General features: G+C 35.6%; 6 protein-coding genes and 1 long non-coding RNA gene across 13 annotated transcripts; 3 read left to right on the forward strand and 4 right to left on the reverse strand.

The window, feature by feature from the left end:
* Nucleotides 1–1,288: 1,288 nt before the first annotated feature.
* Nucleotides 1,289–34,869, reverse strand: LOC145971152 (uncharacterized). 3 transcript variants are annotated; one of them, XR_014438781.1, is made up of 6 exons: nt 34,643–34,869; nt 33,097–33,187; nt 31,882–31,987; nt 31,522–31,569; nt 3,860–3,948; nt 1,289–1,623 (listed from the first exon to the last, which is right to left on the reverse strand). It is a non-coding gene; the product is annotated as an uncharacterized LOC145971152 (long non-coding RNA). The 3 variants fall into 3 exon arrangements; XR_014438782.1 differs by lacking the exon at nt 34,643–34,869 and adding an exon at nt 34,332–34,445; XR_014438783.1 differs by lacking the exon at nt 34,643–34,869 and adding an exon at nt 33,812–33,945.
* On the forward strand, nt 34,838–36,821 carry Cych (cyclin H). The gene is made up of 6 exons (XM_083098496.1): nt 34,838–35,091; nt 35,326–35,550; nt 35,627–35,800; nt 35,865–36,090; nt 36,174–36,285; nt 36,355–36,821. The coding sequence occupies exons 1-6, from the start codon at nt 34,975–34,977 to the stop codon at nt 36,491–36,493; spliced, it is 993 nt and encodes a 330-aa protein (XP_082954622.1). The 5' UTR covers nt 34,838–34,974; the 3' UTR covers nt 36,494–36,821.
* Nucleotides 36,664–46,690, reverse strand: LOC145971149 (uncharacterized). Of its 3 annotated transcripts, none has more exons than XM_083098500.1 (7): nt 45,827–46,690; nt 45,200–45,606; nt 44,633–44,804; nt 44,088–44,210; nt 39,426–39,652; nt 37,565–37,701; nt 36,664–37,347 (listed from the first exon to the last, which is right to left on the reverse strand). In XM_083098500.1, exons 3-7 carry the CDS (start codon nt 44,802–44,804, stop codon nt 37,131–37,133), a joined length of 876 nt encoding a protein of 291 aa, XP_082954626.1. In that variant the 5' UTR covers nt 45,200–45,606; nt 45,827–46,690; the 3' UTR covers nt 36,664–37,130. The 3 variants fall into 3 exon arrangements, with proteins under 3 accessions (XP_082954626.1, XP_082954624.1, XP_082954625.1); XM_083098498.1 differs by having other exon boundaries at nt 44,894–45,606; XM_083098499.1 differs by having other exon boundaries at nt 36,666–37,347; nt 45,269–45,606.
* A 143-nt stretch (nt 46,691–46,833) lies between these two features.
* LOC145971147 (UBX domain-containing protein 4) lies at nt 46,834–50,227 on the reverse strand. The gene is made up of 7 exons (XM_083098495.1): nt 49,981–50,227; nt 49,693–49,827; nt 49,159–49,607; nt 48,802–49,074; nt 48,381–48,701; nt 48,065–48,300; nt 46,834–47,932 (listed from the first exon to the last, which is right to left on the reverse strand). Exons 1-7 carry the CDS (start codon nt 50,060–50,062, stop codon nt 47,797–47,799), a joined length of 1,632 nt encoding a protein of 543 aa, XP_082954621.1. The 5' UTR covers nt 50,063–50,227; the 3' UTR covers nt 46,834–47,796.
* Nucleotides 50,228–50,783: 556 nt separating this feature from the next.
* On the forward strand, nt 50,784–56,482 carry LOC145971150 (large ribosomal subunit protein uL10m-like). Of its 3 annotated transcripts, none has more exons than XM_083098502.1 (3): nt 50,784–50,923; nt 54,978–55,499; nt 55,578–56,482. In XM_083098502.1, the coding sequence occupies exons 1-3, from the start codon at nt 50,902–50,904 to the stop codon at nt 55,802–55,804; spliced, it is 771 nt and encodes a 256-aa protein (XP_082954628.1). In that variant the 5' UTR covers nt 50,784–50,901; the 3' UTR covers nt 55,805–56,482. The 3 variants fall into 3 exon arrangements, with proteins under 3 accessions (XP_082954628.1, XP_082954627.1, XP_082954629.1); XM_083098501.1 differs by lacking the exon at nt 50,784–50,923 and adding an exon at nt 54,659–54,889; XM_083098503.1 differs by lacking the exon at nt 50,784–50,923 and adding an exon at nt 54,786–54,899.
* LOC145971146 (partitioning defective 3 homolog) lies at nt 51,097–54,530 on the forward strand. Its single transcript, XM_083098494.1, has one exon. It carries the CDS (start codon nt 51,516–51,518, stop codon nt 54,405–54,407), a length of 2,892 nt encoding a protein of 963 aa, XP_082954620.1. The 5' UTR covers nt 51,097–51,515; the 3' UTR covers nt 54,408–54,530.
* LOC145971144 (uncharacterized) lies at nt 55,825–63,158 on the reverse strand. Its single transcript, XM_083098493.1, has 9 exons — nt 59,658–63,158; nt 59,174–59,418; nt 58,920–59,097; nt 58,559–58,722; nt 58,230–58,411; nt 57,589–57,700; nt 57,333–57,515; nt 56,445–56,687; nt 55,825–56,293 (listed from the first exon to the last, which is right to left on the reverse strand). The coding sequence occupies exons 1-9, from the start codon at nt 62,701–62,703 to the stop codon at nt 56,213–56,215; spliced, it is 4,434 nt and encodes a 1,477-aa protein (XP_082954619.1). The 5' UTR covers nt 62,704–63,158; the 3' UTR covers nt 55,825–56,212.
* Nucleotides 63,159–103,181: the final 40,023 nt, after the last annotated feature.

Here is a 103,181-nt window from a genome sequence, read left to right on the forward strand (position 1 = left end):
GGAAAAATTACTAGCGAGGTGTAAAAAGAAATAATAGAAGCGATATTATTTTCCGGGAATATAGTTAACGTGGTGTGACGACCTTATCGATTACTGATCGTATGATTAGATGCGAGTGAAAATTGCAACTGTAAAACAGGACGCTTGGAAAGTTTCTAATATTGTGCGAGTTTTACATGGCTTACATACACAGTCATGATTATGAAATGCCGCTACATTTGTCAAATTAATATGGGACAAAAAATTAATAAATGATGCTAATAAGCATAAGACTAATTAATTAGATGTTTCAGCATAAACGAGCAATTTAATATAATTTTATACACATACATTTATTAATATAATTACTATAAAATTACAGAATCTTAAGATGCCAGCGTATAACGTTTAATTAAATCTTGTTAGAATGTATATCGATGATAAATGTATCGATAATAAATCGATGATAAATGTAAAGTCGGACGCACATTTGAATCTTAATTAAAAGTTCATCTTGTTGCTTTTATGTACAAACCGGATATTTAAGAAAATAATTGGAATAGTAATATATAAGAGTCCACTATATTAACAAGGTGTCGAAAAGTATCTAATTTTACGCAAAATAATTGATCACCGCGACGTGATCGTTGCTCGAGAATGATCGTCGAACGATGATATGCCGGACGATAAAAATTTCGAGAAGGAGCGCGTTTAAGGGCTGGGTAATTAAACGAGATCATCCGTGACTGGCGTTCCTGCGTGACCACCCCGCAGCAAAATATTTCGCTCAGTCTCGAACAGGTTTCCGAGAATTTTTCTTGAATTTTAATTGCGACTTATACGTATCGCGGACAGGCACGGGGGGATAGGGCTCGTATAGATACGCTCGCTATCGAGTGCGATCGTGATGTAATATGTACGCCGTGTGTAATGGGTGTGTCGAGATTAAACCGGACCGCCGGCGCCATTCCGGGTTCGCGTTCTAAAAAATCATTTTTTTTCCCGCTGACGCACGTATCTCCGCTATTTTCTTGTAACACGCGAGAATATGGTGAAATGTGCAAAAGTTTTATGCGCAAATAAACGAGCATGCGCACATTCTTAAGATGTTAAAAGATTGCATCCGCAAAAATGCATTTTAAATGCATCAGAAAAAGAAAAGAAACAGTGTGTCTTTGAAAATAATTAATGATTATCAGGAATAAAATTACAATTCGTGGGATAATTTTATCACATTGGATAATCTTAAATCATTTTGTAATGCAATATTTTTCTATTTTTGTAGATGTAATTTTATTAGCATCTGCTTCATCTGAGTGAGTACATTAATGTCTATTATAATCACGTATTGCATACACTTGGAGCGCATAATGATATATGTTTTTCAAGTGCACAGCATTGCACAATTAATAGTCATGTTCTATTTTCGTTTCCTTTGTGGCGGAAACGACGAACGTACTAATCTCAAGTTTGATTAATAGCCGAGCATTTGATCTTACAGAGAAATTTGCATATTATCCGATTAATTATGTAATCATTACCATCGGGATAAGCTCCTACAAGGATGTTCTTTCAGCCATGATCATCTCAGCAAGACTTGTGTACATATCCTTGTAGTTTACTCGCTACGCGAGGGACACAAATCTGAAAATAAATATAATTAATCGCGGATGATTTTTTTTATGACTCGTGATTTATTGTGTCATTCTCAGCAGAAAACAAATTTGATAAGCCACGTCAACGTTGTGTCATTCAATGTAGCGTGTTTCTAATTTAATCACGAGTCACAGGTTGTTTATTTTATCCGATTATTTTTAGCGGAATTATTACATGGAATTCGGGTAAAGTCGACATCGATAAACCGCGCGTCTCACGTTTCCGACATTTGTAAAAATGGCAACTTTGCATGATGATTGATAAAAATACAACCGCTTCCTTTGCGCTCGCTAGATTACAATCGACCGAGGTAGTCGTGACTAGCGGCACTATCATTCGAGCTTCCCGCGGAAGCCAACTAATATCACGACATTTTCGCGAGCAAGGTCTCATTGGTATTGGTGCCGTCAAAGTCATCACAGATTTGCAAATTTGTCTCGTCTCATTCTAAATTTAAATTTAACAAAACTCTATGAAAGTGTTATGTGTTATCACTCTACTATGTTATAATAAATATTATGCATACTTGTCATTATTCAGACGTTATCGCGTTTCACGAAAGTTACAACTTCATCGAATTTACATTTTATGGCTGGCATTAATATACTTCCTTGTCGTGATAAATTGGATAAGCGCTGATATAAATAAATTAAATAGCTACTTTAATCTATGCTTTTTTTATAACGCCATTGCTTTCAGAAATTAAGAAATAGGCAGATTAAATTTAATAAAGCTAATTAAATATTATGAATCTTATTAGCAAATTTTAATTTAATTTCCTCGCAAATATATATTTCTTGAATTATTCTTTTTTTCACAGCGCAAATTCTTTTTACGAAACTGGCGGTTTAGAGTCGATTATACCAATGCAAATTTTAACATGTAGTTTCTTTCATGTGTTACCGCGATTAGGATCGAGCGAAGTGATCGTGACTAATAGCACTATCGCTGAAACGCCCTGTAGAACACCACTAATACTTCTAGGTTCTCAGGCAAGGTCTTCTCCACGTCGGTTCCTTGGAAACAATTACGCCTCGTAGGTTATAATAACGAACCATTCCTCTAGAATCGTACATACATATGTGTACGTGTATATGTCGTATGCACAAACATATATACGGCATAGATGAACTGCGTTTGATCGCGAGTGTGCGAGCATCAAGTGCGTACTACGAAGACGGATGGCCTCGTAAATCTATTGGCAACGTGTTCTCTCATTTTCGCATTTTCTATTTGCTTCTTTTCTAACGACTGGGTCTCCTAAAAGCCCATTCGTCTCGAGATTTATCGCCTGATTCTAAAATGCCGACGGCAACTAAAATGCTCCGGAAAACCATCATTGTTGCTCAATATTGTCTTAGCAATCACGCAAAACGATAGAAGAAACTTATTTTTATTTCATGGTAAAATAAAAAGTAATCTGCATTTTTTATACCTTGCGAATATGATAGCAATAAGATATACTTAAAATGGACGAAACGCGCAGATAATCGAGATTTTTAATCTTGAGTAGCAATAATTGTTGCAAACATCCTAAGATTGATATTATAAATTTTAGCAATATTACCAAGGCGTTCCTTGGAAACAATGGGCAATTATCATGGAGCTATATAACAATAGTGTTACTTTCTTTACATCAATAATCATTGGAGTTTCTATTGCAAACCGTTTGCGTAATACCATCTAAGAAGAATTGCAATTGCAAAAGTTCGTGACATTTATCAAACAAATGAATATAATACATACCTATGAATATGATACCTCTCTATCGTCTCACTAAGCATAGAGGCGGTGAAACAAAGCGGCTAATTGGCGTAAAGTTAAAAAATTATGCGAGCCTTTTGGCATTCGGTGTCAATTCGCGTTGTATGCTACAAGCTGGAACTGTCACATAATGTTATTTACTATCGCGCGTGTGTGTCACAGTGCGCGGTTCTCTCAATAATTATTGGATGCAATAACGCACACAGGCCGCTCCGAATGTATTATTCGTGACATTTAGTCGACCGTTTTTTCGTGCAGGTTTCAGCGCGATGTATAATTTGCCTTGTATCATTTTTACGTTTGACGTTTCTCTACTTATGCTTCAACAAACGGATCATTGCATTGTCCAATGACGATATATTATTGGCGTAATGGCACGGACCAGCTGTCAAAAAACTCGCATCTCCTACCCCTTCGAGAATGACGAAATTGATAGAATTGCGTCCTTCTGATGGCATACCTGTCATATGTCATGTGCGAGGCCTGCATTGCATGGCGATAATTTTCGAAAAATTATGGTAGCTTCTTTCCCTCATTCTCTTTGCCATCCTGAAAAGTAATCAGGCAAATGTCATCAACGTGTTTTGTGAGGAAAAAAGAGATAGATATATTTAAAATTTTTAACCCGTAAATTTTTAGTAGCCGTATTTTATATCAATAATATTTTTAATATTAAAAGCGTAAAATATATTATGAATTATTTATCATATATTATACTCATTTTACTCATTGTATAGCGTTTTATTAATTTAATCTTAAGCAAGAAGACATCTTTTTTGATGTGAAAGATAACTATCTATCTTTAATCAAATCGATCGGCTCTTTCGCTCAACGTTTTATAGCAAAGGAATTTCAGTCTCTTCTGTTTCGTTCCCTTTTCCACGACCTAGACGCATTCTTGTCCGTCGCATTTCGACCCCCATATTTTCGCAAACACGCACTCCCGCAGAATTCTCGCGTCGATGCTGTCGACGGTGGAGAGATAAATCCTCCCTCTCGCTTCTCAGCTCGCTTTCTCAAGCTGACACTCGCGAATTAACAGATCGCACAGTGGTAATTAAACTCTCCTCTCCCCTCTCGAGAATTCGAACGCTCCATGCCAGGACGGTTCCCATGGTTGCGCTATGGTGTCCACGTCCGGGAAGAACGGCGGGCGAGTAATAAAAGAACACAAGCAGGATGCTCGCGAGGGGATGAGGCACGAGTATCATCGACAACCCCGGTGCACACGAGGAGGATCTTCTAGTTGTGGCGGGGTCGTGAGACCATCGAAAAAAGAAAAGAAGAAGGAGCCGCGAGAGAGAAAGAAACGACGGCGGACCCGGCGTGGATGCTGCGTTGGTTCGCAGAGGGCAATATTTACGAGAGGGGTTGGGTTCTACGAGTTTCTCAGCCACGGAACGTAATTGCACTGGCTGGGGTACTCTGATTTATTGGGTTATTACCGATCTCGGTGCAAAAAGAGCGCGTGGTGTATGGGCTTTCTCGCCCGCGCGGGTCCTTCGCGATCTCTTTCGAACAAAATGGCTGGGAAGAATGCGCTGAATACGCAAGTTTAGAAATTTAATAAAAAAGTCTGCTTGAAAATCTATAAGAGTTTTAACACGAAGAAGTTACAATGTTTGTAAAATGTCAGAGATATATAATTATGCATTAGTTTCATGTTATCAAAAAGTAAAGATGTCGCGAGAACTAAATCATTCATATCTCGATATATGTTAATCAGAAACATAATCATATAGAGAGAACACGAATTGACATTATTTGCTTATATATCTGTAGCCTGATGACAGTTGAGTGATCAAAATTGCAGGGCTATTAAACCACATTATCTTCGAATAATACCGTATCATTTAACTCCTAATAATGCTTCATCTTCCTTGATCGTGCTCTATGTATGCTTTATACTTAGTTACTATTTAGTGTCGATTTCTAACTAATCAATTTGTCAAATATAAAAGTGACTGTTGAACGACAATAAAATCTCCCGACAAGTTTGTACGTTATGTTAATATGCAAATTATACTATACATGTATCCTTCCAAGAAAAATAATTGTACAGCTACTAGTAAGGCTAGTTTCTTTCCTTTCGATTCTTGCAATGATCTATATCTTGCGTCGATTTTTGCACAATAATTATTGGTTACAAAATATCTATCTTTGTATCGGTACCAGCTTGCATCCATATGAAACATCACGAAAGGATCTGGATCGACGTATAAAAAAATGGAGCGAAGTGCGGCGTTGAGTCTGCCTAACATCAAATCTCGCATTGCGGCGCGTACGCCTTCGCTTTTACACGTGGCAAATAAAACCAAGAGTCAGTCGACATCGAAATTATACGTATAGATGGCATTGATGTATGGCTGAGCGGGTTTTGATAGACCCGACGGAGCCTTGCGGCCGAGTTATAATCGCGCCGCATCGCATCGTTTTCTCGCCAAGCCAGAATCCTCTATTTTGAACCGCGCCGTAACGTTAATGTCTGCTATTCGTACCGCAAGATTCAGCAAGATCATTGGATTTCCACCCCCGCTCTCCCATTTAGATTATAATTATTTATTACTAGAATTTTTTTTAATCATATATTCTGGTATTTTGAATTTAGTTATTGTGCGTTATAAAATATTCGTTTTTCTAGTGTAATAATATATCAATAATTAATTCAACATAATCGAGACATAGTATTTAAATTTTGGCTTATTTATTACTTTTTCAACTGTTTAAGAAATGTGCATCATATCGATGATATAAACAATATTTAATTTTGCAGTAATGTATCAGTATTTGATAGACATAATATTGCAACGTTTATCACACAGTTTATTAAAATGCCAGAGTCACGTCTTGCGTGCCGCAAAACGGTAGCCGTAAATATTTAATTAATTAAACTCGACTTGATTATTTCCCTGGGATTATCAGCGGACAAAAATTGTCAGTCGATTTATTAACAGACATTGTCATAGATTTCCGCTTAATCACCGAAAAAACATTCACGACCTGCACACATGTAAATATGTACTCTCTAATTCATGTCCCTTAGCTTTACTAACTTAGGTAGTTGCATATGCTGATGTACGTAAATCAGTCTTGAATATTTTAATCCGTTGCGTGATATAAGAAATGAATTTCGAGGCGTCGCTGATTCGTGAATTCCGATACAAAGTTGCTTTTTGCCTGCGTGCCTAGCACGGTCGCGAGTCGGGAATGGGTAGAAGCACAACCTCGGCCTCGGGATATAAATCTTCCGCCGACAGATGTACCGCCCTCGACGTTCTGCATCGACCAACCAACCGACCAGAATTTCTGAGAGTAACGCCCTGAAAAACCAGACTCACCTTGGATACCCATTGCATTTGCATGTCATTTCGAAAGCAACTGCACCCCGCGACCAAGAGCAGGCAAGAAATGCAAGAAAACCCCCAGGAGCGACCTTTTCATCTCACTTTTCTGCTCAAAAAATTTATCGTTTCCTAAATTTACGTGTAACGTTGCACGATGTAATGTATTTTATCTAGTGCGCTTCATCTGTGAATTTTTAGCTAGTACAGAATTATCCTGATTGTTTGTTAACGTTTCAATTCTTATATTTAATCTCGTAATTGAAATTTTTTTGAGATGAAGTATGATCTTTTACATCCAAGTAAAATTTTTCATCGCCTACAAGTATCAAGAAAGAATTGATGCAGCCTAATGTACTTTATATAGCTAGTCATGTAGAGAAGCTAGACAAATATATACAACAACGCTTTGGTAAGGAACATGAGATAAAATGTTGCAATGAAGAATCGAGAGATAATTCCGAGACATGTCGAATTTAATGGGATTAATAAAATAAATATCATTGAGCAAAAATTACCTTTGGTAACGACGTATTGTATGACTTAAGAATTTCCAGCGATTGGGGATTTCAGCCTTTGCTATACCTGCATTCGTGACGATTCACGCCGTCGGCGAACATAGTATGCGTATGCGATAGATCGTCTTGGTATTGTATGCACCCTCGATTGCACACACACATCAATACACATACGATGTATAACGAGTTTTTCTTCCTCGAAGATATGTGGATGCTAGGCACGCAAACCTAGACTCCTTTAAAGATGGCGAACATCTCGAATCACCCTTGGGATATTGGAAATCCAATGGATATTGGAAAAAAGTTTCTGAATGAAACAGTGGTTACGATTTTTTAAATCTTGAAACATTCTCATAAAATAATTAATGTATCAAATATTTACATAATAATTACGTTCAAGATGACAAAATATTCATAGATATCTAAATCTTTGATGAAAAATGTTAAGAAAATAAAATAAAAAAATATAAATATGCGTGGAAATCAGTTGATGATACATAAGAAAGATTCTTGAAAAGTGAAGTATCAGTAGATATTCTCTAACAATTAACATTCTCTAAAATATTTAAATAGAGAAAAATAATGTATATGAAGAACTAATCGGTCTAAATTTTAGCGTGTTTCACGGAGATCGGAGCACGTTATACGAGTAGAGAATATTGTATGGTTACTGGCATTCTTTTCGCACCAATAGCGCGGAATCTCGTTCTCTCCTCACCACTCTCAGCCCTGCCATTGTACAACGAAGCAGAGATCGATGAATATTCACGAGGAGAACGAGCCCGATCGCTCTTCCTCGCGACGGCCCTGACTTATGTCTACTGTCGGATTTTTCATTATGCCATCGTGCTTGCCTGAGATTTAATACGGACGTAAGGCTTCCTGGGGGCCCGCACCATCATAATTCTCTTCCCTCGGCTCCGACATGTACTTCTTACTGATATTACCCCGCTTATTTTAGAAAGATTTCTACGATGTACTCGATAACAATGTACGTATTTGTAATCTTAGAAGATTTTTCAAAGAAATCTTTCAAGCTCTGTAGAATATATGCTTCCTGTCAAGTCCATAATCTTCAATAAACACGAATTTAATTTCATTATAATAAAAGTTTGATGTGAGACGAAATTTTTATTCACAGCGTTTTCATTTTTGATATTAGATATTTTAATAACTCACATTTTAAATTCATGTAAAATAGTCTCTTTAAAAAATTAAATAACATAGACAAACGTTATTTACACTGGCATCAAGATTGAACGTGAAATGCGGAATTCCATTACATTTCGAAGGCCGTCAGATGCTTTGCTCTCGCCATTTCGCAAAACGTTACGAAATTTTCGTGCGGCTCACGATCGCGTTCGGCGAGGGCTTAAGGTCCAGCGTCGGGCCCTGGAGGTCGTGCATCACCAGAGTCTGGCAGGATAATAGCTCCCTCTTTCGTGGAGTCTTATTGTCGGACCATGCACCAAGTGATTGATAGGCACCGAACCATAGAGCGGAGCGAGCCACGATATTTCGAAAGCTGCACGCGCGGGAAGCAGAGAAGCGATGCCGAGGGCTCGTGATGCGAGGAACGCGCGAATACGCTTGTACGCGGAAACTCGCGTGAGAATCCCACTGTGTTCCGGCCGAGTCCGCTTGCGCGGACTCGGATGCAATCTTCCTGAATCACGGTCATGAACTTCCTACGTGGAGCGATCAAGGCCGCTACTTTTGCGGCGGATAGAGAAAGTCGCCAATCTGATATTTCGTCGACGCAAACTTGTTATTTTACTACAAGATATCACGAAGCACCTTCAATCCAGTAATAGATTATGCCAAGACAAGCATTATATAATATAAAAAATATAATAAAAATATTTCATTGAGCAATTTTTATTTAATTAGTTACTAGATTTTATTAATTAGATACTTAGATTATTTTTTATTTCATTAACTATTTTTGTCGAGGAATATTAATGAAACGATGATACGTCACAACTTTGAACATTTTGATCAAGAATGAAAAATTCACTGTTTCTTTATCCCTTTCATTTTGAGAAATCATAATAATATTTCGCAATACTAAATAATCTGTTTTAAAATATATAGCAATTTAAAATTAATAAATGCAAGATTTTCGATTGCAAAGAAATTATTCGAATAAAAACTCGAATATATTACAAGCAATTTCTAAAGTGTTTTCTCTAACCACGCGAGTGCATTGTCCGCGTACATCTATCCAATTATAGTTGCTGCTTCTTAAATCCCCAACTTCGTCGGAAACTCCCTCAAAGTGATTTTCCACGACGGAACTAGAGCCGTAATAAGGAGGGTGTGCTGAAGAAGGTAGCAATTTGGCCGGCCGGCGGAGTTCGTTGCACCTTGCTACGTCGGGCTTCCCCCTCTTTTTTTTTAACGAGCGCATCGCTCGACTTTTGGCAGCGGCGAAGAGGACAGGGTACAATGTCAATGTCGCGCACGCGGTTGACACGGTGGTAGGCGGGTTTGGTGCTCATTATCCCCGAAGAATATCGCTCTTGGAAGCACAGGATCGGTCGTCATCTGCCGCGGTTCATTCCATGTGTCAGATGGAGCCATACAGCGCGACTCGATCTCTCCTGTTTTCGCATATCATTATGAAAATTGTGCTCGAAAGGTGTAAGTCGCGTAAGAATTGCGCCGGTCGCGCACAACGCCATGCTGCATGTAATTCCTGATTGAAGGGATCGTCCGCCGGGAAATAACAGCCTCGACCGTAACCGACACGTGGTTTACGCCCGAACGCGGAACGAACAAAAGCTGGAATCCCTTTAACACTTTAACTTCTAGTTTCGCGTGTAATCGCCGGCGTAAACAGACCGTATGCTTCAAGTCGAGTAACAATGCTTCGCCGGCGTTGCACGTTATAAGTTACTCCAAGTTCGATTAGTAGTATATGTCGGAGAATAGTTGCAAAAAAAAAAGGGAAAGTATAGCACACGGTAGTGTAAAAGGAGTATAAACTTTTCTCAGGAAAACATTATTTTAACAAGTAGGTTGAAAATTTGTGACAAAAGTTACAAGCATGTAAAGTCGCATAAATTCGACTGTAATTATGAAGGAGTAGTTCGCTTAAATTTATGGCTTTGTACATTTGCTCTGGGACATACTTTGACAATGACATTTCAAGTCACATCAGTTTTCCACATTTTCTATAGTAGACACTTTCGACTGAATTAACTCAGCATAAGCCAGAAAGCAGGAGCATGAATCGCGACGGATGTCGAAAAGCTGTCCCCGGTTAAAAACTATTTTAGCGCACATTCTAGCGAAGAATCTCGCCGAACAGCTGTTTTTGACACAAGTACAGTGATGAGAAATCTTTTTTTTTACAAATTCCTGCTAAGACGCGAGACATTATCTACTGGCCGATTCGACGTTAGTTTTGCAGGCGTTGGCATGTGTATCAGTTTTAACGTAAATGTATGCATGTGCAATGTCTGAGCTGTATGAGCTACCGCCACCGGAAACCATTCTTCCACCGACCGCCCTCTCGATATCCTTTCCGGTGCGGAGACTGTAAATCTTTCGTTGCACGCCAGCTAGTTCCCGGGGAACTCGCCCGAGAGTTCTCCAAAGTGCTCCGTTTTCAAGTGCCCACACCCGGCCCTACCCTCCGTGATTGAGCGGCTTAGATCAACGGCGTAGATCTCCGCCGATTGACGAAAGCTTATGAGATACCGCGCGGCGAATTATACCTTTTCAGGCGGCTAGGAAGTTTCTGTCGGAACACGGTAAGCTATACGATGGTTAGTTGACCAGCTAGCCATCGCAATTACGAATATGTTGCTCGGTTTCGTTTTCGCTCAGATGAATCGGTTAATATCGGGTATCTCGCGCGCGTCGGTTATACTTAATCACACATAAGCGTGTAAAATTTCTTGGCCACCTTTTAGTCGTTACGATTCATGCATGAGAGAGGCAGTTAAGTAATTCTTATCGAAGTCTTGTGTCTGGTTAGCGGTTTCTTCCGTTAGATTTCAAACATAAATGTTAGTGAAATCGTGATACAATAATACTTGAGTTGGATAATATAAGCAAGTTGGAAATTATTTTCAAAGATCCTAATATTTGCATATTATAATATATAAGCTTTTGAGTTAGCATTTTTATTAGATACATCAATAAATGATTATTTTTATTAAGCAAGTAATTAGCAATTAGCGATCACCTCATTGTTGGAATTACTTAAGTATTCTAATTTTTCCAATCTTGTGATCAGTTTTCGGTTACTTCACACAGCATACAAGTTCAATGTCGCAGTAGATATTACTCGGAAGAAACACGGGATAATTATGAATATTCGTGAGAAAAATAACGGTAACGAAAAATGCGCGGTAAACAATCTTCCATTAATGCCGTGTCATCATAACGGTTTACATGGGACGCCTTCTTTCCTTCTATCTTCTCTATCTCATCTTCCAACGTCGAGGAGAGACTTTATGCGGTCACAATGGAGCTTTCTCGATGTAAACATCGCATCTAGGCTCTAAAAAGGAGCGCGACCACAAAAATGCATTTACAGCTGTTCGTTGCCATTGGTATTCTTTGGTTGTCTCTTTCTAATCCTGTTGCCTTCGAAATCGTCTTTATATTCGATCATACTTTGTAGCGTTTTCGTTAAAATATCGCGATAAATTATAATCAAAAACAACTCTTGCTTATCTTCGCCTTTTATTATTTTTTAAAATATCGTCAGTCCATCTTGTCTTTTCGCTTTACGTTCATGATAATCAAAATCTGTTGAATCTAGAGAAAATCCAACAACCGACATGTATTACGTTAGATTTATCCAAGCTACTCTCCGTAGATCGGTAACGGTTTTCACCTGGCGGCCGCGTAATCGACCATTCGACCTTCCTTCGCTCGTCCTTCCCTCACGATTACACCGGAGGCATTCGAGATGCGCGGACGTCAGAATAGTTCTGCATCAGCTCTTCGCGACGAATCGGTCGCATGCCTTGCGGTTAAGAACCCGCAGGTTCAAACAATCGATATCGATTCGGATCTGATGCCACATAATAGATCGGTAGTATTTCGATTTACTGCACGCTTGGCTGTGGCGTGTATTCCTGACCATGCGTCCTCAATAATATTAGTGAACTCAATATTATTGCAGATGTCCAGTCATTTTTGTAAATGTTTTCTCTTTTCAAATAAAAAAATCTTCATGCAAATATAAAGTGGTAGAAATAAAAGAAATTACATATAGGATTTATTATTAAATAAAGTATTAGAGATGACAGTTGTAAAATTCTCTCCTAAGGTTGTATAATTTTTATAGTTTTATTGCTTAAAAAATATAAAACTCTCTATTAAAAAAATCTAACAATATATATCTTATTCCTTGAAATATCACTTAAATAATTTTTCATTTATTTTTTATTTAAATACTTCCTGAAATATTTTTCATTGTTATAAGAAATTTTAAGCTCTTTGCCGTAAATTTAAGATGTTGATTCAGATATTTCGAAATCGTCATATCTTGAGATTCCTCGCGATGCTCGCCGCAAGGCATGCGACCGTTCTGATCGCACAGCTTTTGCGGTCGCAGAGCAAGACCAGACACCGCTCCAAAACGGTGAAATCGATCCGTGTCTGACGGCAGACGCCACATAATGGATCGTCGGTGCTCCACTCTCTTTCTTTCTCTCTTTTTCTCTTTATCTTTCTCTCTCTCTCTCTCTCTTTGCATTTTCTCCTCCTTCCGTGCTCCGTATCTCCGAGGCTTGTATGGACGTTTGGGTCGCGATGCCTCGCGGTGGCTCTCGCGCGGGCCCCGGACCCCGAGGGGATCCGAAAGCCTAACTTGAAAACGCATGCGGATAATTGGGGATAATGCCGGGGTTGCCGAGGCCCCGTAATTGCACGAGGCCAGGCCCTTTCGAGGTCTCGCTCCTCGTAGTCTCTTCCTCGCTCCGCTCGACTTACCTCGGCCCTCTCGCACTAGCTGTCTGTTCGTCCGTCTGTTCGTTCGCTCGTTCACTTGGTTCATTCGTTCGTCCTGGTAACGTCTGTCTGTCGACCGCTTTCGCAGAACCCGATAGTACCTAATTCGTTGGTTTGTTTCGTGCTGCCGTGTTATTACGCAGCCTCGGGCCCGCGTAGTGGGTCAGCGCCGAGTTCCTGCGACCCGCGCCGAAACGCTGCCTATGACCTCAAAAGCCGACGAGGTGTTCTCGAAAAATGTGTTTTTGTATACACTACGCCACGTTACATTTTTCTAAAGACGCGATCCTTGGTTGCGTCGTCTGACGATTGCCACTGCATTTTAAGTCGAATAGAACACGGTATAATGAAAATGAAAGTAGCAAATTGTTAGGTAATCAGTAATGAACAAATTATATATTATATATAATAATATAGTAATGAGACGTTGCGTATCACTGATGATTTGCATAGATAGTACGCATAAGACATAATAATCATACGGATGCAATAACAATATCGCTTTGCCGCTTAATCCAAGTCAACTTTCAATAAAATTGCATAGGTGCATAATTTCTTCATCAATATGTAAAGATAAATAATCGATTCTCTCCTTGCATAAGAGAATACATATAATGAAAAGAAAATATTATTACAAGAGAAAAATCATGAATAGTAACGCGAGTAAAGTGTTGCCGAATTTTTCATATCTATCTAGAAATAAAATTTTTAATAAATTTTTAATATGAATGAATTATTTATTCTGTTTAAATAAAATTATAAGACGAGAAAGATACATAGAATAATGAAAAAGAAAGGTGAAAGGAATGGCAAAAAGAAGTATCAGCTCGAAAAAAATTCTGTTCGCGTAAGTCTATTTTTAAAAATGCTGTCAAAAATTGATAAAAATAATTTTGATAAAAATTTATGGCTGAAATGGTTCGTATGACATAAATAAATTTCAACGAGATACGTTTTGTTTTCTTGGTAAATCGAGTAACTTTGAAAAATCCACAATTTTCGCCAGCGAGCTGAGCTTAGAATATCTTATAGGATATAGTATAATTTAATTGCTTTGTTCAGTTTTTGTGCCTATCGCATACATATTATTATATTATTAAACAATAGTCGATTTTTAGTTATTTTACTTTTTAACATATACATAAAATATGCATCCAAAATATCCATTTGAAACTTTTTGCTTAGGATTATTCTATCTCGAATTGTTAATAAAGTCATATAGTTTTAGAAACCAGACATTCCTAAGCTTTGTAATTAAGTAAATTTTCTTATAAGTCGTATTTGTTGAAAAAGAACATTAATATTGAATGCATTAATATTAAATGACATTTATGTATTTAGCATCCGAATGATTAATGCTTCAAGAGTAACAATTATTTAATCGTTAATTATTTTAACGACATTCAATCACCTTTCTTGAAGACATATAATTTTATCTAAATCTAAATACATTATTTTTCTTTTCTCACGGTTGAAGACAACGCGGAGGTAAAAATAATCAAAATAATGACAAATCTCACCATCGTGAGTAATACGTCCTGAGATGCACAGTCAACGACCTTAAATTGCGTTATTCTTATCAGATCAAGTTTGATATAATTATCCAATCCGCTAACGAGACAAGGGTAAACATTGTTCGCTTCTACTTTCATGTGAATGATAGTCGCCACATTTTTGGTTCGATTTAAATGTTTGTGCGTACGTGAAGTAATGGAAAACTTGACATAAATATGCATTGCTTTAAACTATTATTTGCAATTATTTTAAAACACGCACTCCTCTCTTTTATTCATTATTAAATTAAAGAATACATATATGATTATGATTAATACATAGTATTTATCATCTATTTAGTTATCAAACTTCGAAAATCTCAACGAAAAAAGGCCAATCGACCCTCTCTTGTACACGAACACTTCTCACGGCCGTTTATTATTCATGCAAGTAAGCCGCGATTTTTGAAGCATTAGAAATTCATGGACGGAACAGCTGTATATTCACCTGGCCTATACCTAGCCTCAATCATTGATCGCGTGTCGAGCGTCTGAAAACACGCGTATGCATTGTTCGGATCGCGATGTACAAAGTTCTTTCTCTGAAAGTTCCATCAATTGCGATATTTACATTTACATTGGTAATTTTCGTAAACATTGTAATAAAAATATAATTCACAATTTAAAATTAGACATGAAACTATGATGTAAAACTTTCTAATTAAATTCTTATTAAATTGTTATTTTTATCTTAAAAAAATTGCAAATGAATTATGAAAATATTTGATTTAATGCACATGTTATTGCTTATAAAATAAATAACACAGTTTTTGATGACGTTTTGCATTTTTATCATTAATAATCATCTGATCGAATCCATACGCGAGAGAGAAAGAGGTACCCGAGGACCAATGTCTTCTAAGCAAGCAACGTTACAAATTAGCAGATAATCAATTAGCTTCAACTTCCGGCGTGCTTGAACAAACAAATGACAGAACCCATAGCGCGGCTCATAAAATTTTTGGTAATTAGAGGCTGCTGTAGGCGCGGGGCGGATCAAGACCAGACCTTCGCTTCTTCGCTCGTGGACACAAACTCCGTCACGGTGTTGCCGCGTACAAAAGGAATACAAGTTTAATTTCACAGAGAGCGACAAAACATATTTGGAATCTGCATATAGATGGAATCGCCCGTGTAATAGAGACGTAGAAATGAATTTCGTAGGATTCCAGACTTTTTCACGCAATACTATAGCTTTCTTGGAATTCTATGGATCGCGTGAAACGCATGTTCCGAAAAACCGCTCCGTTCTTTCCTGATGTTATCCAGATAAATCGATGTAGCTGTTATACACATGCGAGATCGTGTTTCTTATCATGTACAATAGACAGGAAATTTAATACTCATTATCATTTATAATTATTGTATTCCACTCAACAGAATCTTTTACCTTTGTATTCCACCCGAGTTTTGCAATTCTATATCTTCGTGAGTATTTCAAAATTGCTTTCGCAGAATTAATAATTATAAATGGAAAAATACTTCTTTGCGCTCAACAATAATCATTAAATAAAATATATTAGTCGAGAGAGAAAGAGAGATATTCATAATTCATGTATAATAAACTTATAAATGTGAGAAAAGAAATAGAACAACAAGAGCAACAGAAAATAAATAATCAACAGTTTAATACGCATTTCATTAAATATTCTAATCGTATCCTAGAACTGTTCGAACACCTGGAAGCATGTGAAACGCGAGGAAGACCGTCAATTTTGAAATCCGCTACAGGAAGTTCTGAGATTATTTTGTAGTTATTTCTCGAGCTAATAGTCGCGAATTATCGATGACTACTTATTATTATATCGCGATGTGCGTCCACGCGTCGCGAGATACGCGGAAGATTCAACAGAAAATGTCCAAAGCCATCAATTTGGAGGCTTCAATCCTTCAAACTCGGCGGCAATTTCCTCACATGTAAGGATTTCCGTCATCGGGATCACACGCGATATCCCGACGATTCCGATTGGTAGCCGGCTGTAGTGTCTGATGATCAACGGCGCCAGAATCCGAGGAACCGGGTCGCGTCTCCTGCCGTGAGACACATCGACACATTCGGGCTGTCATTAGCCGCATCTGCCGCGCGGCTGTGAGATATAAAAAGAGGGTGTAATTACCACCTTAAACGACGTATATTCCTTCATTCTTACGTCTCAGTCTTTGTTTCCGTGGCCGCGGGTTCATCGTATCATCGTTAAAGTGATCCTCGGCTCGGGTCGAAGGTATCCATTTGATGCCCGGGGCTTTAGGCGTGTTTCGACCACTTCTTCTATCCGGTGTGGATGTATTTTGTCTCGTTTTCGAGGAAACAGGACATGGGTGGATATCGCGTATCTTTCGTCACTATTTTCTGAATCAAATGATTCGACTTTCTAGGTTCGTTCATTTCATTTGGGACCAAGTAAATACTAATGTTACGCATCAAAATATCTACAGGACTTTTTCTATATAATTTAAGGCATGCGCGTTCAATAAAAAAGCCCAAGTTGTCTTCAACACGAATTACATTCCAATCAGATTCAATTCACGTGAAACTAAAAAATTGATCGCGATGACCAATGAATGGTAGCAGGTGCTAACATTGTTGCCGTCGGAAAGACAAACGAGCATTGCGACGGGTAGCCGCATGCTTTGTCGAGGAAATCGCCGACGGTGATCTCGCGCGGCGAGTTGAATCGGTAGAGGACTTCTTAAAATCAATCAAGGACATCCGAAGTGGTCGAGATTGCGATTAAGCGTCCTTGTGGTAGTTCAAGGCTGAAGTGTCTCGGGCGTAAGATGAAATCGGGAGGCAGATCGCCTCGCCCGCGGCTCCGTCGAAATCCGTGAACGGGTTTCGGTACATTGATCGAGAACGGGAGTCCGTTCGATAACTAGAAGGATCTTATCTCCGGGGCTCCCAGTTTCGTCGGTCGTCGTACCTCGAGCTCTTAAAGGATGTATCCTCGAGGAACGACCGTGCTTTGAGGGCGCCGCATCGCGCCAACCACGCCTCCTCCACCGTTATTTACCTCCGTCCTCTTCGCCCTTGCGGTTTTATTGCCTTCTTCTCCCCCTTTTTCGACGTTGGTCCACCAAGCCCGGGAGCGATAGATACCCTCGGCATTAATAATGAACGCGACTGATCCGCACATCTCGTCGATTTTGCGACGTAAAGAAGCGCAAGTCGCGCGCCGAGAGAGAAAATATTTGTCATAGATGATGCGAAATTGCAAACGTAATCTTTTTTGTGCAATGATATTATTTTTTCAACCTTTAAATTTCGAGAGAAAATTACATCTTTTATTAAATTAGTTTCAAAAAATTAGAATAATCATAAGAGACACACATGGAAAGATAAAGATTGCAATATTGATGATTCACGACGAGATTATCTACGTCGTTTCAACGATAATTAATTGCAAATAATCCTTTTTTATAATATTTTTTTAGTTTTAGAAATTACTTTAATATCGAACCAAAGCAGTTATTAATTTATGAGCTACTTAAACGATACATAAAATTATATATAAATCATATACATATATTCGCGCCGATACAATACGTGATACATAAAATTTTAATGAATAACTCACTCAAATAGTTCTTATATTGTTCGGTATTATCTTTAAAACAATGCATGGTATAATCAGAATTTAACAAACTACTATTATGATACGGTAGGAAATAATGCGTTTATAATTCGCGTACCTCTAGGTTTTCATAAACTGACGGTTAAATGCTGATTTGTATACTTTCTGAAATTGCCGGTGAACAATGAATAGCGTCTTTATGCAACCATTAACAACCCATAAGCCGAGTAAACATGAACACTTGTAAATATTATGGTACTTACATTATTTTATAGCATCAAGATAATATCCTCATTTAACTTTATTAACACTTATGGACAATACCGTCGAGATTTCACCATCGGCGAAATAAATCTCGTTAAAACAATGTATTCATCCATGCTTTCATTTTTGCGTGATCAACATCTAGGTGTTCGATCGACCTTGTGCATTCTCGATTTCATCTCGATGAACGAAAAGGCAAAGAATGCCTTCCATCACATAGCATCAAGGTTTTTAATAGCATCCAACCCTAGATCAGATAAGTTCTAACAACATTACGTCATCTAGATCGCCTCAAAGGCGATATAAGGATCATCGACATGCCTTTCGGGCTTCGTTCCTTCTTATTGCGATACCCTCGACCTGCTCCGAAATTCTTGTGTATGGCAGAAAGATCGCTCACGGCTAAATAATCAACAAAGAAAAGAACTTTAAGCACAGAGCGAACACCCCCGTAAGGACGTAACTTCTAAGGATATAAATCTTCTGGGACAGTGATGCTCCTGCCCCCGGCATGAAACTCGAAAAGAATCCATTCGGGAAGGCGCTATACATTGAAGACGAAGAAGCCGTGGAAGATAGCGAATTCTTTCCGTAGCGACAACTAGTAATTAAAAATCGTCTGTTAGTAGCCGATTGTTTTTATTTCATCACACGGCCAATTCTTTAGAAGCCTTCGTTTCTTTTTTAAGCTACCGCAAACTGATTAGATTCCAAAGTCAATCATTTAATGAAATAAAATGATTATTTCATTAATTATGGAAAAAGAATATTTAACTCTCTATTTTAGAATATGTCAATAATAAGTACACAGAAACGCATCAACTCAATTAAATATCGATTTTTATCAATTTCATTGTAAATTCTAATGGAAAAATATTTCCTGAGCAAACTTGAGTACCATAGCATTGAAATAGCACGGTTACGAATATGATATACTATCCAGCATAAGTTACACCCCCTCCCTCCTAGATAGCTATAAGCTATTCAGAAAATCTACCGGCTAGCTTATCACGTGTGCACATTCCCATCGTGCCAAACATCCGAAGCAAAACAGTTAAAAAAAATAACAATTTAAGAGAGAAAGAAAGAGGGAAAAAACTTTTGCGGAAAATCTTAGTTCGAGGGTTCCACTATCACAGCAACAACCCACACATAAAAATAACATATATAACGCCTAGCGGGAAAAGAACGAAAGTTCTCCAAAATGGCGACCGTTTGTCTGCGCCGCACACACTTGGTAGCACAAATATTCATGTATATATATATCTTGAAACTAAAAGTTTCGCGAATGATAAATATTTGATGGATTCTACGTGGTGCTATCACATGTGTAAAAACTTCACACTTCACTTTAATGTCACTGTGAAGGAAGTAAAATGATATACAATAGCCATTACGCGTCACCTGTCATAGTTCCGATGAACTCTGCGATCGCGGGGCTGATTGGAAGGTCGAAGCGCGAGGGATTCCACATCAAGGATCATTCATCAGGGTTACCAAGATGGCGACGCGCATCTCGATGTTGAAGAGATCGCGGGGTCGTTCCCGGTCAAAGTGACATTCGGGGACGCGTTTGGAATCGAAGCGTACGAGGCGGACAGGTGTAACGCGCAGCGGCAGTAGACACCAACTGATCTCACATAACAACGGCCGATAAAATTGTTGCGTTTCCACCAAAAATTATCCTCTTTTTTTCCCTCGCGGTATAAAAAGTACAAAATTGTGGTAATTTAGCCCCCACCAGAGCGACGACGGCGACGGCAGCGATGGCAGCGCTGCTCCGCTTGCTGCCTACGAGGAGAGGAGAAGAGGGACGACAGAAAGGGAGAAAGAGGAAAAGAGAAGGAGAAAAATCTCAGAAGAATAAGAAAGAGAGTGCAAGCAACAGACAAGGAGAAAACTGCAAAGGGAATGGAGAGAGAAAGATATAGAAGGAATGGTAAAGAGAAGGGCGGAAGCAAAACGGGGGACTTTTGCTTGTGAAACGCCGCGCTAGCGCAAGACAATTATAGTTCAATATAGCTGACGTTAATAGCAATAGCTGAGGCGATTACCATTTCGCACGCTCGGTACTCTTCGTCTTTACATTTCTGTTTAACCCGGAAAAGATATAAGATTTCTATAAAATCCACCTTTTTTGCGTTGATGTATAACAATTGCATAACAATTAATCAGTCGAATTAATCAGTCAAATTGTTAAACGTTACATAACAATACTAAAGATGCGTTTGCTGAACGAACTCGTATCTCTATGAAAAAAAAATTTTTTTTTAAGAAATTGTATATCTCAAGTGGATGATTAAAACAATAAAAAACAGGTAGACCCGAATTTAATCCTTTTTTTCGGTTTTTAATCTTAAAAACTATTTAACTTAATATTGCCGAATAAGTTACATTTGATTGCTTTTTTTTAGAGGAAGAACATACCTGAATTTCGACGCAATCCATCGATAATAGTTGCGATCGGTATTCAAAACTCGAAAATCGGATGCGGCCGGCGCGGAGAGGACTTTTCGAACCGCTCTGCATTTCACGGGCACTGTTACTCTTGGCTCGCGTCGCTGCTCGTGTGAACCCGGGCGATGCTTAAGCCACCGAGAAGGGGTATACTATGAAATTAGTATAATCACGATCAAAATTACTCGCGCCGGGCAACGCTGAACCACCAACCGCCGTTCAAATAACCCACCCCGTCGTCACCAATCGGGACTCGCGAGTCGGCGGCCATTTTGCGTGGTGCCCCATGCGCATCGGCAGCTACGAATTACCGCAAAAGTGGATAATTTCTGGTCGCGGGGTACGCGCCATCCACTGTGTACCCCGTTCTATGCTCGATCCAGTTCCGAAACCTGCATGCGGAAGAACTACGATGGAGTTTAGCGGACGAGAGGAATCGATCCCGATACGAATAACCGCGATAAATTAACAACCGCACGCGAAATAGCTATGCTCTATGTCATTTTCTTAGGGAGTGATTACGATAAAGGAAAAGTAGGAGCATTTGCTTGAATATCTGATAAGGGAATGCACGCGCAGAAGAAAAGGGAGCGAACAAACATAGGGGTTTGTTGGAAGAAGTAATGGAAGGGAGGAGGGTGGAGGGAGATAAACATATTACAACTTATTACAGAATTACAAGACGCAAAAAGCAGGCAGAGCAAAGAATAGCTAATAAAACAAAAGTAGCATTTTTTTGCGAAGAGATAAAAAAAAACACGTAAAAGTTTCAAGCTATTCCCCAAATTATTACTATTATTTAACATTGAATTATTAACTCGCATTGATAGAACCTAATAATAATTATTGTGCGTAATAATATTTCTATTTTTCACACTTGTAAAAATTGCATTTCGAAAGAAATTGTGCAACTGTATCTAGTAGGAAAGTTTGATTGTTCTATATAATAGAAAGAAATTAATTTTTTAAGACTGTACATGCGATAGCGAAAAAAGCGTACGCTACTTAAAGTTCCGAATACATAATGCATTACTCGAATCTAGTTATAAACCAAATAATACATTGATCACATCAAGAAACAGCGGTTCTTCGCACGCAGAGTCTTTTGTCATGGACGCGCAAAAAGTACCATCAGCGATAAATTCCTTCGCTTTTCTCGTTCATGTCAATCATCGCTTTAGGCGCGTCGCTTTTGTGCTTATACGTATATATGCAAGTATATCTTGACCTAACGAAGAAACATCTCACGCGATCTGAACTTGTAGATCGCACTCGCGATGTCGCTCACCCGGCTTTGCCGCCGCAAGGCTGCCAGCTCCCGTTCGCGGCACCATGTAATTATAACAGCGAAATGTTTAGGCTGCTCTCATACGTCGTTGAAGAAACGCCTCTTCATGTGCAAGACGTAGTAGAAATTCCAGCAACAGGAAAGAGGAAATGAGAATTATTATTTAAAGCTTCAGAGGTCGAGTAATGATATTTTTATTCTCCTCTTAATTTTGGAGCAAGAAAAATTAATAGCTATTGTCTAGCATTATTTCGCAGAGATATAAAATCACATTAATAAACTTTAACGACTTTTCGTGGAATATCTTGATATCAACGTAAAAATTTCTTTCCTTTAAAATCGATTGGATTTTAATGATTTTGATAATTTATGCGAATGAAATTTATACGAACGACTACCTCGCGAGCGTAAAGATGAAAGTTTATTCAGCACCAGTGACGTCGGCATACCTCATCATAATCTAATTGGCGACATTTGATAAATTGTGTGTGCATACACACGCGCAATTACGCCGGTGTGCATAGGACTTAATGCGGCCCAACCAGCCGGGGCCCGAAAAGAGAGCGCCATGTTACGTTTCGTTACGTTGCCCCGTTGATTATAGTTCGTTAATTATCGGTGGCCGCGGCCAACCGAAATTAGAGGATTCGAGATCGTCACTCTTCGGTTCGCGCGTATTACGCCAGAATAAAAATAAAAGCACGAAGGAATCGGGGTCCCCTTTCCATCTTCCTTTTGCATCGCGTATCGAAAGAAAAAAATATCATTTGGTTCAAACATGGTTTGCCCATACGAGTAAGAGGGGTGGTTAATGCAGATTTACGTTTCGCGATACGATTAAACATTACGACGAGATTAAATTGATGCAAGACAGTAGAATAATTATATACGTGTTAACACACGCGTATATTACACGTGGAATATTAAAAGAATATGAAAAAAATATGAAGGTAATTAAATCACTCTAATTTTCTTGATATCTGCTACGCTATTATTTCCTTTTCTCGAAGATTTCTCCTATGTGTCTTTCACTTACAAAGACGTTACTTTATGCTACAAAAGACTCTTGCTTACCCCATCTGCATTGCAAAGGAGAGGCGAGGAAGAAAGAATGCGGCCGACAGAAAGAAGGGCGTAGTGCGGGAGATTCCTTCCGCCGTTTTTCGAGGCGTATCCTATCTGCTACACCCGGGGCACGAATACGAATTAGGACCGGAGTCGCAGCGGGATCGGTCGATTTCGAGTATGCTGGCGCCTTGGGCAACGGTAAGTTTGCTGCAGTGGGTCTAGCCACTGCTCTACCCTCTGTAATTATACCGTGTACAACCCACCGCCGGCTTTACTCTTTCTCCGAGAGCGTCACTCCTCTCCCTTCGTTCCCCGTACATTTCTGTTCCTCGACGATGTTCCTCTTGTTGTTTCAACGTGCGTCTCGCCGGCCGTGGTCCCGCCGGGGGCGAAGGTTGCGCTCGAGCAGCCGTCTTCGAGTACCTCTTTTGCCATCTTCCTCGAATCCTCGACGACTCCTGTCGATCTTCTTGTCTATCCTTTTTAAATGATTGTCCGACGTTGGTAGCCGAATATTTGACAAAGAAAATAATCCGCGGCTCATGTTGTGCAAAGATATTCTAAAGTCACTCATTCGCATTTTGTGAGAGCAAAAATACTTGTATTACACAATGTTATTCTTTATGATTTTAATCGTATATAAAATGCGACATATTTATCTCTCATTATTTATTAAAACATAAATCACGTCGCTATAAATTTGTTCTATAAGAGCCTCAACAAAATAAAATCAGCTCTATCGATTGCAACAGACGATAAGTCGGTGCGCGTTCAACCTTTCGCTCTTACATTATTCCTGAGGCATAAAGATCAAGTTATCGTTGTTGCTCTCTTATCGTCGAATCGAGATTAATTTTACTCGATGTAATTAGCGCCGAGAAATTATTGTAAGTAACGCGCGCCCTTGATTTACGGGATCGGGGACTCTCAGTTCCGCGCTGCCTCGCTTCGCTTTTCTGATCCCGAGATTTCGCAATCTTGTATCTACTGCATTACGCAAAATCGTGCGAGCAATTATCTCACGCACACGCATGTCGACGCGTAGATAGGCAGATACCCTCCATCCATTGCGCCGACCATCGTCGCGGTCGATCTTCAACGAGCAGCAGCGCATCATCTGCATCTCGGTCGCCCCGGGGTGCTTAGTGCCGTGTTGTGGATATTCGAGAGAGGATAATTGGTTCGGGAGCGCCATTTCGTTCGCGCGATCACCGCGATATGTATCCCGATACGTATCTAGCAGCGGCGCTATGGCGATTCCACGAGCCGATTTAATATTCGTGAAAAACGCTTAGCGGACGAAGAACGAGTGCGTAGTCCCCTCAGCTGTCTTCGTTTTTTCATCGGCTTATTTATTCTACAAATTATCGAGTCGGCTCTCTGCGTGCGTTGTATCACCGCGTATAATCACGGAAATGAAAAGAAAGAAAATGAGAGACTGAATATACGCCGTATGACAGCGCGTATTTGCATTTGTTTATCACTTGTTAAATTTCTTTTTATACAAATATATTGATTATTATCATTTAGTTATTTTACAGCTAAAAAATATACAATAATCGAAATAATTTTATTATATATGTATATGTATGTAAGTATCCGGACAATCGACAAATCCGGATTAGAATATGCCAGTAGAATAGGCCCGAATATAATCAGACTATAGCAATTTAAGCTCTTTGATCGATATTTTTTGTATTGTAAATGATAAGATTGATTTTTCTAGCAACATCGAGTTGTTTATAAACACCAAGATTTTGATAAATAAAATCATCTGATTTTTTCCTTTATTTATTTTACAAAAAAGCTTATCTCGCAAAAACATCGACGTAAAAGTCAATAATGTCAGTTCGATCCGATGTTTCAAGCCGAATTATGTACATCGCTTGATTTATAACCAGAGTCTACAGTAGTCTTGATAAATTGCAGTAATCTCAGTTAAATGCTCTGTAACTCATATCATAGATATCATCGATAAACGTAACGCTGGTTTCGGAGTTTGCGTACAGATGATCCGCATACAATGCTTATCAAACAATAAATTGTTGCGAAAATGTGTTATTGTGATTATTCCTGTATTATAATTTATTTGTTAAAGAATTCTATTTATTTCTCAAAATATTTTATTTTTCTACAAACACATTTGGAGCACAAACAGATCAATATTTCGTGAAATTCAATTATTTTTATGATTTAATTATGAATATAGTTTTCGATTATCATCAGAAAGGGAATTTCGATTTTTTGATGATTCAATTGCAAAATTTTTTATGAAGTTACATGCTAATTTTAATTCTTATTTAAAAATTCAAAAATTTATATGCTTTTTTGCTCGCAAATGATGCATGGATTAGCTGCTAGAAGGGTTCGAGACAAGATTAATGAATAACAATGTATGAAACATACATATGCATGTGTAGTAGCGCGAACTATTGCACCGTCTTCGTTCTCCATTTGGTGTACATATTTGCTGGGGCACAGAGATTTATGCTTTATTACGCAACGACGCGTGTAGAGACAACGTTCCATAACGTATATAATCGTTCACTAATGAACTAACGCTATTCGAGACACCCGATAAGAAGATAACGCGCGCAATGTCTGCCAACGCCATGAAATATTGCCCGTTAACACGAATATAACGGTGAATTAAAGAATTAACGAGGCTTTCTCTCATCCTCCACAAATCCGTTTCTCGTCGACGTTTACTCTTCCCATTATATTCCTTTTTATCTAGATATTTGTCGTGTATCAAAGTCTGTGTATATAAAATGTACTTGCGGACTTTGAATACTATTCCCTGCAACGAGTTTTTTAATTAACCGTAATTTAGCGGCAAATGTTTCCTCGGCTCATAGATTTTAATTTTCTTGCACGTGTACAGAAAAACGGTGGCGATTCTCCCTGCGGTATCATTATTTATCTATACATCTGGGATATTTTTAAATATATTGTCCCTTCAGTAATTAATTAATTAACCGTTTGATAATTATACGAATTAAACGTAATATTACTGATGTTGTGTCACGCAAATGCAACGTCTCGAACTTTACGATAATAAAAAACATCCTGTCTAATTAAAAAATTATTTTGTCGTCATTATTATAATTACATCTCGCTTAATTAATTAATCAGTTATTTGCGTAAGTTTTCTTTTTAGCAGAAAACATCCACTAATTTAATTTTAGATAATGTACATTATGGCTAGCAAATATAAAAGATGACGAATGTGCATGTCAAACAAATAATACTAATCTTTTTTGTTTGCTATTGTGTTTACATTGTCTTTCGAATATAAATCCATAAGTTTCATTATTAAAAGTTATTTTATTAATAAATTTGACAGTATACAATGTTCCATGTTCTCAAGCTGTCATTGTATCTTCTCATACAGCTGATGCTGTTACTCGTTCTTTGCAAACGTTCTTTTCTTTACAATCATCGATTTACAAAGGAATACACGCAATTGTAAAGATACATGCGTATAGAATCATTCGTAAGGAGAAACAGACCGCGATTATCGGTTCGATATTATTCGTATATTATGCAAATACGGCATCTGCCACGTTTTCGACCAGAAGCTCGCGTGTGCGACCGTTCGGAGTGTTAAAATCGAGCGTGAGGCCGATCTTTGTGGGTTAACCGATATTACTACCGCACCATGCAATGCACCAGTCTTCCATATTTGCATGTTGATTCGGCGAGAGCCGTAGCTTCGATCAGATCTTATTGGCGAGAGTCCGTCGAATATTGGAAATTATGCGATAAAATGAGCGCCCTTTAATTACTTTAAATATAATAACAACAAATTAGCGATAAAGTAACGCACTCTTATGAGGAAATAATTTCGAGTTGGTGTAATTTATTTAAGACTCATTAAGGCAATTTATTCATGGTTTAGAGAGCCTACGAAGTACGCTCATTTATATCTATTCCATTCGCGTATAATACCGTAGTTAGAGCCAAGATATATGACAACGCAACATTAACTATACACTTTTTTCCCGCAAACATTCCTAACAATATTTCACCGACATCAATATCTGTCCATACTACTGTTGTTGCAACCACCGGGGGAACGGTAATTTATTAGCTTCTTCCCATTCGCTGGAAAGTTCTCCTCTTGATTGCGGTGTGCCTGAAAGGTGCGAAGGTAATCCACTTTATTCGTCACACCTCGCCAGCCAGGCCGGGCATTGATTTCGCATTAGTGCGACCAGAGCACATCGCGTCCATTCCTGTCCTCCTTCTCTTCCTCATCGTCGATGCCGATGTGTATACATCGCGCACGTGTACGTTCACGTGCTGTCGCCGCGACTCCATTCGTACAAAGGGAGCGAAGCTTGACGCGGCCAGGTTGCGGCACGCAACGTCGAGGGCGGCGGCGACCGCAATATTAGATTAATGGCGGATGTACTTCACTTTCGGAGGGCGCCCATCATGGAATCTTCACGGAAATTAAGCTCCTCGAATATGCCGTCGATTACTACATTTCGTAAATTCGAATTCGATATTTTACTTCAATCTTTATAGCCAAAGTTTCAAAAAGAAAGTTTTCAGCGTCACCGTTGCCGATACAGCGAATCGATAACGCGAGTCCTTGATATGAATGACAATTGTGCATTGTAATTTTAAGGAAATGCATCGCGAGAATTAGTATATTTTTATAAATATTTAAAAATGATCAGTTAGTTTTTTCATAATAAGGATATATTTAAAGAAATTAATAAGATGTTTATTAATGTATTGATTTATATATAGCAAATTTGGTTGGATGCACTAATGCACACTGGTGTACTTAAAAGCGCTATCATATTTACAATATACAAATTTACAATAGCATAAATAATTAAAATAATAATAAGATAATAATAAGATAATTAATATTACGAATTATTATTTTATGATTATTATTATATTTAATATGAATAGCGATATAATAATAACTTGCAAAATTAATTTACTGTTTTACTTATGCAATTATAAAATTGTACAATGTATCCAACCAAATTCACTATTAAAAAATTAAATATATCTATCTGTTATATTATATGCAAAAAAAGAGATTTATATCTCTTATCTTGTAAGTATAAATCAAGAATAATCAAATCCTCATATAAATATAAATTTATTGCCTCTCTCTTTCTTTCTCTTTCTCTCCCTTTTTCTCTCTGCTAAATACAATTAACCGCTCGAAAAATTTCAAAACTCGTAAATCAGACTTGCGCCTCTACCCACGCGAGTCGCGTTCTCGTATGTAAATCTGTGTGACAAGCATCTGAACCAGTTTCTATCTCCGATCGCAACAGCGTGCCGGGCCAGATCGCTGCGTGACAACAACGACGACGACGACGACGAAGTCGCGGCAACGTAAACCAACGTGGAAAAAACGATGCGAAGAGTTATAGCCATCCATGTAACGGAAGAAGAAGGAACACGACGCGTCTCTCTGCTTGAACAAGCGGCAGCGACAGCGATGGCCCCGAGGGCCCCGGGAACGTGGTGGAGGAGAGCGGAATGAGAGAGATCCCCGACTGCGATCGCGATAAGATGCAGCGGCGTTGTCGGTTGACAAAGGGTTGTAGGAACGCCTACTCAGATCGGACGCACAACCGCTTGCGGGGGCGTCCATATTAAAATCGGCCACCCGTCTCTCCTTCCCTCTCCTCATCCCTGTTATCCCCCATCGTGCCCCACCATCGACCGGTCCCGCGATCTTGTTTATTACCCCCGCGCCGTGGTTACACGCTATAGTTGCCAGAAAACGCGGCAACCCTTTCCCAACGTATGTTGCAAGCGTTACAGCTGACTCAAAGCATGATGTTTAGACTCGCCGCACTTTTACCGATTTGCATTTTTAGCGAATTGATATAATATTTATTATTAATATTAACTATAGCTAATGTTTACGAATGTTTTCTTAGGTTTATTAAAAAACTGCGAGATCTATGTATGACAATAATATATTATCATATTATTGTAAATTTGATGTGTGTAATTATGTCTTTCTTCATTAAAAAAAAGAGATATAAAAATATTATAAAAATATATCTTTTCATTCTCTAAAATTGTATGTATAAATACATATGCATATTTGATTAATCTAAGCAATAGATTCTTTATTCTTTTTAATTATGATGACATGAGTCATACATATAGACATTTAAAATATAAATTTCAGGAGAATATAATAAAGAATATATTTTTCTTATATTAAAATCTAATCATTATATATTTTTTATGTACATATCTGATGCAATATGGATCCTATCTTGCGTACACGCGCAATACTTCTTCCGCAAGGATTTATTAATTTATTAATTATGTAAATAAGAAGATGCATGCAGACCCTGATTTATCAGTGCCAAAAATCGCGTCAATTTGAAAATATGACTCATGCTGTACTCTAGAATCAATCTACTCAACCAGTTCTCAAATTTCAGCAAATTCCTACCTATTCAGCAAACGATAAATATCAAGTCACAATTTATTTATATATTTATTATTTATTATATTTTTATATTATTATATTTTATTATATTTTTATATTATTATTTACAATATTGCAATAAGATATATATAAATTATTAAATATTCACATGTAATTCACATTATATATGCAATGTGGATATTTATAAAAAGAGAGTCAAGAATGATATCAAACATTATACATCAATCTTGATTATACAGCTTGATTATATTTTTTTAAAAGCAATATACAATTTTGCGATTTTAAATTGTAATCTTACGTTTTAACAAAGGAAAGTAACTTTCTAATAAATTATATAGTGATTATTCTACTATATAAAATACTATAATTTAACAATCCACAACTCTATTGATTCTAATAGTCCTATCGATTCTAACTGTCCTACACTAATCTTAACAACCCTACCGATCCTAACAATCTTAATCGTTCTAGGTTTAATCGCTCTTGCTGGTTATGTCAGAGGGAATCTGCGATTATTCAAGATTTGGAAATGTGCCCTCAAGGATTTTACAACATATTACTAATTAAAATTAAAATTAAATGAATACAGAAGAAATTTTAATTCCTTATCAATTAATTATTATAATCAATTATTTATTTTATTTAATAAAGAACGCGCTAATAATTTTATTAATATTATATATAACAATTTATTTTTTTATAATTGATGCTGAGTTTGTAGCCCATCCGTTTATGTAGTATAGCATATCAGAAACTTTGCTTTGACTGATAAAAGTTATCAATCAATTAAAATATATAATAAAATATATAATAGATATAAAAAGATTATATAAAAAGATTAGCGGATAAATAAATAAGTATAAAATACAGTGAAAAATGCAAAAATGAATGTTTAATTAATTTTATTGTAAGTTTAACATAAATTTTATTATAAATGTTATTATGCATATATACATATTATAAAAATTTTAATTAATCAATTTTGATTGATGACAGCATTATATTAGTTAAAGCAAAGTTATATTAAAACGATATGCAACAATGGTTGTTTACACTTCGATACACAACAATAATCATTAATACGACTATAAACGAGCATAAAATTATGCTCAAGCATCAAAATGCGAAAATAAACAACTTGTAACGAAAGGAGTTTTTCTCCTTCATTAACTTTTGATAGAGAGATCAAACTTTTTGGCTAAAAGTAAAATTAAAAGCCAAATAAAACACGGACGAGATCAGTGAAAGTTTAACTGATCCGACTAATTATTCTAAACAAGATAGATGACCAAAATATTGATCAAAAATAAATGATATCTATAAACGAAAAATACATATGTATTTCTATGTGCAATAGCACGTAATAAAATAAAATAAACGGGTAAAATATACGATAATATTTGAAAACTAAACAGAGACGCGAAAAATAAGTGGCGACAAAGAAAAACCGGTTCGTGTGTAATTTGAATTTTAATTAGTAATATGTTGTATTATATATATTGAAAAAAAAACTTAAAAGTTATGTAATTTGTTTTAGCCCATCCATTTTAAGATAACGGACCTACAATCTACAATCTCTACATCTACAAACTTCACAAATCCGTTACCTTAAAATTAAATAAGTGCGTTTCACTCACCGACACTGGTGCGCAACAGCGGAGTTGTCGATATTGAAGCTACGTTGTCTATAACATACAAAAATAAAATTCAAATTATAACAGCGCTTAAAATGATTAATATTATATTTCATTATATTTCATTATATTCAATTATTATTGTACGCACCGAAAATTTTATATTCAATACATCCAATAATAAACAAATATGGAATAATTTTATGAATTCTAAAAAAACTATTTTTTAAATAGAAACTTTTATAGGATTTATATAAAATCTTTTTATTTTAAATATCTCTTGTTTAAATCATTCAAATAAACGAACCAAATTTAATGTGTGCGCGATTTACATTATAATAATTAATAAATAATAATACTCACCATCAGGTTGTTCCGCCGGTGCAGGATGCCTCTCCTAGGCCTGCTCCTCCTCTCAAGAATAAGAAAATTTCAAGAATCCTCCAGAAATCAAGGTTGTTGCGTCGATCTATAACATAAATAAAATATCTAAATTGTAATAGCGTCCAAAATAATTAATATTTAAAAAATTTATTATTGTACGTATTGAATTTTATATTCCATGCAAATAATAATTCCACGCATATAAACAGATTAATAAAATAATTCTATAAATTTTGGAAAAAGAATATTATTATTAATACTTCTCTAATAACTTTATAAAAGCTTATATTTTTACAAGAATATAGCTTTTATTTAGAAATCTTTTTCTCCAATTCTCATTATTTTAACACATTTATAAATCTTTAACTGTGAAGTTAATTAATTATACGAGCTTTTCGCTACCACTAATTGTCCATGAATATGAATGATTGCAAAGAACATCACACAAAGCGTCTCGATCAGCGTAATTAAATATCAAGAATGTGTACTATTCGATTTGTTATAATTATAATCCTATAGTATTGCCTTCTATTATACATATATATTTCATTTTTTATAACATATAATTGCACATAGAATATTTTACTACTTACATTTCTAATTAATTATTAATAAACAGTATATCTGATATGCTTTATAATTAATTTATTATTTATTACTTATAAAATAGCTGTTATTGAATATTCTTAATTGCGATAAATTAGGTTTTTTCTTTTTATTGGAGATAAAAGTCACACACAAACGAATTAAATGCAAATGCAATCAATTAATAATTTTACAGATATATTCTGTATTAAGTAAAGTGTGCAAAATAATTCATTTTGTAAATTAATTAATTCTGCGTAATAAATTTTCTTATTTATGGTCTGGACAAATATTATAATATTGCAAATTGCATAATTACCGAAAAAATTTTTTAAATGGAAACTTTTAAAAAATATGAAGACAATAAAAAAGAAATTTTAATTTTCACATATAAGATATCTAAATAATTATATTGTGAAATACTTTATTATATAGATATATATATTTTTTAAATATTTTAAAATAAAATTTGAAATATACATGTATATACATATTATACCCTATATTATACGATAACAGAATAAATTATTATGAAGAAATGAAAAAAGAACGAATAACATGTCTATTTTAAAAATAATGTAAATAATGAATAATTTATAAATTACTCACAATATGCTCTTATTGCTCCGTATGTTGCTTGATGCTTTTCTAAAGCTTTTCCTTTCTTGTTCATCCTTTGTTGTTTCCTTGTGGCAACTCACTAGCGAAAACACGATTAATTATGATTAAACGTAACAATCTCAAGAGACATTTTACACGACACTACTAATTATGAAACAATCACATCACAGATACACGCTTTATTATATTGTAAAAGAGAAACTCGAAAAACGATTCATTTGACACGAGGGCAAAATCATAAGTTACTTACTATAACAATGTTATCATTACTGTTGATATAATATATTAATATGAATCATACGTTAATAAAATCGAGAGATTAAAATGTGATATTGCAATTCTTTAATTAATAATTAATTTATGCTTGCATTTAAAAAAATTAAAGTATTAGACAAGATATATTTTTGACTGTAAGAGATTATTAGAGAAATAATTTTTATCTGATAATCGAAAGATTATGAAATGATATTTTATATGATCTCTCTCGATATGTAGCGATAATGAATAATCATATTTTGATTCAACGTCATAGTACAATTTTATATCGTTTATCGAGAGAAAATTGTACTATGACGTTAAATCTTAATATATAATGAAAGATATATTACATAATTGTAACAATCATAACAAATTAGATTTTGATACTAATCGCGATCGCGTTTAAGAAAAGAATTTAATAATGTACGGAACGTTCCATCATTACTTTACTACTGGAATGTCGCCGTTTGAATAATAACAAGGCCGTGAGAATAGTGTACTAGCGTTTGTTTACATATCCAAGGCCGCGCTGCCAAGGCCGAAGGCCGAATAAAATGTTATTGAAAATTCATGAGAAAATATTTCACGTACTACGATATACATATGTACGCAGTTAAAAGTATTTTAAGTTATAAAAGTATTTTGAATTGTAAATTAATTGTCGATTCTTATAAAAATATTACATCAATACTCGAAAGTATCGAAATGTATCATTGCCTCTTTTCGGCGATAATGACTGACTATCTCATTGTGCTTACTTCGTGAATAGCTATCATCACGAAAACCTATAGCTCGACAATTCAACAATAGTAAAAAAATTAAATACATTTGTTTATATAGTTAACTTCTCTTTTGCTACGAAGGCTCTTCGTTTTTCTTAAATATAATTAATGATTCCTTTATAACCTAACCTAATATTTTTACAAAATACAAAATTATAATTATAATTACAAAATTATAATTACCAAACTAATTTTACAAAAACACATAGAGAATACTATTATAGAGATAAATTAGTAAGGATATTTTGTGTTATACTTCATTTTTTTCAACTGAATTATTGTGATAAAAATCCTCACATGGTGACGGTGGTCAAATATTTGACAAATTTATTGGTTAAAAAATTGTCATTATATTGCAATAAATGGCAGTGGTGGACGATGTATAATTAATACGTAATATCGGATAACATTAAAATAATAGAAAGAGAGCCCACACACGCACACAAAATTTATTTATATTCAAAATTTATTTAATAAATTTATTTAATACGCACCTAAGTGTGTCCTGCATCACTGCACTCCTGTACTGCACTGTATTACCGAGTGTTGTTATTTCGTGCACATAGCACGGAACACAACCAGAAATTGTGCACACTGTGTTATCCACTGAAAACGTGGAGTTTCGCTTCTTAATTCATGTTTACGTTTTTATTTCCACAGAGAGCGTATTGTCTTCAGGATCATCTGATCTGAAAACAAGCTGTGCCATGTGCTATATCTGTCATTCTTTTCTCTGATACAATTTATAATTTTAGTTGAATTTCGCATTGTGTAAACTTCGATAATTAAACAAATCTGTTCTTTCTATTAATCAAGCATTACCGAGATGTTTCCGCAGAGCTCGCAAATGAAATTTTGGATGTTTAGCGATGAAAATGATTTGACCATATTAAGGGAAAAAACCAATGCTGAATTTATTGAAAAACATGGAACTAACATGACTGTGAGTCTATTTTTTATATATTTAACCATTAAATTTTTTTATTATCACTTTTTTCACTTCTATGCATATTTGTGTGATGAAATACTAACGTCAAAAATTTAGGTTATATATTGAATTAGATTATATGTAATTGTAATTATATTTAATATTGCAAATAAATATTGCAATATCAAATGTTTATTAAATAAAAAATTTATTATGCACGATGTAATCATGATTGTTTTGTTGTAACAGCTGGAACAAAAGGAGGAACATTTTCTTTCAAACACAGAGGAGCGTACGTTACTTCGTTTCTATGAATTACAATTGAGAGATTTCTGTCGTCGATTTAATCCACCAATGCCTCGCCCTACTGTAGCCACTGCCTTACATTACTTTAAAAGGTTTTATATTAAGAACAGTGTCATGGATTATCATCCAAAAGAGATCCTGGTTACTTGCGTTTATCTAGCATGCAAAGTAATTATACTGCTTTATATTTATCATTTCCTATGACATATGTAAGTTCAGTCTTATATGAATTCTGTGATTTTAGGTCGAAGAGTTTAATGTTTCCATATCTCAATTTGTAGCAAATATTAAAGGAGATAGGGATAAAGCATCTGATATAATACTTAATAATGAATTGCTTCTTATGCAGCATTTGAATTATAATCTTACAATTCATAATCCTTTTAGACCTGTGGAAGGATTAATGATTGATATAAAGGTACAATTTTTCTTATTCTTATTTTATATGAAAGAGAAATAAATGTATTATGCATGCTTTCTAGACAAGATACACATCCTTGGAAAATCCTGAAAAATTAAGGCAACATATAGATGAATTCTTAGAAAGAGTTTTCCTCACAGACAGTGTTCTTCTTTATGCTCCAAGTCAAGTTGCATTGGCTGCGACTTTGCATGCAGCATCCAGAGCTTCCGCAAACCTAGATAATTATGTTACTGACATACTGTTCTCAAGAGAACAATTGGGAGGGATTATAGAAGCTGTGCGAAGTAATTTCATTTTATATTGCACAAATTCGTATATGCTTTTGTGATACAAGTTTTTTTATACATCCATAAATTGATTCTTATAGAAATACGTTCAATGGCTAAATGTGTCGAACCACCATCACGAGAAGTAATAAAAGCTTTGGAGAAAAAACTGGATAAATGCAGAAATCAGGAGAATAATCCTGATAGTGAAATGTAAGTGCATTTATATGTTCATTATCATATTTTAAGGAAGATTGTTTATGCAATATTGGGAAATTTTAGATATAAGCAAAGAATGCAGGAAATGCTAGACGAGGAGGATTTACAGGATAATGAAAAATATGCAAAAATTATTCAGGATCAAGCGGCCTATGATGACAAAATATTAGGAGTTAATAAAATCTTATCTCCTATTTTATGATGACATGTACATTTTATATAATATGAAATTGCATTGTTACATAATGGAATATACATTGTTATGTATATTCTTCAAATAATTTATAGTTTGTTTTTTTTTTGGGAATAATAAATAGGATATTACACAATGCTATTATTTATTAGCATTTAATCTAAAATGTAAATATGATCACATTATTTGTGTTTCTTTTGATAAAATTTTGATCTAAATATCGTACATGTATTCAATTTAAAATTACTATAGTATTTTAAATAATTATTTATTTTATGTATATTTTATATATGTATTCTCTTTCTATATCTCTCTCTTTAATATAAATGTATTAATATAAAAAAATATCAATTTTCATACGATTATTCTGATATAATCTTTACCTTATCCTTTATCTTAAATTTCATATCTCATAACTTTGCAAAATTTCACGATAAGTATATTTACTCTATCAAGGGATACGATCGGTTTATTTAGATACATATATGCGGGTATTATTTTCAAATTAATCATACATTCATATAGATCTCAAATTATAATCTAATAGTCATTTCATTTTTGATTAATTTAATATCATATTGCATGTTAAATGATTTAATTATTAACACTTTATATTATCTATCACGGACAATTTGTTTACCTGAAACTAAGGATCGTGCTGATGCCTGAAGTCCAATCTTTGAATAAGATTGTGCGCAAGATGATTAGTCGGTATATTATGAAAAATAGACGTTTGTTGTCTCACTGACAAATTGCTGGGCAATGGTTGAACAATGGGTAACGCAGGGGGTAAAGGTAACGGTGTTAAATGTTGTGGAATCAATGATACTCCCGGTTGTGGTTGCCCCGGATAATTGAAGAACCTATAGAAAGATATATATTAGCGCCGTATATGGATACAAGAGCATAAAATATTTAATTAATATTAAAAAACATGGTAGGCTGTCTTGCTTCAAGTATATCTAGCAACGAAATCTCGCAGAGATAAATAACAAATAATGCATTTTCTATAGAGAGAAGAGGAGATTTTTTAATAGTAATAAAATAATGCATTTTTTGATATAACTGATAGATTTATACCATAAGCGATCACCAACGAAAATAGGTCGTGGCGCTGGAATTCCTAGACTCGAGTAATATTGTTGAGCCAATAATTCAACATCATTAGTGTACTTTCTTTTCCATTTGGTCCGTCTATTTTGAAACCATATCTTTATCTGCGAAAATATCGAATCAACATTTACACACGATAATATATCAATTAGGAACTTATCAATTAATCAAAGTCTTTAGATTAGATCAAAGATTGATATTTAAGTTTATATTATTAAAGATTCAATAATGATTCAATGATACAAATATATGTTAATTCATAAATACTTATCAATATAATATTATTCAGAAATGTAATTAATTATTTTATACTACTAAATTTATTTGATCATAAAATTGCTAATACAATATCTTTTAATAATATTAATATAATAATAATTTCCAATCTCAGTGAACAGTAAATGGATATAAATACTGTAGAAAAAAATAATCATTCTTTATGCGGATCGAAATTTCCCAAAGAAAAACGACGAACTCTCTTGGTTCATGGTAAAAGCGGCTCGTAGACATACGGCCAGTCATGCATTCTAATTAAAAAATCGACGCCTCTCCGGTTCGTCGCCTCGACGGCGCGCAGCAGCCGTCGTTCGGTACATTTCGTTCCGCGGCGGATGCAAACCTCGCGACAACGGAACATACGAGATAGCCTGCGAGAAGGGGAGAAAAGGGAGCTCTCCCGAACCGGCTCGTTAACTCTGAGAAATATTGTGACAGTTATGTCTACGGCACGACGCGTCTCCCCTCTTGCCTCTGATCCCGTCGTCCCGATCGTTCTCCCTTTCGGCCGCGATCGCGGAGATAATTATCCGGCTCGTTCGCGATATTTCGACCGACGCTGGCAATTATTGCCGGCAAGCGACCGACCGGCGATGATGGCATGGCGCAATCTGCGTGATGGCGAATATTCTAGGTGCTCGCCGTAAATTAATTAATTTAGAGCACAGGCGAGTCTCAAGCGCACGCCCAACCAAGTGCACGACCGAGACTTATGCAACTGACTTAGGCACTCCATGCATTTTGTGGAGGAATCGTCATGTTGGAGAATTGTAGCGGGACCGGTTAATATTAGAAGATAACGCTCGTGGAAGACTCGCGGCAAGATTATGCTCGATGCTGGAACTAAAGTGAGATTTCAGTAATGATGTAAAAATTGTTTCAAATACATTTTATGAAATTGAACTGTCATATTTATCTAACTCTAATTATTATTCTGGTAATTTTACACATACACACATAGAACTTCAAATTTCATGAAATATTTTTGTGACTTTTTTTACAGCCGCCTTTTAAAATTATACAGCTGATTTCTCTGATTTCGTTGAGTGCGTAAAAAACTACCTCTGAAGAGATTAAGTACTTAACAAAAAATTTCTTTCCGTAACAGTTCGCGAGAAGGAAGGGTGAGCAAGTGCTAATTGGTTTTAAAGGACGATCCTCCCCCTGGCGCCACGATCTGGCGCCTGCACATATGGTGCTCCATGGGTCCATAATTTAGAGTCAGTTGATTTTAAGGAACTCGGAATACAAGAACTTAAACTGCTTCAGGTGTTGAAAAAGATGTACGGAAGCAGAAGACATTATCGCGATTTATCGAATGCAATATCCTATGTCTGAATATATCCGTCCCAATCTTCCGTGTTCTTTTCCAATTATACATGTTTATGGCACGTAGACTTAATACGTTAGAATGGTTGGAGAATTGTTACCAGCGTCTTTAAGAATAAAATAGACACAGCTGTCACTTATTATTAAGTCGAAATGAAATAAATATAGCCTCTTAAAAAGAGGGATTAATTTATATATCAACACTTATTAACAAGACATTTACTTGCGTTTCCGTAAGCTTCAAGTTTTTGCTCAGCTGCAGCCGCTTTGCCACGCTCAAGTACTTGTTCCTTTCAAATTCCGCCTCCAAAGATTTAATTTGCGCAGCGGTGAATGCCGTGCGTGGCCTTTTCTTCCTTTCGTCGTCACTAATAGCGGCGGCGGTCTTTTCTTGAGTATCTCTGTCCGCACTCGTGGTCGAATTCGCACCACTACTGCTGGTGCACGCTTCTGCAACAATATTCCATATTTAATAGCGATGAGCAACAAAACATCTAAAAGAACATCTTCTGAAATATACTCTATAAGTTACTTCGCAATCGCATGTATTAACGATATAATGATGCAGTGAAAAACGCAAATCTGCCTTAATCATCGAATACGTAAATGCTTTTTGATGCTCGAACCGGTATATCGAAAGTAAGCTGTCAAACACGGCCTGATTGAGTAACTGCAAATTATAAAGCGCAAGTCGCTGGACATGGAAACGAGAAAGTATCACGGCCAGCGGAGCGTGGTTTAACTGATGCGAACAACCGAAATCGCGTCGTTATTCACTCGAAACCCGTTGCTTTCGTTTCGGGGCACCATATTTTATTCTTTTAATCGTTTTTGAATGAAGTTAACGCGCCGGAGATCATTCAAGAGATCAGATCATGCCGCTAAGTACGAGGGGGCTCCAATTATCACCGTGGAATCCTCTTCCTCATCAATCTCAGGATTTTTTGTCCGTCAAACTTGTTTATATTTATATTTATCCCGGCTTACAAGCACGGTCGTACACGACATCGCGCCGCGTGTCATGAAGAATGTCTTCGGGCTCGCTTTTAGGCGGTTGGTAACAAGAACGCGCTCTCTTAAGGCGTCGGAGGATCATCTTCTAATTATCTGCCCATTCGTCATCTGACGAAAAAGCGTGGCATCGCCGAACGAGCTTTCACACTTACGACTAACGCTAAAAAACATTATACTACAGTTATTATATATAATTTTAATATTTCTCGAATAATTCGTTAAATACTTTTTAATGTCAATGAATCAAAAGATGTATAATTAAAAATAAAATCAAAAATATAATAAATATTTCGGAAAAATTATTTACGCCGAAATCATCTCGAAAAATGCCATTTACTGGATACTGATTGTCAGATGACGACATATTTGTCTCGTTTCTCGCATTTTCTCGCCAAAGTCCTAGCGGCTAAAACTGTACCATCTGTAATTCACTTCGATGCAGCCCTCCACGTTTCGCACTTTTAAAAGACCATGTCAGATGTTGAGACAGCGTTAATATTTCGCATCTGTCGTATATCTTTCAAATGAGTAGTTGAATATGATATGATATGACTGAGATTTACGCTCATTGTTAATATATTATGAAAATATTCCAATTGTTTTTTCTAATCTAAAAAACACCAATATCTTTTTCAAGTATTATAAATATATCATTGATATATATAATGATGGAATAAATTAAATATTCACTTAAAAAAAAGAATACAATGAAATAAAATTAAATAGCGAATAAGATTAAATAATGTATTGCAAAAGATTGTTCATTATTATTAATATATAAATTTCGAAATTAAAAACATTTTAATAAATTTTGTTTGTCAACATGCGATGTGCATAAGATCACCACAACCTGCTTATAACCGGAAGCACGTCGAAAGAAGGAGAAGAAAAGAGTCTACAAGGGGTGAGTCTCGCATGGCTCATTTGTCGTCGAGTTTCTGACTCGGTTGCATTGACGAACGAGCTCTGGAAAGGAGCAGGAAAGGATTGATGCAGAGGAAGCAACCGCAAAAAGGAACCGACGACAAGAGGATGAAGGGGAGCCAAACTCGAGGGACAGAGGCACGTTGGACGTTGCGGAAATAGAATACCACGCCTTCTAGTTTACCTAATTGCTGCGAGCCACAGTGAACTTGTCTCCTAATTATTCGGTGACGAATAGCCTAAAAGCACGCGGAGAGACGCGATAAAGCCAAATCTTCGTCTGACATCGCCGGTCATTTCGTGCTGGCGATCAACTGTAAAGATAATTAATTTGCATGCGACTCGCAACGATTGGCAAATCTATCTTGAAGATGGATCTACGAATAGATCCTCTGTTGCTAATAAAGATCTTAGTATTCAAATAACACACTTATTTAAAAAATTTAAGAGAAAAATATTACATTCATAATCTATATCGCTTAAAAGAAGTTTAAATACTCATCATTTCATGTTTTTCCTAACGTTTTTCTTGACGTTATTAATATCTCAGCAAAGGATATTCCAGAGTAAAATTATATAGAAAAAAATGTCACATATGGATGCAAAATTATTATTCAAAATCATAATGGGTTGGTTCAAAAAGAAGCGCTTTTTTCTCGCGTCCTCTCTTCTTCCTTATGTCTTATGTTCTCTCCCAAAGATTTACGTGTCGCGTTGACGGCTTTGTAGTTGGACGCGACGTCCCACATATCTCAGCCCCCAACATACGACGCAAACGAGAATTGTCCTTTCCTTAGATCTCGAATTTATCGCGTCGGCCATTACGGTGTATAAATCATGACGCCGTAAGTTACATGCCTTCGGATGAAAATTAGTCGTTGAGGCCCTCGAGGGTGTGCGAGATGCCACAAAATTGAGTCGCTCGACTCTTGTATTAATTATCCGTAAAAACATAAGCCAGGTCGTCTTCCATTATGTCGCGTCAGACGATGACTGAAATACTTTAGAGACAGTATTACCTCCAGCAATTCTTTGACAGTAATTATTCTCGGAAATAATTTTATGTGAATGATTTGCAATGTGCCAAGCAAATTATAGTGATACATAATAAATGATGGAAAATAATATCAAATTAATCATAACATCTTATAGGAATCTTGTAACGATGTTTCAACTTTGAGCTTTCAAAATTTAGATTTTAAAATTTTTAACTCGGAAAATTTTTTAATTAAAACATAGTTATAAGATTCTTATAAAATGTTGCAATTAAATTTAAAACCTTTAAATTAAATTTAAACCATTAAATTAATTTTAAAAGTTAAATTTAAACCATTTCAATGATTTCTAGTAAAATGTCTGTACATTCTATTTTGCAAGTAACATTTCGGAAGACTCTCAAAGAAGTTTTACCCCGTTTTTTTCATTTTGTTATAAGCAGAAGAGTTGCTGCAGGTTTCCATGGCAGAATTAGCAGGAGACAGATAAATAGTGGATGAAGAGCAAGAACATTGAGTGGGCGTGGAGCCTGCAGGAAGTAATGGATCAAACTCACAGGCGACGTCCTTTCCACGTGATCTTATGAATTCGTTATTGCGAGGAGTCTTACGGATTTTATAACAATCGGTTCATTTGGTACCTGTGTTCATATTGCCGGCTAATTGATGCAATATCGGTGTGGACAATATAATTCTCCATAGATTCAAAAGTAATATTTGAAAATCTTATAAGAAAAGAAGAGATACGCACTTATGTTATCGCTAGTTGAAACAAGGCTTTTATTTATTAACGAAACTTTTATTTTCTGTTAGCGTCAGATTCTACGCATAATATATTGTAAAAAAATTTATTATTTATGTTGATGTAAAAACAAAGAAACAATTGTTGTCTAACAAAATATAAATCCCGTTTAAAAAAAGAATTCTTTATTATTTGTATTTCTTTAAATGTGTGATAACATTTTTTTTAACATCATAGCCTCTCTCTGACAAATATGAATTACTAATTATATCATTATACACACACAATTACATGTGAATAAATTACATTTCTTCAAATTTGATTGTTTTTTTAATAGAATTATTGAAATATCAGGTTTAATTTTTGAACGAGATTTATATACGATTGGCAGATCATATCATCAAAATTAGATTGATAATAAGTAATTTCTTTCGACACATATTATAATATTTTAATAATATTTTAATAAAATCATTAGTGTTGCCATCAATAAATATGATTTTATCAATTAATAATCTAATTTGAAGGATATATGTATATATAAATTTGAAGAGGATATACGTATACAAGGATATATGTATACAAATATGTATTTCCACAATAATTCAAGAAAAGTATTCTCGGCTGTAATAATTTTAATGGCTATTATCGATGAAAATATCAAATATTCGCGAAATCTTTATTTTGTCTGTTTTCGTTCGAAATGTCTTTATTAATCAGGCGATTAACAAAACAAATACAGGTGTTGCACACCTGTGTCAAGTGCAAACTTTGACATTGGCGTTCACATATAAGCGAATTTATTTATGCAAAAATCTATATAACGAAAAATTATTAAATATTATAGAAATATGTATAAATTTTTAAAGCAGGATTTTATTGAAAAATATCTGTGTCACGTGATAAATAAATCAATATTTGTGACAATTTTATATATGAACAGATACCTTTATCCTCTAATTCTGTGATTATCAAACAGTGATTAAAAAATTATATAAATAAATGTTAATTAGGATGTAATTATTTCTTTTTAATTAACAATCTATTTAAAGCCTCTTTCTACACATTTCTAACATTTGTATGTCTTTAAAAAAATATAATTTTAATTAAAATACCGAGAAAACGTTCATTCAAAAAGATATTGCGTCGCAAATATTAATGCGACTGTTTGAAAGTGTAATAGTGTGTAATAATACTAATGAAAACTTACCATAATACATCTCTGGCTCGGGAGATGTCGAGCACACCATGTCGGTATCGTCAAGCTCAATTTCCTCCGCCATTGACATGGATGAATCGGGTGCAACAAGCATTCTCGTCTCCGATTCATTACCTGGCAAATGCAATTATTTTGTTTAATTCTCGTCATATAAATTATACCACATCAAGATTACAAAGTCTATTACTATTTCCGAATAGAAAGAGGATGGTCATTGCAGTTTTAGATGAAAATTCTTCCGCGTTACGTAATAATAAAATATATAACAAAAAAGTTTTTACATAGTATTTCTTTTTTATGTGTATACATATATAAAATAATTCTTTATATATCAAGTATATAACACAAAAAATAACATAGAATTTGGTAGATTATTAATTATCATTAATTAACATTAATTAGAATCACAAAATGAAATAAGAAAGTGATATAATTTCAATAATAATAAAATGACTGAAAAGTAAGTAAAAGCAAATTATATTCAAATAATAGCTAATCGATTATAAAAATTAAAATGTATTTTTATTACTACTCACTTTCTTGGCAAAGTAGTGACAAATCGGTTTCTTGTGCAAACTTATTTTCTTCTTCATTTCTCTTGCTTGGCGCTAATAATCTCTCGATACTAAAAGAACATATCCTCGAATTTTCCGCAGAATCATTTGCTTTCTTCGACGATTCAGATTTTTGAAGCTGTTCATCGGACATCTTGAATTCGTTTCGTTAAAACAATGCTTAAAATATTTAATCACATTTATAAAAAAATCGATGATACTCTCAAGTGAATAACCGCGTACATTGAAGTTAATTCTTTAACTGTTATTACAATAATTCTTCAAGGATTATATGTACTTTTAATTCTTTTATATCAATCTTCGATCTCTTCTCATTCATCACGTTTAAAAGATCAGTTTACACTGATCAATACTCCAAAGATCAATCAATAAACGATAAAACTTCACTAAAATTTGATCACATGATTTTAATATCTCACTGTAGCATTTATATTTATACTATATATAATACACTGCACTTGAATTCAAAATTAAATATGAAAAAGAGTACCATCGATGATTGAATGAATCAACAGTAAGGCTGGTTACATTGGTACCCCCTGATCTGTTCAAGAGATTAGAGCCGAAACCATCGACTGTTTTGTCGGGGTTACTCACGGTGTCCAACAATATTTTTTTGGCACTCAAGTCAAATTCTTCGTTCTTCGAGGCGGTATCTTGAAGCCACGTGCTCTCAACATCATCATGAGATCAACCAATCGTATGAACTTCTGGGCGGATCTTGGCAAGCATATGCATCTCTGGAAGGAGCTTTTAATGATCTCGTAGTGCGAGACGCTACCACTAAACGGTGGTAATGAGGTGACCATAAATTTCTGTCACTGCCACGGAACGCCGTTTAATAATCATGATAGGGAACAGATGCGAAATTGATTCAGTTATGAAGCTAATGATTTAATAGAGTTATCATAGAGAGAGATTCCGATTATCTATACCTATAAAAATTTAGAAATAACATGTTTAAATTAGAGAAATTTGAAGTAAAAAAATATTTTTATAAATATTATTATTATTATTATATAAAAATTATGATCGATTAAGATAGTGGAAATATGATTATTTATATATAAAAATGTGTATTGATAATTTTATATTAGAAATAGATAATCATCCAATTTAATGACTATATCATTGTTTGACAATTTGAAAATATACTTATGCCACAGGAATCGCTATTTCGGTGACCATTTGGCAGTAGCTAAACGAGAAACATATCTTCTATGTGACACAAGTATTTACAGATTATCATATATAATAACGAGATCGTTTCGAGTATGTTGTCTAATAAACACAAAAAACTAAGCCCCTCTCTTCACTTATATTATTAGATATTTCCATTATATTGTTATTTAGATGATTTTGCTTTTGCGGCGAACAATTCAGATAAATTGTATGATTTAAATGAGATTATTATTGGAATGAGTTTATGATCACAATCTTCATCACTATAGTGATGTAAATACATGGTGTATCAATGTAAAAATAGCCGCTTTTCTTGCTGTTATACGAGCTAACGAGAAATGAATTATGCAAATTTGTCTCCAATTTTGTACAATCTATTGCACAAATTGATTTCTTAAATAAATTTCGAACTGTGACAAAATTCATGAAAAATAAAAAAATAACCATATATTTTTTTTTAAAGAATGCTTTTTATATATAATAGTTATCTCAGCAGAAACAAAATCAAGAATCATTTCATTTGATTTACAGCAAAGAAATTGAAATGTGAATAAAGTTCTCTAAAATCTGTCAATAGATACGACTATGAGATCACGTTACTGATGTAGTGTTGTTTCAGCGATATTTCATGTCCGGAAAATTGAAACCTTGGCTGTGATTATTAAGTCAAAATGTTTGTTAATTTCATTGCTTAATTAACGAATGGCAATTGACAGCTAAATCTTTGCTCCTCCTAAACGCGTCTATAACGTGATACGCGATATGTAACAGGTTCCTGGCATTTTTCTCTCGCCTTGAATATATTTTTAGGGTCATGTTTAGATGCATGAAAAATCTTCATATTACAATTTTGTGTTCACACTGTCATAAGCTTAAACTGATGTCACATTTGCTACACAAGTTTTAGAAAACGTGCATATATTTTATCTTAAAATAGTATGTATGAAAAAGGATTTAGAGTTCAATCAAAACAAGAGAGATGATGCCACAAACCTTTATTTCTTTAAATATTAAGACAGAATAGGACCTTTTATCTCTTAATTGTTATTTATCTTGCCGTGCAAACTACCATCGGAAAATAAAGACTCTTAATTATTATTAAGTTTGCATAAAAATCTTTACACAAGTGGATTACGATATTAATTAATTATGTTAATTGTCATATCTCATAATTATTCTCTCATCACATTATTAAATATAATAAAAAATAATGAATATTTTAAAATTTATGTGATTTATATAACACCAAGAAATATATTCTATCATGAATTAAAACATTATTTTTAGTAAATATTCTATTATTTTTAGCTTCTCCAAAACTAGAAAAAAAAATAAAGATGATTCAGTGTTATAGAAATTTGCATTATCATCAAATTTAACATATGGTTAATAAAAAGTACTGAAATAAAAATATCGAATATGCAAAATTTCAAACACTTAAATTTAAAATATATGTGAAATTTTCATAATTTAGTCCGTTAATTCCTATGAAATTTGTTACATTTGGTCCGTGTATCTTGACTTGATCCATTTCTACAATTTTCTTGAAATGTATTACATTTCTCTTAAAATACAATGATTAGCATTACAATAAACATATTGTAATACAATAGCATGTGTAATATTATAATAAACATTATATTGTGACATATTATATGACGACAATTCAAATAATATTCACATTATTGCTAATTGTAAAGTCTCAATTAACAAATATATTCTTTCTCGCAATTCTAGTGATGTAACATTTAAACATTACGATAGAACTTGCTTATTAAGATGTATGTGCAAAAAATTGCAGATAGATTTTAGCGTTGTACATTAGAGTGTACAACAAAGAGTGAAGTGTTGAATATTAATTACAACACAGCAACAATTGTATATATTGAGAATAGTAATCTATTAAATATTACTGCTTGTGACCTGACTCAAGCAAGATTATTTTACATTTGCTGTGTTGAGTTACCATTCCAAGTATTATTCTCATCATTATCATCTCCACCTGAATGTAGCCTGTGTATATTTCCTTGTGCTCTGATAGTTGTTCCTCCTTGATTACCCAAGTATCTTCTAAATAAACTGTACCATTACAGTAAAACATTTATTTAATATTTTGAAAATCCAATATTTTATGCAACTTTATATATTACAAGTGTAGTAGTACATACAATATACCTGAGATTATTTAGCGTGATTATTGAGAAAACCTACCCCGAAGATTGAACTACATTTTGCCGATTCGGTGAAATAGCTCTGTCGGAGTTATTCGTCGCTTCTACAGCATCACCACCGGAATTGCCGCGTTGCTGATTCGTATCTCCATTAGTGCCGAAAAAGTAACCTATTACATAATTGTAAATACGAATAACAGGTGTGAAAAAGGACCAGATAAAGCGCGAAAAGAAACCGACATCTTGCGCCGAAGTGACCGCTGTTGTGAGATTAGACTAGAAATTAGAAGATATAAGTTAATATAAATTAAGTAATTAAAAATATATTTTGTGTGTGTGCAAAAAAAAGTACTTACATTTACATTTTTCAAAGGAAGAATTAAAATAACGGCGGATGGAACCAATTCAAGTTCTATAAGGGTCTTGTCATTTTCCTCGTTAGTCAATTCTCTTCTTGGAAACGATATCGACATAGCAAATTGTCGGAAGGGCAACTCAATGTTTTCTGTAACGTAGGTGCGCAAGGTGCGCAGAGTACTAGTTGGTTCAAATTGTCCTGTATGGAAATTGCCAGATGGTAATCTAAATTGAATTCTGGTCACAGTCGCATTACTAGATGCTGCACTGGATGGAATATGTTTTGGTTGCTCTTGGCATTGCTGCTGTTGCATCTGTTGCTATTAAATAAAGTTTAAAAAATTTTAAATTTAATCAGAAGCAATAAATAAGTTATAATTTGATACAAATAAAAATTAATAATTAAAATATAATACTAACCTGCAACGCAAGCTCTTTTTGTTTCCGCTCTAATTTATCTTGTGCAATTTGTTGTCTAACTTTTTCGCGAGCTGCAGCCTCTGCAGCTTTTTCTCGTACCCTTTCTTCATGCGCTAATTTTATCTCCAAATCTTGTTGCATTTTCCGCATTTTTTGTACATCTTGTCCCATTTTGCGCCGTTCAATTTCGCGTTCCCGTTCTTTTTTCTCTTCCTCCTCTAATCGTTGTTTTCGTTGAACCTCGATTAATTGTCGTGCTCTTTCTATCTTCTCCTAAAAATGTGTAACAAATATAATTTATATGCTCAACAATTATATAAAGATTATGTTAAGATAACAGTTTGATAGTTTACATACTTCAGCTGTCAATTCCTGATTCTGAACTGCTTGTTTAGCTTCAATATTTTTCTTTGATGCCTCATTATTGTCTTGGTTTTCTGTATTTAATAATGTTGTTGTCTTTGTTGCATTTTCTATAACATCCTTATTATCACTTGTGCTATCTGTTATAACAGATTCTGTGATAGTTGAAGCTACATCTATATTTGGATTAGAGTTATTATCATTTATATTAGATGCAGTAGCATTTTCAGTAACATTATTATTGCTACTGCTACTAATAGCTGTAGCTTTCTGTTCTGCATCAATTAAGTTTAACGAAGATTGTTTGCTGCTCTTTCCTGCCTTTGTCAGCACGCTATCAATTTTTGACACTAATTCAATTGCAGTTATGCTACCAGCAACAATCTCCAGTGGTGTGCCATTTTCTCCAATGAAAAATAAGGATGGTACTGGTACCAATTGATCTGACCATTAAAATTAAGGAAAATTTAAAAAATATCAAATTTCTCACAATATTAAAGTAAAAAGACATGTTATATAAGAGGATACAAATTTGTGCAAAGAATCTGTAAGCCTCAGATCCGCTCTCTAATCGTATAGCTACAAAATGCTCTTGCTCCAAACGAGAAGACACTTCTGTAGCATTAATTGTTTGGGCAAGTTGTGTCGATGTGTCATCTTTGCCTGAACATTATACCAAATTAACGTTAATATTTATATTTATACAAATACGACTAGTGTATTAAAGCATCCATTTTGTGTGTTGTTCGCATATACATATGTTTCAAATTTAACAAGATAATTTTTGCAATTGACTTAACCTAAAATTGCAATTACCTTCAACAAATACGACAAAAATTGCCTTCTTCGATTTTGATGTCGCAACTGCTTCATTAATGCTTCCAGTGAACCACTTCATTGTGAGAATATATATTTATATATTTGCTTTAGTTTTTATGCTTTCCAATAATATATATCACAATGACGTAATGAATTGCAGAATGAATACTAAAAATTTTATAATGGATCTGACGTTTCAAACTCCCAGAGGTAGGTAGTGCACTAGGTATGTACATGCACGATGAATCGCCATTATCTGATGACTGATTTTAGCCCCATCTATGAAAACCTTGCCATATTTTTTTTTTCATCTTTGATGTATATAATTGGCATATTTGAAAATTATATATTCTAATTAAGAATAAGAAATATATATATTGATATTCAAAGCAACGCATTGTGTTTTAATTTTTCTGGACAATTTGACTTATATTAGCGTGATCATTAGTGATATAACACTCGACTACTTCTTTTCCAAATAGTTAGTGAAAATTATAATACCCAAAGATATATAAAATATTTTGGGCTATGATTAAATATACTAAATGCGATTGAATTTATCGATAAAATATATATTAAGGATATATGTAATAAATCAGATTACGATATCTGGAAATGAATACGAGAAATATAAATAATTTAGACTTAGCCAATACCAGTTTTGATCCAAGGATGCAGATTTACTAGTTTATTTGCGATTCTTCGCTCGAAACGCACATGCATACCACGCTCCTTTTTTAAATGGACAAAACCAGAACCACAGTCGCTCATTGTGAATTTACCCTCAGTTACATCCTGGACAAGAAACGGCGGATTAGAACCATTTCTGCGTGGTCCGTGGTAAGTGATACTGCTGTAGAGAAACATTTCTTGCGTCTGTTTCATCGATACTACAACTGGTGGAGGGATTCTTCAAGAATGACGCAATGTCTGAAGAAACGTACGTATAATTCATGTCGATCCCCACTTGGCGCAATCATAGATCTCGCTCTTGAGAATCGCTATACCCGTAGAAGTTTCCGATGGTTATAGTGGCGCTCGTGATCCTCCTACGCCGCATGCGTCGTCCACTTCCGGCGTTCCTCGCTCGCGGAACGGGTGAACGACGGAACAAAATGTAATGGCGAATGCGTCTATTCCGCGTATTTGATGTCGCGATAAAGTTGGGCGTACGCGTCCGCCTTATCGGTTATCTCGACGAGATTCGGTTACCCGCGGGCGTTTCTCGGGCTCTCCTCTCGTCGCCGACTCGACCCGTGAATGAGCGTGACAGTTCCAGCGCCAAAAATCGCGGCGACGCGCAACGTACCGTGTCGGTGAATCATATCCGAGATATGGAAAGGAGCGACTCGAATAACACGCGTTAATTGCGTTGCTCTAGCGACGCATTCCGGAACACGTGCGACGGCGTATCGCGTTCGTTCGGCGCCGAACGAACTGTCAAATACTTAATTGTGATCTTTTTCCCCGCGATAATCTCTGGCGCACGCATCTCCGCACGTGTATCTCCAGAATATGAAATCGGAGCGAGCATGAAGGTAACCGTGTGCTTCGACAACGTCAGGGTGGTGGTCCCATGCGGAGATGGAACTCTGCTTGTGAGGGATCTGATGCACGAGGCCATCCTGAGATATAAAAAGGCTACTGGGAAGAACGATAACATCCTGACCATCAATAGTCTATCTTCTTTAACTGGAGGCGGCCTGTTGGATCCAGACGACAGATTGTGCGATGTAGCCGACGACAGGGAGCAGATTGTGGCTCATTTCGTTAGCTCCGATGTCAATCATATTGGTGGAGATGGTGCAAGCTCAGTCGGCACAAATAGTCCTGACTTCTTCCATACGGATGGGAAGGAGCAGTCTTATCCAATCGATATTCATTCCTCTATGCCTACTAGTAGTATTAAGAGAGAAAGTACCAAGCGGTTGTCAATGCATGCGTTGTCAACCAGGGAACCTTGTCTCGCAACGTATTCTGCTCAGTCCTTACCTAGAGAGTCTCGACGTAGGGAACCTTTAGGTCAAGATTCTAAGACTTCATATGAATTTGGTAATAATATTGAATCTGAGGATCAGGAGGTACGAGAAATTGTGATAAAAAATGAAGCAGGTCCATTGGGACTCCATGTGGTACCATGTTACGACTTATCAGGCAACGATCAAGGTCTTCGAGTTGAAGGTATCGAACCAAATGGTCGTATTGCTAGGGACGGACAAATTGATTTACACGACAATATTATAAAGATAAATGGTCATAATTTGTTACACATACCATTTTCAAAAGTCCAAGAAATTTTTAGAACATGTATGACTGATCCTTGTTTGAAAATTTCCATTGTTAAATACAAAAAGAAAATGAGAAGCGAGAAATCTTTGCATAAAAATTATGGAAATACCAGTGGAGGATCAGAGAAAACTGAAGATGAGAATATTAAAAGACTTCAATGTAGCAACTATAATCTCTTACAGACTGCAAACACTAGGAAAATTGGACGGATGATAGAGATAGAATTAATAAAAGGAACTAATGGTTTAGGATTTAGCGTCACCACACGTGATAATCCTGCTGGAGGACATTGTCCTATATACATTAAGAATATATTACCAAAAGGTGCTGCTGTAGAGGATGGCAGACTTAGACCGGGTGATAGATTATTAGAAGTAAATAACAAAGAGATGACTGGCAAAAGTCAAGCAGAGGTTGTGTCATTACTCAGAAGTATTCCTCCTGGAGGTAAAGTTAGGATGATAGTATCGCGGCAAGAAGAAATTTCTTCAAACATTCCAGATTCTCAGGGTACTACTGCGACATCTACTACCTCAACTGTTGAGGTAATGGATAATTCAAAATATTGGAACGCATTAAATAGATCACCAACGAAAAAGAATGATATACAAGATAAAGTAAACACTCACACTTACGATAAATGTACATATAAACCAGCAAAGTCTTCTGAGGACATTGTCTTATCTTTAAGGAAGAATCGCGTGATAATGAATTTAGATATACCAGTACATGATTCTGAGAAGGCTGGTTTAGGTGTCAGCGTTAAAGGTAAGACCAACAGTTCTGAAGATAACACCAATATGGATTTAGGCATTTTTATAAAGAGCGTTATCCATGGCGGTGCAGCATCCAGAGATGGTCGCTTACGAACCAATGATCAATTGCTCAGGGTTAACGGTGTGTCCTTATTGGGATTGTCTAATTCTGAGGCAATGGAAACTTTAAGAAGGGCAATGCTTAATACAAACAGCTCAGTAACTGGTGTAATTAATCTTATAATAGCTAGGAGAGTATCATCATATGACACAAGCGAAAAGAATATTGTAGATAATTTACAGTCTCATCGTAAGCCAGAATCAGTTAGTAGCGTATACATATCAGATTCAGTTAAAGCGAATGATGGTATAATTAAGGAGAAAAATTCTTTAAATTCTCAGACAGATATACTGGATAATGGAGGACTATTGTCTTGTGTAACAGCTTCGCCATGGAATCCTGTCATTGATAGATTAACAGAGCAATATAGTAAAAATAGTCTAAGAAACGAAAGTTATTGCCTTGCTACTAATAATGCATGGATAGAACCCGTTGGTAAGAAGACAGTTATAGGATCGCGCGATGATCGAGTTGAATCAGTATTGCTAGAAGAATCCAACAACGATAGCTCTCAAGGAAACGAAGCCAAACGAAATACCGAGGACAAAGACAGCCAATATTCCGGGGATCCTACGTATGATAGTCAATTATCTTTGGAAGAGTTAAATTCTTCGTCAAATAAATTTTCTCGTGATGCTCTTGGTAGACAGAGTATGTCGGAGAAACGACACGCTGCTCTCGACGCTAAGAATACGGATACCTACAAGAGAAACAAGAAGTTACGCGAAGGTAGAGAAAACAAGAACGCAGAACAAACCAATCAGAAATCGACCAGTCAAACGAGCAATCATTCAAATGATTTAGAAGATTATTCGAAGAGGAACAGCAAGTCCAACAATTTTGACAAACATACAAATAAAGGGGCCTTAGCTGAAAATACAAATTCAGACAATAACGTGAAACACTATGAAAAGTCTGTCAATCCTGCTCAATCAGAATATATGTACACTATACCTGGATGCAATAATAAGTTTCTTTCGCCGAGGAAACATTGGCTTGTGGATGATGGCCAAGTTACGAGTAGCAATAATATCAAAGATGAGCGAGAAGGTTTTTCAAATAGTCGCGGTGACGTGAAGCAGGCTTCTCTTAATTCAGCGTTAGACGATCGATATAAACGTTCGCGAAAGAAAGGCGGTATTCGGTCGGCGTTGCTCCGGTTGGGCAAGAACAGGAAATCACTCAATTTCGGTGATAGCATAGAAACGAGGCACGAAACCAGTAATTACTGCAGCGGAACGATCAATTATATCGCGTAAATGCAAAAATAATTTGCTGAATAGATGCATAGAATTTTGTATAAGTAAATAAAATATACATATATACATATCATATATTCGTGCATCTGCAAATTTATACACACATTTTTGCACACACATACATATATATAAATATATAAATATATATATATATATATATATATATATATATATATATATATATATATGTGGTTTGTTCCAAAGTGCCTTATACCGTTAAGTGAAAATAATTAATTCCATATATGTATATAATTTTGTACTTGTCTTTAATCGATATTCGGATCATGTACTTATTACGATATAAAAATATTTGCATATAGTTTATACATTATTAATAGTTCCAAAGTAGGATTATTATTTTTAAAACATACTTTCTATCGTTCTCATCGATCTAATAATGTACCTACTACAAGTTATCGAATTTGTAACAAAACGTCGAGCGACATTGAGGATAAATATAGTAAAAAATTACGAAAGCTATGGTAGGTAATGGTACTTAAATTTTTATTAATTTTCTTTTCAATTAATTCTTTCTAGAATTTAACGATATTATTGTATTGTATGTTTCAGCACTTCAGATTATTCCCAACATAATTCTTTATCAACAGAAACGTTTTCGAGGCAAAATTAATATACAACACCCCAGAAAGCCACATTACTTGAGAGGGGTGGTAAACACATTTATGACGCCTTTTTATCCATCTCCAAATAAAGACAAGACATTAGAAGAACTATGTCACAACGCAATAAATGCTGCGAAAAAAGAGGAGCTGGGAGAGACATCTAATCCTTACCAAAGAATAATAGCACGTGATGTCCGAAACTGGTTTGACAAATCTAAACTAATTGCCATTTGTCATCGAAATTCTATGACACAAGAGGACATATTTGACCTCCGAGTTGCATTAAAGAAAGCGAATATGGACTACAAGCAATATAGTCAGACGATTATAAAATTAGCGTTAAGTGATTCACCTTATACAGCAACGCTACCGTTGTATAAAGCACCATTTGGTATCATATTCGGTTTTGACACAAATGTCACTGACTTTCAGAAAATTGTCAAAAAGTTTCCACAAGTTATTTTTTTGGGTAAGAATAATCTCTCAAGAAGTATTAAAATAAGGAAACAATTGATATAAACTTATCTGACCTATCTGTCTTTTATAGCGGGCATATTGGAGGGACAATTGCTAAACAAGGACGATTTCTTGAGATACGGCAAAATGGATCTTACAACTTCGCGGATGCATCTTGTTCAGTTGTTACAGAGTGCAGGCGGTAACAACTTAAATCGGCAGCTCACACATCATCAATCCACATTAGTTGCTCGATTAAAACAGATTGGTACAAACGAAACAACTTCCGGTGAGAACGAAGAATCGGTGCCTGTATAATTGCAAAATATACATATATATACTTCTTATAATCTCGGTAATTTATTATATGTCTTAGATTTATCTAAAGCTTTAAGTAAAGTACAGTTTATTTCTTTATATACCTTGTATTTACGGTAAGAATAAGAAATATCGGTACAAATTATTCTCTTTATTAAAATCTCACTTGCAAATCTCCATCGAAAACAGTGCTGCAATAAAGGTATCATTGAGCAAGCAGTGTGTAACTTCTATTGCACATTGATTTATCGGAGTTCCAACTTATATTAAATGTATATCAAAGGCACGTTACGATCGAGTTTGTTCTACATGCTACGTTTTAATATAAATAATAATATGTAAGCATTTCTAAAACATCTTATTTTCACCGTAAACGCGTTCACTCATTGTCGCGGCAGTTGTGACTTTTTAGTGGCAGTAATTGCAACGGGGGTGACACTTTACTCCGTTTTCACCACATTTGCAGCCACCGGATGTGTCCCCTTTACCCTGTGACAAGTAACAAATACAATCAATAGAAGCGCGATAACGATGTAACGACGTCGTTAATTGCTAACAAGTTTTATGTTTGTTAGAGTTTATACAAAAAAACACTCTTAATAATCTTTATAAATTGCAAAAAATAAATTAATCCACTTACCCCTGGACCCCAACGTGGTCCTCTGGTAACCCAGCATATTTCTGTTTTGCACATGGAACACACCAGCCAATCGCAACCCCATTTTTTCATAAGAACAACGGCACATGTGGGACATGCGAGTGCCTCGCCTCTATCTACCATATCCTTGAGCATCGCAGCTGTCCTTCTAGATTCTTGATCGGTTTCTTTCGAAAGTTGCAATTCTTGCTGATATTGCTTGCAATTTTTTCCGGTATGAACAACCTTTAAAATTAAAATTTGTGCTCTTAAAGCTCTTCAATTGCTTTAAGTGACTATTATCTGAGTATTTGCGTTAATAAATTTGTGCGATAATACTCTTTAATATTAATATAAAATTAATATTAATATAAATACTAATATCTCAAAGAAAAAGCAGTAAAGTTTTTAGACATTTTTTCTTTCTTTATGTTACAATTTTAATAAAGATATTGCCGATGTCTTATGCAATCATAGTTGTAAAATAAAATTAGTATAAATATCCGAAAACATGGAAAAATAAAACAACAGATAAAAAAGTCAGATTCAAATGCGAGCAAACATTTGTAATAATAAATTACAGTAACCTTTTTTTATTATTAAATTTTATTTATTTGCAATATTTTCATTTTTTTATTATTAAAAAAAATTAAAATAATATTGCAAATAAAATTTAGAATTTTATATTTATTTTATTATAAAATTTACAGTTTTTAAATATATAACAAGAAAAATATTGATTCTCCGCATCTAGAAATAATAGAAAAATAGAAATAAAAGATATTTTTATTTAATAATAATAATAAAAAAATAGAAATGAAATTTCCATTACTGTATATTTTGGTTTTTTTAAATTCGACATTTTCCTGTGATAAGTGTTACAGCGTTTACCTGACAGGTGAGACAATTATTGGCCCCGCACACGGGGCACAGGAAATTGTTCACATCATCATCGTAAATGCACCACCCAGGACAGTCTGGTGTTTTACAGTGGAAGGCCTTGTTTCCGGCATTATTCTCCGCTTGCGCGATCGATTTCGCGAGGTGCTGCTGATAAACTTCCGGTTCGACGAGCTAAGCATAATCAATAAAGGATTTTATTAAAACTTAGGATGATTGATCCTTTCAATCAAAGAGAGAAGCTTACGGCTTTGATCTCGCGTTCTTGAAGAGTCGATTCACATGTATAATTGGCATCTCTATATGGACATTTCACCTCCGCCTCCTCACAATATGCAATCGTATTGGCGATGCAAGGTCTGTGAATATATGATGAAACTCGTTCGTTAAACACTGGCATGTACGCTTGTTTGTTAATTATAAGTGAACAAATGAAAAATGTAATTGTAGATTGCTTTTTTTTATTTGCGAAATATTTACCGCGCAACAATCTATCATATTCATGCGTAATTCATGTGTAATCATATACGTTTTACAGCAGCCACTAGCATAAATATTGCCGCATTAGTAATGCACATGAATCAGCATGAATCAGTATTGCAAAGTAGGTAAATATACAAATGTGATGCGTCATATACGAGATGTGACATATTTAGACATTCAAGCGAACTAAATGTAATGTATTTTGCACAATATGACAAATTAAAATCGATGAGTGATCGCAGCAAACAGTATAATGAGCAAAAGTAATTTATTATAAAAATTGTCACTTATTATTAATAAGCACAAAAATCTAAGAGAATGATATGTGTGAAACTGATTTTCCTGCGCTTTACAGATTAAACAATAATTAATATTCTGGGATGAAGCGGATTAAGGAGTTTCTACCTGCAGAACATGTGTAAACAATCCCTCAGAATTACACCTTCGCGCGGACCGTATGTAACAAAGCATATTGGACATTCGATTGGCTCGGAATTCGGGATGACATCCCAGTTCTCCAACGATATCAATTCCTCGTATCGTGCCATCTTGACATCTTCCGATACGTCTGTTTCCGCTGTTTCTCGCTATTGTTGCACAAGAATATCAAAATGTATGTTACTTATCTTTCTCCCTAGTCGAGGTACGCTACTTAGCATAGAGAAATGAGCAACAAAGCCACAATAGTGCAAGACAAAAATAAGATTGCATGTTGTTGCGCTTTTGTTACATACCTGATGCTCGTTTAATGTCACTGTTTTCTCTGTCTCGATAGTCTCTTGATTTTCTTCGATTATCTGCAAGATTTCCGTTGGTGGATCTTGCGGCATTTCCTCAAGAACTTTATCTTCCGTGGACGGTGCTTTATTCGTTTGCGTTACATTGTCGACATGCAATTCTAAAAAAAAAAATTAATTTAGATTAAACAAGAGAGAAAAGCGCTATATTTATAATAATTTATAAATTATAATAATCATGTTTTTTGTCTTGTATCTTAAAAAATATATTTCTGTTTTTATTTCTATATTTCCTTAGAATGGAAAATTGATCTTTTGTTTAATCTGAATAAAATTAGCGCCGAATGAATCAGATTACCGGGTGCTACGAGATAAAGAAACACTGATGAACCATCCACCGCGTGTAATTCCTCGAGGGTGGTCTCGTCATGATCAGCCAGGTTTTTCCCGATGATCCAGCGTTGCACATTCGTGGGTATTTCAAACTCCGTATGTATCTTCGTCTTCAGCTCGGCTACCGTCATTTTCATCGGCAGCTTATCATAATTCAATCCATGAAGCATTTTGTTTGCATATCGAGTAACCATCATATAATAACTATCGTATAATTACCTGAAGTGGTATAGGTCCCTGATGAGCGAGTTTGTCTTCGATATACATGTTGACTTTGATCGACTGATCCTTTAAACGCGCCGCTGAACGCTGTCGTATCACAGAACAATGGATCTTGAGCCTTGCCAATTCCTTCGCTAATCCCGCTGCTTGCTGATGATGGCCCGACGCGATGGCTCCTTCCAGCTTTCTCAGCAATCGATTTATAGCCAGAGTATTCATGTTTTTCGCCGTTGAATTATCGTCTGCAACAATAATCATATTATTAAATTCCCTTTATAAAGATAGTACTAAATCGAGGCAAACTAATTAAAAATATATAGCGTTTTATTTTTTTGAATTTATTCTTTTTTTTCGCTGAAAAAAGTTTATACATTTCTTTATTTATCATTTTCATTTAGGACGAATAATTCAAATATGATTGTCGTTTTAAATAAATAGTTGTATTAAAAATATCGTTTTATTGAATATTTCGCCATCTTACCTTCTTCTTCTGCAAGTTCTTCGTTATTCAGTATTTTATTTTCGTTTACGATATTGGGCGATACTTTAACATGATTACTTAAGGGAATACCCTTTGATCGCATCAAATTTGGTGATCGTTGTTTTGGCGAGGAGCTAGGAGGAACATGAGCATTGGCATACAACGATGGTTCCATCATATTGACATAAGTGTTTTCTTTGTCAATCTCCTTCGTAGTTTTTGTAGCTTCTATCTCGGCGAAATCACGCGGTCGTATCAATTGGAAAGTGTTCTTGACAAGAGCGGAACCTTTGCCGGAAGTTCTGTAGAGCACGTTTTCGTGCTTCCAACCTGACGTAGACGGTCGCTCAGCGGATGTAGAAGGCTGATTTAATCTACGGATGTTTCCACTGGTTTGGGCCGACGAGGACACCTTTTGCTTATCTGCCTCGTAATCATTTGACGACGTTGCTTCCATCCTCGTCGTCGTGATTGAGGCAACGTACGAGGTCTTGTTCGCAGATATGGGCGAGCGTTTCTCAACCTTTTCGAGAACGTCATCGTCGTTTGACGTAGTCTTCCTCGGTTTAGGCCGCTTCGGTAACGAGTGCTTCATCTCCTTCAGCATCTCCTTCAAATCTGCGGTAATTGGATCCTCGACGGTATTGAGGACGGTTGATTTTGTCTTACTAGACTTCGTCTTCTGGTTTGAATTAATCAAACGCGATGTTTCCTTGTCTTGCATTGATCTTTCCGACTGTACCGCCGATCTCGTCTTACCATCCTTTTCGGCTTCCACCAGAATATCGAGCACTTTAGCCACTCTGCTCGATACGACTTCATCCTCTGGAACTTTGTCTCTGACGTAGTCCGATTCGACTACTGGTCTTCGCTCGAGTTTGAACTCTCTAGAATGCAGCTGTCGATCGATCTCGTCGAAGATGTTCGAGAATTCTTTCTGCACCCCCTCCAGCCGCTTTTCGCTTCCTTTCGCCTTCTCTCTGACGGGATCTAACGTATTTTCCGTGCTTTCAACTAAGTTACGAGCATGGGACAGCAGAAATTTCTTACTAGTTTCATTATTTAATCTCGGCGATTCTCTGTCTTTTTTTTCTTCGACGATTTCCTGTCGTGATCTTACTTTTTCCTCCACTGCTGATAACGCGATGTTTTTCTGAATAGCTAAAGATTCGTTCGCGCGATTAGCAGCCAGCTGGCTTTGCAGATATGATATTCTATTGGACGCTTCCTTCATCAGCTGATCGTTCTGTTCCTTGCTGGAAGTGCTTTTGACGTCTACTGAATTTACATTCGTATGCGTCGATTCCGTCTTATTCCTCGATGATCTCTGCTGAGGCAAAAAGTATTTGGAGATATCTTTATCAACGCGAACATTATGGCCGAGATCCTGTTGTGCGGAGAATCTCTGACTCCTCCAGTCTCCGATCTGCTCGAATCTGCTGTGCCTTGTTACATCGCGATCGAGCTTGTAATCTGACTGATCCTTCTTAGCGAAGAAATTAGCATTAACCGTGACTTTGGTGATGTTGCTAATAGCATTAAACTTTGAGATCAGCGCGCGTGTACCTCGTCGAGGCGATGAGCTCTCCATCGCCGAAGTGACCATGTCTTGAACGATTTCTTCATTAACGTCGCTTCTCTTCTCGAAGTCATCGACTAACTTTGATGTTTTCAACAACATCGACGCCCGAGTTCTCGCCTGCTCCTCCTGCACGATCGCCGCCGCTTCTTTATCCAGTTCACTGATGTTCGTCAGGATAGATAAACCGGATCTTCGTTTAGCCTCCTGTCGCTTTTTATCGTCGCTCTGCCGATCACCGCGGTGAAAAAAGTTTAGCCTCGATGAAGAATCAACGGAATAATTCAAGTTTGCTCCGATACACTTCTCCTTCATTTCGCAAGAAGTCGTAGGACCGTGAAAGACCGTGCCTCCTCTCTTGGACGACCCGAGGTCGCGAGAGTGCTCGAAGACGCTGCGCTTATACCAAGGTCGTGGCATAGCCGCGTTCAAAGTAGCACCAATAGAACCTTGTCCCTTTTCCCGAGGGATCAGGACGCTGGACGTTTCATCATCGCCGCCTTTGTTGTTCCTCCCCGCTTTTGGGCTGCCGCAAACCTCCTTCTTCGACAGCAGCATACCGCCCTGAAGAACCAGCGTGTCGTTGCTAATCGATTGTCTCTCGTCGACATTCTTCAGTTCCATGCTACCGCCATCGATGATAAGCTTCGACTGCTCCTCGGTGAAACGAGTTTCCGCGGTCGCTTTCTCCGGCGGTTGCGGTGCCCGTCGTTTCCGCCTGTTACTATTCCTCGCAGGCGTTTCGCGTACATCGACTTCCACGATTTTGATTACCGCGGGAGGACTTGGTGCTTTTCGTTTTCCCTTCACGTGCACCCGCCGCCGCACGGATCCGTTGCAATTGATTTGGGTTTGCGACGAACCCGATAAGCCTTTCTTGGACGACGGAAAATTCTCGCATGAGGCGAAGGTCGTGGACGGATGCAGCGAGTATCTGGCACCAATGTCTCGTCTCCTGGAGTGCACGTTGATCGGCAACGTGCAGGCAGCCACGTTATTCTCTTTGTTACCAACGGATACTTTTGAGGCTCCGGCAGCAAACGGGCCGACCTCGGCAGCTTGTCCGAGAATGTCCAGGGATAGTACGTTGCAACGGTTTATCGTTCCCGCGTGGAACGCGAAACTGCGAACCGTGGTGGTGCTGTAGAAGGTGTCTATGCTCTCTACGCTGGAGTAGACGCTGCTGCGTCGTCGGACGACGCTGATCTCATCGTCCGATCTCGCGCTCGTTCTTCGTCGCTTCTCCACGGTTGAATCGCGGTTTCGCGATTTGAACCACCTGAATAGAGAAAACCTGCCTTCCTTGCCGCCACCGCGTGTCAAGGAAGTCGCCTCGCCATCGACGGTATCTCGCGTTACCACCGCGTCTGTCGCGACTCCGGATGTTCCTCCTCCTTCGCGGTCGCCGCTCGATGCACCATTGAGGGATGCGCTCGTCTCGCTATTGCATGCGGTTCGCTGTACCATTCTTACTCACTCTCTCACATCCCGGGAGGCACCGCGCCTCCCGCCTCAGTCCTCGCACTGCATAGAGTTTCTTTATTTAGATTCACTCGAAACGCGTGGTTTTAAGTTCCTTCCACAGTTCTGCTACGCGCGATAGCCAAAAATCTCGACGGAAACCTCGGAGAGGTCGTCTCGCACAACGACGGTCGCGTCCGAACAGACTTCCTCGGCACGACTTCTCTTCTCCTTCCTCTCTTTGTCTCTCTCGTTTTCGTTCTCGCTCTTAACCCACAGCTTCTAACTCGTCGACCTCAAGAATAGTCCGCTGTAGACTTTACCGGACTTCACTGAACGATGACGGTGTCAGGTGCATCGCGACGATGTCTTCGGACGACGATACACGTGCACGTATGCGAATTGTATCGGCAGATTTTGCGGTGAAACCGTGCCGTAGTCGGTGCCGAACCGGCGACAAAGATACTCACGTCGGTCTTCTATTAATAGATCGGGTGGTCCTCCCGTGGCGGGGTTATTTTCAAGTCCACTTTGCACACCGCGCGTCGACCGAAATCAAAACAGAGAAATACGGGCTTAATGCGCGTGCCTTTTCAATGCACGGCTTCGTGAAAAAAATACAATTGTGGCTCTATTGACTTTATTCCACGTAAAAATGTTTCCAACTGAAAGTGATAAGTGATTCTGCGCGTATCTTTTTTTTGTATTTTAATAAAGCTGCATCTCTAAAATATTTATATTAATGGAAAAGTTTGAATGTGGAAAGAATGAATGTTTAATAAAATGTATGGTCGATCTCTCTGGTCTAGCTCAAAAGTATAATACATAATAAATTTATTTAACTGTAACAAAAACTGCTAATTAACAATAGCATATTGATTAAGATAATTAATGCAAATTATTGCATAATTTGTTCGTTATTTCTCATTACTTATTTATTATCGATTGATGAGCTATTGGCTGGCAATAATATTAAAAAGATTCGTTGATGTAAAATTATTTTTATATCATATTTTTAGGTCATATATAGCTTGTGTTTTATTAGATTCATACCTTCAGCTGCCAATGTTCACAGCTGAGCATATTAATAGCGATTGATGCGCGAATCTTTAAGGCATCGAATAAACATCGTCCTTGATAAATTCATCTGCGCAGATGCAGTTTTCGATTGTATTTATTTCCGCAATAATTCCTTATTATCTGTGCTCAGTGGAGCATAATTCTATTGCGCCAGACGTTGTATCTCTCAGGTTTTGAGAGCTTAAAACGTCTGATTTACATCGCCGTGTTCATTTGCATCACGATGCGCGGCTCGAGCGTGATATTATTTTTGGATTTGACTAATCCCGTGAGAGGGCATGGACAAACGAAACGATGACCAGACGTTGCTCCTTCGTTGAGTGAATCAGAGTCTGAATTTTGACAAAATTCCCGAGACCGCGACACTCCCATGACACTCGATACAATTCGTTCTCCCGGGAAGCTTTCTTCGTGTTCTTGAAAATCCCACGCAACAGACGGATAGAGGTGCTTTTTTAAGCTGATCGGACACTGCCCCGCACCATGTAGGATTTCCACCGAAAATAAACTCGCGTTTTGCACGTCGCGCATTTCGAACTGCGAACTCTCCAAAAATACATCAAACTTCTTGTGGAAGTAGTAGATACCGAGACATTGTGTCGACGAATATAAAAAGATCTATATATAATGCGAATTTTTATATTAATTATTAAAATAGTTTGGAAACATTTGATAGATAATATTTAGCACAAATTGTGCAAAAATATTTATCTATAATTTACTTTTTTTAAATAAAATTTAATTAATAAATCTGCAAAACAATCAGTGTGATATTTAAAACACGTATACAACAATATGATTATGAAATTTTTTCACACAATTGTTTGCAAATTAAAAAAAAAACGAAAATCAATTATTTATTTCATGCTACAAAACATTTTAAAATTATCATGGTTTATAATAGTGCAATTCCATTTATAATAATGGAATTCTAAATATAAAAAAATTTTAGATATTTTAAAGTTTATACTTTTACTTTTTAATCTTCATGACGATCAATTTTTAGCGTTGGCAATTCCGAAAAAAACTTTGCTTAAATATATGTAACAATCTCGTCGTCAATTTGACGATCCATCTATTCTTCAATTTACGACTGTCAGATAACACTCGATAAAATTGTGTATATATACTACGTCGTAAAGTTTAGTAATAATTATCCTGACGAGATAGTAGAAAGACAGAGAACCGATAAAGTGAAAATAAATTTGTCGCATAGATTTTCTCGTCGCATTTAAGTGTAATGCTAACTTCCTCTCTCTTATTTTACGTCCATTATTCAAACGATAAACCGTTGACTATCGATTTCTGCATCTTTCTTTCTTAATCCGGATTTATACATGTGATTTTGCCGACCGTTTAATGCGTTGACATAAAAGATTTATCGCAATAAGTTTCTTCTATTGGGATACATGAGATTAATAAAAATTTATAAACTGAAAAATCATCAATTATGGATTTGTTTCGCACGATAAAAAATAGCATATGTTTGTTGATAAAGCTATTTTAAATTATTATTAAAAAGATTATTATTTTTATAACCATATCAATCATGTTTTTTTGCACATTAAGTTTATAATTTAATCTCATCTTTTTTTTGTATGTGCCATCAATGAAAATTTTGATTACAAAAGTTTAATTAAAAATTTTTTTCAAAATTAATTGAGCATGTATTTTTAATTGCATCCGCTTCCTGTAGAAAGAGATAATTAATCGGAAATTATTCTCGTTATATATCTTTATTTAGGAGCATATTTACCATTGGTTATTTCTCTTTCTCTCTTTCTCTCATAAACATTAAAATAATTTTATATATAAGCAAACAATAAATTATGAAATAGTTATTTTATAGTATTTCGACAATGTTGAGAGATCATAAGATCAATTGCGATGACAAAAGAAAAAGCATATTACTTGCAATTGCATGACAATCATACCGTCAAAATTAATATTTTATTATTAATTGAGGATGATTCTGTCGGATTGTGTAGCTTCATCCACGTTTAGCAAATAGTGAATGGATGCTATCAGGCGGTTTGTTCTGCTTGATAGAACACAGCTTTAGGAGAATGATTCTTTTCCAATGTCCCTTGATTATACGGAGCGATGGAACACGATGGAGCAAACGCTACCGTCGAATAAAAGACCGCTCGGTGGTTGTCGCGTCGAGGGGTGTACGTGGGTCTTAGCTCACTTTTATTGTCGGAAGCCGAACTGGAGCGCAAGGGTGTGCGCCCCCTCGTTCCTCTCGAGTCGGTGGTGCATCGTCGCTTCCGTCTCTCTCTCTCTCTCTCTCTTACACAAGAGAGTTTATTTCGCGAATCCACCGGGTTGCCCCACAATTCTTGGCTCTCGCCGTGTGTATATGCCATGTTCTGAATACAAATCGCGGTGTTTCCTTTCGCGAGCTCTTCCGCAGACTGCCAAGACCGCACGATCATTATCATTAATGAAGATGCCGGTGGCGCAACATCGGGGACGCCTTCTTCCTTCTCCTTCCGACTAGTAGCATCTTCTTAGACGCACAATTCACGATGGCCAGGACGGAAATTCCGAGGCCGACAGCAAATGCGAGATTATTCCTGCCGGATATACAAACCTCCGTTCATATTCAGCGATTTACAATTTTTATACTCGCGCGTCCTCCGGGAACGTCGCTGCCGCGTGTCGTTGAACCCGGCGCGAAAGGTCAACGGCGAGGAGAGTGCCGAAGTTTCGCCGGGGGATGTTTTATTTAGGCATCTCTCCCTCCCCCTCCTTCGAGTAGCGTTGGACTTCACGCGGAATCGCATGTAAATTAGTTATCGAATAACGGATTCTCTTCGGGTTCTCTTGTAAAGCGAAGGATCGCCTGATTGGTGAGAGATTTAAATAAGGAGACAGATAATTTTGGATCCTGCGCGAACAGGACGAACTGAATTATGAATCGTTCGTTCCCCGTGATTTTTTAGTTATGAATGGCGCATGTAAATACACGCGAATGCATAATAAAACAGCTGTGCGAGGACGCGCTACTACGACGTTGGTGTCGTGTCATTTATTTTATAGAAATGTGTTTGCGTCGCGTAATAAAACTGCGAGATTAAAACGTCGCTTCAAGTCAAATCGAGGCACCGTCTTTAATTACGTTTGAATTAAAGTATGTTCAATGAGGGCAAAATTATAAAATGCTCTGTATGTGCAGAATTATTTTTACATTACACACGTTTTATACTTCTTTGCATGCACAATATGTTACAAGCAAGTTTACCATGAATACAAAAATTTTTTTCCATAGGAATTATTCATTAACAGCAAAATTAAATAATATGCAACTATGGCAATAATTTAATCCTCGTTCTTTTCTGAAAAGTAGAGAAATTACATTTGTAAGCAATAGACAGTAAAAAAATAGCTTAATTTTTCAGTCGTTCTCTGACGAATAGAAAATTCAACATAAAGAACAAACGTTTTATATCAAGCATAGATTGATATCAAGCTTACCGTTTGTTCGTTATATTTTATAATAAATCGGTTTTATTATTATAAGATGAGACACACTTTTGAAATCGTGTATTTCTGGTGTATGGTCGTATTACTTAGAAATGTATAGCATTACTGCTTCACATTGCTTTGCACCAAGAGAAATGCAAACAAACGTTCTCTCGACGATGATTCTAGATTCTCGACAGTCTGATAAGGAATAGCGATGCCTTCAATATGCAAATTTCACAAGGTTCTATCGGTCGTGTTTCTCGATAGATATCATAGATGAAAGATATAGTTCGATTCGATACTCGTTCCTCAAAAAATTAAATAGAAATGTTATACCATTTATTACATACTATTTACTATTTTATTTATTTTATACTGTATTATATCATTTTTTATTTACATTATTTTAAACAAAGCGAATTTAATTCATATCAATATCATTCATCTCAATATTCTCAATATTTATTATTTTATTCTTTTATAACTATTATATTCTCTATTTTTACAACTATATTTTATTTTTATTTATAAAATGCGATTTTGGATATTGTTAAAAATATTAGAAATAATTTTTTATATGCAAAAATTTTGATGATAGAAAATTCAGAACACGCTTCTTAAAATATATTTAAAATTTGTTCTAAATTTATCAAAAAAGTTTTATACTATCTTAAATTGTATATTTAAGTTTTCTTAATATTAATGTAGACATGAATATGCATATATTTCGTTGATTTTTGGAGATTTAAGGAGATAGGTATCCTCAGTGAGTAAAATATTTCTCAAGCAGATTTCAGTACGTGTTGGATGTACTAGCTACTTGCTTCAGCCATACGTACACGAGATATGTACACGTAGTTGGATTGTCTTCCCCAAGTTATGTTTCTACATGATGTTAAACTTTTCTTCTCTATACAGTTTCTATTGACCCCATACATACGTAACATTCTTACTTTCACAATATTTATTGATATCTGAGTTGATAAATACGAAGCCGTAAACGTAATTCTGACAGGCTTCATAAGTATTTCCAGTAAACTTAAAACGTACATATAATTTGCTTTATTTAAGTTATTTTTAAGTTATTTTTGAGATGCGATAAAATGAAAAAATTTGAAAGTTTTAAAAATAGATACGATTGCCAAACACTTTTTCATATAATTGTACATAAATCCCAATGATATAATTGCATATATATCCCAAATATTTTAGTTTGCGCATCTTTTTGCTTTAATTTTTAGTAGTATCTTAAAAAAATATCAAATATATCAAAAAATATTGATAAACTCAAGACAATTTTTCGATATGACAACAATATTGGAATGTGATGTATGTATGTACTGAGATGTATTAAGTAAATTACGTTTATCGAAAAATTGAATACTTTTATGTGATAGATTATCCATCAAACGATGTTCTACGATACATTCTCCCAAGGTGCAAAATAAATTATGAGATACGCGCTTGCCATCTTCGCGTCTCCTCTTCCTTTTCGTCACGTAAATTCGATTTCCTACGCGTTGTCATCGCGAGTTTCCAGCGTATTCGTTTCATAATCGTATTACGCGAGGCTTAGCAATATCCGTAGCGTCAATCAGTATGAACTCATCGACGTAATCTGAAATATCAAATCCGATCTGGCGTTCCATTAAACTAAAAGCTGGAGAGAACTTAATCTGTGCCTGCCAATCAACTCTCCCCAATTTGCGAAGTGCCGATCCTACATGTGTGCAATTTTTCATATATATATTTAAAAATATATGACGTACTTTTCGTACACGATACGTTCCTCCTTTTTCTTCTATGCATTACCTAAAGTGCATGCGACACTCGAAATCAGACATAACTATTTGTCATAGGGAAGAAACAAATCGATCGCGATAACGGTCAATAGTTCTCTGTCCGCGAAAAAGCGAAACTACAATGTTTCTATGTCCTATGTAACTGTTATTTACAATATAACAGCACATTATTTTTTTCATTAATAATATTTTATTTTGATTTCTTAATAATTTATATTTTACACTTTATTACTTGATTACATTCGCCTCATTTGATTTGTTCGGTTGCAATTTGAAAAAATAAAATTTAGCAAAATTAGAAATTTAAAAATGCATATTGCACTGTATGTATTTCGCTCAGCTTTACCGCTATCCGAGAAATTCGTCACGAGGCGACACGTCATTTGAACCATGCGGCGCCGCGATGCCTAACGACCTAGATTTTTCTCGGGACTATTTTACCGCGACCAATTCTTTTCTCACGTAAGCTTCAACCACAATTTATCGTCTGCACATATGTGCAAAATGACATCGACGTTACTTTGGTAATTCATGGAAAAAAATGTGAAATACATCACGTGTTGATATCTGTTTTTCCTTTACATAAATGCATGCATACTAGATATATGTAGCATATGTCTTTATTTAGAATAGCGATTACAAACTTATTAACCGGTAATTTCTATTTTCCATACTAATGTTTCGATTATCATCAGTATCTGCTATAAATTATCTCTCATTAAGTGCCGATACAGCTGCTGTATTACATATGAAAGCTCACGCGCGCGTGCTTATGTTAAATAACGTTCAATGGAACTCATACGAACATTTCTCATTGGATATAAATTTCTCGAAAAGTAAACAGCAAGATATTGAGGCCGCAGCTGTATTTGAAAGAAAATCAGTAGTAAAAGCGGGGGAGGAGGATACAGATGTGCACATGTGCGCATCATAGGACGCTGCATAGCATTGTTTGCGCCGTATTTGCTTTTATTCAACTTCCTGAATATAATACATTAAATACTAGACATTACCATACGCATAGCCAAATAAAATTTATACTACCCCTCTATTGTACCTTTAAACGCATGCACACACAATGCCTTTCCGTAGTCTACATATCGCAAAAATTAAAGTAGCTAATAAATGAAAGAAGTCGGGGGCGCGCCTAAAAATTTATTAGAGTGCAAAGTGTTTTTCTGAAAAAAAAAAGAAAAGGGAAAAACCGTCATTAGAATATGCGCCCGTATATACGTCTGTATACAATGGCGTTATTATTTAACTTGCTAGCCGTAGGATAATAGGTGTATTTATGCGTGTTTGTGCATTAACATGCATGCGTGCGTGCATATTCATCCCGCGTTAAATGCCATTCGCGGGGCGGGAAAATCGCACGGTGAACTGTACGCGAATTTTTCTACGACAGATTTTTACGTCCCACAGAGCGTTTGTTTGCCCGTCCCTTTCCTCCGTCAACCCCGCGGCATTTTATGGTCTGCATATCCCGGTATTATGCAGGTATACTATTCGCTTAGGCGTCGGAATCCAACCGCTGCGCCGCAGTGTGGCTAAGCTTTTCTAGATCTGGCTGCTTCTGGCGCATATGGTGCTCACGATACGATATGTCCGAACTACATTTCTTACGCTTGTGAATGTTTTACGACATCGTCGTGAATGTCATTTTTTGCCTCGCGTGACCATTAAAATTGTTTGCGAGACTTGTCGCAATTAAAGCCACAAAATAACTCCGCTGACATCTCCGAAACAAATGGCAATATTTTATTAATATTTTCTGCTTAGTAAATTAATTAATAAGTGATACATTAGATGTATAATGAATATAAACAATTATATCTCTTTTAATTTGTATAATTACTAGTTGTTTTTATTGATTTCTGCAATCTTGTATTGATTAATATTAGATAATTTTAATCCAAATATGTTCAATAATATTTGAGAAAAATAGGATATGAAGGAAATATCTTCCATACTTTAAAAGAACAGCATACTTTAAAAGGGCAGAGATGATGAAGATAGGAAATAATTAGCGAAAGTTGAAAGAAACTGAGAATAGAATTGAGAAAAGTCCAATAGCGGTTTAAGAGTTTAAATTGTTGCTTCTATGGCGAGAGATTCACGTATCCAGAGAGGGATAAGAGGAAGGACAAGCAGACGATAAGAAGTATCATCCTGTCTGTCGAGATCCCCGGCTCCAATCGCGAGTGATCGATTTTCAATCCAATCGTCAGAGAATGCAACGTGTAAACCGCGGTGAAAAGTGCAATATATTTTCATGAGTGCCCACCTTCGAGCGAGTGGGAACAGATACGGATAGCACGGTTATGCTGGCCCAGAAGAGATGCTTTAAAATCGAATACTCGAGCCCGAACAAACTCTTGTACCGGACCCGGAAATCCGGTATAAACTCGTAATATCGCATTTTTCTCCTTCCTTTTCTTCCTTTTTCGTACCCACTTGATATCAACCGGATTTTTCCTCTTCTGCTTATTCTCTCTCTCTTTCCCTCATACACTCACAATTGGTAGCTATAGAAAATCACGACTTGACTCGCGCTCTGTGGAAGATGTTCGTGGAATAATTTGAATCCTTGAATAGTCCGCAGTTGCTGTACATTTATTCTTTAGCTGAATTTTTGGCACACCCATGAGACGTGTATATTTAATGTAGTCTACACCTTTAAACCATTTTCAACTATATCTTTAGATGTATGCATATCTTTTACCTTGCAGCGCGGTCTTTTTCATTCCTATTCATGCTACGATTTAAAAGCGACTGCTTCTTTTTCGTTGCGCTTACTTTGTCCGTCTTCAATATCATACGGCTCCGTGTATATCGAAACTTCAATAGCCTCTATTGGATTTGAAAGTGTATTTTTGCTTCTGCTTTTGGTTATTTTACTATTTTGCTTTGAAAAAAAAAAGTATTTTCTTTTTATATCATTCATATGGAATATGCAGCCATGTTTTTTTACTTGGATTTCATATGTGTTTAAAAATTTTCATCTCTAGTAGTCTATTAATATTTACTTTAATCAGGCATCTGTTTCAATATTACACGTGATTATATCAGATATCGTTGCGCCATAGAAATGCATTTCATTCGTGAACGTTGTAGTCATATCAGTCTCGAGAGTGCACGTGCAATGCATGATGCAGTCCTTTTCTACTGCAGCCCCGCTGAGAAGACTGAGACGCATAGAGAGCTTCGTGGATCCTCTGGATTCACTCTTTTTTGCTTTATTCGCGAAATGTATATGAGAAGTATGATTGAAGGATCGATACATCTTCTCTCGAGCTTTTTTCTCGACGCAATTTAACGACACGAGGAAATCAAACGGTCGTCGCAAGCCCCGACTTTCGGACTTTTCAACCAGCTCGAAGAAATAGTCAAGAAGGAATATGTTCGAACTCTATCATTGTAGTTCAGCTTTCGATTTGCGAGAGCAGTGACACGCCGGATACGTATCGTGTGGACGAGACAGCGGAGAAATCTAAACTTTAAAGTGCATTTTCTCCTGTGACTGCTCGGCGAAATATAAAATGCGAATGTGATATCTATGTTGGAAAATCCGGCGGTATTGATCGAAGATTAGAAATCACTTTTACAATGTAAAACCAAGATGAGAGAGCGCAAGAATAAAGGGAAAATTATATAGACTCGTAAAGCGTGTAACTTTATTTCTCGCATAAAGTCGTGGAATTTAAAATTTAATACTTGCAATTATAATATTACTGTTTAAATTTACTGTAAAGTTACTGTTTAAATTTCGTACCGTAATATTTTTCTTATAATGGAAATAAGAAATTGCGCGAGAAGAAATATCCTAATACTTATTTCATCAACAAGATTTGAAGAGCTTTGGCTACGTTAATTTCAAGGGGAAAAAATGGAAGAATGAATAAAGATTTATTCTTCAATTTCCAGTGTACTTTCACTTTAATAAGAGTTTAATGGAAAACTTGATTCTTAAGATGAAGTTGCGATAAACTTTCACTCAGAACAAATCGACTATAAATTTGTCAAAGAGTCTGCGGATGATAGATGTCACGGCAACTGTGGTCCTATTACGTTACGATCGATTCGTTTGCGCGAAAGAATGCGAACACAATGAGAGAAACGAATCACTATCAGTCGGCGACAATTGCGATAAAACATTCACTCTGGATATTCTGCGCCATGAAAATTTTATTCACTATTACGCTATTGCAATCTACAACTGGATATTGGTTATTGCCACCGTTTGTTTGTTTTAGTATCGGCAGATTTATGTAGAGATATATATAATAGAAATGTCTCGCGATCTACAACCATGCCAAGCCGAAGACAATGTATCTGAAGTGCTTTCGATTTGCATCTCTCGCCCTCTAATTTTTAGCAGCGCATACTGTTCGTTTATTTTTTGTTTCTCCTCACTATCTATTTTTTCGCTTTCGTGCGGAAGCCAACTTAATCCGACTTAATTTAAGAATTTAAGTCGCAGGAAACGCGATTTATCTCGTGTTTCGTTCGCGAGAAAAAATACACGTCGTGAAAAGGAATCATACCTGAAAATTATCGTCTAAATTACAAATGATGTTCGCATCCGTGAAGCGTTCTGCAAAATCATAAATTCTTTTTCGCAGCTCATCTCATCGTCCGAGTGCGGGTAGCCGCAGTTTTTCTCAAAGAAAATAGAAAAAAGCCATGAGATACCTCGGTTATGCATCGGGACTTTACGGGGTGATGATGGGAATTGCCCTAAGAATTGCGAAGCATTTTAGCTCGTGGCAAAGAGTACCCACGACGCGACGTCGTTGTTGTTGCGCGACGACGACGAGATCGGTCAGCCGTGCGTTTTCCGCGACGACGGTCGCGCGTCCGGGTTATGATTTTCCGCGAGGTCGACCGGAAAAATGAAAATTCCAGCGAATGCCTCGGTCCATTATGTCGCGGCTACACGGAAGCGTGATACGCGCCATTGCTGCAGCGGAGTAACTCAAGAGATCGTCCTGCACACGCTCGACATCCCCGTGGCATATTCTCGCAATGGCGTTTTTATGAACTTTTTATGGGGTCATTCTTCCCGGGCGAAGTATGTCGCGGAATTCCGATCTCCGCGACAAGATCTTTGCGAGATGCAAACGTCATCGCGATGACTCTTTTTTGCTCTCGGAGCGAATGAAATGTGAATCACTGCTTGATCAATATATATATATATATATATATATATATATATATATATATATATATATATATCGATATGTAATATTATACATTTACATCAAGGCAATTGGTGTACATAATTTATATTTTAAATTTATCTCTATTAATTTCTTTATTCATAAAATTTATATATCTAATTATACTCAAAACTGTTTAATTCATAGTTTAATTCAATTTATGTAAAATTTGTATAAATAATAATTATAAAGGATACTAATTAGATTCGTTTAATATTTGATTATTTAATCATTCTTTGTATGCTGCAATAATGTATTCTTTGCAATTTATAATTTGTTGTTTTCTTACATTGTAAAAGAACTATATTGTTTTTCGAGAAAGCGAGAAGGGATGTTGAATTCCTTTAATTTGGTCTTTGCTTACAAAGAACCTCCTATTTCTAAAGTAATACTTATCTTCTTTATGAAGATGATTCGTCTATGCACCGTTATAACATGGCGGGAAACAATATTTTCCATCCGGTGCTCGAGCATATGGTTGATACGTTTATTCGCTCGAGCGTAAAAGACGCCATCGGAGAGAATGGAATTAAGGGGCGTCGGGCTCGACGAAGTGGAATGATCTAGGTGATAGTTGCCAGCAAGTTATATTCCGCGCTCATTCGCTCCGTCCGTATATTTTCGCGCTTATTACACCTTCGTTAAGTTAATCTTATTTCACATTTTGAATATGTAAAATTTTAATTTCGTAGAAATACATCGTGATAGTTAAAAAAAGATTTGAGAAAATCATTAATATGACATATTCACTCTTAAAAATCATGCTATTGTTTTATTCAATATTATAATAATATTATATACTTATGGCAACATATTATAAAAGACTTACTAAAAATTTATAAACTTTGAAACATAATTATTGATTTGATATTTCGACTATTTCCTCTCTATCGATTATTGATTTATATATAATAATATATAATTTATAATAAAAAATAAAATTAATCCAACATTTATTATCATATTATGGTAATTGATTTATCATTTGATTTTACATCAATTAAAGCAAAATTTAAGAATAGCAAAATCTACAAACATATTCTACAATATGGATGAAGAAATTAGAATAAGATTAGCACGCATTATACTAATAAATTATCATCTTACATAATTGATAAAAAATTACTAATCTTCTTTATTCAATAAATTATATAAAATCCACAAATTGGAAATGCTTTCTATGATCTTTCTTCTTTAATTTATATTTTACGTACTTTTGCAGTAGATGTAATACATATCGAAAGAACTTATTAATAGTTATTTAACTTAATCTATTCCAACTTATCCATTTTAAAGCAATGGATCTATTTATAATCTACAATCTACATCTACAATCTCTACAAATCCATTATGTCAAAATTAAATAAAAGTTTGTCACTCACCGACACTGATGCGCAACAGCAGAGTTGTTGATATTTTTTGAAGCTCTGTAACATAAAATGTAAAATCCAAATTATAGCAGCGCCCAAAATATAATTAATATTTTTAAAAAATTTTATACTTTATTTTATTATATTTTACATACCGAATTTTATATTCGATGCAATATAATAAATAGACATATATAGTATATGTATAGATAATTTTACATTTTTTTTTATTCTAAAAATATTTTTTTAATAAAAACTTTTACAGAATTTACGTGAAATTCTTTTTCTCTAATTTTCTTTTGTTTAATTCATTTAAATAAAGAAATCGCACTAATGTACGTACGCGATTTATAACAATTAATATATAAAAAATAAATACCTAGAGTTGTTTCAGGATATCTCTCCTAGACTTTCTCCTCTTCTCAGGTTGTCAGAATTTCAGGATCCGTTGATTCACATGTGCGCCACTTTAAACGGCATTCCCGCACTTGTACACGCGATACTTTAGACGACACTCTCGAATTTTGATATGATCAAAGATTCCGTTCACACGAGAATTACATATTCGAATAATAAGTAGGGAATTTAATGATAATTTCGAGAAAAATTAAGCCCGAAACAGAAGAATATTGATTAATGAGATTGATTCAAATAAGGTTTAACTTAACTCTTGTCATACAACGATTAGACACTTTGCACGGCACTCCCGATCGCAAAATAATACAAGATACGTACTTTATTATATCGTGTGAGAGAAATACGAAAAATACGATTTATTCGATATTTACACAAGGCCAAAATCATGCACCTTTTGCTACAGCAATGTTTATTACAATGCTAATTATTTAATTAATAATTAATTTATACTCGCATTTAGAAAAATTTAAAATATTGAACAAGATATATTTAACTCTAAACATTATTACATAAAAATAATTATTATCCGTGGAAATCGATAATTAAAGGATTGTAACAAAACGATAATTTATAATTTTTATCCTTGTTGTGTACATATATGCTCCGATTTTTACTTACAATAATGAGAATAATCGCGCTTTTATAAAGATTTAATGTCACAGTTTTAAATCGTCTATCAAGAATTTTAATAATCCCTAATTGTATATTAATCACAGCGAAAATTATATTTCGATACGTATGTCGTGATTGTATTTAAGAAAAGAATTCGATGTAGTATACGAAGCGTTTCGCACCACGACTTTAATATTCCAGTGTCGCAGTGCGAATGATAAGATGTCTATGACACATAAACAGTAGCGCGCTATTGTTTACGCCGCTAAGGTCGAACATATTATAACACAGAACATACTATATTATTATATTATATTAGTCACTTATATATAAACCGAATTATATTTAGTCGAAAAGTAATCGAGCGATAAAGCATCGGACAAAATATATTTGATTTGAAATATTGTTAAAGAGGTAATTATTGCTCGCCTAAAGATCGCAATAAAACGATAATTTTAATTCTTGATTAAATGTATATACTTGATTTTTGATTAAATATATACACATAACTTGTAAAATATATGCTTCGAGACCTATTGTGTCAATATACGTATTATTTAACGCATGTAAAAGATAATTAATTATTAATCATATTAAATTATCTCTCATTATTTATTACATGTTGCAATTAAATTTGAAATAAGAATTCAACGGAACGCCCCATTACTTCTTTCCTGCTCAAATGTGTTATGAATAATACATACCAGGGTCGAAGCACGTAAACATTAGCATGCTATATGTATATCATGAAGGCTGAACACCATATTATTATTAATTCGTTAATGAAATATTTTACGTACTACATGTATGGAATATAAAAAAGGATCACATATTTTGTAAAAGCAGATAATATTGATCAAAACAAGAAAAAAAAGTGTAGTAAATATAGGTTCAACAGAAACAAATACCCGGTGAGATATGGACCATTGTTTATCATCACTATAGGAAGTGCTTTCCAAGCTAAACCAAGCTTCCCGGTTGTTTCCATTGGCTAAATCATAACATAAAATCATATTTGCTATTTTCCATATGGAAAAATAGTCCCATTTCATAATGTTTATTGATTAAACTGCAAACTCTAACTGTAAAAGTAGTAAATATTTTTTTTGTTTATTTCATTGTAGACGTGACACAACTAATAAAAAAAGAATAAAGAGAAAAAAAAGATAATCTATATCGTTGATATTAATTATATGGCTGTTTATTAGATGTTTTTCTTGTTTTGACCAATAATTTTATTTGTTCTCAAAATATGTAATCCTTTTTTAATATTCTGTATATGTATATACATACATGAATATTAAATTACAAAGGAAAATTTTAAATTATAGATTATAATTATATTTCTTAAAAAATTAATATACATATTACAGAACTTTCTATTATATTAATTATGCACTCGAGTCTACAATTCAATTATTTTATATATATATATATATATATATATATATATATATATATAATTGCGCATTCTTAATCAAAATTATATTTAAATCGTCGAAAAGTCGAACGATAATGATTATAGCAAATTATTTTCGATATTTGTCGCGATTATATTTCGAATTTAACAATATACGAAGTATCTTGCACTACTATTTTTTTGCTCAGGTCGTGCCACTTGAATGATAACAAAAAATTATGGCGAAATGCGAACAATAAAATGCTAAAATACATGATAAGCACACTATACGCCAATTAATTTGTTACTGCTTGAAATATTTAATATTTTATAATATAAATTTAAGCTGAATATATTCTGTATCTTCTTGCACTTAATTTTGATAATGGCAACATTATATGAAGTCTAATATCTATTTAAATAATATAATTTATCTTAATTTAATAAAGAAATTATTTGTATAAGTTAATTTAATATTATTATTTTACATCATTTTTCGAAAATATATTTCTTTCTTAAATTTAGGATTTTTTAATTGTAGTTTATTGTAAATAATACATGGCGCATGAAAATAAATGTGTGTAGCGCATGTAACATTCTAGTAATATAATAAATAAAATATAAATAAGATATAAAATAATAAAGAATAGTGTACGCTATTATGAAATTTTTATTCGAGTTTATTTCATATGTATACATAAATTCGAGCTATCACCAGCTAATTCAATATTTAGATAAAACAGTAAAGATTTTAAAATCGTTCGCTGTCTATAACGGAAAAACGGAGTTCTATATACTCTATTATTTATAGACAGCGTGCATAATAGACTAAATGAGAATATACTGTTTCTGCTGCATTACTCGCGAGCGAAAAAGATATTGGGTCTTGCCAGCAACGGAATGCGTAGTGCGTTTTTGTCTCTAGAAAATCCCGCGCGCTCGAAGAATGCCACGGAATGAAATTTGACCAAACAGTAAATCAGAAAGATATGATTTTTTTTCCTTTACCGGAAGACGAGTATCCGACCGGAAAAGACGGCAAAGAGTCGACGCTTACTCAGCGTCGTTCCGCGCTCTGGATTCATGTGCTTCTCTAAAAAACGTGCCAGGATTGCCTTTTTATGTAAAAATTGGGACAAAAAGCCTGTTTAATCACAAGGGAAAAGGGGGGATTCGTACTCTTGTAAAGTGCCTAAGTTGCCTAAAATATTATCAGGGTTTTGCATGCAAATTAATTTCGTCCTTTATAAAATTTATTTTTTTATAAAAAAAGATAATTTTTCCATTTTTTTATATATGTCATGCAGATGTAATAACGTTTAATATTGCGGTTATGACAATCCGGGCATTTATTAAATTATGATATTAAATATTGACAGTTTTTTGTGAAATTTTTAGATATGTGTGTGTATGTTGAAAAAAACATTTAATAAATTTATACTAGACGTATTTATTAAATCGTTAAGCAACGATGTATCAAACGAATAAAGATATATCTGATTTTCACAATATTGCTAATAACGTATGAAACTGTTATATAAAACTTTGTTACGCGTTTTTTTATTGCGTAAAGCTTTTTTTGCGAAACGTGGGTACAGTAAAATAGAATAAATAAATCAATAAAAATAAATAAAAAATATGAATTTATATTTAATAAATTTATAAAGTTGTTGATATAAAGTTATTTAAAGATATTTTTAAACAATTGTAATACGCGCCACACACAAAAATCAAGATAAAATTTTATTTAAATATATAACTATATAAATATGTTTTATAAATATGTATCATGTGTTTTAATATATGCGTATATCTTATATATATGTGTATATATGTTTTGATTTGTATGATTTTACATATTTAAATTAAGTTTTTTATTTTACACATGACACATAAAATTTCTGTAAACTTAAGAAATCCCAATTTATTTAGAATTGATTAAAAATAAGTTAAATTGACAGCATATAATTTTTTAACTACTTGATTGCATTCATTATTAACAATAAATTTGTTTATAATTTAATAATTTAATTATTTATTAATAATAAATTTATCAAATCAATGTTTTCATCTTATTTTAAAACATATCTTATTTTAAAACATTATATAACATAATTATGCATAAAAATAAATTAAAACAAATCGTAAACAATTGTTGATTCGCTCAAATTGATTATAATATAATATGCAAAAGATTTAATAGTGTATTTCCTTGTTTGAAAATTACTGCCATAAATTTATGGCGGAGATTTCTAGATATAAATAACATTCCCGATTTCTGGAACACAGTTATCAGATCTGCCGCTTATCAAGTGGCGGAAATCATGAACGACGATTATAGCCCTCATCGAAAATTCTTACAGCTGTCTCGATTCGAGCCGTCCTATCACGCGAATATCTAATGGCTTGCATTCATCGTTAACGCGGAGACATCGCCGTGCACTGAATAATTTGTCGCCCCGTAGTTACCGTAAAGTACCTTCTGCTTCCTGGTACGATGGATCGATTGTTCTGGAAGAAGAACGAGGATTGCCACGCGATAGGCACACAGAAAGATACGAGACAATGCGCTGCACACGTGTTTTATCGCGATGTAGCCCAAATCACTTCTCGGGAACTTGTCCGTTGCAATTTTCAAGCTATAGAATATTCCACATAGAATATTCATTTCACCATACTATATCATATATAATTATTAAACACCACAATTTGATAATTATTATATATTATAAATTATTATTAAATTAATTCATAATTGTAATAACTAACTACAATAATTAATTAATATCTGTATATGTGCATTTAGACATTCACATACATATATATGTATATATAAAAAAGCAAATAAATATATATTGAATAAGTATGTCACCCATAAATTCTCGTTTAATATGTGTATCTCTTCTAACGACAGTGTGGAGAAACTATGATATTATTAAGAAATTATGATATTAATAACATGTAATGGTTTATGAATAATTCAGGATTGGATATTAAATAACTTTATTGTAGAGCTCTGAATAATGCCAGTAAAGCTGGATTATACATGGCTGATTGTCTACTTTGTTAAATTCGATGGAGATACTATAGTCGAAGCAATATACGATGTGTGGAAGTTTCTATACCTGATACATTTATCGAGATGTATAAATCAATTGGTGGGATCTGCGAATCGGCTATAAACAGCACAAAATTTCATATCGCGGCTTTACCGTCTCGCCGTGTATGAACCGTGATTAACCCTTTGACACGTCGAGTACAGAACGCCGATAATTACCGTGGCAGGATGATCAATAATTCCCAACTGGTGGATTAATCGCAAAATTTCTCGACAACGTAATACTAGAGACAAACGATCCTTTGTGTTCTCGCCGAAGGTAATTAAATAATTCCAAATTATCACTCGCGCTCCCAGGGCATTATTATTTACAATCGTATCGTGTGTATCCGTGTTTACAATATTGTGGCTAACGATATTAGAACAAAGCGTTATTTGCTGCAGATATTATATTAACTGACTATTGAATCTATTTCTTATTTAAGGGATCGAGACTTTTGATATCTATAAGACGAGGAATTTCAATGAGCGAAAGTGAGTTTACAAATCAACAAAGATGTGCTTTATTTGATATATGTATTTTTTAAAGAATATTTCGCAAATATATATCAAATAATTTTTAAGTAATATTATGTATTTTTCGTAGTGTTTATATGAAATTATGCAAACAATAAAATTAGCGTGCAGAAATTATTCAGTAATAGTAGAAATATTTTTTCAGACATAAATTCGATCGACGCTTAATGGATAATATAATATTACGTTATAAATACTCATATTTTCTGTATTGCTTTAAAAATATTGCGTTTGAAATTGTATTGCGATATAATTACATATTTTATTTAACGTTATAAATGATACAATAAAAACATGGCTGAAAAATATGACCGCGAAACTGATCTTTATCAAATCTATTAATTTATATATCATACGAAACTATTAATTTATCAAACTGCAGAAATATTTAGTCGTCGTGCTTGATTGTCGTCTCGCAAGAATCTTCATGAGACATTGATTTAATATTCGGCGAAATATATCGCGGTGATCCAGGTGGCGAACTCATAAAAACGATAGCCATAAAGCGTAAAGGGTGGGACGAGCAAACGGGCAAGACGGCAACAGGATGAATCGAGGACCATCGTAAAATCCGTATCACTGTTTCAACGGTGTCGATCGAAATAACGGATTCGAAGCGAATGGGCGGACGACTAACATACATGTGTATGTACGTACATACGTACACATACAAGAGCGTGCGCAGCGAGCATTAATCGTCGCGTCGTCGTTACGTTAATTGGCCGACGACGGGGCTGCCGGCAAAACTGATCTGCGTGGCGCGACGCCCGGCGTCGTTAAGCCCCGATAATGATGTCCGTGGTATCGATTTTGCATCATCAAAGCGCGACACACGCCGATCTCGCTCGATCATGACACGCATGATGACGTGCATATTATTCGCGCGTCGCGTCGCGCACTCATCACCTCGAAAATTTCGCCCGACGTGCTTTCCGAATCTCCCTTCCCTCTTCCCCTTTCGCCTCTCCCCTCTTACCCCTCTTGTTCCCAGGCAACGTCAAAGTGCAAATTGTAATGCGGCTCGATCGTCGTCCCGAGGCCCGCCACCCGTCTGGAATTCGCGGTCTGGTATCGCACACGCGACAGAATTATTATTAATAACGTATCGCGCTGGGAATCCCAACGTGGCTGACCGGTTTCCTGGATATCTCCGCGCGACGAATACGTTATTATACATGTGATACATATTCGGTAGAAATCGAATGCGACGAAAATTAATTAAAACAAATTTTATCGCGTAAAAGACAATTCTTATAAATTCTGAATATTTTAAGGGAAATTGTTATTTTGATGAATGTAATTTTACATCATTTGTTAAGCGGGAAAAAGAGAAAATTACACTTTCATGGTAGATTCATTAAGCTGTTAAATTAAACTTGTAATTTCAACTAAATGAATCTGTACGCATAGCTGTAGAATGTCTACAATTATTTTGAATCATATTAAATTGAAGAATTAAAAAATAGTAAAATGACGAATAAAAAAGGCTGTATAAATGGCGTACAAATTATTAGATTATTTAATTATTTTTAATGACATTGAATTTTTATCGCAGACTTGAGTTGAATTTTTATCGTTTACAACCGCGTTTTATAATTTACAATCCATTTTTGAGTTTAGTTTGACAAATTGAAATGTAATATTTTACGATCTAAACTAGAAATAAACCAGAAAGAAGAACCGACGAAATCAATATCAAATCCTTGTACAGAAATAAGATCTTGGAAATGGAATATCTATTAATACTACTATTATCGAAATTGGATGTAAGCGACTTAAGACCTTTCTAAGTTCTTTTGTGATAAATCACGTTTTATTTTTATAACGAAATAGAAACATATGGTAAATATGATATGAAATGACATCAACTTTGCAATATAGAAATAACACCAATTTGCATCAAACAATATTAACATTACAAGAGACATGTCAGATATTTATATTAAACCTTTGAAAACGGTGATAGAAACATCGATAAACAAGCAAAATTAATTCGGTACACTGCAGGAATATTGATTCTACGATATTAGCACATGATATATCTCGTCTAGTTATACACGAATGAAACGTAGATTGCTAAGCTGAAGTTTAATTAATCTATTAATGCCTTGTTTTTAATAATAAATATGTACATAATTATAATCAAAATCAATTTCGCCAGATAGTACTGATATTAATCGTTATCTCATGCATATTTAAGAAGACTAAGTGAAATAATAAATATTTTTTTTTTTCAAAAAATCGACGTTTTTGTATAAAATTTTTCAATATACATATATATTTATTAAATTTTTATTCAAAAATTATTCTCACATTCAACGATAAATAAATCTCGTTAAATATGTTTAATAATGTGGATAGCGGGATTAAATATGCGTACCTTTAAACGTGTATAATTAATTTTATCGGTATCGAGTAATACCACGAATTATTTGAATGCCTGAAAAGCACTAATCATATATGTTGGATAGTGACGCGCGAAAAGTCATGATATCGTAATTCACGATCTGCGTGACGCAATGATGGATTTAACGGCACGTCAGGCGGATGGGATTGTTATATCTCACGGGAGGTGACTAGTTGAAATCATAAGCTACTCGTTTAATCCAGACGTAACAATCGCATCTGTGTTGTCGACAATGCATATTATTGTTACACGATATTTCTCTCTTCGAAATATACAGGCGTTCACACTGCTAAACAGGATTACGTGACGCTCGACATTCTCTTCTCTCGATCGTATGCTTGTTTATATAAAGCACTCCGTTATAGAAATTCTATAACTCGGTTACTTCTACATTTACTGTTATCTAGTTCTTTCGTAGTATAACTAAAAGACGAAATAAAAATAAAGGTTAAAAAATAATATATAACAATAATAATATATAACTAATAAGAAAATAAGACTTATAAGTCATGGATGTTATGCGAAAGCTGAATTTTTATATTTTATCACATTTATATAGAAATATAATTAATCAAAGAAATTTAATTTTTTAACATTTTAAGATTAATTTTTTAATTTTTTAAGATTACTGAACAAATTAAAAAAAACATAATCGTTAAAATAATATAAAATAAAACGTCAATAATAAAGACATTGATTAAATGTTTCTCTCTAATATTGATACATAGTTGCAAATGTCATCAAACATGTTCATGAGCCGCGGAATACGTTTTATCGATGCAATTATCGTCACCGGCAAGCGTTGTAATTCCGTCATTTATATTAAATATTTATCTTATACAGTGCAAAGCGCATTTGTTTATTCATAGATTGCGAATGTATTTATTACAGCACGGCATATTTCATCGCAAATATATACCGATCGTACATAACGTTATTAGTTTGCGATATTTTTCACCGACGTCATGCAATCAGATGAATGGAAATATCGCGGTCATGATGTAATCTGTAGCAGCACGAGGGTGATTTTCGCATGACACACGACGCCGTTAGCCAAAATCATAAGCCACCATGTCTAGTCGAGATATAACACGGCTAGGTGTTACCAGGCTTGCATCATACACCCCTTTTGCAGAGAGTTCCATAATTCTCACCCTATCACCCCGGTGACTTATGGTTTCATTGTTCGCACTTACGCTCGAAACCGCTGTGTAACGTGGTCGTCGAATATAGAGTGCTGTAAAGCTATTTACAAGAATAGAAGCAAACTATAGAGAATGACAAAAAGAATGACTATGATATATGAAGATCATTTTATTCAATATTTATTATTAGACAAATTATATGCTAAAACAGAAGCTTGAGTATCTATATTTGTCATCGTGAATTTTGACTTGTCTGCCATAATAACTAGAACTGACACAGCCTGACTAAATCCGATTAACGTCTGAATATCAATGGTACCTAGTATAATTAAATCACCGATAACATCCGTAATAGACTTTGATTCAGCTTTAAATGGGCAATCAAGGAGATCGCATCGCGACTATAATGCTATTTATAATCGCAAGATTGACTGCTATATCACGCGTAACCTTGTACGGGGAATAAAGAGAGAAATCATAAGCGAGCTGTCGAGTCCAGGTATAATACTGTCGTGTCCTCTGCAACGTCTGTCCCCCCATCATCGTTCTCTGTGACTCTTGCAATTCTCCGGACTTCGCTATGTTCTATTCCGCGGCGGTGTTTCCGCAGATGGAAACCGGCCAAGTCGTGTCGGGAGAGTTATGGGTCTGATGCGCGACAGTTGGATCAGGGGATCACTTATTGCGCGATTTCGCGAGGACTTTGTCGAGGGGTTGGTTCGGTATAGTGGAATCGCGAATGATTCAAGTCGCGAATGCTTTGCTACCGAGGCACATTCCGGCACATTATTAACGGGAAATAAACGGAATTTATAAATTATAAATTTGCGAGATGCCGCTCGAAAAGTTTTTATGTTCAGACAGCGTGCTACAATGAATTCAGTATTCGTTAATTCGGTATTTCTGGCAAACACCAATTTATTAGAGAAGTAAATGCTAAATATAATAATAATTAATATTTCATAATACGCACAGTAATAACGATATTTGAAGTTATATAGGGCTTTGACTTTTCAATAGAGATAAATACATTATTATACCCGAATTGTGTTTTCACTGGTGGAAAAATAAATAAGTCACAAAATGTGCGCGTATTTGCGCGCATTATGATGTATGCGTGCAGATGTCGTCATAAAGAGTATAAATTTATCGCTAATATCAATTTCGCTGATATCTGATTTGCAATCGTTGTTACGTATGTGCATCGGCGGAAGAGCGCGTGAAACGAATAGGATTTGTTTCGACGTTGCTCTGCGGCCGAATACATATACCATCCATTATATCGGATGGATATTTATCGCGGACGCGTCCATAACGGTCCCCTCGCAAGATAAAACCCCCAAACACAGCGACATGAGTTGAATGGGCGCGGCGGTTCCGCCGATATCGTACATAGCTTCCGCGTTCGTGCATGGACAAAATCTCTGATCCACTTAAGATATCGCGATAAGGTCATTCGGTTTCACCGGAAACCGCATGGTACTTCGTCGATCGATGACAGCTGTAAATGTTAATCGAACGTGAATGGTATTATTATCAGGAAAATATCCACGAATGAGTAGCTATTGATATTTATATTGAGGACTTGCGTCAGAAACTGGGATAAATATTTTAATTTTATGTTAATGTTTAAGCATGTTCTGCATCTATCGAAATTTTGAAACGTAGGAAACTGGGATATAAGTGACATAATAAATGTCGAAAATAAATGTTGAAAATTAGAACGTGTTTATAATACCGTCTCTTTGAATTATTCACGTCATTTAAATTATTCATATATTATTCACGATTGTACGGATTTTCTTGCTATTATATTAAAAAAATTGCAAGATATATAACGAGGAGATTACTTTGGTTATTTGTATCACCGTAAAATAGAGTTAACGAGGCATAAAATAATTTTATAAGAAAGAATAATGTAGAGGGCAAAATTATATACAGGTATCGGAAAAATTAATAACAGTATTAAACTTTCTTAGGAGAGCTCCTTCTTAGATAATAAATAAGATTAATCTTCATTGTGGCACAAAATTATCTATTTACTCGTAAGCCTAATATATATATCTCTCTAAGCTCTAATATATATATATATATATATATATATATATATATATATATATATATATATATACATATTAGAGTTACCTCTCTCTTACCAACACTTTGTTTATCGCTCACGAAGGGAAAGAAGTCTGCTCCCTCGGCGCCAGGACGAACTATTTACGGAGCTCTTGTAGTCTGCAGGAAATAAGTAAGTTTCGACCACTGCCTCGATCACCTCCGTGTTGCTCGTGGTGGGAAAAAAGTTTCTATGACTTTGCCCGGGTGTCGGTGTAGGACGAGGGAGGAAGCGCTGGCCGCTGCCTCGCCGGGATGCATTGTCGTTCATCGTTTCTGCACTCCATCCACGTCTTCCGGTTGCTTTTTATTGTCGGCTCAGGAAGGTACGCCGCAAAAAGACATACGACCACGGCCGCATACCCAATAATGTTACGGGCGATACACCATCCGCGGTACACCACCACACGCTGAAGAATCGAATTCCACCAACTCGGCTCGATTCAGAAGAGTAATCGAGCCGGTATTGAAATAGCAATTCGTCGCAGCTTTGGCGCATAGTTACGTGGTTTACCATTTTCTCTCAAATTCATCCGCGTGATCATTTCCGATGTGGCCAATGAACTTCGATCGGTCCTATGTCAAAGGGCATGTTCGTTATATAATATAATGATGGTGGCCATTACGTTAATTCCTAATTAATTATAATATACCGAATCTTTGGAAATATGAGGCAAATATTACATTGATATTTTACGCTTGAGAATTTGGTTACATATTTATTATTGTCTATTAGAGACTGTCTTTAGTTCACGTTCACAGAGAGATTTAAAACAAGCGTGTGATTTTTTTCGAAAAACGATTAACAATAATAAAAAATAATAAAATGAAAAGTTGAATAACATAATTGAATAATTCTTTTTATCGCAAAAGCGATGACAATTTGAGATCGTTTGCGTTTTAGAATTATAATTAATGTTTCTCCAATTCTTGATTACACAGGCGGACTTTGTAATTCCAAAGTGAGAAGAAAGGTCCCGCTTAGAAGGAATCGTTACTTCTAATCCTCAGAGGCTACCGTAACTTCTAATCCAGTTTATTGTCTCTGCATTTAGTTACGATGCCGAATTTGCTTACGTGTAAAGTGCGATATGTATTTCTTTCAAAGATGCATTTTTAAATGTAAATAAAATAAGTTACATTTTTATCACAACGAATCCCGTTGCAAGGTCCATTCAAAATGATTCAAGATGATTCAGCAAAAAGAATTTTTGCTCCATTTATTTAATTTTGAAATATTAAATTATGATGTAAAACATTTCGCAAATATTTTAGCTAAAAAGTTTTTCTCTTCAGGAGTTAATTCTCCTTTATTAGTTTGCTCGAGGATCAGCTCCAGATGTATTCAATTAATTCCATAGTCGAAAATATTTTAATTTTACATATAATGGTTTGGATATTCTCTTCCTCCTCTTAAACAAAAAGTTTTGATAATCGTATTCACGAGACGCTTGAGAGGACACACAATCGCGAACTCTGGAGATCCGTCTATCGCACGTGATTATATTGATTTTCCACATAGTTACTGTTGTTCAAAAATTATATAAAATTTCGAAAATTATATAAAATTATTATCGAGTTGCGCTCGATTTATGAATGAATGATCGCGTGACATGTGCAGGGGTGCGCGAAGTAGGATGTGACTACTACGCGTGTGGTAGCATATAATTCATTGTCAGTCACATGCCCGACTCGCGTGACTCGCGTGTCTGCGCGATACGATTGCGCACCTCCACTCATAGATCGACAGTACTTCAGATCAAAAGAGTACCAGCGAATTGAGACGAATAGATATGAAAGATATGAAAGATAAAAGTGCAATGCGATAGTCATTTATTTTATATTATGTATTATATAATTTAATGCATTTCCGATTTTATTTTAAAAATTTTCAAATATTTCATAGATTTAATATTTGATATTTACAATATTTCTTATATATAATGATATTTCATAACAATGCATTTAAAATACTTGTAATATTATTTAGATTGTTAAATATATGTACATGTGAAAATTAGATTTATATAGTATATGTATAGACATAATATTTTATATGTGTAAAGTCAATATAAAAGTTAAATTAATATGTCAACTTAACAAGATTGATTTTAGAAGATCCTGAATCAGATAAGATATCTAGATAAAGAGTGACAATTCATGAAAGAAGAAGGAAGATACATTGAGAGTGAAAATAGAATTGTAAATTTACTAGATACAATATAGAATCAGAGATTTGAACACAAGTTTCTTAAACAAGAAGCACTTACAGAATGAGAGACAACTACAACTAATAACGGCTCAAGTTCAATTTTGTACAAGGAGAAAGACACTCTCAATAAGATGCATAAATATGAATGAAAGTTAAAAGAATAATCTTACTTTTTTTGATTATGTAATGAGTTACAGAAAAATCATTTAACTAGTATATAAAACACCTACGATAGCTTCCTTCGATTGTGACACTTCGTTTACGATATTTCTTTCGTACACTCTAGCAAAATATAAGACACTTCTTTCTAAAACGGTGTAAGAAAGAGAAAGAGAGAAATATCGCCGATGATGACCGGAAAACAGCAACCAACTGGTGATACCTAACGAGCTGCCACCGAAGGAATGAAGAAACGACGGGAGGATCGAAACAAGTGGAGAAACGACCGAAGGCGCTCGAGCAAAAAAACGGAGTGGAAAACGAAAGATTCTCAACGCTGTGTTGGTTATAAGTCGAACCTTTCTTCTTCTTCATTTTCGTCGAGGTTTCTTGCTTATTGTTCCTAAGTGGACAGCTTTACGCCTCAAAGAGAAATAATAAAAGCAGCTACTTTATCCGCTTTTCTATAGCTGCTTACTTATCCTTCGACCTATTATTGCCATCGCGCTTCTTTATCGCATTGCAAACGACTTGGCGTATAATTTCTGACAGAATATTATAGTTTTATACAATATAATGGTGCATTAATCTGATACATAATTTCCAATTCAATCAAAAAAGAGAAAGAATCTGCTACGCACATCAGTCTAAAAAATTCGCAAATAAACTCTGAATGTTTGTGGACTTTGCTACGCCATTTATATTAATAAATCACAACAATATATGGGATACACGGTGACGGTTTATTAGGCTCGCGTTCCTGCGCTGCAAGACTCCATTGTGACAAATCGCTGCTTGATCGAGAGGGCCGATCTAACCGGTTGACACGCTTCGCATCCACGCTTCAAACCACGCGTATCCCGCGAGCGTGTCTCTCGAGGAAAAGAGGCATTTATCGTACGCGTTGCTCCTTTTTCATAAACAACGACACTCAGTAAATCATATCCGTAGTCCGCCACACACTTATCACGCCGGGGCACGTATCGCGCGGAGGTCTTACTCCGGTACAACGGCGCTTTATGGATTCCCATATTCCGCACGCGTGTCGCCCGCTATCGTCCTCGTAACACGTGCGCGCGGAAACCCGGGTGATTTCTATTCATCGATCCGCACCCAGAAGCTCGTCGCGCGCCCGGCTTATACGGAAGTAACGACAGTTTTACGGCGAGTGCCCCTACCGCATCGCCAGTTGCCCCAGTTACGTACTCCTTTTTATTTCTCTTGCACGAACGCGACATTGGATACAACTCAGGTAGGCCACCAAGTGTTAAACTCCGCGCACCAGCGGGCAGATAGAATTTGACGGTGTGGTGGTGCGCACTATGGTATATTTAATTAAGTTTTCCTTAATGCGCGCAACGTTGTTTCGGAGAGATTATGTGAGGGTATTTTATTGTCTCTGTGTCTGAAGTCCAGGGAGAGAGTGCAAAGTTACAAGATAGCAAATGATGAAATTATGGGAGTAGTTAGTTACGTAATGTACGACCAGCTATATCTCAAATATGGAACTAAAGTTAGCTTAAATTGGTACGTCAATTTCCTCAGTTATCGGTTATTTAGCGTATATCAATAATGACCCATTTACCCTCCGTAAATATCGTTAAATAACTGCTCGAAATTAAGATATCATAATGTTGCGAATGCATTTCGCATGTTTTTATGATTATCGACCGCAAGAGGTATCGCTGATGCAATAAAAAATGCATCAGTGCTCCGCTGCGGCAAAAATATTCGCGCTACGAGACATGATTTTTAAATTTTGTTTCCAACCTGCGCGAAATCCCGCATTATTACATTTGTAATTTAAGCGCATCTACAATTTCATTTTTTTGTACACTTTATTCCAATTCGAACGTTAAATGCTCTTTTATTAAGTCAAATTATATTAACGAAATAAATAAGCCAGTATTTTGTGTAGAGCGGCTTTTAATTCAGTCGATGATTCGCATCTGACACTTAACGGTACATAACTCACTTTGTGCCGTAACATATATAGTCTGTAACATATTATATAAAAGTTTACAGGCAGCATTGTCCTGAAATCTGAAGAGGAGAGCATAGTCGGAAGATCGAGAGCCATAAAGCCCCATTCACACCTATCTTTCGTCTAACATAAGATTTATATTTGATGCTCCGCCGCAAATCATTCCTAGTGCCAAACTTGGCTATCCTTTTTCTTTATCTCAGGCTTGTCGCGTCTTTTTGCCACAACCCATTCCTTTACATTGACACTCTCTCGCGCGCCAACTATTTATATTATTGACAAATTAGATATTTCGAATTTTTCATACAACGGACCGAGCATTTTTGCAAAAGATACCAATTTTTTTATCCCTGTTATTTAAAAGCTCGAAAACATTGTAAATCATGTCGAAACGCCGAAATGCCACCGAATGAAACGCGCAGTTAAAAACCGCTAAATTTTTCGACGAAATATACGAATAGCGTTTACCACTGGACACGGCATTTTAACGTTGCTGAGCGTCATTTTAAAGACTGAAAGAAGGAAAGAGAGAGAGATAGATAGAAAGGGGATGATGCGCGATAGCGCCTGTCGCACATCGCGCTGAATATCCTAGCACAAAGAGCGGGCGGCTTCGGAACGATGACGCCGGGGTGGAAATGCGGGGGCTGGAAAACCGAACGGGAAGGGCGGGGGGACGGGGGCGAGCGAGAGAGGAAACAAGCGCGCACGTTCCCCGTTACATTGCGTTACAAAGAGAGCAACCCGCTCGACGAAATCCCTGTCAACGTTAATGCGGGTTCCGCGGTGCGTTAAAATTCCTCGACGGCGAAACAATATTGGCCGCTCGCGCTGTTTCGCGATCCGTCCTCCCCCTCCCTCACCCCCTTCCGCCCCAATTCGCGGGCGAATTGTCGTCAGATTTTTTTATTTCCCTTTTTTATTTACCACCGTTATTTTCCTTTATTTCCGACCGGCTATTCATCGGCGCTGCCGTGGAGTGCTTTTTTGTGCGCGACGCGCGCGATCTATCGGGATTGAAGCCGGGAATGTGATCGATTCTGGAGAGGGCTTAAGCGCCAAGTTTTACCACTTCGATAAACCACGGTCGGTTGGCTCGCCGAGATTTGCTCTTACAGTGTAAACGACATTATCTCTCTAGTAGATACGCTATTCGGTTGCTCGCCGTATCGTTTGCGAAACGAAATATCTATGACGCTCGTCCGTCTGTACTCGTCTGTTTCCACTTGGGCGGCGATGCGCTTCGACTTCCGCTTTACATCGAGCATACGGGAGATATTAGAAATAATCGTCGCGCGAAATATCGGAATGTCGTTTTAATGCGAATTTAAAAAGAGTAATCGAGAACCGACAAACGCCGTCGATTATTGCCGCGAGTTAGTGATACCGATGCGCGTGTTACTTAAACGCATCGATAATTCGTGATGACAATGCGCTGCGATCTATCAATTCGTAACAGAAAATTGATATCACGATAGCATATTGGACGTATATGCGTCGATATCAAGTCAATACCCGGCTCGGAAACTAATATCTTGAGCATACACAGCCGTTACTCTTGGATGAGGATGCTTGAATTATACCTGCTTCGGGGATGATCCGTTCGCAACTGGGCCGTTAGGCCTCCTGTCTGTCGATCCTATCCACCGAATTACCTGAATTCCCCTATGTATGTCCTCTTAGCAGCGCCTGCAAGCTCCGATATATTCATGATACTCAATTATGTTTCCATTATTGATAGAGCCTAATGTACAACATAAATAACAATTAATCGAGAACGCAGTTCTTCTTATATATCGAATATTGAACATCGTTTACTTTATAATTACAAGATTAAGTTAAAGATAAATATCAGTATTCGTTTACGACAAAATAAAGAAATAGGCAATATTATTGCATTGTCAATTCTTTGTACGCAAGAAAGAAAAATAAATGCTACTAATACTTTGTGATTGCGCGCGATTATGCTTGACGCTGTGAAATCAAGTCTAAACGAATTACAGCGAATTAAGATTAAAATTCGTTCAATATCGGACAAACAATACTGTGTTTCTGCACGATATCACGGGGATATTGCATGAGCTCTCTCTCTCTCTCTCTCTCTCTCTCTCTCTCTCTCTCTCTCTCGATCGTTCTTTTTTGTCCTAGTTATGCTGCATAGTTGCGTTGTATGCATTGGAAATACCAATACCAATACCAATACAAATACCAATCGATCAAACGTCTCCAAATTTCAGTTCATCAATTATAATTTTCAATCTGTATCTTGCGCGAGAAACGCATTATATGGGCTGACAATATTCGTTTATCGTTTGACAGGTGCAATCAAGAGAGAAAAGTAAATAGGACTGTAGATGAGACGCAACTATGACAACTGAGCTTTTAGCCAATAATACACAGTGAAACTTTTATTTAGCCAATGTTGCGTGATTTCGCGATTGACACCGCCGGTTTCTGGCTTGAAACTCCTGTATTAAACCGCAACTCGCTGCCAGTCGTGACGGGACTCGAACAATGTATGCCATTTTATCCGCAATTACGGTATATGTATGTATAACCGCGTGCTCCATATATCGAGTTTTCTTTTTCTAGCTCTCGCCGTTCCATCTCTTCATTCGTATCGTCGAATCCCACCTAGTTTCCCTCTCTGCTTTGGATGATTGAATCTCTCCGAGAGAGCAAGCGTTCGTAGTAATGAGCTACAATCACATTTCAATTCGATCATTGGTCGTTTCTGCTGTAACTCGTGATCGTAATATCGTTGCGAAATGAAATCTCTCGCTGATGGGTGTAATATTTTAAAAAAACAAAAATTTTTCACATACGCTCTGTGCAGGTACATTAAAAAATTGCACGTGTCAAATAAAACCTCGCTTTAATATGAATAATATTGATGTTAATAATAAAAAATAATTTCTTTTTCGATATATAACGAGAAAACGTTTCATTATTAATTGATTTTATTTATTAAAGAATATCTGAATATATTATATACGCGCAGAATATTTCTCATCTCATGTACTATTATAATTAAAGAATATCTGAATATATTTGTATATGCGCAGAATATTTCTCATCTCATGTACTTTTATAATTATAGATTAATAACACAGATTCATATTTAAAAGCAGCACTTTCGCTCTACTTTTTGAGACGCAGCATTTTATTTATACTGTTATCTTTTAGCGTACATCTACACTGTCATTACATTTTAAAGCTTATTATTGCATTCATATTGTGTTGTATGTTGCGCATTAAACCGTCTAGACGAGATGATAAATTTACCGAGAAATTTTAGGCGTAAAGAGCCGATAGCATCGGGCTCAAAGACCCGTCGTTTCCCATCCTTGTCTTATTAGCGAAACTTGAAAACTGCAAAGTCGGTTCGTAACACTCCAGTTCTCCGTGAGAAAGGCGCTCGACAAACGCGACGATGTCGTCAGCTAAGAATGTTCTGTAAAGTTGCCTGATTTATGAGCGCCGACGAGGTAACGCGAAGGGATTCCGACGTAAGTTTAAACGTCCCTACGCGAATCACCCTCCCTACGTCCTACCCCTTCCCCTCCCCTCTTTAATCCTTAGTCGAATGAATAGTTGGTCCCGAAGTTTCCACTCGGCGTTATGCCCACGTGCGCATCTGCGAGGCTGCACGCGAGGAAACGAGCCTTCCGAATCTTGATTAATGTAATCGGGATGGCTGCGTCTTTTTCTCTCGGCGAAAGATTTCGCCCCCCCGAGCTAGAAAAATCTCTGTACACCTTTATTTCCTTCGAGTTTCCTATACGAATTCTCGATTGATAAAGGCATGTTTGCTCTAACAAGCGCTACATCACTGCATATCAACAAGAAATAGGATAGTATGCATTTGGAATCGTTGTTTAAAATAACGAGAGAAAGACATTATTTTTATAAATCGAAAGGAATATTATTTTCCTATTGTATATTGCGATTCTCTCTGCGATGGTATTATCTTTATTTAGTAGTAGATTCGTGGCGTTAAATGTGATTTTCTGATTTTTATTAAGTGAAATCTGAGCGGATATTTCGAGAAAATGCACAGAGAACTTTATTGTTAAGCAAAACAACAAAGCATTGCAATTTTTTTCACAAAAAGTTGTAATACGTGATAATGTTTGATAGCTAAAATCATTTTCTAAAGAGCTTATTCCCAGCTCTTAGCAGCTTATCCTCATTGTCAATGTATTAATTTGCCAGGCTTTTGTTTGTTCTGATGCTATTACGAATAGCCGAGGAATACGCGAACGCTCCCTTTCATTCCTATCGATAACATTGAAAGAGACTCATTTGCAATATCGAAAATCAACAGTACGTGCGTATGTTACGGGAATACGTTGTTTTAGAGCGCTCGTTCCGCTTTCACAGCTGTCGCGCGAGAATTGATCAGCATTAATCCCGGTATTAACGCCAATTTGGCATCGCTAATTGGTCAACTGGAAATTTGAGCCCGGCTTAAATTTTAAACTTGATCCGCATTTTCGATTCATCGCGCATGCGGTCGATCGTGGCTTTAAAGTCAAAAGAATAACACGGGAAAAAAATATTTTGTTTCCAACCAAGTACGTTCTCTTTAATGTTTGCTCGTGTAGCGAACCCCTCGCGCGATTCATTATTATCCCGCCTCGATTTTCGCTGCTATTATTTCGAGCAAGATACTTCATTCTCTGACGTCGATTACATCTGAAATTGTATTATCGTGGCACATCGGCCGGCTGACCGTAAGCGGATTCGCTGAGAAAGTTACGGCGAGCTAAAAGTAACAATTAACAATTAAACGCGGATCCGTTAAATCGACTCCGTTGTACGAATTTTTATCCTAGAGAAGCAATTTTCACCAGTCGTCTCTCTTAATGAATTATTTTCAAGAAATTAACTTAAAAAGTGTCGAGTGACATAAAAGTTTACGGAGCGAGCGGCGATTTACGCTCGAGAGAAATTAGAGAATCCCATTTCTCGCTGTCAGAAAAAGAGACATCGCTCGTGGGTGTGAGGGAAATCGTGTAAATGAAGCCAACTAAGATGAGAAGAAAGGTAATTTCTTTCGAGGTGCGATAACATGTAATATACTTTTCGATTAATCGTGTCCCTCGATAAAATCGCTGTATTAAGTCTACTTTAGATGACTTAATTTTCAATTCACGGGAAAATTCAGAATAAAATTCCATCCATCTTACGTATCATCTAATGTAGGAAATATTTGAAGAGAAATTTAAAATATAAAAAGAAAATATATATATTCACATAGAATATGCATACGTTATGATATAAAATTAATAATAGATTTGTCTAAAATTCTGTCGCTAATTATAAATTATTTAAAGAGAATTGTAATTACTTATAGAATATGTCTATAATATTCTATAGATTTACTAATATATAAATTTATTTCCACTATGCTAAAATTATGACGCGATAGAGAAAGAATATCAAGGACTTCAATCGAGTGCGATGAAAATTTTGAATTGAAGCGCGTACACGTATGCTTACACTTTTGGACAAATTTTTGAAGTGGCTTCCGCTTCCGCTTCGGAGGCTTCGCCGAAAATGAATTCCCGTCGCGCGGCCGCCGCGAATTACTATTCCGGAAATGAATATTTTGTCATTAACTTTACACAATTCCATTGTAGTAATTGCGAACACTTCCGGCCAGCGGGTGCCAAACCGCATAGCGCTACAATCAATTACGGCGGCGTCATGCCGCGTTCCATATATTATGCAGCACATCGAATGTCCTGTCAAATAATACCTATACGTTTGCAATCAGGCTTCGTGCCACTCGCGCGAACGTCCGAACCGTGTAAAGGTTTACTCACATTAGCAATGTTTTACAACAGAAATTTTTTTAAAGAATTTTTCCAAAAAAATTTACATAAATTTATATTTTATATGATATTTTTTTATACATGTTACAATACAAATATATATAGATTCAAAAACGAAAAGGACATGCAATCGTTCAATTTATCTCAACGTAATAATTGCAATAGAATATTACAATGCCAAACAAATCTTCGCTGTAAAAGTAATAAATGAACAATTCGAATTGTTAACATAAGTTTCAGTTGAAAAAAAATATATTTAATTTATAATTTAATATTTAATTAATAATTCTTTTCACATCAATTTATATATTTATGTATATAACATGTGTATCACATAATATTTTACTATAATTCTATATTAGTATATATTTTTTAATATACACTATACATAATAATACATAGTAAACTTTCTTTATTATATATAATAATATATAATAAACTTTTTAATAAAGAAGATGATACATTTTACTCTACAGAGACCTGGCTATATTATGTTACTGTGACACCACAAACTTCTCCATTTAATCAAAATTTCACTGTATCATAGCATGGTATCATACGGTGGCAATAAAACTTCGTCACTGTATAAAGGCAAATGTGAATTAAACCTGAGCATGCGTTCGCGCACGTACGCGACGAGGGTGAGAGTGTGCGGCATGTCAACGCGCTGCGGCGTGCGCCTCGATAAATTGGCAGCGTTAAATTTAATGTCATTCATTCCACCAGCGGCAATGTCGATGTCGCTGCAAGCACACGCACCTCTTTTACACGCGCGTGAAACATCCACTCTGTGACGAAATCAGAGTCGATTCTGCGCTTTTCGACGCCCTTGTGCGAGATGTAGATTTAACGCTAATAAAATACATACACAATTTATTTTAACAGAATTTTGTATTATACTTGCAGAAATACGATGCAAATCTGCGTAGATTCAAAAAGCGAAACAAAGGGATATGTAAATGTATCGTTCAATTTACCTCAAAGCAATTGCGATAGAATATTATAATGCCTAATATATCTTTGTTTTAAAATGCATGAAAATAATAATTAACAAATCGAATTGTTAACATAATGTTTGTGCTTTAAAAAGGGGTATTTAATTTTTTTACATTAATTTGTATGCGAATGCGTCGTGCTGGCTAGGAATGGTCCTGGTCGAATCACGTCGGCTGCGCGCGACGTTAAACTGCTCACGCGCCCGCAATAAAACTACCCCTACCGCTCCATGGTCGCCTATATCCCGGATTTGCGGTAATGCGTCGCCGTTTTTGAAAGCGATACTCTGACGCACATAGCGTATGCGTGAAACGCAGAAACGCGGATGACACGTTTAATTGCATATCCGCTTTCGACTGGTAAAAAATTCAAAGAACGCGCGGTGCAAAATATATTTAAAATCAAGAAATATTAAAAAAGAAGCAATTATCATTCATAACAATTGCAATAAAACACTCATTTATAATTTCTATCTCTTTGATTCTTGCTTGAAATATACAAGTCGCGCGGAATACTTTTACTTTGATAAATAGCCATTACTTTTACGAGTCATGTGTCAATTGGAGAAGTTGATTAATTGCACAAGTATTGATTTATACATTTTGATCTCGAAAATTTTATAATTTGATTTTAGTATTTTATATAATAAATTAATATTTTTATTATTATTATTTTTTCATTTAAATGTTTATGTTGTATAATTGTGTCAATCAAAAATTGATTAATCTCAGGTGTTGATTTATACATTTTGATTTTGAAAATGATATATCATGTAATAATTTTTAAGAGAGAGAGAGAGAGAGAGAAATACAGTGATGAAAAGGTTTCGCAATCAGTGGTTTCACAGAAGTAGTTCCACTTTCGGTCGAAGTAGTTACGGCGCGACTATAGTCAGACATTCGCGGCGAGACTCGACGACGACGTCTAGACCGTGGACTCGTTCACGGCGACCTTGACGACCAAAATCGATTTCGCTGGCAAAACTGAGGCCCAGAGTAAAATAATCTCTCACCGAGGCTGTTCACCGTGAGTGTCCTCAAAAGGATGACGACTCACCGTTCGAATGAAAGCGGTCGGTCCGCTGGATTTCCTTTTCCAACGACGTTTTCCCTTTTTTATCGTTCTTCCTACCTTCCTGCCTGCCCTACCGACGAGTTGAGCCCGTGGGAATTGGGGATTTGCGGTTTACCGTGAGTGCCAGACGCAAAAAACAAATGAACGGACCACCGTATGAGTAGGACATGGAATCCGGCGGCTGCTGTACCTTCTTTCTCCCCTTTCTCAACCTATCCACCTTCATTTCTTTGTCGCTCTGCCTCTGGTTAGTTTATCTCTTTCAAAGCTTGATATATGGCAGTACAGCTCTCGGTTATTTCTTCCTGTATTTCCGTACAGTTCTATTTTTTAATCCTATTGCCCAATGAATTTCAAACAAATGAAAAGAAAACAGTCTCATTTAGATCTCCCGTATTTTCATCGTATTCCATCAATCTTCCGTCTTTCGCAAAACATATATTATGTTTAAGTATTATTAGCGATTGTTTCTTTATTTATTTGACCCGCAATAATACTTTTACGAAAAATGAAGCCCTCTCAGTTTATCTTTTCTGGTTTCTAAATTATGAAATTACCGCAGAAATAGATTTATGACATATTATATACATACTTCTCATTATTAAAGTAATATTTATATTAATTATTTATATTAATTATTTATATTATTTATATTATTTATATTAATTATTATAATTATATTTATTATTAAAATAGTTTCTCATTAGAAAAGCAAAAAATAAACAATTACGCGCACAACTCATAAGTGAATCCTGTGTCGCAGGGACGCGCGAGTGTTCGCCGGAAATTCATCCATAAACGGAAGAACGCGAATGGGATATTGCCGGCACGCGTTTATGCAGGATCAGGTAGCTCGCCGTTTGGTAAAGGAACCGCAGTTTTCTCAAAGTACATCGTAAAACAGCACTGCTCGTAAAATTGACCGACTGTATCGAGCGACTTCTTGACTGCGGTCGCTCGCGCGGAAGGACCAACTGGAAAGGAGAGAATAAGGATTCGTTTACCAATGCAGGAGATTACGAAGAAGTCGCGTCTCGAGCGACCGCAGGCTGAATTCGTAAGATTACGATAGCGAGCCATCAAGCGAATTGAAGTGTTGCGATTTTAATTCCAAGTGTCCCGCGATATTAAGGTATATTGTGAAGTATGTGATTTGCTAAAGTGCTCCATAAAGTTTGAACGGTTTTCGCAATAAATATGTAATTGTATAGCGATAAAAGTAACAGCTACCTCATTATTCTATCAAGTAAACGATAGACAATTTTCGTTCTTCAGCGACGACTGTCGACCATCTAATCTCTTCGTATACGAATGAGACGCGAATTCTCGTGTCATTAAGCACAAAAGTTATGTAATTATGTAATTCAAATTTGAATCACATTATGCGTACTTTCGGCCAATCGCCGGAAGTAGACTGCAAGGACTGAAAGGTAAGAGTATTCGTGCTAAAACTGTTCTAATGGTCATGACGTAATAGCTGTTGCACTGCGGTGAGATGAGATCTCTCACGACAGAATTTTGATTTGTACATTTGACAGTTGTGAAAATTATATTTCGCAACTGTCATTTAAGTTTGCGCCGTGTTTCTCGTTCATCAAGCCCAAATAGAAAACCCCTCCCTCGTTCCCGATGAGCCCTACTCGGTGTGGATGCCTCTTGCTTCTGCCGGATCTGATCCTCACTCTCTTCCCGAGTGGTCGTCTAAACTCGAATCTCAAGAGAAGCAGAAGGAAGGGGCGAGAGAATCACTCGTCCGTTCTTCCCTTATCCTTCGGTGATCCCAAGCAATTTCAGTCTGGCTTAATCCCTTGATGGTAACACGATCCCGATCCCGTGTACGAAATGCTTGCTGACACTCGACCACGGCGCCGTTGACAATGGTACGACGTGCTATGATATTCCTTTAAGGCGGGAGGATGATACTCTCTAAATTTCTTAGAGTGAAGCTTGCACTCGAAAAATTGAGTGACTGGTCAAATCACTCTAACTAGAGTGATTTCACTCATAGGAGTGAAAAATCACTCTAACTAGAGTGATTTGACCAGTCACTCAATTTTTCGAGTGCAAGCTTCACTCTAAGAAATTTAGAGAGTACGTCACACAGAAGGATTCTCCTCACTAACATTGACAAATCTTATACAATTATCTTTCGGCACATCCTATTTAATAAAAATAATTAAATCTTGCGAAAATTATACATTAGCTAATCATGTATATTATGACTTACGACAAATAAATGAAAATGTAATTCAGACTATTTTATGAAAAAATTTGTAACAATAATAGAAGACGCTGACATTATATTAAAAAAATTTTGCGTGTTTGATTTCGAATGTCATTTATCAAGAACAACACAGACAAATTCTTAAATTATTTACATTTTGAGAAATTAATTGGCGTAACACGCAACGTAACTTTTTATTACGCGTACGCAATATCTCTCATATAAATATCTTTCTAACGAATTAACATTAAAGACGGAAATTAGTCTTACGAAAAATTCTATTATGAAAGAGAATTCTAAAAAAAGGAGTGCAGTCCACTCGACATATTACATATGCTTTGTAGCGTTCGATTGATTCAATCAAGTAGAAAAAAGATTCTGATTAATCAATCAAATTATTCGGAGCATAATATAATATTATTTTCGAAAATTAAAACAACCATTTTGTATAACAATAATATTAATATTTTGTACTTCTATTTATCTTGTACAAATTTTTATCCTTAATTGACATGAACCTGGCGCCCTTTTTTTAACTTTTTTTTTAAAAAGATAAGTGTTTAGGGATTATATCACATTGATCGTGCCAGTTAAAATTGAAGGCAGTCAATAATTTATATATTAAAAGTGCACATTTAACACAATACCTACTGCGTAATACAATAGTAATGACTATCTGTCGATTACGAATAATATGTACATAATATGTAAACAGAAAAGTCATGAACTATTACTTGTCACTCGATCAAATCATTATCATTATTTCAGAGAATTTAATAAAGCTGCTCCACATGTGTGTGATAATTCAAACATCACCAACATTGAGATATAATGCGACGACGCGATTTTGACGTCAGTTTGAAATGTCAGTGTTTAACGCGGTCGTAATCGCATCCCTTAAGAGGAATGAAACGAATTGGCATTCAAAGTGTCGTCGGGCTTAAATGCGGCCACTACCGCTAGTTTACCGCGACGAAAATATGCCATCGTCTTTCTGTACGTGTTGCACGAACAAGTTGGAAGGTAAAACATCCGAGGATCGACGCAATGAAGAAGTTTAACGAACTTACCGAAGCACGTCGTAAAGGCTTTGGCTCTACCGCGATTGTCCCTAGCTCGTTTCCGAATCGAAATGCGAGGAAGGCAGCGTTGAAGAAGAAGTAAAAGGTGGAACAGCGATGAAGAAGTAAAGAGAAAGGTACAAGCTACTCTCTACTGATCGTAATTGGATTGAGAAACATCGAACTGCGAGCGGAATTCAATATTCGCTGATTTTTGTTTTGTGACGGTATCTTGTAATCGAACTCTCTCTAGAAGGTAT

The sequence above is a fragment of the Camponotus vicinus genome, unplaced genomic scaffold, assembly GCF_025532165.1.
Source record: "Camponotus vicinus isolate PSW18456_S1 unplaced genomic scaffold, iyCamVici1.0 SCAF_4, whole genome shotgun sequence".
Classification (NCBI taxonomy): Eukaryota; Metazoa; Arthropoda; class Insecta; order Hymenoptera; family Formicidae; genus Camponotus; species Camponotus vicinus.

Coding starts and splice junctions, on each gene's coding strand:
- Cych (XM_083098496.1), top strand. CDS start 34,975: ATGTTTCCGCAGAGCTCGCAAATGAAATTTTGGATGTTTAGCGATGAA. Junction 35,092..35,325: donor AACATGGAACTAACATGACT/GTGAGTCTATTT, acceptor TTGTTGTAACAG/CTGGAACAAAAGGAGGAACA. Junction 36,286..36,354: donor AATAATCCTGATAGTGAAAT/GTAAGTGCATTT, acceptor GGGAAATTTTAG/ATATAAGCAAAGAATGCAGG.
- LOC145971149 (XM_083098500.1), bottom strand. CDS start 44,804: ATGTCCGATGAACAGCTTCAAAAATCTGAATCGTCGAAGAAAGCAAAT. Junction 39,653..44,087: donor CGAGCCAGAGATGTATTATG/GTAAGTTTTCAT, acceptor ATATTGTTGCAG/AAGCGTGCACCAGCAGTAGT. Junction 37,702..39,425: donor TGAAGCTTACGGAAACGCAA/GTAAATGTCTTG, acceptor ATATTTTCGCAG/ATAAAGATATGGTTTCAAAA.
- LOC145971147 (XM_083098495.1), bottom strand. CDS start 50,062: ATGAAGTGGTTCACTGGAAGCATTAATGAAGCAGTTGCGACATCAAAA. Junction 49,828..49,980: donor TTTTGTCGTATTTGTTGAAG/GTAATTGCAATT, acceptor TATAATGTTCAG/GCAAAGATGACACATCGACA. Junction 49,075..49,158: donor ATCAGGAATTGACAGCTGAA/GTATGTAAACTA, acceptor ACACATTTTTAG/GAGAAGATAGAAAGAGCACG.
- LOC145971146 (XM_083098494.1), top strand. CDS start 51,516: ATGAAGGTAACCGTGTGCTTCGACAACGTCAGGGTGGTGGTCCCATGC.
- LOC145971150 (XM_083098501.1), top strand. CDS start 54,805: ATGTACCTACTACAAGTTATCGAATTTGTAACAAAACGTCGAGCGACA. Junction 54,890..54,977: donor AAAAAATTACGAAAGCTATG/GTAGGTAATGGT, acceptor TGTATGTTTCAG/CACTTCAGATTATTCCCAAC. Junction 55,500..55,577: donor TCCACAAGTTATTTTTTTGG/GTAAGAATAATC, acceptor TGTCTTTTATAG/CGGGCATATTGGAGGGACAA.
- LOC145971144 (XM_083098493.1), bottom strand. CDS start 62,703: ATGGTACAGCGAACCGCATGCAATAGCGAGACGAGCGCATCCCTCAAT. Junction 58,723..58,919: donor TCTTTATCTCGTAGCACCCG/GTAATCTGATTC, acceptor TTTTTTTTTTAG/AATTGCATGTCGACAATGTA. Junction 58,412..58,558: donor TGACATTAAACGAGCATCAG/GTATGTAACAAA, acceptor GTGCAACAATAG/CGAGAAACAGCGGAAACAGA.